Genomic DNA, 118,015 nt, shown 5'->3' on the forward strand with positions numbered 1-118,015 from the left:
TAAAACCATTTGGCTGCACTGGTGATTTAGATAATGTTGCTGATCATTTATTTTACATTTTCAATTATTGACATTAGCTTGTAGAAAAATCATTTTTATGTTTAAAAGTTAGGCCCAAAGGATATATATTGTGTTAATCATGATACAGTAATAAAAAGAAATAAAAGAAGGAAACTCCCAAGTGGGTGAATAGCTTTTATAGGCCCAGTGTGATGGAATAACTTCCATCCATAGTTTTTGTGAACACCACAGAACATTGCATTCATTTTTTATTGTCATATTAGCATATACAACGATAAAACTGTATTATAAAAATTACAGACTGTAACTCGTTGGAATTTAAAATGCTACATTATTTTGCTTTTCTGTTATACTAAAAGTATAATATGACATGTACAATCTACAGTGTTGAAGCATCTCAAAAGATCAAATTTATTGTCACATTTTTCCCATGACATGTTTCTTTGTGTTTTTCTCTGGTTTAATCAATATGATGTAGCATTTAGGTGCAAAAATGCAAGTTAATAAACCAAATGCTGAAGATAAAATTGCAAATGTTTCCACAGCTACAGTGAACTTTCCAGGAGAGCTGATGTATGCTGGGATAAAGGTGATCCAGACAGCACAGAACATCAACATGCTGAAGGTGATAAATTTGGCTTCATTGAAGTTATCAGGCAACTTCCTTGCTAGAAATGCCAGGACTAAACATACTATTGCAAGGATCCCTATGTAACCCAGTACAATGTAGAAAGCGACCTCAGAGCCTGGGTTACATTCTAAAACTATTTTCTTATCGGTGTATCTGAAAACCATGTCTGGGAAAGGTGGGTTTACCTTAAGCCACAATATACATATCACTATCTGAACCACAGTGCAGGAGCAAACTATGATCCTTTGCTGTGCAGGACCAAACTTTGTTGCAGTGTTGTTGCCAGGACATGTGGCTTTGAAAGCTGTGACAACAACTATTGTTTTCCCCAAGACGCAGGAAATACAAAGTGCAAATGTCACACCAAACGTTGTGTGGCGGAGCATGCATGTCCACACTGTGGGTCTGCCGATGAAAGTGAGAGGACAGAGAAAACACAGCAAAAGAGAAAACAACAGAAAACAGCTGAGCTCAGAGTTGCTGGCCTTTATCACAGGAGTTTCTCTGTAACGAATAAAAACCATCACTATGGCCAGTGACAGGGAGGCTCCTAGCAGGGACACAACTGTGATAGCAATTCCCATTGGCTCTTGAAATGTCAGGAACTCAATAGTTTTAAGAATGCACTCATCTTTCCTCTCATTAGACCAGTATTCCTCTGGACAGGGAGTGCAGTCTGTTGCACCTGATGAGCATGAATGGAAATTATTATTTTTATTATTATTAAGTTACACACCTGGAAATCATATTTCCACAAAATAAAATAATTCTTATATGACAAATATAATTAATTTTAATGAAAGAAAATACAAAATGATGCAGATACATTAAGCAAAAATTTGTTAACATGAAATATACACTGATCAGCAATAGCATTAAATTCACTCAGAGCTGTGGCTATACAGCTCTTTACCTAAGAAGTTACTATGCATCTGACCAGCACTAAATTTCTGTATCTGTGTCATAACATTACCATCACCTGGTTCTTTTAATGTTGTGTCGGACTGGGGTATGCAAAAGTTCTATTCATGTCATGTAATTCACTTGTGCATGATTCACTTCGGCATACAGGCTTTTGCTACATGTCTGTTACCTGTTAAATTGGCTATTGTTCCATCAGCACATGGGACACAATCAAAGCAGCAGGTGGGTTTTCCTTTAATTTGAGCTTTTCTAGACCCAAGTGGGCAAACATTAGTGCACAATGATGTTGGAACCTGAAAAATAAAATCAGCTAAGAATCATTGCGTTTTGAAATGTGCGACAGAGTTTTTAGTTGGATTGTTGTATCGTGTGAAAAAAAATCTTTATGATTACCGTTTTTCCTGTCCTCCACACAATCTTTTCCTCCTGGATGCTGAACTCATAAGCACCATTAGAAACAAATGCAAAACGACCCAGTGTCACGTGTTGCACTTGCCCATTAATTAGCTGCCAGTTAATAAGTTCATAATTAGCTGGAGGGTTGCCATTCTTATCAAAGAACACAGTGTCCCCAAACCGAGTTGTAAAATATACACCTCGTAAATGGGCAGTGACCTAAGTGAGGAACATAGTTTATGTAGTGTTTTTATTAACTTCTACACAGACATATATGTTAAGTTTAATTGCAGACAGTTGATGGTATTTTAGATTTTATTACCACTCTTTCTCACCTGTTCAGGCTGAATTTCTGATATATTCAAACATGGCCTCGATGTTTTATTTCCAGCCGGTTGGCAGAATACCAGCTGATGTAGGGCATGTGCAATGGCATAAACTGCTTTATACACATTATAGGTTTCTCTGAGCTCAGTTACATCAAAGAACGTATCCTGGGAATTCATTAAGGTCTCATTGCCTGTGCATATTTTATGTGTTGTCTCGTTACCAGTGTGTTCCCCAGGTAAAACAGGTCTGCAACCCACCACAATCTCCCAGAAATCTCTCACAAATGCTGCACTTGGATCTTTATAAGGGCTAATGCTCGTGAGAAACGGCTTTAGGTTTGGCATAGCCATCTTCTGCACCACAAATCCCAGAGTGCCACCAAAAGCTTGGTAGATTTCTGGTGTGGAGGGTCGAGGTGCTGTTATCCAAGACTCACTTGCAATCCACTGAATTCCTGTTATGTTTTGTTTCACTATCTCTCTCATCAAAGGATAAAAGTCACCCTCGGCAACAAAAGCCAGAATAACTTTGACAGTTGACTGTCTGATCATTTCCACAACATCCAGTATTTTATCCATAGTGTATGTTCGTAGAACTGTCCCAACAAATGCAATACAAACCCCAAACTTTTTAACTTCTTCAGTAAATGCAAGGATTCCATTTCGACCATAATCATTATCTGACTGTATAACCCCGATCCACTCCCAGCCAAAATGTTTGACCAGTGCTGCCAAAGCTTTTGCCATGAAATAGTCACTGGTGGCTGTCCGAAAAAACGTAGGATATTTCATTCGGTCACTTAGGCAGGCACATGTTGAGAAATAACTTACCTAAAAGAACAACAAAACAAGTATAAAAAAAGTGCTAAACATGCACTAAATTTTATAGAACAATTAGAAACATCATAAAATATATCATTCATTCTCTTACGATTGGCAGATGAAATGGTCCTAGTGTCCCAGCAACAGCTATGGACTGAGTTGATCCTGATTCTGCTATAATGGCAGATATAGCTGGAGGACAAGGGGATGTCGACCCCATGTCTTCTAGTCCACTAGCTAGTGCTAGTGCAGCACGTAAAGCATTTGTAGGAGATGCACAAGAGTTAAGGATCCTGTAGCCAAGAGAGATGTTTGGCAGTATAGCAGGATCTTTGTTGATTTCTTCAATTGAAAATATCATCAATTGTGTCCATCGAAAAGCTCGTAGGTCTAATCTAAAAAAAATGAGGTGAATAAAACAAGTTATAAAATAACAGAACTGCTACTCGTACACTGTGGCAAGTTTGCGAGATAAATTTAGGTCAAACAAACTAATACCTACCCTGCACATTTCACTTCGAGAGGCTGCCTGTCAAATGTAGAAGTGCTGACAATCTCTTGGATGAAAACCGGGAATATGCCCCCTATCATTATGTCTCCCTGTTTAAACAAACTTGGCATGTTAAACCTGCCAAATAATTCACAGCTACAAACAATTTTCAGATAGAAAACAGATACAGAGAGGAGAATAGCATAGCTCTCTGAATGTTTGTTCTGCATTTTTAGCAGATGAGGACACAGCTCTAATAAATGTAGGAGGACGCGCTCTCTTCATAAAAAGGTAAGGTGTTTCCCAGAGGACCCAGCAATGTTGGAATGGTTAAACTGGCACAACAGGGAATGGTGTCACAAACAATGCTCTATAGTATATCTCCAATCCTCATACATCACATGCACACACACACACATGCACACACACATACATACAATCATGTAAGTAAAATGTAAACATCAGTCAAACCACTTCTTTCATAGTGTAATTTTATATTTTTATTGTATTGTTTTTGCTTCATTTTGTGTAGTGTAGTAGTATATTTTTATACTTTTAGGTTTATTTTTCATCTTGTATTTATTTATTTTTCATCTATCATTAATTATTTTTGTGTCTTTTTATTGATTATTCGTACTTACATGTACAGTATTTATTTGGGACATTTTTACTAAGCTATTTACAGAACATGTGCACTGTTTATTTTCATTTTCATTATTTTATTTCCTCTGTCTTTACCTCACAAACGAATGCATCAAAATCTCCCTCATTATGCATACTTGTGGGATGAATGAATGACAATAAAGTTTTGAATCTGAATCTGAATCTGAATCTGCTTAGCAGCTTCTCGCTGGCTGCACCAGCTCTACTCAATTATAAGTGATTGTCTAGTAATACTCTGCTTGTCTTTTCATATTTAACAGTGTTCTACTCACAAAACTAAAGCATTCAAACACTTTGCTTGAGACCTGGGGTAGAAATTTCTATGCAGTTGTTTGGAAGAAAATGTAGCACTAAAGCCACTGACAGACGTTTATCAATGTAGTACAATATGGTAAAACATTTAAATTGATTCTGGCATTAAGGTTTGTCCAGACCAGATCTGTAGAAATTTAGTTTTACTTTTTTGATTCTAAAATGAAAGGACAACAATAAAAGGAAAATCACAAATATGGAGCTGTAGATGGCTGAAAGTGTGTCTGTTCCTCCAAACGTATGTACAGCAGTCTGTAGTAAATATGCCACCACATGGTGGTTTGGCCATAACATGCAAATTACTACACGCATATATATATATATATATATATATATATATATATATATATATATATATATATATATATATATATATATATAATATTTTTTTTCTCATATTTTTGTAACAGATTTTGATAGCAGTCGTGTTCAATCAGATTGTGTTCACACAGACAGCTAACCAGAATATTGAACATGAAAGAAATTCAACCAATAAATTGGGAAATAATCTGAAATTTGCGGTTCCAGAAAATAACCTGGGCTACACAAGCATTAATATAATTTCTATTTCTGCTTCTGAACCAGATGTTTTTCTTCCTCTTTGGTTCTATCATGGAAATTGTCACTCCATCTTCCAGTATTTTAATTATTTCTTATTTCCTTGTTTAGCCTATATCACTTTGATCATTTTACTGTGTTAATTTTATTTTCAAATAATAGTTAATGTGATTTCTTTTTTGTTAATTTGTTGTTTTATGTCAGTTTCGTGGTCATTATTCTTCAACTCCTTCTTTATTGATGAAAAGGTTCTTTGTATTTTGCTGAGAGAGGCAATGTGGCAAAGGACATGGGTTAGATGTGCTTTATGTCAGGGATTCTTTATCTGTCCTTTTTGTTATTGTTATGGCAAGTTGTATACAGTGTAACTGTTTTATATACACTGTTTTATTTTTATTTTTTCCTCTGGATATACAAACGCCTAAAGGTAGTGTTACAATACATTACATTTATCAATATATCCGTCATCTGTAAACAATTATCCTGTTCAGGGTATCGGGTGGCTGGAGCCTCTTCCAGCTCTCATGGGGCGAGAGGCGGGGTCCACCATGGACAAATCGTTAGTCTATCAGAGCCGGGGAGACATGGGTAGAACATGTAAATTCCACACAGAAGGTAGGAGTGCTAACCACTCCACCACCTAGCTGCCCCCAATACATCACAATGAAAAATAATTTCATCACCCCAGCTCTCTCCACTGTTTATCATAGATCTGACACAGAGATGGACATCAATCCATGTCATGTTTACACACAGGCACTTTAGACACAATTTCATTTAGTATTTAGATTGTGGGAGGAAGCTGGAGTACCTGGAAGAAATCCATGCATGCATGGCGAAAACATGCTGCAGTAATTCCACACAGAAAATAACCAGTTGGCCCATTAATATGTAACAGTAATGAACTTGAAATGTTAGGTGTTGTTACTATACTATTTTGCAGCTTTCTAAACTATAATAGGACATTTCTTGAAAAATCTTCATTCAGTTCAATTCATGAAATATAAAACATACAGAATTATTTCTAATTCGTTTTATATTGTTCGCCACAATTAGCTGATTAAGCACCTCTCTAAATTCATCTAGTACATCCAGTGTACTGGATTTAAATAAATTGTAAAAGTTGTCTGAGGTGACATTAGATATATCTCTCTATTCTGTAACTACATCAACAATCATAATAGCCAATGTAACAAAGTCATATTGTGCTATGATAATAAATTCACCATTAATATCGATTAAAAAAAACAGGAGACATTTATTTTTGTTAAAAATAAATTTAATATACTTGAGCTCTGCATCTGTGTTTGCTGCCATCACATATCTCAAATGAAAGCCAATTCAACTCATGGATTGCACTGTCAATGTACAGTGTCTGCTTAATGAAAGATATATTCATGAAAAACACAGATATCTGAGCTGTTGAAGATGTTAATGGGAGTAGTACTCACGTTCTATAAAATGTTTTCTTTTTGTTTTTTGCTTTTTTTAGAGCAAATATAAAAAAAAACAATAGCAAGAAAGTGTTCAGTTCCATATTTGCACAAAAAGATGCTTGAAAATGAACCTTAAATTAGCCTGTTGATTTTAATAACCAGCACATACTTTATTGGTACCCGTGCATTCTGTAGACAGGTCACCAGTTGCATGTGTAAGAAAATACTCAAAAAATTCAATTTAGTGAGGATGGATTGTAGCAAACTGGGGAGTGTAACAAACATACAGTACAAAGTAGCCAGCAGCTCTAACTGCCTTAAAGCAGACCAACATTTCATTGTGGATCCCACACTACCTTCAACAACTATGTGTTCAAACCAGTGTTTTACATTCTTATGTGGAAAAGAGGGGCTAAACGTCAGCCAGAGAAGCAACACAGTCACAGGCAGAGCCCGGAATTTCTGCTGTGTGGGACAGAACAATGTGACAACAGTATGCGTAGTCCTGCAGGCCAGTAACATGTGTACAGCTCTCCCCAGAGCACAAGAGAGGCAAATGACAAAAGAGATCTCAACAACTATCTGGGACCATTCAGTGGACTGATGGATTGTACGTGATGATGAAAACCAGCGGAATGTCATGGTAAAAAGCATCACCACTGTGGCGTCAGCGCCATGAGCAGGGCTCCCCCTATTTGGTGATATTTTTTCTCTTGTCATATAGATTCCAAGAAGTAATAAAGCTGCCAGTAAAAATGTTCGAACCCATCTGCTGTGGATTGTAAGTTGCACACTCTCCACGGTGCCGGTGTATGCAGTAAATTTGATGCCACCTAAGAATGAAAGAAAATGTTTACTTTTTAAAAAAAATTAATTAAAATACTTTTTGTGAATGAGAACATCTTTATAAATGTACCTGTTTGTGTTACAAATGTTTCTTTTTGCCAGTGAGTTGCATAGAACTTTGACAGCATCTGATGACACACACACACACACACACACACACACACACACAACACAGATTTTTGCAAATGCAAATAGGCAATATGGCAAAACATTTATACACATATATTGTAATAAGATATTAAATTTGTTAGAGCTGTGCAATAACATTTGTACTGTGGTTACATTATGGTGAGAGGTTATGTATTTATGCACGTGTAGAAGATTTATCAATATTTTATACACTTATGTTCAACGCTCACAATGTTCCTGTGCAGTCCACAAACAGCAGGGAGTATGTCTTTTCACATTCCTTATATCAGCACATGCAGGTCCTCTGCTCTGAGGCTAAAATGTGAAATGCATTACCTGATTTTCTAAGATTAAGTACAACTAATAATTACTGTAAGTTGAATGATCTTAAAATTTACAGTATTACATTTCAACTGCATTTACTATAGCTCCCCAGCAGGAATGAACAGCAATGATTCCTGAGAGACTGAGGCAGAATTGTTGTGACATGCATAAGTGGACTTGCAAACCTGTGTGCAGCAGATCTTGACATAACCCTCTTGGCTTTCAGACAGGATGATGATTTCTGGAACTGCAGACCTAAGTTCTCTGCACAAAAATCCTTGAAGGATTTTCACCTTAGGGTTGCATCCCCTACAGATGTAGTTACAATCCATTATTTTACACTGATCCACTAGAACAGGGGTAATGATGTGGGAGCACTGAGATGCAGCTCGCATGAGAACAGACAAAGGATAGACACTGCTGTGATAATCAGTCTCTCTCTGCATGAAGGAAAGTTACAGCAAACAAATTATAATTAATATGTTTTAGAAAAATGCATGAGCAGACATAAAGTTTACACACAAGAATGAAAATATGTAATTACGGAGTGAAAAATTTAAATTCAGATTTCTTTTCACATACAATACTAGAAACATATTTCTTCCTTATAATGTATTTAACTTTTTCTATTGCTCACCTCTACTAGGAGTAAAAGACAGTTGCTCCTGGACAGGAAATATACCAACAATGGTTGAATTTTTCTTTTGGAAAAACAGTTTTGCATCTCTCTATGCATCGTCTCCTCCAGTCTTTGCAACAAGCTCCTATTGCCATTAAAGAGCATACAGTTCAAACTCACATCAGAAAAGAGGATGCTATATTTTGTGATCCTCCTCAAGCCAGCAGAGCTAAGAAAAGTACATTTGTCAAAGTACACGAGGATCACTTAATGATTACAATATGTACCAAATGATCAAGTATTTAAAACCCTGCTGCAATCCATTGCATTAGCCTAGATCTGTGCACCATTTGTAGCAAGAGACACAAGTTAAAGTGAAATTTAAAAAGCTCAAAATTGTGAAATTCTGGTGAAACAGCATCTAACAGAGCAATGTGAAAAGCATAGTAACAGAGCCCCAGTCTGTAATTACAGTACAAATTGTAAGTGACTCATAAAAGCTTCTCTAGAGATAGTCTAATTGTCTTTTAAGGGGTGTCTCAATATGCTGTTTAGGAAGGTAATAATTTAGGGTGGATCCCCACTGAGGAAATCATTAAATTACAATTTAATTGCTGATGAATCGTTGGGAAACCGCACTGGGGTATCCATATCCTTAAATTAAAAAAAAGCAGGTTAATGAGCAATAAACACTTTGAGGAAATGCCAACCAAGGCAAGTTATAAGCAATACACAAGTGGAGGAAATGTAGAAAAGACTATAATTGACCAGCCATTTACTCACCTGTCACATGTTAGGGTCTGTTGTGTTTTGTCATGAATAACAACATTTCTATAAGATGCGTTTGAGCTAAAACCCCTTGTCTCCTCATCATGGCCATACTGACTGAGATCAGCACACTGGTCCAGGCTGAGCCATGTGCCAGAGGACATCATCCCAGTGAACACAAGAGTTAAGAAGACAAATGTGACTGTTGTCATCTCAAAGCCTCGCCTTTGGCACAGTCACATTTCTTGGGAGGATGTGTTTTATAGCTTCCTCTCTGCTACCCAGGTGTTGGAGTTACTTTTTTTTTTGTACTAGAAGTATGACTTGAAGGATGTGAGGCATGAAGAATAAGTCTCATAAGAATACTTGCAGATCATACAGTGTTGAGAGTAATTTTGGTAAGTCTATAAACCAGTACTACAGTAATTACCTGTACATATGCCTCTTAAGAAGTACATTTTATTAACAAGAATAATGTTTCTTACTATTTGAGATTCCCAGTTTAATTGGTTAACTATACTAAGTAAATGGTCACTTATATAGCATTTTTATCCAAAGTGCTTTACAATGTTGATTCCCATTCACACACACACTCACAAACACACCGATGGCGGTGGCTGCTATGCAAAGTGCTCACCTGACCCACCGGGAGGAACTTGGGCTTCTGTGTCTTACCCAAGGACACTTCGACATGTAGCCGGGAGCAGGGATTGAACCACTGACCCTGTGGTGCATGGACGACTTCCTTTACCAACTGAGCTACAGCCTCCCTTATAGTCATTAAAGGACCTCACTGATACTGAACTTTCTTATTTTAGATCTAGTTTGAGTATTAGATGTAAATAAATTCCATTAAAGTTTCGTATGACTTCCCTACATTAAAATATGTCTCTGGTTCTAGTTGAAAAATGCCTCCAGATGGCATCACTTGGAGGAACTTTCAATTCATAATCTTCAGCTCCAACTGTGGAATTTGTATTCATAGTCAATCTGCATTTCCAGAGCTCCCAAAGATGACATCTCTTAATGATGAAAAAGGTGATGTCATCTGGAGAAGTTTTTCAGCTAGAAGTAGAGAAATATTTTAATATATGGAGGTAAGAAGGAAACTAACCTGAAGCCATAGAAAAGCAAGTTGGAAATTAGTTAAGTCGCCCTTTGATGAAGAGGCCTACGTAGTCTTGGTTTGTGATCATAAATGAGAAATGATGACTAAAATACGTAGGAGAGACTGAACTGTGTGGCCTAGTTTATATGTACTTGGCTGTTTTTATATGGAGCTAATTTGGTGCAATATTCATATCTTTAATTTATGATTTACAAATTTAGATGTATTGTAAGTAAAATTTGTACTTGTATTTGTGCAAAACTGTGCACAAAGAAAGTCTTTCAAGTACAAATCTTGTTTTGCATCTACAAATCTTGATTTACACGTCTGGATCTCGAGTTGATCATCTGTGGACCTCATCCTGTCCATACAAACTCAATCAGCCACACAGATCTTTTTTGCACTTTACTTAAAAAGTATTTGTATCCTACACTGGCCAGTCTCGAGAGGTATTTTACATAGAAAACTGAGAACTACGTTATCCTACCTGCATCTGTCCAGGTATCAAGGCGAATCCGAGGCAACGACACTGTCATTGGCTGAGCCACTTATCACCCATTGATAAAGGTGAGTCTATTTATTTAAGACAGAATCTAATGTTAGCAAGAAACTGCATGCTAACTAGCCTCCTCCAAGTTTAGTGGCTAACGCTATGATGCTAATGTTGCTGCTTAGCTGGTGTTTTCTCAACTAAGGCACAATAAACATAGATAGATAAATAAATTCCATCAAAATTTTTGGTTTATTAACCCGGTTGTTCCTTGGAGGTCCTGATAGCCTTTTAGCTCCATCTTGTTTGCATTACTTATGACTTTGTGCACAAAAATGTACAAATGTAATTTCGCACACTTATTCATATACAAGTACAAATTTGATTTAAACTGCATTTACATTTGTGAATCATAAAATACACATTCAAACTATTGCATCATGCGTGAAAGCTTTACTTCCCCACCCATGGGAAAACTAAAAGATGGTGTGTGCGAGAAGATTGTGTTCTCACTTGCAGCTCCTCTGGTTAAAGTCTAAAGAGGTTCAGTGTTGCAGTGTATGTGTGAAAGCAGCTCCTTAGACCATTATTGTGCAATGTTGGATTGAGCCAAACTACCGCTGGCATTGACATTTCTAACTGGACTTTTTACATGATTACACATGAACACTCAAATAGGCAAAGAATGCATAGGATTTGGCCTTTGTTGTCTGTGCACAAAATATTCAAAGTCAGCCTCTCCTGCATGGCTCAAAATGTCAGAGAGCCCGGGAGTAGCAGTAGTCAAACGAGTTAGGGGCTGAATGACGAGAGGCAGTGGCATCTGTTACATATTAATTGTGTTGTAACGCATGAAAAACATGGCCTCCCTGCACAATCCTACACAATGGATTCTCTGTGAATGAAACCATTTTTTTCAGGCATCCGATTAGCCAGCATGGTTCTACGGTCAGGGCTGTATTGTTGCCTGTTGGTTTGGTATTCTACATTTTTATGTAGATAAAGATTTTTTTTCAAGCACTGCTTGTGTAGACAAGCAGGTAGCAGGGAAACTTATTAAAAAAAAGAAGAAGTAATTTGTTTTAAGACAAAGCATTAAAAACACTTAAAGGTGCAGTGTTTAAAATTTCATAAGATCTATTAGAAAACAATGCAATATAGTATTCATAATTATGTTTTCATTGGTGTGTGCAAACACATCCATTAAAACCAGTGCAGGTTTTTATCCAGATGAAAACGTGTCCTTGTCCTGGCTCTCAGACTCTTGAGTTAAACTCAGTGTTAAACCTCTCATCACTTTGACATCTCAGTCTTCTTTATTAAAATTCTAAAAGATGACAGATTAATGACTTTAAGTGCTTCTGAACTAGACTTTTAAAAATGGCTACTTCACAGTGAAGGATAACCTTTAAAGAAATGTAGGGAAACAAAAGCTATAAATAAATAGATAAGTCCATCACTCTGACCCAGATTTAAAGTTAAGTCTAAAATGCACATTTGATCAAAATTGACTGCCGATTTCAAGGTAATGAGAAAATCAGGATTACAGGCAAAATGTCTGAACAATGTTCTAATGTGGGGGTATGTGTCTAATCTTATTTTTAATCAGTACCTGAATGTTCGCACTTTTTTACCCAGATAGTCTGGGGTTATCTGTGTGGAAAAAGATATATGCATGTTTTTTGTGATTACGCATCAATTATACATCTGGTGCCAGGCGGCTCTTATTGTGAAGCAGCCACTTGGGAAATGCACTATGTTGTGACTGACTTTCCCGTCTTAAATGACATGACCCTGTTGGACACCATATGCTTTGGGGGAGGAGAATGGCTGTATCATTAGAACTGTTATATAGACTGTTTTATAGCCGTCTGTTTTCCAGAGATGCAAAAAAACCTTTTTGGACCAGTGTGAATTATGTGATCAAATCTGAAAATGCAATACCACTGCTGGTCACTTGACCAAAATTGCTTCACTTTCTAATCCTGGGGTCTTGAGTAAACCTTGAGAAGGGTTAAAAAGGTTGCAATCTGCAGTTTCACCACTAGATGCCACTTATTTGTGCACACAGTACATTTAAGCGCATACTTGTGGGAGCTTAAATGTGTCTGCCTATTAACGATGTAAACTGATTTGGCAGGTAAGTATATACTTGCTGTATTTATTTCTGTTCAGAATATAAAGTGTGTATTGATTGTAAAATATTGTTCACAACAGCATGTCATTGTTCAAATGTGTTTCATAGGAACATTATTGGTCATTATTAGCTGATATTAATTTATTCCATGATTTCTTTTCGTCAACTGACCTGTCCATTCTTGAGTATTTGTAAAACAGAAATATGGAATGTATTATGTCGATATGAATTTGATTAGTCACATTAATTATGTATTAATAATTATTACAAACTACACACAGTATTTATTAATATTGTGAAACTAGTATGTCAGAAAGAATTATATATTTCTTTACAAAATACAACAACAAACATCTTTTAAGAACTTTAATAGTGACTTTAAAAGCTAAAAACAAGAAAAATCTAAGAAGAAAACAGACGTGACTGTAAAATTATTATTAAATGTCTTTTGTTTTGCCCATTGAATGCTTACTTTTTGTCTTGGCCTTAATAAAATAATATAACATTTAGGGATAAAAATGCAAAAAAGAAGCCCATAACTGGAGGCCTGATGGGAAATCTCGAAAGCCACAGTGAACCTCCCATGAGAGCTGACATATGCTGGAATAAAGCTGATCCAGTCTGCACAGAATATCAACAAGCTGAAGGTGATAAATTTAACTTCATTAAAATTATCAGGGAGTTTTTGACCCAAAAGAGCAAGAATAAAACATAGAACGACTATGAGTCCAATATACCCTAACACAGCCAATGAACAATTATTATATCAAAATATCAATCACCTTTTTTGTTTTCTCACCTGCCACAGTTGAATTTGTTTAGCATAAGCACAGCTTCCATTATCAAAAGGGCCTTTTCTCTGTTCACATGTGACCAGGTTGTGAAGTGTATGGGCCACTGCATAAACTGACTTGTACACATTGTTGATGAATCTCAGCTCAGAAACATCTCTCTGAGCCACTGCATGGCTTTTTTGTGTGTGTGTGTGTTTGAAGTTTCATTTAGAGAGCAGTCAAACATGTCCTCCCAGAAATCAATGACAAACTGACTTTTAGGAAACGGCGAAAGGTGGAGCTGCCTCAGGTGTGCCTCCAACCCAGGTGTCTTTGCGTTTTTGACAACAAAGCCCAGAGAGCTCACCAGGATACTGTTTCCCTCACTATCAGCCAAAGACGGATCTGTGATACCGACCCACTGCAGCCCTGTAATGTTGTGTTTGTGAAACTCAGTTGCCAACACATTGACTTCTCTATGGGACATGAAGGCCACAATGACTTTCAAGCTAGAGTACTTTACAGTTTCAACTACTTTTCTTTAGTCATCAGGAGGATCTGTTTGCTCAAAAGCCAAGTGCACACCCCCTCTTTTTGTGCAGCTTTTATGAATGTAGTGATTCCATTGTTTCCGTATTCATTTTTGTTACTTAATGCCCTCACCTATGTCCAGCCAAAGAGCTATATATTTATATATAGCTATATATATATATAAGTTATATATTACAGTAAAAGCATCTAGAGTGTATTCACAGTCAGTGTGACTCTGAGCTTTTTGACTTAAACCAAAAAGATTCAAATAAATGTTTCTTTCTTCGTCGGTGCAGAGGCAGATGTGTCCAATATAGCGTGTGTTGTGTCAGCCTTTGCGCAGTTCTTCTCCTCTATGATCTCCCTCTGTCCATTGGCCAAATCTGAAGCAGAATTTATAGTGTTTGTTAAACCACAGGAATTATATATCTTGTAGCCCAGTGTGTGATTTGGGAGAATCGCAAGATTTTGGTTTATTTCCTCGATTGCAAAGATCATTGTCTGAGCAAATTTGAATTATCTTATATTGATGCTAGGAAAGAAAATCAGAAAATAAATGTATTACACAAGCACTCAATTAAACAAAATCTTAGTTCAACTACATAAACATATACTTACTCCAGGCCTGCTGGAGGATTGGGTAAGGTTTGAAAGGTAGGGACACTGCCTCTGTATCCAGTGCGTAAGGTGAAGATGCCACCAAAGACAAAATCTCCAGCCTTGGTCATATCAGGTGGTTGTACCTTCTCCTGCAGCCAGCACACAGCCATCACCCTTTTGATTAGAAGAACCATGAATATCACTTTAAGCAGTGACATTGCTTCAGTCTGCAGGCTGCCCTCATATCACAGTCTTTAAACATTGCATATCTATGTTCAACTTGTCCCTGGACTTGCTTCCAGATCTAAAGCAAAAGGGGTAGATTCCATAGGGAAGTATTTGAAAAGGATGCAATAGACATATACCGTATATACTACAGTATATAGGCCTATACATAGTATATAAACTTTATATATTGTTTATGTGGCTTATTTGCTCATAAAATGGGCCTGAAAATAGCATACTGAATATGTATGTTATGCTTTTCAAATTAGGTCTGAATTTTCTCAGACTAAAGCCACATGTTTCAACTTTGCAAGCTATCTTTATACCTAGATTGTGCAGTGTGTTTGCCATTTATTTTCTTGTTTCTTGTTCCATTCATACTGTCATGCAGTTATCTTTATTTATTGATAGTAGTTGTAATAGTAGTTGTTGCTAAAAAACTAATTAATCAAAGACAGTCTTTTATAAAGTACTTATGAGGGGATAAACTTTGAAAGTAAAACAAACTTTATAAAAAAACTCCTAAATTATTGAGTGTTGCTAATTGGTGTCTCGCAGGCCTAGAATACTGTTTCTGCACATTGAGAACAAACTACAGCATGATTTGTCCTCTCAATAATGTCTGACTTATAAGTCATAATATTACAATATGTTTGGATCGAAGTCTTTATTAACAGCAACTATGACACATACTGACAAGGAATTTAGGGTCTTTGTTGTTGTAAAAACAAATGTTGTACAAATCAATAGCAACGATAATATTAATTATAATCCTTACACTCCTAATATATTTTTTGTTAATTAATTAGTTTTTATTATAGTTTGTCAGGTGATTTAAAATACAACATTTAACTTAACATAGCTTATACAGCAATCAGTGGCACAGTGCTGTAGACCAAAGGTCAGAGCTAAAAGAAACAACAAGAAAGGGACAGACGGATCAAAACAAACCTTAATTAAGTTCAGGTGGAACATTTACATGTTGTGACAAAGATTAATTAGTTGGGGCCAAATTTGTTATGCTTGAAATAATATGCCACCTGCTTTTCCTGTTGTTGGTGAAGAGTGAAGCAATATGTTGCAATATTTAATCTCTTGTGTATGCTATTTGAGGCCATGCAGCAATTTTCCCTCTGGAGTCAAGCCACTGGGTAATCAAGTCCTGTGAACAACACATGGGGACTCATTAGGTTTTTCTTCTGTGTTGTTTTGATCTTGTGAATAACGATGTTGATTTTTTTTTTTAATGTCAAGGGAAATTGGCCCTACATTCCACATCTCATGCTTTACTGAACTTTCTGATAGCAATGCTATCAGAAGTTTTCTCAGTTACACAGTTGCGCAGTTGTTCGTAAACATTATTTTTAAACTATACTTTTTTTTTGGAAGTTTCGCCCACATGTAAGTGTCATAAATTATGGCAATTCAACACTTTAAGCACCAAGCTTGTATCTGATTCAAAACTATAATCTTATATCTTCAGAACATTATTAGGCCCAACGTGCTCTGCACTGCACACATCTTCCCCCCTCATTGGCCTGCACTGGTGTTTGTGATAACTATAATCTGAATTATATAAAGGTAGCATCTTGTGAAATAAATGAAAAAAAACACTGTTTTCTAAATAGGAAATTGCTTGGGACCCCTAAACAAAATTTGTGAAAAGGACCCCCTAATGGTGGAGTTGTTAGTGCTGATGCCTCACAGCTAGAATGTTGTGGCCTTTCTGTGTGGCGTTTTCATGTTCTTCCTGTGCTTGCAGGGGTTTCTTCAGGTTTCCTCCAACACTCCAAAGACATCCATGTTTAGGATAATTGGTGACCTGTAGGTGTGAATGTGAAAAACTGTCTCTCTGTCTTGGCCCTGATATAGACTGGAGACTTGTCCAGGGTGTACTGGACTTCAGCCCCCTGCAAATCTGAACAGGATAAGTAGTTACAGAAAATGAATGGATGGATACAGGGGCCCCTGGAGGCCACAATTATTGGCACATTGTACTAAGATGAGGGTTAGGTTTGCATGCCCTTACATGCAGTCTCAGTATATGGGGACAGAAACTTAACCCTAAACATAATAAAGTTGGACATTTAGCTCGGACAAATGTTCTTTCATTATCAGATATAACTAAAATGGTCATGAAGTGTGTATAAAACCAAGTTATATTAAAATAATAAAAATGTAACAAAAAAAGTTTGCATCCCTTTTAAGAGATTAATTTAAAATTAAATTTACTTAATTTCCGATATAATTGTGTCAACTAATTGTGCACTAAATGTTATGTTAATAAAATAATCTTTGTTTTACTCTTTGTTTTACTCTTTTGCCATTTCAAAAGTGCAGTTCCCCTTAAACCTAAAGGAATGAATACTAAAGTTCAGTTGCTGGTCATGACTGTGTGAAGAACAACAAAATAAAAAATTGCCGCACACTAAAGGTTCACAATTTATTTAGATGTTTTAAACACTGCTCTCTTTCTAGCTACTTGTAGATGCTTGGGAATTTCCTCCTTTCCCTGCCCCCTGACAGAGTAGATTTGCCACTGCTATTTTCAAATTTTAGAAAACATGGAACAGTGGGATTTTTGTAGCAGATACAATTTTTAATGAGCTGATCATGCACAGTGGTTTCCCTGACTTATTTCTCAGGGTCATAAAAAGTTTCTTTGTCACTTGTTACATTTTTGTTGTTTTTTTTTTATTGGGTAACCAAATTGCATCATAAGTAATCGACTAGTCCTACAGTTGAATTTGCTGTATACAGTTTAATTATGATTTTAGCTGATTACAAAACCCTAGACTAACTTTTATGATTTTCAAGGTGGGCTGAGGATCATTATTTTTGAGTCTAATAAATCACACCCCTTAACCGACATGGGTTAAAATTTCATATACCCTACTGCTAATTTGTTACAGCTACTTTTATTACGGCTGAAATGTAAAATAAATACATTTAGATGTTATTAGTGCAAATAAGATATTTGAATTACGAGATACAAACATTTTCTATGCATTTCTAAATTGTTGTCATGTCAAATAAGATATTTGAAGATATTTGAATTATGAGATACAAACATTTTCTATGCATTTCTAAATTGTTGTCATGTCATAAGATGCATATATAATTTGGACAATGCTCTGTGACTTTGCCCTTTATTACAGTGTGTCTTTATTAAGGTGTGTCTTTCTGGACACATGCATGTAAAACAATGTTTTTTTATATTTATCGAATAAAACAAAAAGTAGAAGCACATATCAGACAATTTTGGATACAATGCATACACAGAAAATCCAAAAATTATTGTTCAAAAAGAAAAGACAACAGTTAATAATGTATGTCATTTACAGATGACTTCCCCATTATGTGTTTCTTAGTATTGTGCTCAGGTCTAAACAAAATAATATGACATTTTGGCAAAAACATACAGAAGAGTAAGCCATAGCTAGAGGCCAAAATAGCAAATATTTCTACAGCAACTGTAAACTTCCCAGGAGAGCTAACATATGCAGGGATAAAGGTGATCCACACTGCACAGAATATCAACATGCTGAAGGTGATGAGCTTAGCTTCATTAAAATTATCGGGTAATTTTCGAGCCAGATAAGCGAGGACAAAACACAAGACAGCCAAAAGTCCTATGTATCCTAACACAGACCAGAACCCTACAACCGATCCAACATCACACTCTAAGATAATCTTGTCCTTATAGAGCAAGAAATTCTTGAATGGAAAAGGGGGGCTGATTCTTAACCAAATTATACAAATCATAACCTGTATGAGAGTTAAAGCCAGAACACTGAGTCTCTGCTGTGTTGGGCCAAACCATTTCATCACATTACTGCCTGGCAGTGTAGCCTTAAAGGCAATTAGCACAACAATTGTTTTCCCCAGAACACAGGAGATACAGAGAACAAAGGTGATGCCAAATGCTGTGTGTCGCAGCATGCAGGACCACTCAGAGGGCCGGCCAATAAAAGTCAGAGAGCACAGGAAGCACAGAGTCAAGGAGAAGAGCAGCAGGAAGCTCAGCTCAGAGTTGTTGGCTCTTACTACGGGTGTTTCTTTGTAGCAGTAGAAGACTATTGTTGTAATCATAGTTAGAAAAACTCCCAACAATGAAAATAAGGCCAACAGTGATCCGAGAATTTCATCGTATGACAGGAATTCTATTTGTTTGAGGACGCAAGCATCTCTTTGTTTGTTGGACCAGTACTCTGATGGGCATTTCATACAGTGTATTGAATCTGCAAAATGGAAAAAATAGAAAAGAATTATCGTTTAGGAAGTTAAATCTTATTTTTAAAACTTTTGTTTTAAAACTTTTTTTTTCTTTTTAACCTGTTAAATTACTAATCTCGCCTGCTGGACAAGATATGCAGTCATAACAGCAGATTGGCTTTCCTCTCTGGAGGACCTTAGTAGTTCCAGGGATACATCTTTCACTGCAGACTGACACAGGCACCTGCCCCACATGTAAACACAATTCATAACCAAAATTTATATATAACATGCAATTTGTGAATTCAGACATAAACGTTTTTTTTACCTCGGTTAGTCTATTTCCCCAAATGACGGGGATTTTATTCATGATAAACTGATGACTGTCTGGAAGAGAAGCATCATAAATGCCCACTGTTACGGCTTCCATTGTTCCTTTGTTTGTCATTTGTAAATTAACAAGTTCATATCTTGCTGGTGAGTCTCCATTACTGTCAAAATAAACTCTCTCTCCTTCCTTAGTGGTGAAATTCACTGTGTTGAGATGCTGCAGAACCTAGTATAAATAAAAAATATATACTGGCATTACATGATAGGTTCCTGCAGTTGCCACCCTATCACACTTATCTATTGTTGAGTCACCTGCCACGGTTGAATGTATCTTGTATCAGCACAGCTCCCATTAAAGAAAGAGCTCTTCTCTTCCCGACATGTGACCAGGTTGTGAAGCGCATGGGCCACTGCATAAACTGACTTGTACACATTGTTGATGAATCTCAGCTCAGAAACATCTGTAAAATATGACTGCATATTTTGCAAGTTCTCTGAGCCACTGCATGGCTTTTTTTGTGTGTTTGAAGTTTCATTTAGAGAGCAGTCAAACATGACCTCCCAGAAATCTCTAACAAACTGACTTTTAGGAAACTGCGACGGGTGGAGCTGCCTTAGGTGCTGCTCCAGCCCAGGGATCTTAGCATTGCTGACAACAAAACCCACGGATCCCACAAGGATGTTGTGTCCTTTAATATCAGCCAAAGAGGGATCTGTGATCCACGCATCACTGCCAACCCACTGCAGACCTGTGATGTTGTGTTTGTACAACTCAGTTGCCAGCAAATTAATTTCTCTGTGAGACATAAAAGCCATAATTACTTTGGAAGTGGAATTTCTAATAGTTGTTATAATCTTCTGCAGACTTTCAGGTGGATCTGATGACAAAAATGCCTCTGAAAACTCAATGCACACTCCAAACTCTTTTGCTGCTTGAATAAATGCAGCTATGCCATCGAGGCCATATTCATTATTCGTAGCAATAGCCCCAATCCATGTCCATCCAAATTGTTTGACAAGCTTTGCCAGGGCTCTACTCTGGTAGTAATCGCTGGGAATAGTTCGGAAGAAAGTAGGATATTCTTTCCTGTTGCTAAGACAGGCACAGGTGGCAAAATGGCTGATCTGAAGTGAAATATCAAAACATGTGATTAGAAGTGACAAAGCGAACATTTGTTCACTCATACTTATTGTAATCTTACACACATTAAACTGTAGGTATACAAAAACCTTTAACTCTAACCTCAATTACTTTCCTTCTTTGACTTACCACAGGCATATGAAACCTTCCAACAACCTGCTCAATTGCCATAGTTGGTGCTGATCCTGAATGTCCCACAATAGCTTGCACTGTCTCACTTTTTGCACAGTTGTTGTCACTGATTTCTCCTTTTAGTCCACTCACCAGTGCCAGTGCAGCTCTCAGTATATCCATAGTTCCACAGTTATCATAAATCTTGTAGCCAATTTCATTGTTAGGCAGCATTTCTGGATTTTTGTTGATCTCATTAATAGCAAAAATCATTGCTTGAGCAAATTTGAATTCTCTTAAATTAAGGCTGGGGTAGTGAAAGACAGAATTGCATATATGTTTTTCTTCATATGCCAATTACAACAGTGCAATATATCTATATACACAACACATATACATATAGAACAATTCATACTTGTTGCATTTTCGTACTTCTGGAATTGCCTGAAATGTGTTAGTTACATAATCTTGCCCTGTGCGAAATGAAAATATGCCTCCAACAACAAGATCACCATCCTTGGCCAGTTCAGGCGGGTGTGCTAAGCTTTGCAGTTGGCACACAGAATGTCCATTCCCCATTAGTAAAACCAAGAGGAATAGGATCATCAAAGCCATACTCCAGTTCTTTTTTTGGGGGGGGGGGTTTTTTTTGCAAAACAGGTCAACAGATTGCACAGCTCCTGACGGTGCTTTATACACCAACAACAAGGGGGATGTCCTCTTGGTTAAGAAGCCCCAGGACACCAGAGGAAACCAAGCAAATGAGCCAAACATGTTTTTGTCTGTGAAAATTTGGATTTTATTCTTTGAACAAAATTTTATTAACTTTTATTATCTTAAATAGTGTGAAAATAAAAAGGGATCGAATATTAAGTTTTTGCATGTATATTCTATTAATTACATTTAGGGGTTGATATGATTGTATATTATGTTGTATTTAAATGCTGTCCCATTCATACATTACCTCACAAATATGCAATGAAAAAATTAGCAAAGTTTGTAGCTCTTCAATGAATTGCACATAGGTGTCTATATATCTAAATGTTTAAATGACAATAGAAAAAAAAAAGGACATGTTCTCCAATCTAGGCAACCATATGAATTGCTTGTCTTTATTGTTGAATTAGACGCATGAGTGTGAACCAACACTAGAAAATTATTCCTCTCTGAGTCTGATGTGTTTAGTCTATGGAGGTTCATCCCAATGTAAAGTCTGTGGTCTCTGTTGATATGCACAGGGGAAGTGGAATTCACTAATGCATGTGTGCTGTAGGCTGAATTAAATGGAAACAAACCTTCCTACTAAATTTTGGCTAAAATGCAAGGTGATTTTAATTCACATGACTTGGGCCTATTTAATTTCCAATTAAATGTAATGTAAATGTAAATTAATCTGTAATGTACATTGTGTGAACACATGACTTAACATGACTTGTTCCTTTCAAAATTATGATGTCTGCTACAGGCTACTTAATAGTTACAGGTTTTTACGTGTCTGACTTTATTTATTATGTTGTTTTCAAAATGTCTTTGGTCCTCCCTTCCCCATCATATTCTTTTTTGTATTCTTCTCAGGTCTCAGTAAGATAATATAACATTTTGGAATAAAAATACAAATTAACAGCCCAAAACTGGAGGCCAGAATAGCAAATATCTCCACAGCAACACTGAACTTCCCAGGAGAGCTGACATATGCTGGAATAAAAGTGATCCACACTGCACAGAAGATCAACATGCTGAAAGTGATAAATTTGGCCTCATTAAAGTTATCAGGCAATTTCCGAGCCAGAAAAGCAAGAATAAAACAGAATGTGGCCAGAACACCTATGTACCCAAGTACAGCCCAAAAGCCTAAAGTTGATCCCAGAGCACATTCTAAGATGATTTTGTTTTTGGTTACTTTAAAATTCTTAAATGGAAAAGGAGGAGAAATTGTTAACCAGAGGATACATATTATAACCTGTATGAGAGTGAAAACCAGAACACTGAGTCTCTGCTGTGTTGGTCCAAACCATTTCATCACATTACTGCCTGGAAGTGAAGCCCTGAAGGCCATTAACACCACCATAGTTTTCCCCAGAACACAGGAGATACAGAGGACAAAGGTGATGCCAAATGCTGTGTGTCGCAGCATGCAGGACCACTCAGAGGGTCGGCCGATAAAGGTCAGAGAGCACAGGAAGCACAGAGTCAAGGAGAAGAGCAGCAGGAAGCTCAGCTCAGAGTTGTTGGCCCTGACAATAGGAGTTTTCCTGTATCTGAAGAAGATGAAGGCTACAACAGCAGTCATGCATGTTCCAAATAAAGATGCTGCAGTGAGCAGTGCTCCCATCATTTCTTCATATGATAGAAACTCTGCCTCCCTCTTTACACAGGCATCTCTTCTCTCATTGGACCAGAATTCAGGATGGCAACGCGAACAGGTGATAGAATCTGAAAAATTGTAAAAGTCAGGTGTCACTCTTCCACAATACATTTTTCTTTTCTTTTATGGACACTAATCCTGAGTGGAACCTTGGGCAAAATTATGGTGCCAGCTTTGCCAGTCTTTGCCAGCTACACAGCCCGAGCTGTGTATCACAACGTGATACACTGTGTGAAGTACTAACCTAGAAACATTTTCAAAAAGTACAAGCACTAAGCAGATTGTAAACACTTTAATCAAAGTGCAAATGTAACAGTGAGAAAGAAAGAAAACAATGTATTTCATATATATATTTAATTAAAATACTTATTTGAAATATTAGCAGTTCTCAAAGTGGGACATTATGTGGTTGCCGAAACTTCTCACAGGGTTTGTGCCAGATTTGTGTGGAGTTAAACCTGCTTGTTGAGATTTGCATTCACTGTGGAGGAGCCAACACACAGCTAAAGAACAATGATACATTTTTATCCTTAAAGCTTAGTGAATTCATGGTAAAATATAATAAGGTTTTAAATTGTAGGGTCAAATTTACTCTGTTCTGTCAAATTTAATGAAACAATATAACGCTCCAAACATTTCCTAAACTTAGAAAATGAGATGTGTAAACACATCCACCTGGATTCAATTAAAAAAATTACTACAAGATAACCACATACCTTTACACATTTACACTCTACCTTTTATGGGATTTCTGTGACGTAATAATTATGTGCATCCAGAACTTATTTCCAACTTCCTTGACATCTTATGAGTGGTCTGTGATTTATTCTTAACATTTCAGCGCAAATAGTGCTGTAGGCTGTTACTGTCGCCGATAAATAAAACTGAAAAAGTATCAGATCGTATAGTCAAGACAGCTTAATTCACCATCATGTATCTCTATTACTATTACCTAAAGTGTCACTTTGCCCATGAGGAGCAGAGCTGTTGCATAATGAAAGTCTATTCGGCTCCAAATTTGCCAACCAATTTATCAGTGTCATTGTTCTTGAGGTTTTTGACACTGATATCAGTGACTTTAGTGGAATAGCACAATGATTTACATGTACTTAGAAACAAACATAAAGCATCACTGATCTACAAAAGAAGTAAAGTGAAGTAAAGTTTACTTGTAATACTTTAAGTAAACTATAAATCATCATAGTTATTTTTTCTTAAGAAGAAATGTCAATGCGGTACTTTTAGAGTACATTTTTGATTGTGTTGTGGAGTATTTTACATACTCTAAATTTATGATTATCAACCCTGGTCTTAAGGAAACCCTGTCCTGTTTGTTTTCCAGATGTCCCTGCATTAGACACTACAGATTACTTAGATCAAGTTTGTTCAGCCAATCAGAAACTGGAAGATATCATTTTAGATGAGGGTGAAATGGAGGAAGACAAAGCAAGTTAAGGTAGGAATAGTTGGTAAATGAGCGGAACAGAGGGCCTTGACGACTATGGTTTGGAAACACTGCTCTTTTAAAATTGGACTTTAACATTAAAATATATGTACATAAATAGCTCTACAATAGCTAACTTCATCTTTGTTTATTATATTTGTTTTATAGATACTGAATTGTCATATGCTAAAAATGCTACATATTGCTATATAATTGACACAGAACTCTCCCATAAAATATCAAACATATATACATTCTTTTAATTTAGTTTAATATCAATGTGAAATTTTATTTGTGGTGAATTAGGGTGCAAAAACATGGATAACATATGATCAGACCTGAAGTGTTGCTTATTTCTCCCTCTGCACATCTTATACAGTCATAGCAGCAGACAGGTTTTCCTTTCTGGAGAACCTTGCGAGTTCCTGGGGGACATTTCTCACTGCAAACCGATACAGGAACCTGCATGAAAAATTCAATAATAATAATACTAAAAATGTTAGTATTACTACTACAACTACCATTGTGTACTACTGTTAATAATAATAATGATGATAAGGCACCACTGTGAGAAGAATATGTGGGCAGTGTGTTTGGCCTAATGCTTCTACTAGTAATCAGGATAAATTGAAACATTGTGATACATTACCAATACTACAATTGCGACAGCTGTACTGTAGTTAATAATTACGCTTATGAAGTAATGGTTTACCTGTTTTGAGGTGTGTGCCCAAATTAAAGACTTATATTGCAGACTCAACTGTTCGTCTGCAGATAAAGATGCATCATAAAAGCCAACTGTGACAAAGTCCACAATGCCATTTTCTGTTGGCTGCCAGTTTATAATTTCATACTTTGCCGTTGGGTCTCCAAACTCATTAAAGTAAACATTTTCTCTTTCCTTTGTTTTGAAATTAATATTTTTTATTTTCTGTAAAATCTAAAAGACATATTCATTAAGGGAATTATGACAAAATTTGTGTAGACTTGCATGTTTGACAGCATGATAGAATACAACAATTTAGTTTTTCAAAATTTGGCACATTTTCTAGGAACCTAAAAAGTTTAGGTTGACTCACCACGAATGGGTCTAGCTGCACCTTGTAGCTGCATGTTTCATTACAGCCAAGAATATTATGAAGTGCATGGGCCACAGCATACACTCCTTTATAGACATTGTTGAATATGGGCATAAGTGACATATCTCTGAAGCTGTGTTGCAATTCAGTCAGCTCCTCATGTCCAGTACATTCTCTCTGATTCTCTGCTGATAATGTTGACGGCTTGAATTTACAGCTAAATAATGTTTCCCAGAACTCTGTAAAAATCTCATTACCTGACAAATATAGGGGCTTCACATCTAATATGAACTCTCTCATGCCACTGACATGTGCTTTGGGGATGGACAGGCCTATGGCACCATCCAAAATGCGATGCCGATCTCTTTCTGCAATTTGGGAATCAAAGATCCAGCTCTCACTGCCTACCCACTGGTACCCAGTCAAGTTGTGGTGAGACAACACATGTATTAGCACGTCCATATCCATATGAGAGAGGAAAGCAACAATCACTTTGGAGGTGGAAGCCTTAATAATATCAATTATCTTTTGTATTTTGTCTGGTTTATCTGTTCTAAAGAAAGACACAGAATACTCCAGACAGATGCCCAGCTGCTGTGCAGTTTCTATGAATGTAGCCATTCCATTGTTGCCATAATCATCATTGGTTCTAATAGCTCCAACCCAAGTCCAACCAAAGTGTTTGACCAACTGGACCAGGGCTCTGCTCTGATAGTAGTCACTGGGTATGGTTCTTAGGAAGGATGGGTACTTAGTTTTGTCACTGAGACAAGCACAGGTGGCAAAGTGGCTGATCTAAAAGACAGAAGAAAAAAAACTCCCAGGATAAGGATTCAATAATAAAACATTCACAATGACTGTTAGGAGCTGGAACAATTCATGTGCTTAAATATAATTTTAAATGTACTAATTTTACGCACCATTGGGATATTAAAGGGTCCAATAACAGTAGCTATAGCCATGCAAGGAGAGGAAGAGGTCTCTCCCATTATTGCCTGAACATGTGCAGGTCTGATACATGGAGCCTCCATGGGTGCAGATATAATTTCATTACCATTAGCCAAGGTCAATGCAACCTTCACACTTCTAGCAATAGAGCCACAAGTATCATACATTTTATATCCCAGAGAGATGCCAGGTAGTAGCTCTGTGCTGTTATTAATTTCCTCAATGGCAAAAATCATAGCCTGGGCAAACTGAAACTCTCTGAAATTCAAACTGAATGCACACAGTTTTAAACAGTTGCTCTAGTTTTACGTGAGATAGAAAAGAAAAACAATAGTAAATAAAATAGTTTTATGGTCTACTTTATAATATTTATTAAATATTTGTACCTAGTGTTTTTTTTACATTTAAATCTAAACCCATTTCCACAGTCTCATTTACCTGATACATTCCAGTGGCAGTGGTTTGTGAGTGTAGCTTTCCTGTCTGTCTTTCCAGCTACTGTGAAAAGAGAAGATCCCTCCTAATATAATATCACCATCTTTAGAGAGCTGGGGGTTCTCAGGATCCCCTCTCTGTTGGCACAAAGACTCCTCACTCTGAGAGAAACAGACCACGAGCAACAGCTGTAAAAGTGCCCATCCCCATTCTGGCCACTTCTGTGTTGGGGTCATACTGTCAGAGACAACTAAAGGACTGGGTGGCATCACATAGACCATAATACAAATCAAGGGTTTGCACTAGGATTTATATAAACCAGGTTAGCATAAAATAATAAGACGACACCACAGTGCTTCATCTATTTGAACTGACACCGTGGGGTGGGAGAAGGGAGGAGCCCAAAGAGGTTATTGGCTTTAATCTTTTTTTAAATATTTGGTGTGTTATCAGACTTCCCCCCCCCCACTTTTAATTACAAAATTGCAATTTCTTATTTAATTTTTGTTTAGAGTTTAAACGTTGAACATTAAACAGTGTGATAGATGCTATGTGTAAAGTTGAAAATTAAGTAAGTATAAAAAGTAAGGCTTTTGCTATTGGCTTTGCCCAACACACTGTAGACAGATGACTTGACAGCTCGAAAACTAGCGAGTGGAAGTTACGGCTGGTTGCAGTACAAGTCATAAACCCCACCTACTGTTAGGACTGTCAGGACATAAGCCAAATTTAGAATTGAAACAAAAAATCAAGTAAATGTTTCCAACTTTTCTTGGGATATTACGCTGTACAAGTGATAATTTCTCTATTTATGTGATTTGATGATGTAAAACAGGCTTGATATAAAACAGTAAGATTGAAAGCTTTGATTGACCGTCAATCAAGTTAAATTAATTCAAGTTAAAAGTTTCTACACGCAAGCATGTTGTAATTATGGTAGCTAATTTGAGTGACATAGCTAGCAAGTAGTTTGCTACAGTAGGTTATCATTGCAGTAATTAACATTTAATAATAATAGGTTTTATTGCTATAGCTCCTTTCATGTACTGTATGTATATCAAAGTGCTGTACAACAGTCGAAATAAGCAAAAAACTAAAAAAAAAATAAAAATGTATTCAATAATAAAAGCGGATTGATATAAAATAAAAGAATCACTCTATACACTTGTTTCATCTGGAGGTGGAAGAGGCACGTGCAGAACATAACAGAATCCTTAAAAGCAAGACAATGTTTAGGAATGGTCAGTAAACAATTTAGTGTTTTCTGTATCTTCGTGTTTTCAGATTATTGTAGGACACTATATGTGGCTAATGTTAAGTATTAAGGTAGCTAACCCTAACGTTACTTTGTCTGATCTGTGTGAGAGTTATTTTTGTCTGTTGTTAAAACATATTGTAAGCAAAGGAACATAATGTTAACTCAGCACTATGTAAAACTGGACAGATGCTGTAGCAAACCCCGAAGCAATTCGGCCCAGTTTTAGCTTTATGTTATTCTTTTTTGCCTTGTTGACATTTCATTGTAGAATCAAAATGTGAAACTATATTTTTTTTTGCATTCATCCCTTCATTATCTTTAGTTTCTTATCCTGTTCAGGAGGGGGCCTGGAGCCTGTCCTAGCTGTCACGGGGGAAGAGGCAACTACACCCTGGACAGGTCTCTACCTATCTCACAGCACAACAAAGAGAGACATACACAGACACGCAACCATTCAAACCTACAGGCAATTTAGAGTCACGACTTAAACTAACATGCATGTCTTTGGACTGTAGGAGGAAACCGGAGTACTGGCGGGAAACCGACACAAGCACAGGGAGAACATGCAAACCAGATGACTGATAAAAGTTGCACAGTGGATTTACATGTTTTTAAATGGTAAAATGTTTGTCACTGATAATGTTGACTGACCTGCTTTGGTGTAATTTATTCTTTTTTTGTTCTTTCATTTTATCTCCTGAGTTCAGGAGTCGCCTTAGCGGATCATCACGTTGATTTGCCACAGTGTAATTTATTCATTTTATATAACAGATTTTTGCTGCTACAAGCAATGAACAAATACATTCATACATAGTGTATTAGACATTTGGCAGCTTCGTGGCCTGGTGACCCAATGGGTAGAGGCTGGAATGCAAAAGTCTACCAGATCCAATCCCAGCGCACAAACCAAGTGTGTCTTAGAGCGAGACACTCATCGCTAGCACTAGTTCTCACTAGGACACAAAAGACTGGGTTATTGGTTTTTGAGCTTGAAACCAGTTGTTACTCTGCAGATATTGTGCATAATACATATGGTTTCACAGGAGAGGTTTTACAGATACTATAATGAATTTATTGCCATCACAGCCACCCAAATGTCCTTATGTCTCTGTCTGAATAATACCATAACGTCTCCATAAATAATTAATTACATTAATTCAATGATTCATTTAAACCATAAGGGTAAACACCAGCTGAGAGTAATAACTAAGTTGGAGACACATGTAAGATTGATCTGTTTAAATATTTTTTAGACTGTTATAAGACTTTCTCTAAGATGGGGACCATGATCCACATACCTTGTGTAATATTTGACACAGACATATGCCCAACTGGTTTGCATTTTAGATTTTTTTTGTTGTGTGTTCACTGAACAATTACTTTTTAAATAATGTATATATGTACTGTATATATTTTTCACATACATTTATTTATTCTTTAGTGTTTGCTGAATGTGTCATGAGCTATGGACCATGTTCATAAGTTAAAAGTAATAAAGTAAAATTTATCTGCACAGCATTATAAGACATGCAAAGCAAAATGTAGGATGACCCTATAAAAAGTCCAGTAGTGTGGGCTCAGATGTGCAACATCCTTCATCTTTGTGTTGGTTAACACCTTTTCTAGTTTGTAGAACTCAAGAGATGCTAAAAAGCAGACAAAACTTGTATGTGATAATGTGAGTGGTAATTTCTTAAAATTCCAACAATTAAATGAGGAGGTGTTTTACTTTTATTGTATATTTGTAATAGATCACTGATACTGACTATGAGAGCTCCTGTCATGATTATTTTCCAACCATCCCTACATTACTCACTGCTGACTACCTGGACCAGGTGTCTTAACTTAATCTGAAGCAGATTAAGATCTAATTTATACCACAGATGAGCAAACTGCAGTTCACTTAAACTGATTGTTTTGTCAATTTCTCAATAGAGAACAAAATGCACAGAAACATAAACCAATAACAATACATGTTTGTTTGTTTGTTTTTTTGCATTTTGTTTTTACTTTTGGGATTGTGTTGCTGGAGAATTACATGGTAAGAAAGACGTTATTTTGCTAGTGTATATGTTGATTATAATTTTTTATGATTCTGTGGTTGTGCAATCAGTAAGGAATTTGACGATACGCTATGAATTTATTTTAACTTTATTACATTTATTGTTGTTGCTGATTGTATCTTGCAATTTATATGCTGTTATCTCCAAATGCTTCCTATGTCACAAATAAAATTACATACCATCGAAATGACATGGGAAATTGTTAAATTTGCACTTGTGATGATTGTATAGAGAACATAACCAATAGGTGGATAACAATATGATGCAACGTCTTTAATTTAATATTAGCATTGACAGAGCTGGAGGTAGCTTGTGGGCATAGCTCACAGCTGTTACGCTAGAGACCCAAAACAACAGAGTTCTTTCTGTGGTTAGGATTGGGCAAGAAAAGCACTTAAGTAACGTTAAAACGAGATTGCAATTCTGTTTTAGAGGTGAAAAAAGACGTATTTAACACATCATTGTAAGGATCACAACATTTTCATAATGCCATAGTCACAAAAACTGGATACACTGCAAGATCTAAAATTTTGTCAGAAACTAAATATGTTGTCTGGTAAAATTCGATTGACATGTTCAGTATTAGTGTATTTGCAATTAGCCATTTAACTTAAGTAACAACACTTTCATCATGTTTATACTGAACATAATATGGATGCAATATAATCCCTTCACAAAATCGTATGTCATTGTAGTTTAGTTGCAAAGAACTGTAATTGTTTGAAGACAAAGTCGATATTTCACAATAGCAGTAGCATCCCTTTGCCAGTAAAATAACAAATTACATTTCAATTTCCTTCATATGCTTTTTTAATTATTTTATTGCCTATCATATGTTTTTTTGTGTTTTCCTCTGGTCTCAATAAGATAACGTAACATTTTGGAATAAAAATACAAATTAACAGTCCAAAACTGGAGGCCAGAATAGCAAATATCTCCACAGCAACACTGAACTTCCCAGGAGAGCTGACATATGCTGGAATAAAAGTGATCCACACTGCACAGAAGATCAACATGCTGAAGGTGATAAATTTGGCCTCATTAAAGTTATCAGGCAGTTTCCGAGCCAGAAAAGCAAGAATAAAACAGAATGTGGCCAGAACACCTATGTACCCAAGTACAGCCCAAAAGCCTAAAGTTGATCCCAGAGCACATTCTAAGATGATTTTGTCTTTGGTTTCTTTAAAATTCTGAAACGGAAAAGGAGGAGAAATTGTTAACCAGAGGATACATATTATAACCTGTATGAGAGTGAAAACCAGAACACTGAGTCTCTGCTGTGTTGGTCCAAACCATTTCATCACATTACTGCCTGGAAGTGAAGCCCTGAAGGCCATTAACACCACCATAGTTTTCCCCAGAACACAGGAGATACAGAGGACAAAGGTGATGCCAAATGCTGTGTGTCGCAGCATGCAGGACCACTCAGAGGGTCGGCCGATAAAGGTCAGAGAGCACAGGAAGCACAGAGTCAAGGAGAAGAGCAGCAGGAAGCTCAGCTCAGAGTTGTTGGCCCTGACAATAGGAGTTTTCCTGTATCTGAAGAAAATGAAGGCTACAACAGCAGTCATGCATGTTCCAAATAAAGATGCTGCAGTGAGCAGTGCTCCCATCATTTCTTCATTTGATAGAAACTCTGCCTCCTTCTTTACACAGGCATCTCTTCTCTCATTGGACCAGAATTCAGGATGGCAACGCACACAGGTGATAGAATCTGAAAAATTATAAAAGTCCAGTGTCACTAAATTTTTCTTTTCTTTTATGCACAATACAACAGAGCAGAACCTGGGCCAAATTTATTTGCATTATACAAATTGATATAGGAAATATTTTACTTTTTGCTTCTTAACCCTGTTACTCATCCAGTGTACTAGTTATACCACAAAACACTACAGTTGACAGGCTATTCCACAGTTTTACACAATTGCACAACATATACTAGTAACTAGTAATGCTAAATGCTGACCGTGCATGCCACAGTTCCTTACTTGTCTTTAAATAAATGAGACCCAAGCACTCTAACTGCAAAAATTTTCAATGAAATTAGTCCTTTTTTTTAAACAATTCTTTTGGAATGAATAAACTAAGAGATACAAAAGTTTTCGCACTGGGGCGTCGACACTGATATCCACATATGCACCATTTCCTTAATTGGTCTTTTTAACACAGCAACTTTGAGAGATTTGTTTTGTGCTAAACGTAGTATTGAACATTACCTAACCTGTGCTGTTGCTTACTTCTCCCTCTGCACATCTTATACAGTCATAGCAGCAGACAGGTTTTCCTTTCTGGAGAACTTTGCGAGTTCCTGGGGGACATTTCTCACTGCAAACTGACACAGGAACCTGCATGAGCAAATACCTATGTGAAAAATGTATAGTCTTTTTGAAACAATGCGTTACTATTATTAATTCTGATGAAGTAAACATACAAACATAATGAACAACTAAACAATTTTATAATAATTAAGCAACAACTCATATGAAAAGTGAATGAGTTTACCTGTTTGGAGTTCTGTGCCCAAATTAAAGACTTATTTTGCAGACTCAGCTGTTTGTCTGCAGGTAAAGATGCATCATAAAAACCAACTGTGACAAAGTCCACAATGCCGTTTTCTGTTGGCTGCCAGTTTACAATTTCATACTTTGCTGGTGGGTCTCCATTCTCATCAAAGTAAACTTCATCTCCTTCTTTTGTTTTGAAAATAATCTTTCTTAGTTGCTCTGAAATCTAAGTGGGTAGGTGTTAAATAACTGACAAACATTGTGTACAGTATAATAAACATACTACAACTGTTTATTTTTAAATTTAAACAATTTCTCTGGCACCAAGTGTAAAAGATAGAATTTAAGTATTTACTATTCACTTACCATGAATGGGTCCAGCTGCACACTGTAGTTACATGTTTCATTACAGCCAAGAATATTATGAAGTGCATGGGCCACAGCATACACTCCTTTATAGACATTGTTGAAAATGGGCATAAGTGACATATCAGTGAAGCTGTGCTGCAATCCACTCAGATCTTCATGTCCAGTACATTCTCTCTGATTCTCTGTTGACAACGTTGACAGCTTGAATTTACAGCTAAATAATGTTTCCCAGAACTCTGTAAACAATTCATTTCCAGATGAATTGAGTGATTTTACATCTAACATAAACTCTCTAATCCCACTGACATGTGCTCTGGGGATGGACAGACCGATGGCACCATCCAGAATGTGATGTTGATTCCTTTCTGCAGTTTGGGCATCAATGATCCAGCCCTCACTGCCTACCCACTGGTACCCAGTCAAGTTGTAGTAAGACAACACGTGTATTAGCACGTCCATATCCATATGGGAGAGGAAAGCAACAATCACTTTAGAGGTGGAAGCTTTCACAATGTCAATTGTTTTTCGTATTTTATTTGGTGGATCTGTTCTAAAGAAAGACACAGAATACTCCAGACAGATGCCCAGCTGCTGTGCAGTTTCTGTGAATGTAGCCATTCCATTGTTGCCATAATCATCATTGGTTCTAATAGCTCCAACCCAAGTCCAACCAAAGTGTTTGACCAACAGGGCCAGGGCTCTGCTCTGATAGTAGTCACTAGGTATGGTTCTGAGGAAGGATGGGTACTTGGTTTTGTCACTGAGACAAGCACAGGTGGCAAAGTGGCTGATCTAAAACATAAAAGAAATAAAGTACTAAGACTGTCACAAGAGCTTTTAGCAGTTGGACAAATCGCAGAAAAATTACATATGACTTTGTACAAATCTGACGTAATTTTATTCACCTTACCCACCATTGGGATATGAAAGGGACCAATGACAGTAGCTATAGCCATGCAAGGGGAGGAAGAAGTATCTCCCAGTATTGCCTGCACTTGTGCAGGTCTGGCACATGGAGCCTTGGTGGGTGCAGAAAAAACTTCATTACCATTAGCCAAGGCCAGTGCAACCCTCACACTTCTTGCAATGGAGCCACAAGTATCATACATTTTATATCCCAGAGAGATGCCAGGTAGTAGCTCTGTGCTGTTGTTAATCTCCTCAGTGGCAAAAATCATAGCCTGGGCAAACTGGAAATCTCTGAAATTCAAACTTAAAGCACATAGATTTAAACAGTATTTGATTAAGAAATTAAATAATGTGACAATATTATTTTCCAGACAAAAAATTCTAAATTCTATTTAGTTGTTTGGTTTTTGCATCTGGTTTTCTTTACCTATTCCACTTCTACTAAATACATTTCTGCAATATAATTTACCTGGTGCATTCTAGTGGCAGAGGTTTCTGTTTGTATGTTTCCTCTCTGTCTTTCCAGCTGCTGTGGAAAGAAAAGATTCCCCCCAATATAATGTCACCATCTTTAGATAGCGGGGGATTCTCAGAGTCCCCTCTCTGCTTGCAAACTGGCTCCTCAGCTTGAGAGAAAGATGCCACCAATAACAGCTGTAAAAGTGCCCAGCCCTGCTCTGGCCACTTCTGCGTGGGCGTCATACTGGCTGAGAGAAATAAACCGCTGGGTGGCATCACCGATACCGTAGTGCAAGAGGTTACTCTCACATTTATATGCATTATTTTTTTTTTTTTTATCAGAATAAACAGTGATGAGATGTTTTACCTCTGTGGACCTACAATGTAGTGTGAGAGGAAGGAGAATCTGTTTAAAATCTATTTGTGTTATAAGACATTTTTATCCATGTTTAAACTATGAATTAAAAAAATCACTTTCGGTTTAAGTTATGAAAATACTATTTGTAATTGAATTCCTGGTTATGCACTGATCAGCCACATAATTAACACTGATGGTCTTATCAGTGTCATGGAGAATAAGGGTCAGCATGGCCACTAGTCTGCAACTGTGGTGCCGGAGGTAGAGTGGTTTTTCACCAATCCCCCAGGTGCTGGTTCAATCCCCAGCTCCTCTGGTCACATGTCGAAGTGTCCTTGAGCAAGACACTGAACCCCAACTTAGTTGCTCCCGGTGAGTGTTGGCCAGCTGCATAGCAGCTCTGCCATCGGTGTATCAGTGTGTGTGTGATTGTGAATGGGTGAATAAGAAGCATTAAAATATTCTATTAATATTTTTTATAATATAAAAAATATTCTATTTTTTTCTATTATACATGAAGTGCGAAACCCATAAATTTACAGACATTTTCCTTAATTTACAGAGAAACACTGTTACTTTAGATATTTGTCCTAAATTGTTACAATCAAACATCTTCAATAAAGTGACAGCACTACTAGTTCAGTGAGAAAACACTGTTATTTTAAAGATTTTTTCCCATATTATTCTGATCAAACACCTTCAATAAAGTCTTAACACATGATCCAGATTGTAAAATAACAATTTTATTTTTGAAGAAAAAATAATTCTCTTAAAATACTGTATAAAACCGATTGAAATCATGCCAGACTTCAAACATAACTAAATACATAGTGTTAAAAAACGTATTTACCACCATCCCCCGATTATCAGAGAAAGCTGATTTTTTTTTTTTTTTTTTGAGTACCCGAGTTACTTAAGTGGGTGTAAATGCAGTCATTTTCACATAGACATTACAATGAAATTCAATCTTTGCATTTGATCAGTCAATGTTTTAGTGGAGAAGTGGGTCACCACAGGGGGCATGTAGGGAGCTCGCTCAAGGACACACCTGGTGGTTTGGCAAAGATTGGAGCCTGCAGGCTTCTGCATCCCAGACCTGGTAGCCCAATGGGTAGAGCAACAAGCTGCCAAGATATGTCAGTATGCCATATATATATGTAAAATATTAACTATACAATTTTAGCACATGTACATCTCTACATATATTTACTCCACATTGTGAAAGTATGACACATTTATTTAAACACAGAACCCAGCTTCAAATCCACCAGCCACGTCTGAGAACTCTTTGCATATTCTCACCGTGCCCTCATGGAGTTATACAATCAACTCTTTAATTAAATCAACACAGGTGTCTACTTGATAGATGGTTAAGAATTATTATGTTACAATTTTGTAGCACAGGAAGTGCCTTTTCCTCTGTATTTTAACTTTAGATTTTAGTGGTGATTAGATCTTTGATGATCTTTGATCTTTCCCCATCATACTCTTTTTGGTATTTTTTTCTGGTCTCAGTAAGATAATATAACATTTTGGAACAAAAGTGCAAATTAACAGTCCAAAACTGGAGGCCAGAATAGCAAATATCTCCACAGCAACACTGAACTTCCCAGGAGAGCTGACATATGCTGGAATAAAAGTGATCCACACTGCACAGAAGATCAACATGCTGAAGGTGATAAATTTGGCCTCATTAAAGTTATCAGGCAGTTTCCGAGCCAGAAAAGCAAGAATAAAACAGAATGTGGCCAGAACACCTATGTACCCAAGTACAGCCCAAAAGCCTAAAGTTGATCCCAGAGCACATTCTAAGATGATTTTGTCTTTGGTTTCTTTAAAATTCTGAAACGGAAAAGGAGGAGAAATTGTTAACCAGAGGATACATATTATAACCTGTATGAGAGTGAAAACCAGAACACTGAGTCTCTGCTGTGTTGGTCCAAACCATTTCATCACATTACTGCCTGGAAGTGAAGCCCTGAAGGCCATTAACACCACCATAGTTTTCCCCAGAACACAGGAGATACAGAGGACAAAGGTGATGCCAAATGCTGTGTGTCGCAGCATGCAGGACCACTCAGAGGGTCGGCCGATAAAGGTCAGAGAGCACAGGAAGCACAGAGTCAAGGAGAAGAGCAGCAGGAAGCTCAGCTCAGAGTTGTTGGCCCTGACAATAGGAGTTTTCCTGTATCTGAAGAAGATGAAGGCTACAACAGCAGTCATGCATGTTCCAAATAAAGATGCTGCAGTGAGCAGTGCTCCCATCATTTCTTCATATGATAGAAACTCTGCCTCCTTCTTTACACAGGCATCTCTTCTCTCATTGGACCAGAATTCAGGATGGCAACGCACACAGATAACTGAATCTGAGAAATGATATTAAAAAGGTGCTATACTTTCACATCTGTCAAGAAGAAAACTATAAACTTTCCAAATTCATATGTACATTTTGAAATATTTGACATTTGGTGGAGATCTGGTGTGGTGCAGATTAGGTTTAGTATTTACTAAACCTGTGATGTTGCTTATTTCTCCCTCTGCACATCTTTTACAGTCATAGCAGCAGAAAGGTTTTCCTTTCTGGAGAACTTTGCGAGTTCCTGGGGGACATTTCTCACTGCAAACTGACAAAGGAACCTGTGTAAAAAACTCATTATGAGAAGAATATTTGTACAGTCTCTTTTAGAAGATGTTAGGGTTTTTTGTGACCTCTATTAACTATGATAAATTAAATGTAACTGATACAGAAAAATTTTGCAAGTATGTAATTAAATGTTACAGTTGTCTAATGATACTTTACCTGTTTCGAGTTCTGTGTCCAAATTAAAGACTTATTTTGCAGACTCAGCTGTTTGTCTGCAGGTAAAGATGCATCATAGAGACCAATTGTGACAAAGTCCACAATGCCATTTTCTCCTGGCTGCCAGTTTATAATTTCATATTTGGCTGCTGGATCTCCATTTTCATTAAAGAAAACATCATCATGATCCTTTGTTTTGAAAATAATCTTTTTTAGGTGCTGTAAAATCTGAGAAGTTGTGCAGTCATTTAGTTAATTAGGGCAGTGAGGAAATGTGTATGCTTGTTAGGTCATTATTGTGTCATTATTGGTCTTATTGTGTTATTTTTAAAAAGTAACATTTTTGTGCAACCTGAAATAAAAAATACAATTAAAGTATTTGCTGACAAACTCACCATAAATGGATCCAGCTGCACGTTGTAGTTACATGTTTCATTACAGCCAAGAATATTATGAAGTGCATGGGCCACAGCATACACTCCTTTATAGACATTGTTGAATATGGGCATAAGTGGCATATCAGAGAAGCTGTGCTGCAATCCACTCAGATCTTCATGTCCAGTACATTCTTTTTGATTCTCTGCTGATAAACTTGACTGACTGAACTTACAGCTAAATAATGTTTCCCAAAACTCTGTAAATATTTCAGTACCTGATGAATTGAGTGGTTTTACATCAAATATGAACTCTCTCATGCCACTGACATGTGCTTTGGGGATGGACAGGCCTATGGCACCATTCAGAATGTGATGCTGATCCATTTCTGCAGTTTGCGAATCAAATATCCAGCTCTCACTGCCTACCCACTGGTACCCAGTTAAGTTGTAGTAAGACAACACATGTATTAGCACATCCATATCCATATGCGAGAGGAAAGCAACAATCACCTTGGAGGTGGAAGCCTTGATAATATCAATTGTTTTTTGTATTTTATTTGGTGGATCTGTCCTAAAGAAAGACACAGAATACTCCAGACAGATGCCCAGCTGCTGTGCAGTTTCTGTGAATGTAGCCATGCCATTGTTGCCATAATCATTATTGCTTCTTATAGCTCCAACCCAAGTCCAACCAAAGTGTTTGACCAACTGGGCCAGGGCTCTGCTCTGATAGTAGTCACTGGGTATGGTTCTGAGGAAGGATGGGTACTTGGTTTTGTCACTGAGACAAGCACAAGTGGCAAAGTGGCTGATCTAGAATGTATAAAGTCCACCCAAGATAAAAATATAAAATTTAAAATGTCTCCAAAGCTAGAATAGTAGTATACTTATTATTCTTCAGAAACAGATTTGAACTATTTAACGCACCAGTGGGATGTGAAAGGGTCCGATGACAGTAGCTATGGCCATGCAAGGAGAGGACGAGGTTTCTCCTATTATTGCCTGTACCTGTGCAGGTCTCTTACATGATGTCTCAGACTGTGCAAACATAACTTCATTACCATTAGCCAAGGCCAGCGCAGCCTGCACACTTCTGGTAATAGAGCCACAAGTATCATACATTTTATATCCCAGAGAGATGCCAGGTAGAAGGTCTGGGCTGTTATTAATCTCCTCAATGGCAAAAATCATAGCCTGGGCAAACTGAAAATCTCTGAAATTCAAACTTGATGCACATTATAAATAATTATATCAACAGTTGTAAGTAAATGTAAACATCAAAATATTGAATTATACTCTGTTATCGTACATAATGCAAATGAAGCAATGCAGTTTTAATATTAGTCCAAGTTTTACTTAGTTTTATATTCACTAATACTTAATATTCTAAATGCATTTATTTTGTATAATTTACCTGGTGCATTGAAGTGGCAGTGGTTTGTGGATGTAAGTATCCTGTCTCTCTCTCCAGCTACTGTGGAAAGAAAAGATACCCCCCAGTATAATGTCACCATCCTTAGAGAGCTGGGGGTTGTCATGATCTCCTCTGTGCCTGCACACTGGCTTCACGCTCTGTGAGAAAGATGCCACCAACAAGAGCTGTAAAAGTGCCCAGCCCTGCTCTGACCACTTCTGTGTGGGAATCATACTGTCTAACAGAATTCAACCACTAGCTGGCATTTAATATACCTTAATGTAAATTAAGATATTTGCTGGTATTTATAGACCTGAGATGAGCAAAAGTAATGATGGAATAATTTAACCTCTATGGACTTAGATGTAGGTGGATATTTGCTAAAAAAAGAAAAAGTTTGGCATCTGGAGCAACATTTTAACACTCGACTATGCAAAATATTTTAGCTTTTTTATTTTCTACCAATGCATGAAAAGTGATATTTTTGTCAGTAAGTGACACTGGAAATTTAAGAGTTAATTAATAGGTTAATAGGTTTTTGTATAAATTTGTAGAAAAACAGAAGAACTAACAGAAACGGCCAAGAATTTGTTAACAATCTAGCCCCTAGATCTAAGGGGGATGAAAATGCTGTAAGCTATACAAATTCATGGTAAATGGTCTGCACTTATATAGCGCTTTTCTACCTATTGGCACTCAAAGCACTTTACACTGCTTCTTCACCCATTTGCACACTCATACACCGATGGGGGAGATGTTATACAGCTGGCCAACACTCAGCGGGAGTAACTAAGTTGGGGTTCAGTGTCTTGCTCATGGACACTTTGAAGCAACAAATGCAAAGGCCGAGGCGCTAACCCACAACCTTCTAGCTGTGAGGCGGCAGAGCTAATCACTCCACCGCTGCTATTTTATTCTATATTTCTTTCAAAGTTTTCAGAATTATTTTCCCCATCATATTCATTTTTGTATTTTTCTCAGGTCTCAGTACGATAATATAACATTTTGGAATAAAAATACAAATTAACAGTCATTAACATTAAAACAGCACCATACTGTATCTTATGTGTTTATTTTTCTTAAGATTTACAAATTTCTTTTATGCTCCCTTTCCCATCATATGCTTCTTTGTATTCTTTGCTGGTCTCAGTACAATAATATAACATTTTGGAATAAAAATACAAATTAACAGTCCAAAACTGGAGGCCAGAATAGCAAATATCTCCACAGCAACACTGAATTTCCCAGGAGAGCTGACATATGCTGGAATAAAAGTGATCCACACTGCACAGAAGATCAACATGCTGAAGGTGATAAATTTGGCCTCATTAAAGTTATCAGGCAGTTTCCGAGCCAGAAAAGCAAGAATAAAACAGAATGTGGCCAGAACACCTATGTACCCAAGTACAGCCCAAAAGCCTAAAGTTGATCCCAGAGCACATTCTAAGATGATTTTGTCTTTGATTACTATAAAATTCTTAAATGGAAAAGGAGGAGAAATTGTTAACCAGAGGATACATATTAAAAGCTGTATGAGAGTGAAAACCAGAACACTGAGTCTCTGCTGTGTTGGTCCAAACCATTTCATCACATTACTGCCTGGAAGTGAAGCCCTGAAGGCCATTAACACCACCATAGTTTTCCCCAGAACACAGGAGATACAGAGGACAAAGGTGATGCCAAATGCTGTGTGTCGCAGCATGCAGGACCACACAGAGGGTCGGCCGATAAAGGTCAGAGAGCACAGGAAGCACAGAGTCAAGGAGAAGAGCAGCAGGAAGCTCAGCTCAGAGTTGTTGGCCCTGACAATAGGAGTTTTCCTGTATCTGAAGAAGATGAAGGCTACAACAGCAGTCATGCATGTTCCAAATAAAGATGCTGCAGTGAGCAGTGCTCCCATCATTTCTTCATATGATAGAAACTCTGCCTCCTTCTTTACACAGGCATCTCTTCTCTCATTGGACCAGAATTCAGGAGGACATTTCACACAGGTGATAGAATCTGAAATGTAATACATCAGATGTTAATGGGTGTTTTTCTTAAGAGACTCTCCCACCTACACTGGAGGAGAAACAGAGTAAATTGTGATTCAAACTATTTGCTAAAATGAAGATTTCATTATTGTTTACAAATGTTAAAGATTATGGTTAAATTAGCATTGTTTGACTAACGTGGTTAGTGATCAGACATAACACAACGCCTGAGGAAAAATGGATAATTGCAAAGTGCAAGTGGTTGGATTAAGACAGTCAAGGAAGGTGGTCAGATTTTGGTGATACTGCTATGGTGGATACCCTGACCCCAGTCTTAGTCCATCCCTAATGTTAGGCATTTACCTTTGCCTACTCCCACTCTACACATTGAAGTGGTCTTCAAGTGTCTCTATGTTTCTTCTTAGTCTCATCACACAAGTTACATCACATTAAATCTCACTTTGTTACATACAAACTACAATATCATTAAGTATTACATTTCTAATGCTGAGATGCCAGTACCTGTGTAAAATGAACACTGGAGGGCGGTGTTTTTGGTTTAGTGTTAGTTAGCGGAGGTGCATTAAAGGGCAATATGCCATAAAGCGAAAATATGCAATAATGCTTTTAAACTTCTCTCTGACTTCACTATATTATAATAACTCTCTTCTTCTGGTTAAAAAAAGCCTCAAGATGACATCACTTGGAGAAACCTTCAGTTCAGATTATGTCATCTTGTTGCTCATAATATAAAGTTTGTGATCATGGTCAACTTGCTTTTCCAGATCTCCCCCAGATGATATTATCTTAACTCCTAATACTGTAAAACTCCTCCCGGTGATGTCATCTGGAGGCAATTTTTAGCCAGAAGAAGAGAAATATTTTGAAACAGGGAAGTCAGATAAAAGTTTATAAGCATTATTCTATATTTACAGCTTAAACTGAAGCAAGGGAGCAAGTTGAAAGTTGGTGAAGTTGCCCTTTAAAAAAGCCCCAGCTTAACACTTAGTATTAGATTCCACATAAGTAGTATAGTAACGAATCAATGTACGTGTTGAAAGTGAGTTTTAAATTGTGATGGGGTGCAGTACAAATCATAAATTAAATATTACAAGACCTGTAATGTTGCTTATTTCTCCCTCTGCACATCCGATACAGTCATAGCAGCAGACAGGTTTTCCTTTCTGGAGAACCTTGCGAGTTCCTGCGGGACATTTCTCACTGCAAACTGACACAGGAACCTATATGTACAAGAGTATGAGAAAATTGAATGAAGTAGACCTTCTTTTAATTTTAATGCTATGTTATATAATAGTGCATCTGATAATGACAGTGATTAAATTACAGGAGTGTTAGAATAATGTATGGAAAGTGTCTCTGACACAATGTTATTTTTACAGGCCTCTGTTATTAATTATGTTGGTAATAAACCAAATAGCAATCAACTTTACAATTGTATAAAAAATAACATTAATTATATAATTAAATATTACAGCAATTGAATAATAGTTTACTTGTTTCAAGTTCTGTGTCCATATTAAAGTCTTATTTTGCAGGCTCAGCTGTTTGTCTGCAGGTAAAGATGCATCATAAAGACCAACTGTGACAAAATCCACAAAGCCATCTTCTCTTAGCTGCCAGTTTATAATTTCATATTTTGCTGGTGGGTCTCCATTCTCATCAAAGTAAACGTCATCTCCTTCTTTTGTTTTAAAATGATTTTTTCTTACATGCTGTAAAATCTAAAAAGATTTGAATTGGTTTAAATATGACAAATGTCATCTGGCCTGTTGGCTCAACAGCATGATACATAAACTACAACTTTTCAAAAAAAAATCGTTTAAGTATTTATGTATTCACCCACCATGAATGGATCCAGCTGCACCTTGTAGTTACATGTTTCATTACAGCCAAGAATATTATGAAGTGCATGGGCCACAGCATACACTCCTTTATAGATGTTGTTCAATATGGGCATAAGTGACATATCTGTGAAGCTGTGCTGCAATCCACTCAGATCTTCATGTCCAGTACATTCTCTCTGATTCTCTGCTGATAACGTTGAAAGCTTGAATTTACAGCTAAATAATGTTTCCCAGAACTCTGTAAACAATTCTGTACCTGATGAAATTAGTGGCTTCACATCTAATATAAATTCTCTCATGCCACTGACATGTGCCTTGGAGATGGACAAACCTATGGCACCATCCAGAATGTGATGTTGATTCATTTCGGCAGTTTGGGAATCAATTATCCAGCTCTCACTGCCTACCCACTGGTACCCAGTCAAGTTGTGGTGAGACAACTCACGTATTAGCACATCCATATCCAAATCGGAGAGAAAAGCAACAATCACCTTGGAGGTAGAAGCTTTCACAATGTCAATTGTTTTTTGTATTTTGTTTGGTGGATCTGTCCTAAAGAAAGATACAGAATACTCCAGACAGATGCCCAGCTGCTGTGCAGTTTCTGTGAATATAGCAATACCATTATTTCCATAATCATTATTGCTTCTTATAGCTCCAACCCAAGTCCAACCAAAGTGTTTGACCAACTGGGCCAGGGCTCTACTCTGATAGTAGTCACTGGGTATGGTTCTGAGGAAGGATGGGTACTTGGTTTTGTCACTGAGACAAGCACAGGTGGCATAGGGGCTGATCTAAAAGATAAAAGAAACTCCAAAGATAAAGATGTACAACATAAAATGTTTTCATAAAATCACATTTACTCTTGACAACTATAGTAAGTGTTTAGATTATAGTAATAATTTTTCACAAATATATTCTAAATTTATTTATCTTACGCACCATTGGGATATAAAAGGGTCCAATGACAGTAGATACAGCCATGCAAGGAGAAGAAGAGGTTTCTCCTATTATTGCCTGTACTTGTGCAGTTCTGGTACATGGTGTCTCAGACCGAGCAGACACAACCTCATTACCATTTGCCAAGGCCAGTGTAACCTGCACACTTCTGGCAATAGAGCCACAAGTATCATACATTTTATATCCCAGAGAGATGCCAGGTAGTAGCTCAGTGCTGTTATTAATCTCCTCAATGGCAAAAATCATAGCCTGGGCAAACTGGAACCCTCTGAAATTCAAACTTGATTCACACAGTTTTAAATATTTGTACTACCAGGAGAAGTGTAAACACAAATAATAGAAACAATTATTAAAATTTTTAATGCTATAAATACACACAACAGAGTTTTTTTTTTTTTTGATTCATAAAAATAAGCAATTACATTTATTTGGTCAATGTTTTTTCTATATTATTTACCTGATGCATTCCAATGGCAGTGGTTTTTGCATGTAGGCATCCTCTCTCTCTTTCCAGCTACTGTGAAAAGGAAAGATTCCCCCCAGTATAATGTCACCATCCTTGGAAAGTTGGGGGTTTTCAGGGTCATCTCTTTGCCTGCACACCAGCTCCTCTGCCTGACAAACAGATGCCACCAACAACAGCTGTAAAAGTGCCCAGTCCCACTCTGGCCCCTTTTGTGTGGATCTCATGCTGTCAGAGAGAAATAAACTGCTGGTTGGCATCACATGCCCCTCAATGTAAATTACCGCCTTCTGTTGGTATTTATATATTTTTGATCACTTTAAAAAAACTGATGTTGAATCTCTGTGGATTTACACGTGGGATGAGAAGGACGGGGTATCTAAACACAAGATTCAAGCTTTAATCTGAAATATGTTTACTGTATGGGTTATCAGCCAAACATATTCAATTGTGCTGCACATATTTTCCTTATATTTTATTACATTAATGTTTATAATACACAGATAATATTTGTTATGTAAAATATTAATCACATAAATGTTATGTTAAATAAGTTAACATACTAAATGGTAGGTTATTTTATGGACAGTTAAGTTGGTTGAAACAAAGCGCCGCTCGAGGGGGCGCCCAGCTGTTTTCATCTGTCGGAACTTGTTAACCACGGTGAAGATTTGGAGAAAGTGACCAGTCGTGATCTAACAGGAGCTCGGGCCTCAAGGATAATCTGGAGGTCATTGTTGTGGTAGTCAACTAATTCACTGACTGAGGAGAGTTGTGGGACAATGGAGAGATTTTGGATGTCAGTATTTAAATCAGAGAGGTTTATGTTTCTCAGATTCCTGAAACGGATACAGCATTGTGGGTGGGAAAATAATGTATATGAAGGGAAGTCCATCGAAATGATTTTATGGTCAGAGACACCCCGGTTGTATACTTAGAGGTTAGTGAAGGGGATAGAGTCGGTAATGACTAAAGATGTGGCCCTTACTATGAGTGGGGACATCAACTTTCTGCTTCAGGTTTAAGCAGTCCAGCAGTTCCAAGAACTGAGCAGCAAAATGATTAGAGCTTGTGTCCACATGAATGTTCAGGTTTCCGAGTATCAACACGCTGGGTGATGATGTGCAGAAAGTTTAAAGAAGTTCAGACATTTCTGTAATGAAACCCAGGTGTTGCTTTGGTGGCCGGTAAATGAGAAGTATTGTTATAGAGAGATGTTTGCATTTAATTGGTAGACATTCAAAGGTAGACAGTTTAGGAAGAGGGAGGGGTGACAGTTTCAAATCTTCACGGTGGATTATGATAAAACCCCCACTGCAACCAGTGGTGCGTTTTTTCAAGGTATGTATATCCAGGGGGGCAGGACTCATTCCAATGGAATGGCTGTGGTTGTTGAGTTCCAGCAGCTACAATGGTGAATACTGGAGCATGGCACCAGGTGGATTTGATGTGGTGCCCGTGTAAAGAGGCAACTGTAGTCCATGTGCAGACGACTGGGCAGCCGCGGGGTAAGCCAAGGGAGACCACAGAAGCAGGTCCACCACCAACAGCCCACAGAACAGAACCGACAACCAGGACATACTACAGAGAGAGAGCAGCAGAGAATGAGGACAGTGTCGATAGAGGCAGATATTAGCTTGTAGCGGCTAATACTAGCCTCTGGCGAACACTGGCAGAGTGAACACAGGTGGATAGCAACCTGCTTCAGAGGCCACACCCCAACAACAGCAGGTAGAATTGATAAAAAAATGATGTCAAAACGGCAAGTTGACAGCCGCTAAGTGTTTAGGAATTGAGTAAGGTTCCGAAAAAAGATTACTAGAGCATAATCTCATTATCAAGCAACTTTCCAATTGATATACTGTAGCTCCGAGAACCAGCGAACAGCCAACACCAGTGTCCTCTACTACTCTACTCAATATGTTTAATATGTTTTTTAAGAATGCAGTAATGAAACTTTCGGTCAATTGTCCACAAGATTACACATTCAGCCGACATCAAGTGAAGCAAGCATTGTATAGTTATTGCAAATATAAAATTCAATTTAATGTTTACCTTTGTTTTGGTTACTGCCAATTCTTTCGGGAAACATGACTTAGCTCCTAAATGTTTCAGTGTGTTAAGCGGATGCTTTCTAATTGTGTCTACTTACATTTGGTGCTGGGCAGATAACAAGTAAAGTGAGGTTTTTACTTTTATTTTGAATGGTGCCTGTTCATGGCTGTAGTCCACTTTTGGATCCCCTCACTCACTTTGGTCAGTGATGAACTTTGGCTTGTACCTGACCTGTTCAGCGCAGGTAGCAGCACCAAAGCTAAACTGTTTGACTCGTTTTAGTTATTATTGCATATCATCTTCTGTTAAATTTGAATATGGATTTGACTGGGTTAGTGAGTGTTTATGGGTACAGTATGTAAAGATGTAGCCTTTGTTTGCAGCTGTGTGATCTAAAGGAATCTGATTCACTGGATTTATTATAATTTCCTGTAGATGGAAATCACTCCTCGCTTTCTAATCTGTAGTTGGTCTAAAACACTGCTGCTAGGCTCCTAACAGGAGCTTGTTAGTGATACCAAATTTCTCCCATTCTAGGTGTCTTCAATGCAGTCCAGTTCACTACAGGATTGATTTCGGTTGGTTTTAGTTTTAGTTTTAACTTTTTATTTTCAGCACCAGCCTATATCCCTGTGCTTTTACACCTCCAGAATATGAAAAGATTATGTAGCTTAATACAGAATTGCTTACTTCAATTACATATTGGTTCATGACATGATATTAAATTCTGTTAATGCTGTCATCCCCAATATGCTATGTCGCAAAGGAATTTTATAGAGCAGAAGAATGTTATTGTGGTACAATAGAACCACTGAACAAAAGGAAAACAGGTCTTTATTGGAAAGTCAAAGACTTAGAACTGAATTAGAATGGCACCAATGTATTTGGCAAAGTTGTCACAATGTCTTTGGTTTCCCTTTTCCAATCATTCATTTTTGTAATTTTCTCAGTCTCACATGCTGTGTGTAGCAGCATACAGGACCACTCAGAGGGTTGGCTCATAAAGGTCAAAGATAGAATATAGAGGGCTTCACAGCCAAATGCTAGGGAAACTGATCATAATGTAATTTATACCCTGACTGGAGTTCTTCCCAGATCAGGCCTCTGTTTTTTTGAAAATGAATTTATGCACATCTGGTTTTGGTTGAGCAGCTCAGTGTTTTTGTTATGTATTTTTGGCATGTGGTCTACATTGATTTCCCTTGCTCTACTTTCCATAACAATCACAAAAATAAAAGCACTATTTTACTCAGACCAAAATAAATGCAGCCCTGTTCTGAAATTAGAAAAGAAAAATAGTATGTTTTTATTTTTCCTAAGATTTCCAAATGTCTTTTATGCTCCCTTTCCCATCATATGCTTCTTTGTATTCTTTGCTGGTCTAAGTAAGATAATATAACATTTTGGAATAAAAATACAAATTAACAGTCCAAAACTGGAGGCCAGAATAGCAAATATCTCCACAGCAACACTGAACTTCCCAGGAGAGCTGACATATGCTGGAATAAAAGTGATCCACACTGCACAGAAGATCAACATGCTGAAGGTGATAAATTTGGCCTCATTAAAGTTATCAGGCAGTTTCCGAGCTAGAAAAGCAAGAATAAAACAGAATGTGGCCAGAACACCAATGTACCCAAGTACAGCCCAAAAGCCTAAAGTTGATCCCAGAGCACATTCTAAGATGATTTTGTCTTTGGTTTCCTTTAAATTCTTAAATGGAAAAGGAGGAGAAATTGTTAACCAGAGGAAACATATTATAACCTGTATGAGAGTGAAAACCAGAACACTGAGTCTCTGCTGTGTTGGTCCAAACCATTTCATCACATTACTGCCTGGAAGTGAAGCCCTGAAGGCCATTAACACCACCATAGTTTTCCCCAGAACACAGGAGATACAGAGGACAAAGGTGATGCCAAATGCTGTGTGTCGCAGCATGCAGGACCACTCAGAGGGTCGGCCGATAAAGGTCAGAGAGCACAGGAAGCACAGAGTCAAGGAGAAGAGCAGCAGGAAGCTCAGCTCAGAGTTGTTGGCCCTGACAATAGGAGTTTTCCTGTATCTGAAGAAGATGAAGGCTACAACAGCAGTCATGCATGTTCCAAATAAAGATGCTGCAGTGAGCAGTGCTCCCATCATTTCTTAATATGATAGAAACTCTGCCTCCTTCTTTACACAGGCATCTCTTCTCTCATTGGACCAGAATTCAGGAGGACATTTCACACAGGTGATAGAATCTGAAATATAATACAGCAGATGTTAACGGGTGTTTTTCTTAAGAGAATCTTCCACTTACATTTGAGGAGAAACAATATACTCTCACTTTGTTACATACAAACTACAATATCATTAAGTATCACGTTTCTAATGCTGAGATGCCAGTACCTGTGTAAAATGAACACTGGAGGGCAGTGTTTTTAGTTTAGTGTTAGTTAGCAGAGGTGCATTAAAGGGCAACTTCACCAATTTTCAACTTGCTCCCCATGGTTTTAGTTTAGGGTGTAAATATGAAATTATGCTATCTCTCTTCTTCTAATTACATTTTATGCACAAAAACAATACAAATTAGGTTACTTGTTTATAATATGTTTAATATGTTTTTTAAGAATGCAGTAATGAAAACGTTTGGTCAAATGTCCACAAGATTACACATTCAGGCTACATCAAGTGAAGTAAGCATTGTATAGTTATTGCAAATGTAAAATTCAATCTCATTTTTAGCATAAATTAAATATTACTACACCTATAATGTTGCTTATTTCTCCCTCTGCACATCTTATACAGTCATAGCAGCAGACAGGTTTTCCTTTCTGGAGAACCTTGCGAGTTCCTGGGGGACATTTCTCACTGCAAACTGACACAGGAACCTATATGTACAAGAGTATGAGAAAAATGAATCAAGTAGACCTTCTTTTAATTTTTAATGCTATGTTATTATAATACTGCATTTGATAATGACAGTGATTAAATTACAGGAATGTTAGAACAATGTATGGACAGTGTCTCTGACACAATGTTATTTTTACAGGCCTCTGTTATTAATTATGTTGGTAATAAACCAAATAGCATTTAACTTTGTATAAAAAATAACATTAATTATATAATTAAATATTACAGCAATTAAAAATTACTTTACCTGTTTTGAGTTCTGTGTCCATGTTAAAGTCTTATTTTGCAGGCTCAGCTGTTTGTCTGCAGGTAAAGATGCATCATAAAGACCAACTGTGACAAAATCCACAAAGCCATCTTCTCTTAGCTGCCAGTTTATAATTTCATATTTTGCTGGTGGGTCTCCATTCTCATCAAAGTAAACGTCATCTCCTTCTTTTGTTTTAAAATGATTTTTTCTTACATGCTGTAAAATCTAAAAAGATTTGAATTGGTTTAAATATGACAAATGTCATCTGGCCTGTTGGCTCAACAGCATTATACATAAATTACAACTTTTCAAAAAAAAATCATTTAAGTATTTATGTATTCACTCACCATGAATGGATCCAGCTGCACCTTGTAGTTACATGTTTCATTACAGCCAAGAATATTATGAAGTGCATGGGCCACAGCATATACTCCTTTATAGATGTTGTTGAATATGGGCATAAGTGACATATCAGTGAAGCTGTGCTGCAATCCACTCAGATCTTCATGACCAGTACATTCTCTCTGATTCTCTGCTGATGACTTTGAATGCATGAATTTACAGCTAAATAATGTTTCCCAGAACTCTGTAAAAAATTCAGTACCTGATGAAATTAGAGTCTTCACATCTAATATAAACTCTCTCATGCCACTGACATGTGCCTTGGGGATGGACAAACCTATAGCACCATCCAGAATGTGATGTTGATTCATTTCTGCAGTTTGAGAATCAACCATCCAGCTCTCACTGCCTACCCACTGGTACCCAGTTAAGTTGTGGTGAGACAACTCACGTATTAGCACATCCATATCCAAATGGGAGAGGAAAGCAACAATCACCTTGGAGGTAGAAGCTTTCACAGTGTGAATTGTTTTTTGTATTTTGTTTGGTGGATCTGTCCTAAAGAAAGATAAAGAATACTCCAGACAGATGCCCAGCTGCTGTGCAGTTTCTCTGAAAATAGTTATACCATTATTGCCATAATCATTATTGCTGCTTATAGCGCCAACCCAAGTCCAACCAAAGTGTTTGACCAACTGGGCCAGGGCTCTGCTCTGATAGTAGTCACTGGGTATGGTTCTGAGGAAGGATGGGTACTTGATTTTGTCACTGAGACAAGCACAGGTGGCAAAGTGGCTGATCTAAAAGATAAAAGAAACTCCAATGATAAAGATCTACAACATAAAAGTTTTCATAAAATCACATTTACTCTTGACAACTATAGTAAGTGTTTAGCGTATAGTAATAATTTTCCACAAATATATTCTAAATTTACTCATCTTACCCACCATTGGGATATAAAAGGGTCCAATGACAGTAGATACAACCATGCAAGGAGAAGAAGAGGTTTCTCCTATTATTGCCTGTACTTGTGCAGTTCTGGTACATGGTGTCTCAGACCGAGCAGACACAACCTCATTACCATTTGCCAAGGCCAGTGTAACCTGCACACTTCTGGCAACAGAGCCACAAGTATCATACATTTTATATCCCAGAGAGATGCCAGGTAGTAGCTCAGTGCTGTTATTAATCTCCTCAATGGCAAAAATCATAGCCTGGGCAAACTGGAACCCTCTGAAATTCAAACTTGATGTAAACAGTTTTAAATATTTGTACTACCAGGAGAAGTGTAAAGACAAATAATAGAAAAATGTATTAAAGTTTTTAATTCTATTAATACACACAACAGATAATTTTTTGATTCATAAAAATAAGCAATTACATTTATTTGGTCAATGGTTTTATTATTTACCTGATGCATTCCAGTGGCAGTGGTTTTTGCATGTAGGCATCCTCTCTCTCTTTCCAGCTACTGTGAAAAGGAAAGATTCCCCCCAGTATAATGTCACCATCCTTGGAAAGTTGGGGGTTTTCAGGGTCATCTCTTTGCCTGCACACCAGCTCCTCTGTCTGACAAACACATGCCACCAACAACAGCTGTAAAAGTGCCCAGTCACACTCTGGCCCCTTTTGTGTGGATGTCATGCTGTCAGAGAGAAATAAACTGCTGGTTGGCATCACATGCCCCTCAATGTAAATTAGTGCCTTCTGTTGGTATTTATATATTTTTGATCACTGTAAAAAAATCTGATGTTGAATCTCTGTGGATTTACAAGTGGAATGAGAAGGACGGGGTATCTAAACACAAGATTCAAGCTTTAATCTGAAATATCTTTACTGTATGGGTTATCAACCACAAATATTCAATTGTGCTGCACATTTTTTGTTTATATAATATATTAAATATTATTATATTAATGTTTATAATACACTATTACATAGATGTTCTGTTAAATAAGTTAAAATAATTATATTTTATGCACAAAAACAATACAAATTAGGTTACATGTTTCGAATATGTTTAATATGTTTTTGGTCAATTGTCCACAAGATTACACATTCAGCCTACATCAAGTGAAGTATTTCGGGAAATATGACTTAGTTGCTAAATGTTTCAGTGTGTTAAGCGGATGCTTTCTAATTGTGTCTCTACATTTGGTGCTGGGCAGATAACAAGTAAAGTGAGGTTTTTACTTTTATTTTGAATGGTGCCTGTTCATGGCTGGAATCCACTTTGGGATCCCCTCACTCACTTTGGTCAGTGATGAACTTTGGCTTGTACCTGACCTGTTCAGCACGGGTAGCAGCACCAAAGCTAAACTGTTTGACTCGTTTTAGTTATTACACAGCTTTTTCAATTGCATATTGTCAGGGTCCCCGACTTCACTTCCTCCCTCAGGATCTTTCTTTTGCAGCTTCCTGTTTCCTGGGTCCACGTTGTTCCACGGGAACACGGGCGAAGTTTTATCACGGATCCTCATAACCATGCCATCAGGAAGAGAATGATTTCTATGCCCATGTTTGATTCACTCCATGCGATTTCCTACCTGTGAAGCTCAGACTGGTGTTTGTCTATGTGCCCATGAGTAACACTGATTATTGAACCAAGCATCACGGACTTCTTCAGTGTTACTAAGTGTATATGTTCACTGAAAGGGATTTTGGAATTATTAGATATTGTTTCACTAAGAGGTTTTTGGAGTTCTTTTCACATCAGGGATTGGAGATCCACCACGGCCATGTTCCACGCACACACTGCCAGGACCATACTCCACTCCTCCCCATAAGATCCTTATCTCCACTCCAGACTCAGCTCATCTCCCCACACACTCTAGTAACTCCAGCCTTTTGTTTTAGACTCCATTTCCCCACAAGTCAGTATTAAGTACTCATCTGTGTGTCCTCCCTCATAGACTGGAGATCAGCGCCGCCTAGCGAGCCGGAGGGCAACCAAATCACCATCCTACTTTGCCAACAAACATTCTTTAATAAACTTAATTAAAACTGAGAAGTTTTTTCAAGCACCTTATTGGGTCCAACCCTAAAAAACTAGCCCTTTACACATATATCATCTTCTGTTAAATTTGAATATGGATTTGACTGGGTTAGTGAGTGTGTATGGGTACAGTATGTGAAGATGTAGCCTTTGTTGGCAGCTGTGTGATCTAAAGGAAGCTGATTCACTGGATTTAGTATTATTTCCTGTAGATGGAAATCAGTCATCACTTTCTAATCTGTAGTTGGTGTAAAACACTGCTGCTAGGCTCCTGACAGGAGCTTGTTAGTGATACCAAATTTCTCCCATTCTAGGTGTCTTCACTGGAGTCCAGTTCACTACAGGATTGATTTTGGTTGATTTTGGTTGATTTGGTTTTGATTTGTTTTTACCACCAGCCTATATCCCTGTGCTTTTACACCTCCAGAAGATCAAAAGATTATGTAGCCTAATGCAAAATTGCTTACTTCAGTAACATATTGGTTCATGACATGATACCAAATTCTGTTCATGCTGTCATCCCCAATATGCTATGTCGCAAAGGAATCTTATAGAGCTGATTATTTTTATTTTTTATGAATTCATGCATTTATCGGGTTTCGGTCGGTTTTTGCGGGTCCATTTTAGTTTGGGTCCAATAATTTACTCCGGTGATGACATCTACCTTGGAGCGATAAGTTTGACACAGACCAGCCTGTTCAAATTTATCAGAAGGCTAAGAAGCTCAGTGGTTTTTTTTGTTTGTTTGTTTGTTTGTTTGTTTTTTGGCATGTGGTCTACATTGATTTCCCCTGCTCTATTTTTAAGACATTAAATCATTCAGAATCACAAACATAAAAGCACTAATTTCCACAGCCCAAAATAAATGCAGCCTGCCTACCCACCTATTATTAAGAGCAAGCTGTTACTAAAAAGCTCCATACACAGCAAAATCTGATAAACTGTGTGCAGAGGTGGTAAAAGTACAGATACTAAAATACTGAATTAATAGTGCAAGTATTGGCCTAAAAAATCTCCACTATAAGTATCACATCAGATCCTTTAGTCAAGTAAAAGTGCTCAGCAGAGTATCAGATTTTACTTAACGCAAAAGTACTCCACTAATAATACACTTTTTTTGAAAAATGTGACAAAAATGGTCAAAGATCACAGTTGGTAAACTAGAGCTGATTCTATGCCAAAAAACCTGAATTCTTAATGAAAGAGTTTGGCGCGACAGTAGAGCCACTTTCGCCTACCGACCATAGGGTTGAAGGCTTGGACCCTGAAGGAAATGCTTCTTGTCTATATGTCAGCGTGTCCTTGAGCAAGAAGCTGAAACCCAAGTTTCTCCTGATGGGTCAGGCAAGCACCTTGCATGGCTACTCTGCCATCACTGCTGTGTGTAAATTGGTGAATGATAAGCAACATTTTAAAGCGCTGTGTGGTAAAGTAAAGCAAAAGTTTATAAAATGGTACTACATTTCTATCTCTGTACATGTTGTTGTGCATAGTCATCACTGTGCTCTACTCTGCTACAGATTCTACTTGTACTTGCAGTAGTACTTTAGACTATGGTTCACATTCCTGGTTAGGTCCTTATTGCACTTCACTGGCTTCGTGCTGCACTACTGTTCAATTATGATAATGCTGAATCTAGTTAAATCATGTGATTTCAACTTTTCAAAGACTTGTACAGTGCATTTAAAGTTTTCAGAGACCTCCTTCTCAAAACCTCCTTCAATCAGTAGTCTGATACTACAATGGTTCAACTTTATTGTTAATCTATACTCAGTACACCGTACCGCTAAAGTGAAAACAGAGTTTGAGAAATGTTTGCAAATAAAAGAAAAAAATTAAATATCACACTTGCCTAAGCATTCGAGATATAACAAATCTTGTTATATCTCGAATTCTGGTCTGATAAAACCAAGATTGAAGAATTTATTATACTGTTGGGCGTCAATTCTAAAGTTTATGGCTGAAGGAAATCAATACCATCCCTACATGAAGCATGGTGGTGGCAAAGAAGAATAGGAGAAAATCCCCCAATCCAGGTTCGCAAAGCTTGTTGTGTTATACCAAAAAAGACTTGAGGCTGTATTTGCTGTCAAAGGTGCTTCAAGAAAACACTGAGTAAAGGTAACTTGCTGTTTCCTAGACCCATAATTGCTTTCTTTGTACTCGTGTCTGGTTTTAGCAGGATTATGTAACATTTTGAGCCAAAGTGTACCACTTTTTTATTTTGTATTTTTTATTTTTTGTCCTTTTGGCTTATCCAGTGAGTTCAGGGTCACCACAGCAGATCATTATCCGCACCGTTCCTGACGCAACCCCACCCAATGTCTAGCGGGCTTGGACTGGCACTGCACAGCTGGGGATGGGAATGAGCTGTTGGGGATTCAGTGTTTTTCCCAGAGACACTTCGACATATAGCTGGGACGGGGGATAGAATCACTGACCCTGATCGGTGGAACACTGCCTTACCAACTGAACTACAGCAGTACACAGTTTATGACCAGTAGTTAGTTACTGGTACATTTATAATTTGCTGTTTCTTCAACCTATAATGGCTTTCTTTGTGTCCCTGTCTGGTCTTAGCAGGATTATGTATTTTGGGCCAAAGAGTGCCACCGAAAGTCAAATAATTGATGCCGGCATGGCAAATACCTCCACGGCATCTGCATTTTTGCCTTGTGAGGTGACATAAGCAGGAACAAAAGCAGAATACTAATGAACAAATGAAAGAATAAAAATGAATACACTGTTCACCTTGGAGAACAGTGTTAATCTACACTTATAAAGTGAACTCTTTCATTAAGATTCTGAGCAGAATAGAGACACAAAGAATAGAGACACAAAGAACAAAGCTGATCCCAAATGCTCAACTGGTGTGTCCACAGTTTAGGATGTCCAATGAACAGCAGTGAGCAGAAGAAACATAGTTTAAGAGAAACCAAAATCAGGAAGCTCAGTCCTGAGTTGTTGGCTCGCACCATGGGTGTGCTGCGATACTGAATGAAGATCCCCCAGGACAACAGCACAGATAAATTTTCCCAGCAATGAGGTGGTTGTCAAGCAGATAACTAGAGGCTCATTGTAGGAAAGAAACACTATTTCCTTATGAACACATTGGTCACACTGGAGACTGGACCAGAAATCCTCTGGACAGCTGGTGCACTCCATGGAGTCTGGAGAAAAAGGGGAAGATGGGATAAATTGTTATGGTAAATTCAGAGTCCATTGACCAGATTTTTTACAACCACTTGGCAATCCATTACCAATTAAATATATGTATGTGTGTGTAGACATAGTTCATACTATTCTGCAGAGTAAGTGATAGGAATAATAGGCTTATCATTGATAACTCCTGAAGTCTTATCATCTCATATCATAAAGCAAACAAAGTATGTATTAAGTCATTTGATATGAGGTTGGAAGACTCCATTTCAAAATGCCACAAAATCTAAACTAGTACAATGTTCACCTTTGATGGCACTGTTGCTACAGATTTTAACCAGATTTGGATCAAACATGAAATCAATCACGGGAAATTATTATTCAGGTTTTTTAAATTCTATGACATTTGTTCACACCGATAATGACAAATACCAAAACACAGAGACAGTTGGTAACAGTTTGCGGTTTACAGCCGTCTCCCTTGTACATCACAGTAGGTGGTGCTGAAAGTTTCTCACCCGTTTTAAGCTGAGTCAGTTCTGATAAGGACTTCTTCAGTGTCACCTTGGAGAATGGTGTTGATAATTATACTAAGTCAGGGGTTCTGTATCCATATGTATTTTCATGTCACAGGAAAACATGGTCTTTGATCATATTGAGAAGATGGACATGTGTAGGTGAAAGAAGGAGACTGCACCTTTCAACATGATAAAGGTCAGTTTCCTTTGTCAGTTTGTCTCTGCAGTCTTGTGTGTGCTATACATCCCCCATTCATCCAGAAATTGGTCGTAAGCGAATGAATCTAATGTTTTGGCCACCTTATTTAAAAGGAATCACGTGGCCAAAACTTTAGAACAACCTCTTCTTCTAATCCAGTCCAGTAGGACTCCACCACCCACTATGACCTCAGTAATAAACAAATTCTTACATTTTTGAAAGTTTGGACTTAAAAACTGAGAAATTACAACATTGTGCAAATAAAATTCATGGCAAAGCTTCTGTGTTAGATTGTACAGTTATACCTAATAAAATGGCCATTGAGTGTATGTTCACTGTATGGTACTGGTAGCTTTTTAGCCATCACCTTACTACTCTGCAGAACAGCAGCAGTTGCAAAAGTTGTGGCCGGTTTGTGCTTTGCATATCTATGTGGAGAGAACTCATTTATTTCCTTGTAAAAGTCACAGTCTAGAGTGTTTAACAAATAGCATAGCACTAAAAAGTCTTTATTATGTATTTATTTTACTTAATATTTCCAAATGTCTTTTATGCTCCCTTTCCCATCATATGCTTCTTTGTATTCTTTGCTGGTCTCAGTACAATAATATAACATTTTGGAATAAAAATACAAATCAACAGTCCAAAACTGGAGGCCAGAGTTTCCGAGCCAGAAAAGCAAGAATAAAACAGAATGTGGCCAGAACACCTATGTACCCAAGTACAGCCCAAAAGCCTAAAGTTGATCCCAGAGCACATTCTAAGATCATTTTGTCTTTGATTTCCTTTAAATTCCTAAATGGAAAAGGAGGAGAAATTGTTAACCAGAGGATACATATTATAACCTGTATGAGAGTGAAAACCAGAACACTGAGTCTCTGCTGTGTTGGTCCAAACCATTTCATCACATTACTGCCTGGAAGTGAAGCCCTGAAGGCCATTAACACCACCATAGTTTTCCCCAGAACACAGGAGATACAGAGGACAAAGGTGATGCCAAATGCTGTGTGTCGCAGCATGCAGGACCACTCAGAGGGTCGGCCGATAAAGGTCAGAGAGCACAGGAAGCACAGAGTCAAGGAGAAGAGCAGCAGGAAGCTCAGCTCAGAGTTGTTGGCCCTGACAATAGGAGTTTTCCTGTATCTGAAGAAAATGAAGGCTACAACAGCAGTCATGCATGTTCCAAATAAAGATGCTGCAGTGAGCAGTGCTCCCATCATTTCTTCATTTGATAGAAACTCTGCCTCCTTCTTTACACAGGCATCTCTTCTCTCATTGGACCAGAATTCAGGAGGACATTTCACACAGGTGATAGAATCTAACAAATGATAAAAGTCAGGCATCAGGTGCCATAATTAGTTAAAATATTTCCCTTATCACAACTCTGCATATAAGTCAAGTCAGTACTATTTTGCCTGATGCTACATGGAAAACTATATGACAACCGATTACATAATCATTATTTATTTAGTCATTTTGTAAAAAAAAAAACAACTTTAAGACATTCTATTAGTGTTTGTATTTTTTGGTTTATTTTTCCTTTTGCAATATAATATATGTAACAATGTACCTAAAACTTACTTTTACACTGCTGGGGGCAGATGTATAAAGGATGAATGCACAGAAATTGTCCCACTTATGTATATTTAAACACAGAATGGACAGGAAACACTGGCATACATTAGACCATGTGTACACATGATTCTCTTGAGATAACACAAATTATATAATAATGGATAGATCAAATATAAGATGAGAACTTTTTGGGAAATTGATGGACGTATGAGAACATTGCTCTTCCTTGTCAATTTATTAGCTGGAAATGTACATTTAATTCAAATGCATATTGAGGCTATTACATAATTGAGTGATGGACTTTATCTTGTCATTTAGTGCCTTGGTTTTACCATCATTTTTTAATTCATGTGTGTAAAGTGGCCTCTTTGTTTAAGTTTGTTCAAGGATTAGTCGATAATTGATTATCTATCAGAAGTTTAATTCCGAAGATTAAGACATCCAAGGGGTTTTCTTTTGTGTTATAAATCAGTGGTAACTGTGATATGAAATTGATAAATTTGAATTGGAATAAACCCCCATCAACACTTACATTCATTAACATTTTGTTCCTCAGTATTCTTCCTGTTAGGGACATTTCTACTTCCTGCTATGGCAAATTGTGGAAGTGGAATATACAGTTTTAGTTGTGAATACTTATCCATCTGCATCTGTTTATACGTCTAACCCATTGAGTAGAAAACAACACAAACTTAAGAAGAATTTTTCTATGTAAATCAAAATTATTTCTCATGAAGGCTGCAACTATTCTTTTTTCTAATATAGGGATATAGGGATTTTTTGCGATATACTATTACTATTATTACTGTGATTTAAGTATTACTACACCTGTAATGTTGCTTATTTCTCCCTCTGCACATCTTATACAGTCATAGCAGCAGACAGGTTTTCCTTTCTGGAGAACTTTGCGAGTTCCTGGGGGACATTTCTCACTGCAAACTGACACAGGGACCTGCATGAAAAAGAATATGAGAAAAATGAATTAGCGCTCACTTTAAAAAGCTGGTTATGAAGTAGACCTTCTTTTAATTTTTAATGCTATGTTATTATAATACTGCATTTGATAATGATTACACCTTACCTGTCTTGAGTTCTGAGTCCAAAAAAAAAATGGATTGTGCAGACTTAGCTGTTTGTCTGTAGGTAAAGATGCATCAAAAAGACCAACTACGACAAAGTCCGTAATTCCATTTTCTCTTAGCTGCCAGTTTATAATTTCATACTTTGCTGGTGGGTCTCCATTCTCATTAAAGTAAACTTCATCTTCTTCCTTTGTTCTGATATGAATCTTTCTTATGCTTTGTAAAATCTAAAAGGTCAAATATTTATTAAATTGATTACAATGAATATTTAGGTCTGTTTGCACAAAAGTTATATACACAGGTACATTTTATGCATTTTAATGTTAAAGCTCACCATGAATGGATCCAGCTTCACCTTGTGGCTGCATGTTACATTACAACCAAGAATATTATGAAGTGCATGGGCCACAGCATACACTCCTTTATAGATGTTTTTGAATATGGGCATAAGTGACATATCAGTGAAGCTGTGCTCAGTTCCACTCAGATCTTCATGTCCAGTACATTCTCTCTGATTCTCTACTGATGACTTTGACTGATAGTATTTACAGCTAAATAACGTTTCCCAGAACTTTGTAAACAGTTTTTTATCCCATGAATTGAGTGACTTCACATCAATAATAAACTCTTTCATCCCACTGACATGTGCTTTGGGGATGGCCAGGCCTATGGCACCATCCAGAATATGATGTTGATCTCTTTCTGCAGTTTGGGAATCAAAGACCCAGGCCTCACTGCCTACCCACTGGTACCCAGTTAGGTTGTGTTCAGACAACTTATACACTAATACCTCCATGTCCAAGCTGGAGAGGAAAGCAACAATTACCTTAGAAGTAGAATACTTGATTGTTTTAATTATCTTCTCTATTTTGTTTGGTGGATCTGTCCTAAAGAAAGATACAGAATACTCCAGACAGATGCCCAGCTGCTGTGCAGATTCTATGAATATATCCATACCATTATTGCCATAATCATTATTGCTTCTTATAGCTCCAACCCAAGTCCAACCAAAGTGTTTGACCAACAGGGCCAGGGCTCTGCTCTGATAGTAGTCACTGGGTATGGTTCTGAGGAAGGATGGGTACTTGGTTTTGTCACTGAGACAAGCACAGGTGGCAAAGGGGCTGATCTAAAATATAAAAGAAATTACCCTTCAAGATAAAAATATACAAGCTCATCACATGTCAGCTGCTGCTACAGAATACATTTTACAATATACTTTTAAATTCAGTAATGTAACCCACCATTGGGATATAAAAGGGTCCGATGACAGTAGCTATAGCCAAGCTGGGAGACGAGGAGGTTTCTCCTATTATTGCTTGTACCTGTGCAGGTCTGGCACATGGAGCCTCTAAAGGCGCAGATACAACTTCATTACCATTAGCCAAGGCCAGTCCAACCATCACACTTTTGGCAATGGAGCTGCAAGTATCATACATTTTATATCCCGGAGAGATGCCAGGTAGTAGCTCTGTGCTGTTATTAATCTCTTCAGTGGCAAATATCATAGCCAGGGCAAACTGGAAGCCTCTGAAATTCAAACTTGATACAGTTTTAATACTTCTTTCAAGTTGAAATAGAAACAATGTAACAACAGTAATTGAAAGCATTTCATAACATTAATAAATTAATCAGTGAATATATACATTTTCAAATTGATTAAAATTTTAATGGTTTGGTAACATTTTTTACCCATTGTGTAAGATAAAATAAACATTTTTAGCTTTTTCAGTATAATTTACCTGGTGCATTCCAGTGGCAGCGGCTTGGTTGTGTAGGTTTCCTTCCTGTCTTTCCAGCTAGTGTGGAACGAAAAGGCTCCCCCTAAAATAAAGTCACCATCTTTAAATAACTGCAGGTTCTCAGGATCCCCTCTGTGCCAGCACACAGACTCCTGTGCCTGATCAGATGCCACTAACAACAGGTAGAAAAGTGCCCAGCCCCAGATTGGCCAATTGTGTATAGAAGTCATACTGTCAGAGAGAATCAAACAAATGGTTGAATCAGATGTATGTTATACCAAGCTTGTGTGTGTGTATTTATACATTTTGGATGACTTACAAAATGTTTTTGGTTCACGTATGTGTATTTACAATACAAGGAGGGGTGAGGAAGGACGCGTCCACACACCAAAACATCTTGTACATTTGTTTCAAATATCTTTGCTGTATGTTCATGTGTATTCTCCAGTTACAATATGTAATTAACATTTCTTCTTTTAATAAACACTATCTAAAGTCATTATTACATTAAAATACAAACCTGTAAGTACTCATTTCTGTGTACTATACTTCCAAGAAAAGTTTTGGAAACACGTACACATTGTTGTATTTTTAATATCTTTTTTGGTTTTAATTCAATCAAATGGTTGTAAATACATCACAAAACACACCATAAATGAAAAACAATTTATTTTTAAGAATATTTGAGCACAGAATAATTGTCAAACCAAATCTGCATGTTAAACTCTAATTTTAGTACTGCTTGCCTGACAAATCCTCCTGATCAGTTTTTACAGAAATTCAAGTGGAGATACCCTTAAACTGATCATGCAGGGGAGATAACTGGTTTGAATTTTTGATTTTTTTTGTAATCTTAAGTAAACAATAACTTAGTTGTGTATGAAATGTTTATATTTTCTTTTCTCAAGTATTTAAATTTCATAGAAATAAAAGAAATGTAACACGTACAGAATGGCAGCTCAGTCTTCACTGGATTCACTGGATCCTTTTGTTGATTAGCACCTTGTACAGCTTGGAGAATTCAGGAGATGCTAACAGGATATAGGATATTTCTGTAGATCACTGATACTCCAGGCCTATCCAACTATCCCTGCATTACACACTGCTGACTACCTGAATCAATTGTGTTCAGTCAATCAGAAGCTGAAAGATACCAATTCACTTTGTCTTCTGCACTCCGCTCTTACCTTAGTTAGTGTCCTCCAGCAGCTGATTGATTGAAAACACTCTATCCAGGTAATTGTAGACAGTAGATTCAGGCCAGGTAAGAAACAAGGACTATTCCAGAGGATATAAGTGGGTCTCCTAGCCAACTTTTCCTCAGACTGAATAAGCTGCTTCGATGAAATATTTACAACCAAGAAAGGAGAAGTCCAGTTGACCTGACTGACAACGTTCACCAACATATTCCAAGGATAGTTGGAAAACAAGCAGCGGACAGTTGCTCTCGTAAATGACACTCATTCCTAATGTGTCACCTACAGTAGTCGTCGTTAACAATAATGTTTCTTTCTTTTTTCTTTTTTTTTTCTTTTTTTTGTGTAATTAATCTTCTGACCAGTAGAAAATAAGATACATTTATCCAAACATGAATTTAATTAGCTGATTATATGTTATACATATCAAAAGCTATGAAATTCGTAAGTGATTAGTGAGATGTGGGTTTATTTTTGTTTTTTTACATTTCTGATTGTCTTTTATCCCCCTTTCCCCATCATATGCTTTTTTGTATTCTCTGCCGGTTTCAGTAATATAATATGACATTTCGGAATGAAAATACAAATTAACAGTCCAAAACTGGAGGCCAGAATAGCAAATATCTGATAGTAGTCACTGGGTATGGTTCTGAGCAAGGATGGGTACTTGGTTTTGCTCAAATTTCCTTGTCACTATTGCTCTTAACCCTTACAGAATTCTTTTTACAAATAAAAATTTAAATTTACTATCTTACCCACCACTGGGATATAAACGGGTCCAATGAAAGTAGCTGTAGCCATAGAGAGGAGTAGGCTTCTCTTATTATTACCTGAACCTGTGCAGGTTTCGTACGTGAAACGTTCTACAAACACATCACCTATACCTATATATTATGTATATACCAATATATTGTCAACATTATCAACATTATCAATTGTTGATACCTAATAGTATCAACAATAATGTAATCAATCCTTACTAAACTAAGGGGCGTGTACAGATGTAGCAGGCTCAAACTGTTGCGTGACTCACACGCAAATTTGTGCAGATGCAGGATTTTTTTCATGTGGATTCTTCACTGAATCGTCAACCTCCTGAGATAAAGTAATGAAATCACACCCGGCTTGTTATCCCCACTACCTTTTCAGAAGCTAGGTACAATGCTGTGTTGATCCACTAGATAGAGCAGTGATCAGTGTTAGTGCAGATACTGCAAAGTGTGTAATGATCTAAAGTGTCAAATCTAAAACCCTCACTGTACTGTACCCCTTTTTTTTTTTAATCAGTGATCTGAACATTAACACTACACAAATCCAGTTTCAGGTCTGTTTTATCGCAGGATACACACACCAGCAGAGAAGAGAGTTAAAGGTGTGGATGTGTTTATTTGTGGTTCAGCAACCCTGTCTCTTAGAAAATTTGTGCTTATACAACTAAGCTGCCAAGATGATTAAGTTCTCCTGGAAAATGTCATTTCAACCACATTACATTTCTTTTGAACATAATAACAAGATGTTGTCGTACATGATGAGTTAGAAATACGTTGATAGTGAACATATCAACCAAATGTTACCAGACAATGTATTTTTGTGAGCCAAAATATCACCTGCTTCGGTCCCTTGACCCTGTGTTATGTCTGAAATTGTTTAAATATGAATTCAACTTTTGGACTGTTGGTAGTTTTTAGTAAAACTTTTGTGATTTACATTGTGAGATTTGGATTAAATGTAAATAGATAAAATGGCCACATGTTTTAAATTTCATAGCTACTTTCTTACATGACAAATATCCAAACTTAACAAAGGTGAAATTATAACTTCCTCTTCATGCAGCATTGACTCAATATTTGGTACATCAGCTTAAACATTTAAAACATTGATTTTATTGTCCGATTACATGTTATACATATCAAAAGCTGTAAAACTAGTAAAGGATGGGTAAAGGATGGGTATTTATTTGTACTTTACATACATTTAGTTTAAGATGACTGTATATTACATTGTATGACATATTAGTATCCATGCATACTATTAAAGAATTGTGTGATACAGTATTGTATAAAATTTTGAATTGCACTACAATGTTTTCGCCACCATAAAATTTTATTTGGGATTTCAGATTGTCTTTTAATTTACTTTCCCCATCATATTCTTTTTCGTATTTTCCTCTGGTCTCAGTACGATTATATAACATTTTGGAATAAAAATACAAACTAACAGTCCAAAACTGGAGGCCAGAATAGCAAATATCTCCACAGCAACACTGAACTTCCCAGGAGAGCTGACATATGCTGGAATAAAAGTGATCCACACTGCACAGAAGATCAACATGCTGAAGGTGATAAATTTGGCCTCATTAAAGTTATCAGGCAGTTTCCGAGCCAGAAAAGCAAGAATAAAACAGAATGTGGCCAGAACACCTATGTACCCAAGTACAGCCCAAAAGCCTAAAGTTGATCCCAGAGCACATTCGAAGATGATTTTGTCTTTGATTACTTTAAAATTCTTAAAAGGAAAAGGAGGAGAAATTGTTAACCAGAGGATACATATTATAACCTGTATGAGAGTGAAAACCAGAACACTGAGTCTCTGCTGTGTTGGTCCAAACCATTTCATCACATTACTGCCTGGAAGTGAAGCCCTGAAGGCCATTAACACCACCATAGTTTTCCCCAGAACACAGGAGATACAGAGGACAAAGGTGATGCCAAATGCTGTGTGTCGCAGCATGCAGGACCACTCAGAGGGTCGGCCGATAAAGGTCAGAGAGCACAGGAAGCACAGAGTCAAGGAGAAGAGCAGCAGGAAGCTCAGCTCAGAGTTGTTGGCCCTGACAATAGGAGTTTTCCTGTATCTGAAGAAGATGAAGGCTACAACAGCAGTCATGCATGTTCCAAATAAAGATGCTGCAGTGAGCAGTGCTCCCATCATTTCTTCATATGATAGAAACTCTGCCTCCTTCTTTACACAGGCATCTCTTCTCTCATTGGACCAGAATTCAGGAGGACATTTCATACAGGTGATAGAATCTGACAAATGATAAAAGTCAGGCGTCAGGTGCCAAAATTCCTTTAATCACAATTTTGTTAAAGTTAAGTCATTACTATTTTACCTGATGCTTCATGGATAAGTAAATGACAACTATATGACATAATCATTAATCACTTTATTACATGTTTTTAGTTTTTGAAATTTTTGGTTTAGTTTTCCTTTTAATTAGCAAACCACAATGTTCTTTCTCATGAAGGCTGCAACTATTCTTTTTTCTAATATAGGTATCAGTGGTTGACAGCTTTTTTTTTATTTTTGTGATTTACTAAAATTCAAATCATTGCATTAAGTATTACTACACCTGTTATGGTGCTTATTTCTCCCTCTGCACATCTTATACAGTCATAGCAGCAGACAGGTTTTCCTTTCTGGAGAACTTTGCGAGTTCCTGGGGGACATTTCTCACTGCAAACTGACACAGGAACCTGAACAAGAATGAGAAAAATGTATTAGAACTCACTTTAAAAAGCTGTTCATGATGTAGACCTTCTTTCAATTTTTCATGCTATGTTATTATTATACTGTATTTGTTAATGACAGTGAATGAATTACACTTTACCTGTTTTGAGTTCTGAGCCCAGATTAAAGACTTATATTGCAGACTCAGCTGTTTGTCTGCAGGTAAAGATGCATCATAAAGACCAACTACGACAAAGTCCGTAATTCCATTGTCTCTTAGCTGCCAGTTTATAATTTCATACGTTGCTGGTGGGTCTCCATTCTCATTAAAGTAAACTTCATCTCCTTCCTTTGTTTTGATGTGAATCTTTCTTATGCTTTGTAAAATCTAAAAGGTAAAATATTTATTAGGTTAATTAGAACAAATATTTTTAGGTTTGTTGATGCACAGCAAGACTTTATGCATCGTAATGTAAAAACTCACCATGAATGGATCCAGCTTCACCTTGTATTTACATGTTTTGTTACAGCCAAGAATATTATGAAGTGCATGGGCCACAGCATACACTCCTTTATAGACATTGTTTAATATGGGCATAAGTGACATATCAGTAAAGCTGTGCTGCAATCCACTCAGATCTTCATGTCCAGTACATTCTCTCTGATTCTCTGCCGACGACTTTGACTGACTGAACTTACAGCTAAATAATGTTTCCCAGAATTCTGTAAACAGTTTATTATCCCATGAATTGAGTGACTTCACATCAATAATAAATTCTTTCATGCCACTGACATGTGCTTTGGGGATGGCCAGGCCTATGGCACCATCCAGAATATGATGTTGATCTCTTTCTGCAGTTTGGGAATCAAAGACCCAGGCCTCACTGCCTACCCACTGGTACCCAGTTAGGTTGTGTTCAGACAACTTATACACTAAGACCTCCATGTCCAAGCTGGAGAGGAAAGCAACAATTACCTTAGAAGTGGAATACTTGATTGTTTTTATTATCTTCTCTATTTTGTTTGGCAAATCTGTCCTAAAGAAAGATACAGAATACTCCAGACAGATGCCCAGCTGCTGTGCAGTCTCTGTGAATATAGCAATACCATTATTTCCATAATCATTATTGCTTCTTATAGCTCCAACCCAAGTCCAACCAAAGTGTTTGACCAACAGGGCCAGGGCTCTGCTCTGATAGTAGTCACTGGGTATGGTTCTGAGGAAGGATGGGTACTTAGTTTTGTCACTGAGACAAGCACAGGTGGCAAAGGGGCTGATCTAAAAGATAAAGAAATTACCTTCCAAGATAAAAATATACAAACTCATCACATGTCAGCTACTGCTACAGAATACATTTTACAATATACTTTTAAATTCACTAATTTTACCCACCATTGGGATATAAAAGGGTCCGATGACAGTAGCTATAGCCAAGCTGGGAGACGAGGAGGTTTCTCCTATTATTGCCTGTACCTGTGCAGGTCTGGTACATGGAGCCTCTAAAGGCACAGATACAACTTCATTACCATTAGCCAAGGCCAGTCCAACCATCACACTTTTGGCAATGGAGCTGCAAGTATCATACATTTTATATCCCAGAGAGATGCCAGGTAGAAGGTCTGTGCTGTTATTAATCTCTTCAGTGGCAAATATCATAGCCAGGGCTGTCTGGAACCCTCTGAAATTCAAACTTAATACAGTTTTCAATACTTTTATCAACAAGTTGAAATAGAAACAATGTAATAACAGTAAATAAAGGAATTTCATAAAATTAATACATTAATCAGGGAATATATAAATTTTCAAAATGATTTAAATTTTAATGGTTTGGTAACATTCCGTACCCATTGTGTAAGATAAAATAAACATTTTTAGCTTTTTACAGTATAATTTACCTGGTGCATTCCAGTGGCAGTGGCTTGGTTGTGTAGGTTTCCTGTCTGTTCTTCCAGCTAGTGTGGAACGAAAAGACTCCCCCTAAAATAAAGTCACCATCTTTAAATAACTGCAGGTTCTCAGGATCCCCTCTTTGCCAGCACACAGACTCCTGTGCCTTATCAGATGCCACTAACAACAGGTAGAAAAGTGCCCAGCCCCAGATTGGCCACTTGTGTATAGAAGTCATACTGTCAGAGAGAATCAAACAAATGGTTGAATCAGATGTATGTGAGCTTGTGTGTGTGTATTTATACATTTTGGATGACTTACAAAATGTTGTTGGTTCACGTATGTGTATGTACAAAACAAGGAGGGGTGAGGAAGGAGGCGTCCACACACTAAACCATCTTGTACGTTTGTTTCAAATATCTTTGCTGTGTGTTTATGTGTATTCTCCCATTACAATATTTAATTTAACAGATACAGACGCCCCCGATGAAAATTACTGGGGGACAGTTGGACAGTCTCCCCAATTTCTGGGGAAATTATCTCACATGGGACGGGCCCACTACACAGCATGCCAAAAAAAATTGGGGGACACTATCTAAGACCTAGAACTAATAAAAAAGCGGGGACACACATGCGGGTATCATTACTGGGACAGGTTATATATAAGCCATGGTCTATGACAGACATGAACATGATAATGAAAGAAATGCCTAAAAGGCTCTCCTCATGGGCCCAGTTCACCAACAGATTGAAGGTCACAGTGGGAGACTGGAGAGCTTTGGTGTGAAAGCAAACTAATCGATTTGACATGCAACAATTAGAAGCTCACACACAAGTGGAAGATGTCCAGGATGATAGAATGTTCGCACCCTACACCACAGATATACGGTTACCTATGAGACAGAAATATCCAAGTTCTAAGGCTCCAGTAACCACAAAGTTTACCCCAAAGCAAGGAGAAAAACCCTCAGCGTCCCTGGCTGGAGCACAGGGAGAGTGATTAGATCACACAGGTGTAGATCCACACTCGGACCAGGTACAGGAAACCATGTTCAGGGGAGAAGTGTTAGCTGGCGTACACAAAAAAGTAAAAGATACAAAGGAGGGAAACCTAGACATCCCAGGCTGCACCACGGAGACTTGGGAAAGGCACCTCCGCCACCACTTGCAGAGATGCATGCAGTTGTTAAAGCTACAGTTAGGAGAAGCTAGAAAAAAGGTAAAGGATGAAAAGAAAGGGAAGAAACAAATGGTGCAACAAAGTACTGAAGTCCCCAATGAACCCCAGTATCCAGATCTATATCCAATCCCTGAATAGGGACTGTATCTAACGTTTCAAGGTCACGATCCTGCAGTATATCCACCAGGACCACATATGAGCAGGTTCCCATATTATAACGGGAGTAGGGGGTTTGGAGGCTGCATGGGAGGCAGAGGTGGAAACCAAGGGGGAAACTGGGTCTGCCATAGCTGTGGCCAACCTGGTCACTTTAGGCAAGACTGTCCCGCCAGTCCATATGCTTCGCAACAACAACAGGCTATGGACCACTTGCAACAGGCCGTGGTGTGGCCCGTGGGCGAGGGAACCAGCATATGGCTCCGAACCCAACTGCAGCTCCTCGAGGATAGTTCCCAGTGGGAACATATGAGGAAGAAGGTGAATTCTGAAGGTGTCCACAGAAACCCAGCCACATGGGAATGGCAGACCCCATGCTGGCACTGAAGGTTGATGGACAAAACCTGCCTTTTCTGGTTGACACAGGAGCCACCCACTCAGCTCTGTGTGGCGACCTGTCACCAGCGCAGATTTCTACAAAACTGTTATGGATTTTTCTGGGGTACCAATGCAGCTGCCACTCACTAAGCTATGCCAAGTCAAGGTGCCGGTACAAACACTGAGTGATTGAACCTGAAAACCCGTTGGGTCAGCCAAACGTGGGCCTATATTCTCTATACCTGCAGTGGAAACCTTGGGTGAACATGCTGGCACCTTATGTTCCCCCACCTTACCCATTACATATGACCTTGTATTATGATAGGAATAATGATTGGGTACAAAGGACAGGAAGGTGTAGCAACACATGTACAGTTGTCACCAGAACAGGAAAAGTGGTATAAAATGGCAGAGAAGGCACTTCCACACGTCACGTTGGCATTTAGCCCTGGTCACCAACCAAAAGATTTAGGGCCTATGGTGCGTAAACTACACACAGCATCAGATTGGCAGGACACACAGATTCCCAGTTACAGTTCTCTCCTGCAAATAATGCATATTTTGTAAAAACGACTGCTACTGATACTGCACTCCAGACACATCAAATCATCTCCAGATACCATGGTCACCATAGAATAGACCACAAACAGGCTGCGATCTTGTTAGACTCATTGCCCACGTAGCTATGGTCCACATCAGCAACTGATGTAGGATTCTGTCCTGCTATACCACCAATTACATTTCAATTTAAAACATACGTATACTCCCATTTGGCAACCTCAATACCCCCACAAGCCAGCTGCTCGTGAGGGAATTAAACCAACCATAGAAGGCCTCATTAAAAGTGTCTTAGAGCCTTCTAACTCCACATGAAACACACCCATCCTACCTGTAGAAAAACAAAACACAGGAAATATTGCATGGCAAATGATCTTAGACAGATTAACAACATTACAGCAACACCCAAACTCTCAGTGCCCAACCCTTTCACAGCCTTGGCTGCTGTTACTCCTGACCATCAGTGGTTCACATGTATCGACCAATGCGTTCTTTTGTTTACCATTGGCCCAGGAGTGAAGGGAGTGGTTCTCCTTTACCCATGCAGGCCAACAATTGCGATACAATAAATTACCACAGGTTTTGCATGGTCTCCTGGAACTGTTCAACCATGGTTGAAAAGGTTGCTGAAGGAATGTCCCTTACTTGATGGAGCAGTTCATGTACAGTATGTTGATGATTAGTTATTAGCAGCCACTACAGTGGATGTTTGCCTTACAGCCACCAAAGCTGTCCTGCTCCACCTTTTAAGGGCAGGGTTCAAAGTCAGCCGTACAAAATTGCAGTGTTGTAGGAAAGAGGTTATCTTTTTAGGTAGAATTATCACCTCCTTAGGATCAGGCGTGTTTACAGTTGGATGTTGTTTCAGGCATAACAGAGAAGATGCCAAGCGGTGATAAAATGTCTGATAGATGATTACATCCCTAGACACGGGTTCCCAAATGTTATCAGATCAGACAATGATACACATTTCAAAAACAAAGACCTGGCGGAGGTAGAACAAGTACTGCGTCTCACACACCATTATGGCACAGTGTATCACCCACAATCCCAGGGAAAAGTAGATAGGATGAGCCAAAATCTGAAAAACAAAATCAGCAAAATTTATAGACAGACAAACATGACCTGGGTCAAGGCACTGCTGATGCCGCTAATGGCCATTAGAGGAGCAGTAAATTGAGCAGTAAAGGAGCAGTAAATAGCACAGATTTCACTCCATATGAGTTGTTAACAGGAAGGCAGATGCCGGGTCCAGGGTCTCAATTGAGTCCAATAAGTGAAACAGTTGTTAGTATGCATTACAAACCGTACTTTGAACGACTAAAATTGTTGGTATCTAGTTTCTCCAAACAGATTGCAGACCAGCACCAACAGCGTGCAATAGCTGACTCACGCACCGTGAAGTATGTGAGACTCATGATCATCAGAAGGAAGTGGTCAGTGCTACGCTGAACAGGAACATTCATTTTATTGGACTCAATACTAATTTTATTGAACTCAATTTACCATTGGAAGTGGTGGAGAGAATGTCGCATGCAGTGAGACTCAAGGGCAAAGGAGACACTTGGTTTTACTGGAGTATGACAACAACCGCTGAAAAGCCTCAGAGAAGTGTTGAGCAAATTCAAAAAGACATTGTCTCCTTGGAGACACAAGACATTGAGTGTTGAACGTTTATATAAAAGGTTACAACCTCTCAAATACAAGTCTGTGTGTTTGAGACAAGCATTAGCTTAGAAAGACAGTGTCACAATGTTTTCCAGGAAGCCTTGGTCTAATCCTTGTGGAAAGGGTAAGATCAGTGTAGGAGTCATTCTAGGAGTAGGACTGTGCGTAGTTCTGGGACTGATGATTTGGGAAGAAGTCGAAACAAAACAGGCCCAGGCAGGTAGCCGCAGGCTTTAAGAACATTCCCATATTGTCAGCCCTCTTCCCAGTAATGCCCAATAAAAATGTAGATCGTATCAACTACCTAAATTCTTATTTACTTCGCCTGATTAACCTTAGCAGGAACGCAGTAGAAAGGTTAGCAGAACAATTGGGAGCCACTTCCCTCATGGCCGTTCAAAACAGATTAGCTCTGGACATGTTGCTAGCTGAAAATGGGGGAGTCTGCTCCATGTTTGGTGACTGGTGTTGTACATTCATCCCTAACAATACGGCTCCAGATGGATCTGTACAAAAAGTTCTAGAAGGGTTGAGAACCCTGTCTCAGGAGATGCAAGACAACTCAGGGATTGACGACATAATAGACTCATGGTTAACAGGAATGTTCTCTGTGCCAGAGAATCATCATTACAGCTGTAGACGGAAAGGCGGGGTATCCGGCTCAACAGATGCCCCTCCTCAACACTGAAGGACTCAAGTCAGATGAAGAAGCAATGGCAAGAGAGGACGAGTCTTGATGGACATGGTCTAGAATGGTGATCTCCTGGCACAGGAGAATATTAGAATATTAGAATTAAAATAGAATATTCTACAAACAATAGTAAAACTGAACATTGTGTGTGTGTGCGCGTGTGAGACATAGGGTGAAGAATGTATGTGAGTTGTTTTGCAGATGGCAGACCAGGTGACAAAACAATATGTTGTCATGTAACGTAAATGATGAGTTTCAAATACGTTGATAGTGAAAACATCGATTAAATGTTACTTGATAACATATTTCGGTTCACCAAAATATCTGCAAAATGGATTCTACTTTTGGATTGTTGAAAGTTTGTAGTTTTTAATACTAACACAGTGAAACTTTTTTGATTTACATCGTGAGATTTGGATCAAATTTACATAGTTATATAAAATGGCCACATCTTGTAAATTTTATAGCTACTTTCTCACATGAAAAATATCCAAAATTAACAAAATGAAATTATAACTTCCTCTTCATGCAGCATTGACTCAGTGTTTGTCAGATGATCTTAAGCATATAAAACATTGATTTCATTGCCCGATGACATGCTATACACATGAAAAGCTGTGAAATCAGCGAAGGATAAGTAAGTGTGTACATTTATTTGAACTTTACATACATTTAGTTTAGGATGACTGTATATTACATTGTATGACATTTTGGTATCCAGGCATAGTTTGATACAGTACTGTATAAAATTTTGAATTGCACTAGAATGTTTTTGCCACAATCCCATTTTATTTTAGATTTCAGATTGTCTTTTAATTTACTTTCCCCATTATATTCTTCTTTGTATTTTCCTCAGGTCTCAATAAGATAATATAACATTTTGGAATAAAAATACTAATTAACAGTCCAAAACTGGAGGCCAGAATAGCAAATATCTCCACAGCAACACTGAACTTCCCAGGAGAGCTGACATATGCTGGAATAAAAGTGATCCACACTGCACAGAAGATCAACATGCTGAAGGTGATAAATTTGGCCTCATTAAAGTTATCAGGCAGTTTCCGAGCCAGAAAAGCAAGAATAAAACAGAATGTGGCCAGAACACCTATGTACCCAAGTACAGCCCAAAAGCCTAAAGTTGATCCCAGAGCACATTCGAAGATGATTTTGTCTTTGATTACTTTAAAATTCTTAAATGGAAAAGGAGGAGAAATTGTTGACCAGAGGATACATATTAAAAGCTGTATGAGAGTGAAAACCAGAACACTGAGTCTCTGCTGTGTTGGTCCAAACCATTTCATCACATTACTGCCTGGAAGTGAAGCCCTGAAGGCCATTAACACCACCATAGTTTTCCCCAGAACACAGGAGATACAGAGGACAAAGGTGATGCCAAATGCTGTGTGTCAGATATCTTGCATATTACTTGTCCCCCTTATGCATGTTTAAACAAAGAATGTACGGGTAACACTGGCATAAATCAGCCCATGTGTACACATAGTTTTCTAGAGATAACGAATGAAACATGTAATGCGATATTAGAACATTGCTCTTCCTTGTCAATTTATTACCTGGAAATGTACATTTAATTCAGTATTGAGTATTTCCTCAGTATTCTTTCTGTTAGGGACATTTCTACTTCCTGCTATGGAAAATTAGGGGAAGTGGAAATAAGGCTTGTGCATGTGTGCACACATTCATGATGAATGAGATTTACAAAACAATATCATGTGCATGTGTTTATATATCTAGCAAAAATAATGCATATACAGTTTTACGTGAATATTTACACACCTGCATCTGTTTACACATCTGACAACAAAACAAACTTAAGATTATTTTTCAGTACAGAAAATGTTTTCTCATTAAGGCTGCAACCATTGTTATTCTGAATATAGGGATCAGAGGTTGACGGCCTTTTTTGTGATTTACTAAAATGCAAATCATTGCATTAAGTCTTACCACACCTGTAGTGTTGCTTATTTCTCCCTCTGCACATCTGATACGGTCATAGCAGCAGACAGGTTTTCCTTTTTGGAGAACCTTGCGAGTTCCTGGGGGACATTTCTCACTGCAAACCGACACAGGAACCTGTATGAATAAGAATTTGAGAAAAATAAATTAGAACTCTCTTTAAAAAGCTGTTCTTGAAGTACACCTTTCAATTTTTAATGCTATGTTATAATTATACTCTATTTGATAATGAAAGTGATTAAATTACACTTTACCTGTCTTGAGTTCTGAGTCCAAATAAAAAATGGATCTTGCAGACTCAGCTGTTTGTCTTCAGGTAAAGATGCATCATAAAGACCAACTACGACAAAGTTCTTAATTCCATTTTCTCTTAGCTGCCAGTTTATAATTTCATACTTTGCTGGTGGGTCTCCATTATCATTAAAGTAAACTTCATCTCCTTCCTTTGTTTTGATGTGAATCTTTCTTATGCTTTGTAAAATCTAAAAGGTAAAATATTTATTAGGTTAATTAGAACAAATATTTTTAGGTTTGTTGATGCACAGCAAGACTTTATGCATCGTAATGTAAAAACTCACCATGAATGGATCCAGCTTCACCTTGTATTTACATGTTTTGTTACAGCCAAGAATATTATGAAGTGCATGGGCCACAGCATACACTCCTTTATAGACATTGTTTAATATGGGCATAAGTGACATATCAGTAAAGCTGTGCTGCAATCCACTCAGATCTTCATGTCCAGTACATTCTCTCTGATTCTCTGCCGACGACTTTGACTGACTGAACTTACAGCTAAATAATGTTTCCCAGAATTCTGTAAACAGTTTATTATCCCATGAATTGAGTGACTTCACATCAATGATAAACTCTTTCATGCCACTGACATGTGCTTTGGGGATGGCCAGGCCTATGGCACCATCCAGAATATGATGTTGATCTCTTTGTGCAGTTTGGGAATCAAAGATCCAGGCCTCACTGCCTACCCACTGGTACCCAGTTAGGTTGTGTTCAGACAACTTGTACACTAATACCTCCATATCCAAGCTGGAGAGGAAAGCAATAATTACCTTGGAAGTGGATAATTTGATTGTGTTTATTATTTTTTGCATTTTGTTTGGTGGATCTGTCCTAAAGAAAGATACAGAATACTCCAGACAGATGCCCAGCTGCTGTGCAGTCTCTGTGAATATAGTTATACCATTATTGCCATAATCATTATTGCTTCTTATAGCTCCAACCCAAGTCCAACCAAAGTGTTTGACCAACAGGGCCAGGGCTCTGCTCTGATAGTAGTCACTGGGTATGGTTCTGAGGAAGGATGGGTACTTGGTTTTGTCACTGGGACAAGCACAGGTGGCATAGGGGCTGATCTGCAAAATAAAATAAATTACCTTACAAGATAAAAATATACAAACACATCACGTCAGCTGCTGCTGCAGAATACATTTTACAAATATACTTTTAAATTCGCTAATATAACCCACCATTAGGATAAAAAAGGGTCCAATGACAGTAGCTACAGCCATGCAAGGAGAGGAGGAGGTTTCTCCTATTATTGCTTGTACCTGTGCAGGTCTGGTACATGGAGCCTCTGATGGCACAGATACAACATCATTACCATTAGCCAAGGCCAGTCCAACCATCACACTTTTGACAATGAAGCTGCAAGTATCATATATTTTATATCCCAGAGAGATGCCAGGTAGTAGCTCTGTGCTGTTATTAATCTCTTCAATGGCAAATATCATAGCCAGGGCAAACTGGAAGCCTCTGAAATTCAAACTTGATACAGTTTTCAATACTTGCATCAACAAGTTGAAATAGAAACAATGTAACAACAGTAAGTAAATGATTTTCATAAAATTAATACATTAATCTGCAAATGTATACATTTTCAAAAATATTACAATGGTTAATGGTTTGGTAACATTTTATACCCATTGTGTAAGATAAAATAAACATTTTTAGCTTTTTACAGTATAATTTACCTGGTGCATTCGAGTGGCAGCGGCTTGGTTGTGTAGGTTTCCTGTCTGTCTTTCCAGCTAGTGTGGAATGAAAAGACTCCCCCTAAAATAAAGTCACCATCTTTAAATAACTGCAGGTTCTCAGGATCGCCTCTGTGCCAGCACACAGACTCCTGTGCCTGATCAGATGCCACTAACAACAGGTATAAAAGTGCCCAGCCCCAGATTGGCCACTTGAGTATAGAAGTCATACTGTCGGAGAGAATCAAACAAATGGTTGAATCAGATGTATGTGAGCTTGTGTGTATTTATACATTTTGAATCAATTACAAAATGTTATTGGTTCACGTATGTGTATGTACAATACAAGGAGGGGTGAGGAAGGAGGCATCCACACACTAAAACATCTTGTACATTTGTTTCAAATATCTTTGCTGTGTGTACATGTGTATTCTCCAATTAGAATATTTACATTTAAATTTAAAATTTAAATTTAAAATTTAAATTTTAAATTTACATTTACATTGCTTCTTTTATAAATACTAAAATTATTATTACATGAATTAACAAACTTGTAATTACTCATTTGTACATGCTATATATACTTCCAAGAAAAGGTTTAGAAACATGTACACATTTGTGCTTTTCTTTTATCTATTTTAGTTTTAAATCAATCATATGGTTGTAATTAGATCACAAAATGGACCATAAATAAAAAACAAATTATTGAAAATATTTGAGCACAGAATAATTGTCAAATCAAATCTGCATTTAAACTGGAATTTTAGTTCTGGCTGCCTAACAAATCCTCCTGATTGGTTTTTACAGAAATTCAAGTGGGGATGCCCTTAAATCTATCATGCAGGTGGTTTGCATTTTAAATTTCTTTTGCTTTAATATAACTGTATATATATATAATTGTATTAAATGTTTATATTTAATTTTTCAGGTATTTCAGTTTTTACTTTTTTAAAGTAAAAATTGTAGCAATAGTAAATACAACATGTATATTACAAAACTGTTCTTGATAGAAAAAAAAAAACGTAACACTTACAGAATGGCAGCTCAGTCTTCACTGGATTGGCATGAGCATATCTTACTGGCCTTGAAAGAGAGGGTCTCCAGCAGCTTGTGATGGTTTAGCATTCTCATAGTAACACAGGGTAGCCAGCCATAGTCTTGAAGGACAGTAAAGAAAAAAGTGTAACCATGCACCATCAACCATGTTGATCAATCCTTCAGGATCATTTTTGATAAGCACTTCTTCTGCAATTGTAGACAGTAGATTCAGGCCAGGTGAGAAACAAGGACTATTCTAGAGGATATCACTGGGTCCCCTAGCCGACTTTCCCTAAACCAAAGAAGCTGCTTCGATTAAATATTTACAAGCAAGAAAAAAGAAGTCCAGTTGACCTGACTGACAACGTTCACCAACAATGTCAGTTGTCAGCGGTGACGCCTGGCTGTTCTGCAGCTGCTGATGGCCCTAGCTCTCATTCTTCATGGTGGCGACAGTAGCAGCACTCGTATGAAAGACATTCAGCATTGTCGTGCTGTCGTCCCGTTCGATGCAGGATCTCGTAGTCATATTCCTGGAGGATCTCCAGCCACCTTGCCACCTGGCCCTCGGGCTGCTTGAAGTTGAGCAGCCAGGTCAGAGAGGCATGGTCGGTCCTCATGATGAACCTGGAAGAAGATACGGTCTGAAGTGTCGTACAGCCAGGACCACCGCCAACAGTTCTCGCCTAGTGACACAGTAGTTGCCTTCAGGCCGACTCCGACTACAGCTGTAGTAGGCCATCACTTGTTCTCCTGTCTCTCCCCCTTGGGAGAGTTCCGCTCCGATTCCCACTCCACTGGCATCTGTATCCACAATGAAACGCTGCTTGGGGTCGGGGTACACCAGGAAAGGAGCCTCTGAGAGGGCTTTCTTCAACAGCTGGAAAGCCACTGAGCAGGCCTCCGACCATTTGAGTCCAGCTTGACGAATGGCCGTGAAGACTCCTGCGAGGTTGCTGATGGCATCCTTGAAGCCCTTGGCGTGCACCAACAGGTTGTCCAGGTAGACCACGCAGCGGCTCCATGGAATGTCCTTGTGAAAATACTCCATCAACCGTTCAAAGGTTGCGGGGGCATTGCACAGTCCAAAAGGCATTACCTGCCACAGTCCTTGCCCTATGGTAAAAGCAGTCTTCGGACAGGCCTCTGGTGCCAGCTCCACTTGCCAGTACCCGCTACGTAACTCCAAGGAGCTGAACCAACAGGACCCAGCAACATAGTCCAGGGCATCATCAATGCGGGCCAGTGGGTAGGAGTCTTTTCTGGTTACTGTGTTTAAGCGCCTATAATCTACAAAGGGGCACCACTTTCCAGGCTTTTTTCCGCACCATAACCATTGGTGCAGCTCAGGGGCTGTCCGAGGGCTCGATGATGTCGTTGGCCACCATGCTTTCAATCAGTTCCTTGGCAGCTTGGCGTTTCATCAGCGGCAGTCTATGGGGCTGCATGCGAATAGGGGGTTCATCCCAGTGGCCTGACCAGAGGGGTATGGTCTTTGTACCGAGGCAGATAGATGCCCCCCAGTGGGCCAGCAGGTCCAGACCAACAATGCACTCATCTCTAATGTCCACAAGTTAAAACTCATGGCTCATCTGTTGCGCCCCCACCATCACAGGTAACAGTTACTTGTCTTTTCTCCCTTCACTGTGAGCAGTTCAGAAGTGGTGGGGGTCCAGTCCTTGGGGAGAGGACCAGCGGTCCCTAGCAGTATCCTCTGTCGCAATAAGCAGATGGTGGATCCCGTATCCACTGGCGCACTGCAGAGCTGCCCGCGATGACATAGTCTAAATACAGTCTCAAAGCAGCTCCACAGCGTCCCACTGTGGGGCAGACTTTTTGGAGGGGTGGTTGGGAACGGGATGAGGGGTCCCTCACTGCCTCAGACCGTATCTGTTTCCCGTTAGTGGCTCAGCTCTGGGGCAGGGTTCGCAGCTGGGCAGTCCCTGGCGAAATCCCGGCTCCCCGCAGCGGTGACAGCGGTCGTCCCTTGGCCATCACCGTGTGACAGCTTGCTGGGCCCGACTGGTCCCCTCTCCCTCTAAGCAATCACCAGCTGCCTCCCAGCTGGCTGCCCTGAATGGCCTGTGCCAGGACAGCAATCGGCCTGGTGCTGACCCAGCCCCCAGCACCTCCTCCACACGCTCAGCTTCCTTCAGGGCCTCATGCAGTGATTGGAGTGTGGCCAGGCAGACATCTTGGCGAAGCCGCTCCGGTGCTAGCCCCCGCAAAGAATAGTGGAGACTTAGTTCCTCTCGGGCTGCAGCTGGGCAGATGGGGTAGCCGAGTTGGGTGTAGAGCTGCATGTCAGCTGCGAAAGCCCCTAAGCTCTCTCCATCTTGTCTATAGCAGCCAGCTAGCTGTTCTATGCTCTGCTCAGCGGAGGTCCTCTGCCCGAAGCGCCATTTGAGAGCAGCAGTGATGGCTCGAAGCTCCCGACGATCATCTGGGAGTAGGTCGGCGAGCACTTGCAAGGCAGGACCCCCCAGGGCCAGGGCCAGATGAGTAGCCGTTTCCTCGCTACTCCATCCCCTGTGGAGGGCGGCCAAATCGACCTGGGCGAGGTAAGGTTCCGGGGGGTCAGCCCATTGTAGCGTGGTAGCTTGACCGGCATCAAGGGTAACAGTTCGTGTCTCTCGTGGTTGGGGTAACAGTGTGTAGACTGGGACACACTGGTGTCGTCAGGTCGGCGCGAATCACCTGTCTCTCGCCACGCCCCCTGCTTGAGGTGCGCCAGAGCAGCACGCTGCTCTGTAGGACTCCGCGCTTTAATTCGCCTATGCTTCGCTCCATTACGCCGTCTACTAGATGGCCAGATCCCACTTCTGATCCCAATGTAGCGCTCCACGGCTTATGGGAGCGAACTGTGGGTGGCGGCAGACCCTAACTGACTTAGTTAACTAAGCTAATCAGCTAGCATGGGTGCTAGAAGGCTAATGCGAGAGCAAACTTGTCCAAAACGGCAGGCTGAAGGGAGAGATTTGTACTTTACAATTATTTTATTTTTATTTTTTTAATTAGAATTATATATTTATTTTAAATTATTTTTATTTTATTAGATTTCTGAATGTCTTTCCCCATCATATGCTTCTTTGCATTCTTTGCTGGTCTTAGTAAAATAATGTAACATTTCGCTTTATCAAGTGATCCCACAGGTAATTACTGTTCAGATATGACAGGGGCTTTCATTGTTTTAGTGACTTGTACCACTCTGTTTTAATATCAGTTTTATTCCATTGTGGTTGGACTTGGATGTAAAAATGAGCTGATGTCACTCCATGGTAATTATGTCTGTTTTCTGCCTCTCCTACAAAAGGCAGCTTGGTTTTTTAACAGCTAATCTGCCCAATCTACACACACCATGATAAAATCATTCAGCACATTCACTGTTCAATAAACATAAAATCAAAATAGTTTAAACGTGATGAGCTCATTGACAGCAGTGGGAGGTGGTTGTTGTAGTTTAGCCAACAACTGACACCAGCTTTTAAAATTAATTGCAACATTTTAAAACAGTATAAACACGAGCCCAAACTGGAAACCGGTCACTTGTTCACTGGCAGTAAGATCCTCATGAACTCCCGCATGAAACTCCCTGAAATGGGAGAAACCTCCACCAGAACCAGGCTCAGGGTGGGCAGCCATCTGCCTTGACCACTTAGGGTGAGTGGAAAGTGGAGACAGAAAATAATAGTGCTACAAAAAGCAACAACAAAACATCGGGCAGGTTGGTAGGACCAGTAGCTGCACGCTAGAAAACACACAGCTCCAAAGCCAGGGACATGTGCAGAAAGGGAAAGAGAGAGGGGGACAGAGAAGGAGAAAGACAACTAAGAAGACACAAAGTCACAATGTCATACAGTGGTGACAATTGAGGGGTGAGAGGTGAGAGGGTCAAGACGAGGAAAGGAGCTCAGTGTTTCAGGGGGTGGGTCCCCCAACAGTCTAAGCCTATAGCAGCATGACTATAACTAACTATAAGTTCTAACAAAGAGGAAGGTTTTAAGCCTAGACTTCAAAGTAGAGGTGGTGTCTGCTTCCTGAATTTGAACTGGGAGCTGGTTCCACAGGAGAGGAGCCTGAGAGCTAAAGGCTGTGCCTCCCTTTTTACCTTTGGAAATTCTGGGAACCACAAGTAGGCCTGCATTCTGAGATCAAAGTAGTCTAATACATACATTTTACATATAATTAGTCTCATTAAAGATAAAATATTTATCTTACTATGGACAGTTTCTAAAATCTTCTTGTATTGCCTGCAACACATGTATTGTAGTTTTCCACATGGTAGTACTGTTTCACCTGGAAAGTATCACTTGAAATTGTTTCCAAGTGATTTCCATCCTAAAGAACGATGGACATTTTCATACTAAAGAAGGATGGAAATCGTTACCGACTGGTTTTTAACACAGGAAATATAATGAAAAGCTGAGCCGATGTTCAACGAAAACAAGAATAATTCTGATATTAACACTGAAGAGTTAAATCTGGATAATTTTGATAAAAGTGATATTTAAAGTTAAATGTAGGAAATAGAACCTTATTTTAGGACATCAGTTTTTCATAGAGCTTAACGTGGAGCTAACTTTTGCCTTCTAGAGTAGCTGAGGGACACTGAAGATTTAAAGGCACAGGGACAACAGCGGCAAGGCTGAGAATGCACGAACAGGCACATCTACTTACAGAAGTTAAGGTTGGCATGTTAAAAATTGCTAAATATTTAAACTTAAAGTGTAACAGAAATACAAAAGTCAAGGAATTTGCAAAAAGGAAATGAATTCAACAGAGACAAAGATGACAAAATGAGTTAAGGTCCAGCCTGAATTGATGTTCAGATGAGTATTGCGATACTTTAAAGGAAGATGCCTAGTTTTATTTTTTTTAGAAGACAAATATTCTGCATATGCATTAGATTGTTTTTCACCATATGCTCAGCAGCTTAATTACCGGTAATCAGTTTCACCTGCTCTCACCACTCTGCTTATGTACCTCCTCAGTTCCCTTACCAAGCTGCCAGATTGCATTCTCACTGCAACCTTCCAGCTTTCATTGAGTTCCTCATTGTTATGTACATCTGGTTCGGACCACGCTACGATTATTGACCTCACTCTGCCACTCTGGTTTTTGTGAGTAACCACTTGCTATTGACTCTCTGTTGCTAACCACATGAATTATTAAGGGTTATGAGTAGTGTTATCTGCCCGTGAAGAATCAATGATCTACCTACACTACCAGGACAATATTCCACTCTTACCCAATAGACCCCTGCCTCTCCTCCAGACTCCGCTCATCTCCCCACTCACTCTAGTAAGTCTTTTTTCATGTTTAGACTCAATATCCCACAAGTCATTACAAAGTTGCTTCGCTAACTATGTCATTTTATAATAAATTTGATTTAACTGAGCTGTTGTGTCAAGCGCCTTATTGGTCCAACCTTAAAAACAGTCCCTTACAGTGTGTGTTTGTGTGGATATCATTCATGTTGTTCTGCAGAGTAACTGAAAGGAATAATAGTATCGCATATCATAAAGCAAAGTATTTATTAGCTCATGTGATATGAAATCAGAAACTAAGAATACATTTCAAAATATGACAAACTCTAAACTAGTACATTCGTCCTTTTGGCTTATCCCATGAGTACATGGTCACCACAGCAGATCATTTGTGCGCAAGTTGATTTAACAGATTTTATGCTGGATGCCCTTCCTAACGCAACCCTGCCCAGTTTCTTCTGGGCTTGGGACCGGCACTGCACGGCTGGGGATGATGCATTTAGTATTTTTCCAACTAATCTCTTGGTGAATTTTCAACAGACTTTAACCAGACTTGGATCAAACATTATGAAATCAATTATGGGGAATTATTATTCAGGCTGGTCCGTTCACACTGAGACTAATACCAAAATACAGGGACAGTTGGTAACAGTTTTTGGTTTTACAGCAGTCTCTGTTTTACATCACAGTAAATGGTGATGATAGTTTTTCACCCATGTCAACCTACTCAGTGCTCTTGGAGACATGTTAAAGCTCAGCTTCCTTTGTCAAGTGTTTGTGTCATGATTCGACACTCTCGTTCACTTCCTGCCCTGGACTTTTACTTTGTACTTCCTTTTCTCCACTTCCTGTCCCCAGTTCATGTCTCCAGATTCACCAGTCATCACCGCCCACAATTGCTTTCACCTGTTCCCCTGCCCTTTTAAACCCAGCTCTCTCCTTGGTTTGCTGTTGGGTCATTGTCTTTGTTCATCTCTACAATCCAGACCTCACACAGTCTTTGAGTTTCCTTGTCTCATGGTTTTTGGACTCTTGCCTCTGTTCATGATCACTTCTGTTACCTACATCGGTCTGAGTTTTAGTTATTGTTTTGTCTTACGTTTACTCTGTTTTTACGGGTTTTTGTTGTTAGCTGTTAAGTCACTAGATTTATGTGCCATATCAACTCTCCCCCTGTTTAATCTATGTCCACAATTGAGCTTTGGCACCGGTACAGAGAACAATTGGACAACCAGAGTCAAAGTCAAACCTCAAATTAAACCAGTCATCTCGGTAACACCACCACCCTCGCCACTTCCAGTTCCTGACCCCATTACTGAGTCGGCTACTGTTTCACCTTTTCCTGAACCTGTCTCTAGATCGCCTGATCTTTCTGTTCCTGAGTCAGTTTCAGATCCAACCACAGTCCTGCCAATCCTCAAGTCAGTCAGCCGCCCTCCCGTTCCAGTTCCTTATTCAACCTCCCATCAGACCCCAAACTTCACGCACCTGTTCCCCCAGACCTTGAACTTCCTACCATGCACCTCATTCCAACACCACGCATGTAACAGACTCACCAGCCATTAAAGCATCAGACCTAGAGCGAAAGGTTCAATATCCAGTTATTTGTCAGTTACTGGCAACCCTCCGAAACAAGATGGAGACCTCCAGGGACCCTGAGTCCTGCTGTGCCATAGTTGTTCATATGGAGGAGATAATAAAGTCTAGATCTTGGCTACTGGGCCTGGAGGGTACACCCCAAGTACTGGCCATATTAGGGGCCTTCAGGGCCAAGTATGGATGGGCACAACCTCCCCTAGCCCAGGACTCCCAACCTGTCCACGTTGTGTACCCCTCTGAGCCTGCCTTTGGTCCCTCTTCCCCCGCTCCTGTCTCTGAGCGGGCCAACACCACCTCTGGTTCTGTTCCCGGCTCTGCTCCAACTGTATTTTTTTGCCTACTCTGCCTAGTCGTTGTTTTAAGTCATAGTCATCTAGTGTTGCCTCCTTTGAAATAAAATTACTTATATTTCACATCCCTCTCTCTGTGTTACTTTTGGGTCCACATACAAAAACCTAACAGTTTGTCTCTGTGTTTGCTATATATCCCCCACTCATCCAGTAATTGGTCGAACGGGGATGGTGTTTTGGCCACCCTATTTAAAATGAATGAGGTGGCCAAAACTTTAGAACCAACTCTTATAATGCACTACAGTACGACTCCACCACCCACTAGGATTTTAATAATAAACACATTCTCAACATTCTGAAAATTTTAAATTAAAAACTGAGAAAATACAACATTGTACAAATAGCATTCACGGCAGAGCTGCCGTATTAGATTGTACAGTTATACCTAATGAGGTGGCCACTGAGTGTATGGTCCTGGCAGCCACCATCACACTACTCTGCAGAACAGCAGCATTGGCAGATGTTGTGGCCAGTTTGTGCTTTGCATATCTATGTGGAGAGAACTAGTGCTTTTAGAAAAGGAGACCAGTTATTTATTTTCTGCTAAAAGTCAAAAGAGTGTTTAAAAATTAGAATAGCACTAAAAAGTGTTTATTATATTTTTTTACTTAAGATTTCCAAATGTCTTTATGCCCCCTTTCCCATCATATTCTTTTTTGTATTCTTTTCAGGTCTCAATAAAATAACATAACATTTTGGAATAAAAATACAAATCAACAGTCCAAAACTGGAGGCCAGAATAGCAAATATCTCCACAGCAACACTGAACTTCCCAGGAGAGCTGACATATGCTGGAATAAAAGTGATCCACACTGCACAGAAGATCAACATGCTGAAGGTGATAAATTTGGCCTCATTAAAGTTATCAGGCAGTTTCCGAGCCAGAAAAGCAAGAATAAAACAGAATGTGGCCAGAACACCTATGTACCCAAGTACAGCCCAAAAGCCTAAAGTTGATCCCAGAGCACATTCTAAGATCATTTTGTCTTTAATTTCTCTAAAATTCTTAAATGGAAAAGGAGGAGAAATTGTTAACCAGAGGATACATATTAAAAGCTGTATGAGAGTGAAAACCAGAACACTGAGTCTCTGCTGTGTTGGTCCAAACCATTTCATCACATTACTGCCTGGAAGTGAAGCCCTGAAGGCCATTAACACCACCATAGTTTTCCCCAGAACACAGGAGATACAGAGGACAAAGGTGATGCCAAATGCTGTGTGTCGCAGCATGCAGGACCACTCAGAGGGTCGGCCGATAAAGGTCAGAGAGCACAGGAAGCACAGAGTCAAGGAGAAGAGCAGCAGGAAGCTCAGCTCAGAGTTGTTGGCCCTGACAATAGGAGTTTTCCTGTATCTGAAGAAAATGAAGGCTACAACAGCAGTCATGCATGTTCCAAATAAAGATGCTGCAGTGAGCAGTGCTCCCATCATTTCTTCATATGATAGAAACTCTGCCTCCTTCTTTACACAGGCATCTCTTCTCTCATTGGACCAGAATTCAGGAGGACATTTCACACAGGTGATAGAATCTAACAAATGATAAAAGTCAGACGTCAGGTTTCAAAATTAGTTAAAATATTTCTTTTATCACAACTCTGCATGTAAGTCAAGTCAGTACTGTTTTACCTGATGCTACATTGAAAACTATATAACAACCCATGACATAATCATTATTTACTTTATTATATGTTATTAGTGTTTGTATTTTTTGGTTTAGTTTTACTCTGCAAACCAATATAATAATATACCTAACAATGTACCTAAAAGTACACCTCAGGGCAGATGTATAAAGGATGAATGCACAGATATCCTGCATATTAATTGTCCAACTTATGCATGTTTAAACAAAGAATGTACAGGAAACACTGTCATACGTCAGCCCATGTGTACAAATAGTTTTCTAGACATAACGTATAAAACATGTAATTTGATATTAGAACATTGCTCTTCCTTGTCAATTTATTACCTGGAAATGTACATTTAAAACAGTATTGAGTATTTCCTCAGTATTCTTTCTGTTAGGGACATTTCTAATTCCTGCTATGGCAAATTAGGGAAGTAGTAAATGGTCTGTACTTATATAGCGCTTTTCCACATATTGGCACTCAAAGCGCTTTACACTGCTTCTTATTCACCCATTCACACTCAAAATCACACACACACATACTCATACACCGATGGGTATGCATATGCGATGGGAGCAACTAAGTTGTGACTAGAGGAGCCAGGGATTGAACCAACAACTTTGAGATTGGTGGACAACCGCTCTACCTTCTTGTGCCACAGTCTGTGTGCTCACATTCATGAATGAAATTTATAAAACAATATCATGTGCATGTGTTTATATTTCTAGCAAAAAGAATGCATATACAGTTTTAGTTGTGAATACTTACGCACCTGCATCTGTTTACCCATTTGGCAACAAAACAAACTTTAGATTATTTTTCAGTACAGAAAATGTTTTCTCATTAAGGCTGCAACTATTGTTTTTCCGAATATATGGATCAGAGGTTGACGGTCTTTTTTGTGATTTACTAAAATGCAAATCATTGCATTAAGTATTACTACACCTGTAATGTTGCTTATTTCTCCCTCTGCACATCTTATACAGTCATAGCAGCAGACAGGTTTTCCTTTCTGGAGAACTTTGCGAGTTCCTGGGGGACATTTCTCATTGCAAACTGATACAGGAACCTGAACAAGAATATGAGAAAAATATATTACAACCCTCTTTAAAAAGCTGTTGAAGTAGATCTTCTTTAAAATTTTAGAGCTATATAGCTATAGTTATAATTATACTCTATTTGATAATGAAAGTGATTAGATTACACTTTACCTGTCTTGAGTTCTGAGTCCAAATAAAAAATGGATCTTGCAGACTCAGCTGTTTGTCTGCAGGTAAAGATGCATCATAAAGACCAACTACGACAAAGTCCATAATTCCATTTTCTCTTAGCTGCCAGTTTATAATATCATACTTTGCTGGTGGGTCTCCATTCTCATTAAAGTAAATTTCATCTCCTTCCTTTGTTCTGATATGAATCTTTCTTATGCTTTGTAAAATCTAAAAGGTAAAATATTAATTAGAACAAATATTATTTAGGTCTGTTGATGCACAGCAAGACTTTATGCATCTTAATGTGAAAACTCACCACGAATGGATCCGGCTGCACCTTGTAGTTACATGTTTCATTACAACCAAGAATATTATGAAGTGCATGGGCCACAGCATACACTCCTTTATAGATATTGTTTAATGCTGGCATACAAGACATATCTGTGAAGCTGTGTTTCAATCCACTCAGATCTTCATGTCCAGTACATTCTCTCTGATTCTCTGCTGATGACTTTGACTGATTGAACTTACAGCTAAATAACGTTTCCCAGAACTCTGTAAACAGTTTATTATCCCATGAATTGAGTGACTTCACATCAATAATAAACTCTTTCATGCCACTGATATGTGCTTTGGGGATGGCCAGGCCTATGGCACCATCCAGAATATGATGTTGATCACTTTGTGCAGTTTGGAAATCAAAGATCCAGGCCTCACTGCCTACCCACTGGTACCCAGTTAGGTTGTGTTCCGACAACTTGTACACTAATACCTCCATGTCCAAGTAGGAGAGGAAAGCAACAATCACCTTAGAACTGGAATACTTAATGGTTTTAATTATCTTCTGTATTTTGTTGTTTGGATCTGTTCTAAAGAAAGATACAGAATACTCCAGACAGATGCCCAGCTGCTGTGCAGTTTCTGTGAATATAGCCATACCATTGTTGCCATAATCATTATTGCTTCTTATAGCTCCAACCCAAGTCCAACCAAAGTGTTTGATCAACTGGGCCAGGGCTCTGCTCTGATAGTAGTCACTGGGTATGGTTCTGAGGAAGGATGGGTACTTGGTTTTGTCACTGAGACAAGCACAGGTGGCATAGGGGCTGATCTAAAATATAAAAGAAATTACCTTCTGAGATAAAAATATACAAACTTATCACGTGAGCTGCTGCTACAGAATACATTTTACAAATATACTTTTAAATTCACTTATGTAACCCACCATTGGGATATAAAAGGGTCCGATGACAGTAGCTATAGCTATGCAAGGAGAGGAGGAGGCTTCTCCTATTATTGCCTGTACCTGTGCAGGTCTGGTACATGGAGCCTCTAAAGACACAGACACAACTTCATTACCATTAGCCAAGGCCAGTCCAACCATCACACCTTTGACAATGGAGCTGCAAGTATCATATATTTTATATCCCAGAGAGATGCCAGGTAGTAGCTCTGTGCTGTTATTAATCTCTTCAATGGCAAATATCATAGCCAGGGCAAACTGGAAGCCTCTGAAATTCAAACTTGATACAGTTTTTTAATACTTGTATCAACAAGTTGAAATAGAAACAGTGTAACAACAGTAAATAAAGTAATTTCATAAAATTAATACATTAATCAGGGAATATATACATTTTTAAAATGATTACAATGGTTAATGGTTTGGTAACATTTTGTACTCATTGTATAAGATATAAAAACCCTTTTTAGCTTTTTACAGTATAATTTACCTGGTGCATTCCAGTGGCAGTGGCTTGGTTGTGTAGGTTTCCTGTCTGTCTTTCCAGCTACTGTGGAGCGAAAAGGCTCCCCCTAAAATAAAGTCACCATCTTTAAATAACTGCAGGTTCTCAGGATCCCCTCTGTGCCAGCACACAGACTCCTGTGCCTGATCAGATGCCACTAACAGGTAGAAAAGTGCCCAGCCCCAGATTGGCCACTTGTGTATAGAAGTCATACTGTTAGAGAGAATAAAACCAATGGTTAAATCAGATGTATGTGAGCTTGACATGTATGTTATACCGAGCTTGTGTGTGTGTGTGTGTGTGTGTGTGTGTGTGTGTGTGTATTTATACATTTTGGATCACTTACAAAATGTTATTGGTTCACATATGTGTATGTACAGTACAAGGAGGGGTGAGGAAGGAGGTGTCCACACACTAAAACATCTTGTACATTCGTTTCATGTGTATTCTCCAATTAGAATATTTACATTTAAATTTAAAATTTAAATTTTAATTTTTACAGCTACATTGCCTCTTTTATAAATACTAAAATTATTATTACATAAATTAACAAACCTGTAATTACTAATTTTACACGCTATATATATATATATATACTTCCAAGAAAAGGTTTGGAAACATGTACACATTTGTGCTTTTCTATAATCTATTTTAGTTCTAAATCAATCATATGGTTGTAAATAGAGCACAAAACGGATCATAAATTAAAAACATTGTTGAAAATATTTGAGCACAGAATAATTGTCAAATCAAATCTGCATGTTAAACTGTAATTTTAGTTCTGGCTGCCAGACAAATCCTCCTGATCAGTATTTACAGAAATTCAAGTGGGGATTCCTTTAAATCAATCCTGCAGGGGACATAACTGGTTTGCATTTTAACTAAACAATAACTTTTATTTAGTTAATTGTATTAAATGTTTAAACTTAATTTAGCAATAGTAAATACAACATGTACATTACAAAAGTGTTCTTGATAGAAAATAAGAAATGTAACACATAATGGCAGCTCAGTCTTCACTGGATTGGCATGAGCATATCTTACTGGCCTTGAAAGAGAGGGTCTCCAGGAGCTTGTGATGGTTTAGCATTCTCATAGTAACCCAGGGTAGCCAGCCATAGTCTTGAAGGACAGTAAAGAAAAAAGTGTAACCATGCACCATTAACCATGTTCAAAAGTTAAAAGTAATAAAGTTAAATTTACCTGCACAGCATTCTAAGAAATGCAGAGACAGGTTGACCCTGTGAAAAATCTGGTGGCGAGGGCCTGAATTTGCAACATACTTCAGGATCCTTTTTGATAAGAAATTCTGCAATTGTAGATAGTAGATTCAGGCCAGGTGAGAATGAGTGTTAAACCGTTGTTTTTTCATTTTTACATTCATTTTGGGATTTAAACTCCTGATCAGTAGAAAATAAGATACATTTATTGAAACATTTTCTTCTGTCAAAATGAAATTTTAATTATCTGATCATATGTTATAAATATCAAAAGCTATGAAATTAGTAAGTGATTAGTGATATGTGCATTTATTTTTACTTTCAAATTATTTCATTTTTATTTTTATATTAGATGTATTTTTTAAATTATTTTTATTTTATTAGATTTCTGAATGTATTTCCCCATCATATGCTTCTTTGCATTCTTTGCTGGTCTCGGTAAAATAATGTAACATTTCGCTTTATCAAGTGATCCCACAGGTAATTACTGTTCAGATATGACAGGGGCTTTCAGTGTTTTAGTGACTTGCACAAGCCACTTTGTTTTAGTAACAGTTTTATTCCATTTTTGTTGGACTTTGATGTCAAAATGAGCCGATGTCACTCCATGGTAATTATGTCTGTTTTCTGCCTCTCCTACAAAAGGCAGCTTGGTTTTTTAACAGCTAATCTTTCCAATCTACACACAATGATAAAATCATTCAGCAAATTTACTGTTCAATAAACATAAAAGCTAAATAGTCTAAACGTGATGAGCTCATTGACAGCAGTGGGAGGTGGTTGTTGTAGTTTAGCCAACAACTGACACCAGCTTTTAAAATTAATTACAACATTTTAAAACACTAGGAACACGAGCCTACACTGGAAACCGGTCACTTGTTCATTGGCAGTAAGATCTGCATGAACTCCTGCATGAAACTCCCTTAAATGGGAGAAACCTCCAGCAGAAGCAGGCTCAGGGTGGGCAGCCATCTGCCTTGACCCGTTAGGGTAAGTAGAAAGTGGAGAGAGAAAAGAAAAGAGCAACCAAAAAAAACATCGGGACACAAAGTTAATGTCATACAGTGGTGACAATTTAGGGGTGAGAGGAGAGAGGGTCAAGAGGAGGAAAGGAGCTCAGTGTTTCAGGGGGTGGCTCCCCCAACAGTCTAAGCCTATAGCAGCATGACTATAACTAACTATAAGCTCTATCAAAGAGGAAGGTTTTAAGCCTAGACTTCAAAGTAGAGATGGTGTCTGCTTCCTGAATTTGAACTGGGAGCTGGTTCCACAGGAGAGGAGCCTGATAGCTAAAGGCTGTGCCTCCCTTTTTACCTTTGGAAATTCTGGGAACCACAAGTAGGCCTGCATTTTGAGATCAAAGTAGTCTACAACATACATTTTACATATAATTAGTCTCATTAAAAGATAAAATATTTATCTTACTATGGACAGTTTCTAAAATCTTCTTGTACTGCCTGCAACACATGTATTGTAGTTTGTACTGTTTCACCTGGAAAGTATCACTTGAAATTATTTCCAAGTCATTTCCATCCAAAGAACAATGGACATTTTCATACTAAAGAAGGATGGAAATTGTTACTGACCAGTCAGACAGGGAAAAAAAATATACTCACATATTAAGAAGTATTCAAAACAACTGCCAATTTCAAAAGCAATACACCAACACAATATAGTAAAAACTTTTGATTGTACAAAGAACATGTAGAAGACAGGAATCTCACAATAGACACTCTGTATGAACCTAGGACATGTGAGATGGCAACAGAAAATAAGAAGTTATCACCCACAATCCCTATCACTGGACGAGTCCCTGAACACTTCTCCTGAAGCATAAACTGCATTATAGGGCAGCAGATCAGTTTAAGAGTTTATCACTTTGTTACAAGCAGATGGCCATCAATTAACAAAATTATTAATTAGTGACATATCAAAGGTGGGTTCATCTCCAGATAATTGATCTCCATCTTCTATCAACATAAGTATAACCAACCAATTGTCCAATAGTTATAAATTAATATTTATCGATCCACTAATAGACTAAGTTAAAAATGCAGGTTATAAAAATAATATACAAATCAGAGAATAAAAAATCTGGGATGGATATTGGTGCTTAACACAGGAAATATAATGAAAAGCTGAGCTGATGTTCAAAAAAAAACAAGAATAATCCTGGTATTAAAACTGAAGGGTTGAATCTGGATAATTTTGATAAAAGTGATATTTAAAGTTGAATTTAGGAAATAGAACATCAGTTTTTCATAGAGCTTAACGTGGAGCTAACTTTTGCCTTCTTGAGTACCTGAGGGACACTGAAGATTTACAGGAAGAGAGGCAAGGCTGAGCATGCGTGAACAGGCACATCTACTTAAAGAAGTTAAAGTTGGCATGTTAAAAACTGCTAAATATTTAAACTTAAAGTGTAACAGAAATACACTCTTACCCAATAGACCCCTGCCTCTCCTCCAGACTCCGCTTGTCTCCCCACTCACTCTAGTAAGTCTTTTTTCATGTTTAGCCTTCCTCTTGTGTTAGCTTTCTGTTAACATCCCTTGTGTTAACGGGTCAGTTTTGACCCGTGTCCTAAATCAGCCGTAAAATACACAAAAAAAATATTTCTAATCTAATTTGTTTCTCATTTGTTGGTTACCTTGTTAGGCTTCTTTTTCAATGAAAATATTAGTTTTAATGTTTTAGGTGTGGGCCTTTTGGGGCTTTTTTTTGTCAGCATACCCTTCAATCTTAATATAAAAACATTGTAAAATGAACCTTAATAGAAAAATATATATAAATACAAGATTGTTTTGTTACCTTACCATTATTGAGGGATGTTAGTACACATCACTTTAATGTTTTTTTTCCAGTTTATTTAGAAAAAAAATTGTTTTTTTAACAATAGTAACATCTATGGTGTTACGGGTCAGTTTTGACCCGTGTACATTTACTTCAAGAAAAATCAAAAAAATAAAATTCTAGTAGTCATATCGAGGACCACACGTTTTCCTTGATTTTTCTCTGGGATGCCACCAGCAACTTTGCCTATGTAAATCTGTAAATTCCAGGCATAGCTTGTTTTTGAATCACAGGCTGCCCAGATTTTTATACCATAAGCGACATTGTTGCCCGAAAAATATTTCTGCCTGATGATGCGTCCCAGAGACTATCAGTGGCCTCATTGCAGGATCTGTACACTCCAGAAAGAAGAACACAAATGTAAGGATCTAGGTGTTCCTCATTAAAGTCTTTCCATGTGTCACCATGGACTTTTTTCCTTCAAGGTTTGTCCTGCAGCTGGGCCGTGCGCACAGTCCATTCAATTTCCCAGGTGAGGGCCCCCAGCACGCATGATGGGTGGAGGATGGGTTTGGAGTCATGGGGAGATGTCTCGGGGGCGTGTATGCGAGACAAAGCGTCGGGTTTGAAGTTCTTCGACCTGGGGTGGTATGTGAGGGAAAAATTGAAACTGTCAAAGAAAAGGGACCACCGGGCTTGGCGGGAGTTGAGTCGTTTGGCAGTCCTGATGTGAGTGAGATTTTTATGGTCACTCCAAATGATAAATGGTTGTGGCGCCCCCTGTAGACAATGGCGCCACTCTTCCAGTGCCAGCTTGATCACCAGGATCTCATGATCACGCACAAAATAGTTCCTTTCTGCAGGGCCGCAGCTTATGGTCTCCCTCACTGCGCTGGGAGAGAACGGCACCCACGCCGACTTCTGAGGCATCCACCTCGACTACGAACTGGTGAGAGGTGTTGGGCTGAGACGGGGTGGGCGGAGAGGTGAACAGTTCTTTAAGTCATGTGAAAGCGCCCTCGGCCTCTCAGTCCAGTGGAACGGGGCGACTGGAGATGTTAGTTTGGTCAGGGGGGTGGCGACTGTGCTGTAGTTTTTGATAAATCGGCGATAGAAGTTAGCGAAGCCCAGAAAGCATTCCAGCTGTTTCCTGGTTCCAGGTCTTGGCTACTCTGTGACCGTGTGTGTCTTCTCGGGGTCAGGATTCACCTCTCCCTCTTAAATAAGAAATCCTAAGAACGACACAGTTTTGACATTAAACTCGCACTTCTCCACCTTAACAAAGAGAACAAAGTTCTCCAGTAGCCTCGGTAACACCTGGCGAACATGTTGTTGGTGCTCGTGGAGATTGCGTGAAAATAATTAGTATGTCGTCCAAGTAAACAAAAACAAACCTGTTGAGTCTAGTCAGTCTAGAAGCACACTGTTGATCAGGGATTGAAAAACCGCTTGAGCATTAGTCAGACCGAAAGGCATTACCAGATATTCGAACTGACCCAGTGGTGTGTTGAACCCTGTCTTCCACTCACCCCCCCTCGTGGATTCGGACCAAATGATAGGCGTTGCGGAGGTCTAGCTTGGTGAAGATGGCTGCAGAGTTAAGCAGAGGGAGAGGGTATTTGTTCTTGACAGTTATGTTGTTTAACCCCCGGTAATCTATGCATGTACAAAGCGTCTTATCCTTCTTGCTAAGAAAGAAAAAACCAGCAGCAACAGGGGAGGAAAATGGGCGGATGAGACCGGCTTGCTCTTTATTGAAGACTGAACAAAATTAGGCATTTATAAGGATTCTCATAAAAACACTGCACATGAAAGGGTTTTCAACAAACAAACCATTAGTTTTTGCGGCCCTAAATTAAGAGCCGTTCAGGAGTCGAAAGCCGAACTTCCCAGGTGCTCTAGGAGAAAACACAAAACAGACAGGGAAAGAGAGAGAGAAGGAGGGGTGGGGAGGGGAGGATGGAAGGGCGGATGCTGTGACAATAGCACTAAAAAGTCTTGCAAGTCAAATTAAGTCATTAACATTAAAATGGCACTATACTATATCTTGTTGTTTTTTTTTACTTTCCACCTTTCCCATCATATGCTTCTTTTTATTCTTTGCATGACACAGTACGATAATATAACATTTTGGAATAAAAATACAAATCAACAGTCCAAAACTGGAGGCCAGAATAGCAAATATCTCCACAGCAACACTGAACTTCCCAGGAGAGCTGACATATGCTGGAATAAAAGTGATCCACACTGCACAGAAGATCAACATGCTGAAGGTGATAAATTTGGCCTCATTAAAGTTATCAGGCAGTTTCCGAGACAGAAAAGCAAGAATAAAACAGAATGTGGCCAGAACACCTATGAACCCAAGTACACCCCAAAAGTGTTTCAGATCACTGTATTGTGTTATGCCCCCGGTCTAGGGGAACCTAGACCAGCCACCGGCCTGCTTTGTATTAGCGCTATGGGTGATGGAGATTTTGTAATTGTGGACTCTTTTCTTTTTAGGATGGGACAGACAGAAATTAATTGACCCTGCTCATGACAATAATAACACTCACGTGTTTCAGAAGCATCTATGTGGGAACGATGAACGCTTGTCGGAGATTTTATTTTTCTTTCATAATAAGCCAAATCACGACGAACTGGGAAAGTGAAAACATTTTTATGGGTTAACGCAAACTCATCTGCTAAGACAGCAGCCACAGAAAGAGAAGTGACTTTTTGTTCATTTAGCTAAACCACAATTTTGTCAGGTAGCCAATTTTTAAACTCTAACAAAATGAGTTCACGCAGATCATCCAAGGATTTAACCTTACTAGCCTGACACCATTTGTCAAACAGAACGCCCTTCTCTCTCGCAAACTCTACGTATGTCACCTTTCACCTTTAGCAGCATGGCCTCCAACTCCCGGTTTCTCGCCTCCACCTCCCTTATCCGCAGGGTTAATTTTTAACTCCACGGTCATACCAGGATGAAGTGGTAGGTCTTGGAGTGGGGCAGGAGCACCAGCTAAGTCACCCATCTCAACTTCCCCGAAGGGCATCGGCTTAACGAAAAAAAAAAAACCTTTCCATGAGCTTTGCTATGAGGAGCTGTTTCAGTTCCTCTTTTCTAGCATTTAAAGGCACACGCACATCAAAAAAATCTGCTATCAGAGCCAAATCAGCCTTCCAACATCTGTCCAACTTGTCTCTGGTCGGATTAGTTGTGAACTCCTCCAATTTAAACTCCATGTTGCCACAACCACAAAAGAAAAAAACTTCCAAACAGACAAAACAACTACCGAGCTAATGCCTACGCCAAAAATGAAACGAAGTGATTTAAATTAGGACGAACGAGCCCCCAAATCATGTTATGCCCCTGGTCTAGGGGAACCTAGACACAACACGATGTGCGCCACCACTGCTTTCATTCCCAATCAAAACCAGACCAAGTGTTGTAATATGTAGCTATTTTACTCACTTCGGACGTGAGCAATGCCCAAAACAACAAACAAAAACTCTAACACCATCCCTGTCTTACCTAAGCAACCAAATAAATACAAAACAAATGACAGGGTGCCTAGCCTGAACTCCTAGCCCAAAACAGGAGAAAAGGTAGTAACAAAAAGGGCTTCTCACTCCTACTGTGGCTACCTGGTGCTCAATATTTTACAGTGAGTTCTAGTTACAATTTTTACAGAAAATTCCAAATTACAAAAACAAAGTGCGGAGCTCCCTGTAAGTCCAGTAGTCGCATACAGAATGCTGGGTTGGTTGGGAGTGGCAGAGGGCGGGCCGCTGGGCTGCAGTCATCTGTTATAAATGGAGAAGGACGCTCCATCCTGTCCAATCAGGTGGCGACATTGAGTTTGAATGGACCAATGGACCACCTGTGGCTCAACCCCACCCTCTCAAACACACCCACATAAAAACACACCCACACAAAACACACCCACACAAAAACACAGGAGGAGGAGAAAAAGACAACATAACAATAACACACAAGGACTTGGGTCATAACAATTGCATAACCCAATTTCGACTGGCATTAGTTTTGCATTAAGGCCTTTTCTTTTGTTTTGTACTTTAGTGAGCATTATTTGGTCTGACCCTTGGGTGAATGTGCTGGGGTGTTTAATCCTGGAAAGATTGGAAACTGTCTTGAATCCTTTCTACTTGTAAATAATCTTTCCACCTGTACAATATTAAACAGCTATTTGTTTGTAAAATATTTAATAGAGTCAAATGTTCGTGATTGTGAGAGAACTTTCAAACAAATGCTACATGTCTGTTTATGGTGACCAAATATACCTTTATGTGCTTTTACCATCTCACACAGACCCTGTGGGGTACATATTGATGACTCCACCTTGTTCAAACCTACAACTTTAAGCCTATTCAGGCCAGGATGGAACAAAGGCCTACTCTGGAGGATATAACTGTGTTCCCTTGCCACTTTATTCAGACTAAAGAAGCTGTTTGGATAAGTCCAAAAACGTTTCTAACCAAGAAGAAATAAGTCCAAATGACATGATTCAATCTTCGGAAAACCAAAACTGGATGACTGAGGATCATCACAGACATAGTTGACACTGCCTTTGTAAAGCTAATAAACTGACAACTTAGTGAAAAATTTAATTCTTTGAAGTGTTGATTTTTCAAGTTTTTCCAGCTCTTTCAGCTGTTAATAAACCTTGTCATACTTCAATCTCCCTTGCCTTCAGCATTCGTGTCTACTTAATAGGTTGTTTGTGTCGGTCTTTTAAATGACCCATCCCAGATAGCAATTTTGGTGTGGATCATATCAGGCCCAGACTAACAACTGTCACACCACATCTGGTTTGGAATGACAGTTCTTATCGTGCCCACATGTAGCAGCTTGATTGCAAACCTACTCTGGACCGGATATTGCCCAGATGCACTTGTCTTACGGCTCATTAAGACAGGTGCATGTAAGCACTGCATTAAAAACAGACATGATTCTCTACTGGAAATCACTGCATAGGCTCAGAAACACTTCCAGAAAATACTGTCTGTGAACATAGTTCACTGTGCAACCCACAAATGTAAGTAAACCAGGTCACTAGAAAGCGTAGGTTTGATATGAGACATGAATCTTGAGAGACCTGGGGAGTCGCAGTCTTACTACCACAGGATTGAGAATTTTGGTGACTGGGAACGGTCAAATGAACCGGGGAGCCAGCTTTCTGCTCTCGATGTGGAGGGATATTTCTGCCATGGAGAGCCATACTCCCTGGCCCACCTGATATTGAAAGGCACTGCTATGGTGTCTGTCCCCAGGTCCCATTCAGAGCAGCCCGCACTCTCCTCTAAGCCAGCTGACAGAATTTAGACACAAACTGGGGGCCGGAGACGATTTCACCAGGGAGGCCATGAATCCTGAACGCATGGGTGACTAGAGTTTTTAGAGTTTTTTTTGGCAGATGGGAAAACAGGAAGAAGAATAAAATGAACCATTTTAGAGAACCTATCTAGGACCGTGAGAATGACTGTGTTGCTCTTGGATGGGGGAAGACCAGTAACCAAATCTACGAAAATGTGGGACCATTTGGGGATGGAGGTGACCAGAAGGAGGACAGTAACTGGGTTTGTGCTCAGCGCAGACAGGACAGGCTAGAAAAAACTCATAGACGTCTTTAACCACAGTATGTCACCAAAACATTTGGCGTACCACTAAAAGGGTGTGGGAAATGCCGGGGAGACCGAACAGAGGAGGGGCCTGACACCAATCCACCTTGGATATGAGCTGACCCGGGAGAAGGACAAGCAGAAGGTGCCGGAACACCTGCCTGTGCTTGAGACACCTCTTCCTCTATCTCCAATCGGGTAAGTGCTAATCGGACAGAGGAAGGCAAGATGAAGTCTGGTTCCTCCCAATAGGCAGTTGGCTCAAACAAATGTGACGGGGAGTTCGCTTTGGTAGTCTTGGTATTCTTTCTTGAGTGGTTTTTATGATTGGTAAGGAACACGAAAGGGTGCTCAGCCCCCTCCAACCTCCTGTTTCCAATACTTCAAGGCCAGTTTTACTTTTAAGAGTTACTATGTAATAATTCTATTATGGGGGTGGAGTACAGCCCCTACCCCCACATCCAAATCATCCACCCCCCAATGGGAACTGCTTACTAGTATCAGGGAGAATGATCCCGTAGAATCATTAGGATCAGTGCAATAGAATTACTCAGAAGTTCAAATTGCCAGAATTTAAACTGGAACAATTATAAATAAAAGTCCCTTTTATATATAAAATTCTTTTATATTATGTGTGTACACACATAAAATAATAGGATCTATTTAGGTACCATCATAACATTGGCTAATTATTACAACAATAAGAAGATGGAAGAAGAAAAAGGACAAGCCTTTTAATTTTTAATCTGCAGGATTAAATGATCTATTTAAGAAATTGTCATCTCAAAAGGGTCACTAGATGAAAGGGTTCTATTCCAGTAATTTTGAAAAAATAATAGACTGGCATCCAGCCCAACTGTACCCAAATGACATATGCCGCATATCAGCTAGAATCAGGAACCATGCCCAGCCTGGGTATGGAGACCAGAGAAAACTAAGACAAGGTATTTTTGTCTGGGAAACAATACTTTTAATTATTTTTATAACAATATAAATTATGATAAAATCATTTACCAGTGCACTGTAACCTTTACAAGTTAAATTCATCCTCTTTATCATGCTGTTCAAATTTTGACATCATGACAAGTTATTGAGACACTGACATTTTTTGTTTTGGTATACCCACCACTGTTGTTAGCCTTTTGTGAGTAGTCTATATGTGCACTTGAATTATTATATTTGTTTATGTAACTGCTTAAAATGCATTGAATGAAATTATTCCCATAGACATACATGATTTTACATTGTTTAAGATGCAGTTTTCCAGAAAAAAAGTATTACTATGTTTAGTCAACTAATTTTAATGAATCATTTTTATATTAAACAGTTGATAATCAAGACATAGTACAGAATATTTAAAGTATATTACACCAAATATTGATCAATAAATAGTACACTAAAAATATTAGCATATCCAATTATCCTTTCATCAGATTTTTACAACAGCATTTTGGAAAAATATGAGATTGATTTGATTTGATTTTCCATGACTTAAGTAATTCACTTCATGCAATCCTGTATTGACACGCACATCTCTAAAAGTGTCTAACAGGCTAACTATTGAGATCTTAATAGAAAAAATTTTTACAGCACTTAGATCAACTCTTTAATGTAAATCAATTCATCAGTACATTTTAGTGAAAAAAAAGGAGCTCCTGTGTTTGTTTATTTGTAATTCTTTTCAGGCCAGTCTTGCCCAGTCCAATATGGTAGCTAAACTGACATACATTCAAGCAGGCACTGTGGTGTCTAGGTTTAAAAGATTATCCCCATATGCTATTTCTCAAATTAATTCTATATAATGGAAAAATCTTCCATAAGATTCTTTTTGATAGGCTGGTTAATAATTGTTTGTATTGAACTATAATTGCTCTGCCAACATATTGTATTTATTCACAATGATATTTCACAATGTTTTTGGTGCCACCTTCCCCATCATATTCTTTTTTGTATTCTTCTCAGGTCTCACTAAGATAATATAACATTTTGGAATAAAAATACAAATTAACAGTCCGAAACTGGAGGCCAGAATAGCAAATATCTCCACAGCAACACTGAACTTCCCAGGAGAGCTGACATATGCTGGAATAAAAGTGATCCACACTGCACAGAAGATCAACATGCTGAAGGTGATAAATTTGGCCTCATTAAAGTTATCAGGCAGTTTCCGAGCCAGAAAAGCAAGAATAAAACAGAATGTGGCCAGAACACCTATGTACCCAAGTACAGCCCAAAAGCCTAAAGTTGATCCCAGAGCACATTCTAAGATCATTTTGTCTTTGATTTCCTTTAAATTCCTAAATGGAAAAGGAGGAGAAATTGTTAACCAGAGGATACATATTATAACCTGTATGAGAGTGAAAACCAGAACACTGAGTCTCTGCTGTGTTGGTCCAAACCATTTCATCACATTACTGCCTGGAAGTGAAGCCCTGAAGGCCATTAACACCACCATAGTTTTCCCCAGAACACAGGAGATACAGAGGACAAAGGTGATGCCAAATGCTGTGTGTCGCAGCATGCAGGACCACTCAGAGGGTCGGCCGATAAAGGTCAGAGAGCACAGGAAGCACAGAGTCAAGGAGAAGAGCAGCAGGAAGCTCAGCTCAGAGTTGTTGGCCCTGACAATAGGAGTTTTCCTGTATCTGAAGAAGATGAAGGCTACAACAGCAGTCATGCATGTTCCAAAAAAAGATGCTGCAGTGAGCAGTGCTCCCATCATTTCTTCATATGATAGAAACTCTGCCTCCTTCTTTACACAGGCATCTCTTCTCTCATTGGACCAGAATTCAGGCAGACATTTCACACAGGTGATAGAATCTAACGAATGATAAAAGTCAGACGTCAGGTGCCAAAATTAGTTCAAATATTTCTTTTATCACAACTCTGCATATAAGCGGATTTTAGACTTGATGAGGATTTTGGATTCAGTGTTTTCTTCATGGATCAACCTTATGCAAGACAGAAACTACATTACCTGATGCTATGTTTATAAATGTGTGAAATGCCCATGGTGTAGTCAAGTATATAAAATGGTTTTTCTTTTTAATTATTTAGCATAATGTATTGCAACCTAACCTTGGATACAAAACCATTCAATTTCTCAATACTGGCACGTGAAAATGACAGCTTTCTTTTGTGTTTCATTAAAGAGATAAAACCACTAGCTTTACTAAACCTGTAATGTTGCTTATTTCTCCCTCTGCACATCTTATACAGTCATAGCAGCAGACAGGTTTTCCTTTCTGCAGAACCTTGCGAGTTCCTGGGGGACATTTCTCACTGCAAACTGACACAGGAACCTGCATGAAAAACAAGAGTATGCAAAAATGTTTTAGCACTGACTTTGAAAAGCCATTATCTTTAGAAAACAAATATATATCTATGAAGAAATAATTATTCTGTAAAATTATCAGCACAAGAGAAAAGAAAAAAAGCTGATGTGACCTGTGTTGAGTTCTGTGTCCAAATTAAAGACTTATTTTGCAGATTCAGCTGTTTGTCTACAGGTAAAGATCCATCATAAAGACCAACAGTGACAAAGTCCACAATGCCATTTTCTTTTGGCTGCCAGTTTATAATATCATACTTTGCGGGTGGGTCTCCATTCTCATCGAAGTAAACATCATCTCCTTCTTTTGTTTTGAAATTAATCTTTCTTATCTGCTGGAAAATCTAAAAAACATGTGTGTTCATTTAGTTGATTATGAGATTGTGAAAGACTATATTTTTAAAAATTTCAAAAGATTTTTTTCTTCCTAATGTAAAACTGGAATCAAACTCTTCAAAAATGTACTCACTGTGATTGGATCCAGCTGCACATTGTAGTTACATGTTTTATCACAGCCAAAAATATTATGAAGTGCATGGGCCACAGCATACACTCCTTTATAGACATTGTTGAATATGGGCATAAGTGACATATCAATAAAACTGTGCTGCAGTCCACTCAGATCTTCATGTCCAGTACATTCTCTCTGATTCTCTGCTGATGAGTTTGAATGATTGAACTTACAACCAAATAATGCCTCCCAAAACACTGTTAACATGTCATTGCCTGATGACTTGAGTGGCTTAACATCTAATATGAACTCTCTCATGCCACTGACAATTACTTTGGGGATGGACAGGCCTATTGCACCATCCAGAATATGATGTTGATCCATTTCTGCAGTTTGAGAATCAAAGATCCAGCCCTCACTGCCTACCCACTGGTACCCAGTTAAGTTATAGTGAGATGACATGTACATCAACAAATCCAAGTCCAAGTAGGAGAGGAAAGCAACAATCACCTTGGAAGTGGAATGCTTTATAGTTTCAATTATCTTCTGTATTTTGTTTGGTGGATCTGTCCTAAAGAAAGATACAGAATACTCCAGACAGATGCCCAGCTGCTGTGCAGTTTCTGTGAATATAGCTATACCATTATTTCCATAATCATTATTGCTTCTTATAGCTCCAACCCAAGTCCAACCAAAGTGTTTGACCAACTGAGCCAGTGCTCTGCTCTGATAGAAGTCACTGGGTATGGTTCTGAGGAAGGATGGGTACTTGGTTTTGTCACTGAGACAAGCACAGGTGGCAAAGTGGCTGATCTAAAAGATAAAAGAAATTACCAAGTATAGTCACATTTTCTAATACAGATAGAGCAGCTGCTTACAGAATAATTACATTGTACAAATATAATCTTAAATTTACTAATTGAACTTACCAGTGGGATATGAAAAGGTCCAATGACAGTAGCGACAGCCATGCAAGTAGAGGAAGAAGTTTCTCCCATTATTGCCTGCACTTGTGCAGGTCTGGTACACGGAGCCTCAGTTTGTGCAGACACAACTTCATTACCATTTACCAAAGCCAGTGCAACTCTAACACTTCTGGCAATGGAGCCACAAGTATCATACATTTTATATCCCAGAGAGATGCCAGGTAGTAGCTCTGTGCTGTTGTTTATCTCCTCAGTGGCATAAATCATAGCCTGGGCAATTTGGAAATCTCTGAAATTTAATCTTGAAGCACACAGTTAAAGTAAATACTTGTACCAGGAGATTAAGTTAAAATAGAAACAATTGAACAGTAAATACAGCAAATAATTAAATGTACATTTTATTTATTTATTTATTTTACCTGCTTTCTATTTGTACCTGGTGCATTCCAGTGGCAGTGGTTTGTTTGTGTATTTATCCTCTCTGTCTTTCCAGCTGCTGTGGAAAGAGAAGATTCCCCCCAATATAATGTCACCATCTTTAGAGAGTTGTGGGTTGTCAGGATCACCTCTACGTCTGCATACTGATTCCTCTGCCCAAGAAAAAGATACTATCAACAACAGTTGTAAAGGTGCCCAGCCCCACTTTGGCCACCTGTGTGTGGCCTTCATACTGTCAGAGAGATTTGTTGGAATTACATGTGCCTTTGTGTAGATCATAAGTTTGTGGTGGTATTTATACATCTTGTGATGTTTCATGCTCGTGAATCTTCCTGTTAGATTAGAGGAAGGATGTGTCCTAACACCAAAACAGATTTGGGCTCAAATTACTGTATATTTTAAATAATTTAAATACAATATTTTTTAGACGAGTACCGGCTTAGCTCCACATTTTATTTATTTTTAGTTAATTAATTAAATTAATTAAAATTATTTACATTTTTTTGGTCAAGTAGGGCAGTCCATCTTTTCATCCATTAATCCATTATCTTTAGCCACTTTTCAGGGTCTTGGGGAACAGGACCCCATCCCAGCTGTCACTGGACAAGAGGTGGGGTACACCCTGGACAGGTCGTCACTCTATCTCTAGGCCAACACAGTGAGACATACGAAGACAGACAACCATTCACACTTATGGACTATTTAGAGCCACCAATTAACTTAACATGCATGTCTTTAGTCTGGGAGGAAACCTAAGCTAGGACAGGAAGAACATGTAAACTCCACACAGAAAGGCCACAGCAGGCCAGGGAACCATGGACCATTTAGCTATGAGGTGGAAGAGCAAACCTCTCCACTACTGTGCTGCCCTTATGGTACAAATACTTAACATTCTTTCCCGTAAAAATTGATATGTTGATTACACACTCTGCTATTTAACACACGTAGTCAACATAGAGTTGAATTAGGACTGATTTACAGCAATGGTTCTGTATCTGCTTTTGGAAATATAAACTCACTCTCCTTTTTGCTCTGTTTTGGTTTTCACCAACTGTTGGAAAAAATATCCCTACCTTACCTCTTAGATGTTTCACTGTGTGTTCCAGCTTTTTGCTAATTCTGTTGGAGATCTATTTATTACTGAACAGGTAGCATGTACAGGGTGTTTCTAAATTATAATTTTAAATTTGCTCTCACCGTATTGTTTCTACACAAAACAATATGCTTTCAATACAATTTCCCCATGATTAAATTTAATTTGCCTCACAGAAAGTCCAAGTGAACCAAAATGTATTACTACATTTTACGATAAGAATTTACTGTTTGCTCACTGGTTAAAGAATTCAAGGACGGGAACAAGAGGAAAAGTTAAGAAGATCCTGTTCTGTGAATTTTATTTAAGTGAAAAAAAAAATCTTTAAAACACAAAACCACTTGACACATCATATAACATCAACAGCAAAAAAATAGATCGCAATTGCATTATAGTCCCAGCAAATTGTAACTGGGACATTCAGCAAAGGGTCTTGATTCTATTGTTTGTGTCCACATCAGAGTGCAAATTCTTTGTTCAGACCTTTTTAAAACCACAGCAAGAGGGCCACTCCATTACCCCAGGTCTTCCCAACCAGCCAAGCACCAGAGCCCCAGGCCTCCTAAGCCTACCACGCTCTCAAAACATGGACCCCTAGTCACAATGAGGCCCACAACACCCGAAGATGAGCAGAAGCCATAGGTGTTTGGGCCTTGATAAAAGCCCAAACTGGAGATCTACTTCTCTTTGCACTGGATCCCAAGGACTCTTATAAAACCACCAGTCATGTGAATGATACCCCTCACTACAGGTTGTGCTTCAGGTGCGGTATTTACTGAGCCTCAGTCATCATACTCTTGCTCATCCAAGATCTCAACCTCCACTAGTCAAAATGTAATTGCCAGAGTCAGCTGACATCACAATTCCCTATGCTCCAGAGTCGGTGGATGTCATGCCACCTCCTGCTCCAAAGGGGTCTACCTAAGTTTAAGTCCTAGCCCAAGATGAGGTGTCGGCTACCCTGGTCAACACCTACTGCAGTGTAAGCCATCCACATCGACTTCTTCTGTGGTCCCGAGGGTAACCAATGCCTCATGCAGCCCTGAGGGCCCATTTAAGTGTTAAGTCATACCAGCAAAAGCAACTTCAAGCAATCTCACATCAAAGTTGATGTTGCCAGTGCATGCCACATCAGATTTGTGCCTTTGGACAATTTCATATTTCATCTCCATTTAACATCACACCAGGGCCACCAAGCCTGTTCTGGTCCAAGTGTCGACAACATGCCAGTTCAGGTTCTCAGATCAAGTTAAGCAGCACCATAGTCCCTTTCCTTTACACCTTTGCCTGAGACCAGAGTCAGTGTCTTCAATGAAAGCTACATCAACCTCTGAGGCAAACACTCCTGTGCCATAGCTGGCTGCTAGCCCCCAATTTCATCCTCTATATGGGTTCAGCCTTTGCTGTTGGCTGCCTGCTTGTCTTCCAGGGTTGGCCTGCCAGGAATTAAGGGTGTTTGGGTCGTAATCATAACAGCTTGATGACTCCACCCTGTTTCTACTTCCCCTATTATTCAATTCAATTTTGACTTCAACTTTATTTATACAGCACCAATTGACAACAAATTAATCTCAAGGCACATAAATAAGTCAAGACTATAAAGATATATAGAAAAATCCCAACAATCCCCCCGCTTAAGCAAGCTCTATGACACAGTGGAGAGAAAAAAATCTCTTTAGTAAAAGAAACTTCCAGCAGAATCAGGCTCAGGGTGGGAAGCTATCTGCCTTGACCAGTTGGGGTGAGTGGAAAGTGAAGGGTGAAAAGAAAAGCTCAAAAAAAGGCAACAACAAAACATCGGGCAGGTTGGTAGGACCAGTTGCTGCACACAGGAAAACACAGAGCTTCAAAGCTGGGGACACCTGCATAAAGGGACAGAGAGAGGGAGACAGACAGCTATGGGAAAAATAAAACACAAAGTTAATGTCATATAGTGGTGATGAATAAATATGGGGTGAGAGGAGAGGAAAGTACCTCAGTGTATCTGGGGGTGGTTCCCCCAGCAGTCTAAGCCTATAGCAGCATAACTAACTATAAGCTTTATAAAAGAGGAAGGTTTTGACCCTAGACTTAAAAGTAGAGAGGGTGTCTGCTTCCTAAATCAGAACTGGGAGCTGGTTCCACAAGAGAAGAGCTTGATGGCTAAAAGCTCTGTCTCCCATTCTATCTTTGGAAATTCTGGGAACCACAAGTAGGCCTGCATTATGAGTTCGAAGTGGTCTACTGGGATGATATGGTGCTATGAGGTCATTTATATTTGATGAGGCCTAACCATTCAGAGCTTTATATGTAAGAAGCAGGGTTTTAAATTCTATTCTAGATTTAATGGGAATCCAATGGAGAGAAGCTAGAGAAGGTGAAATATGATCTCTGTTGCTAGTTCCAGTCAGCACTCTTGCTGCAGCATTTTGGATTAATTGCAGGCTCTTTAGGGAGTTAGTGGGGCATCCTGAAAGTAGGGAATTACAGTAGTCCCACCTACAAATAACAAATGCATGGACTAGTTTTTCACCATCACTTTGAAACAGGATGCTCCTAATTTTGGCAATGCTCCATAGGTGGAAAAAGTCTGTTCTAGAGATTTGTTTTATATGTGAGGTAAGGAGAAATTCCAGTCAAAAATAACGTTGTAGTTCCCTGCAGTAGTACTGGGGACCAGAGTTATGCCATCTAGACTAACGATTTTGTTGGACAACATATTTCTAAGAATTTTAGGCCAAAATACTATTACTTGAGGTTTGATTATTTTTTCTGGTTGCATACATAGATATAGCTGGGTGTTTTCCAATAATGTTGATTAAAAGAGACATATAAAGTAAAAAGCATTGGTCCTAACACAGAGCCTTGAGGAACTCCATAACTTCCCCATCATATTCTTCTTTGTGTTCTTCTCAGGTCTCAGTAAGATAATATAACATTTTGGAATAAAATTACAAATTAACAGTCCAAAACTGGAGGCCAGAATAGCAAATATCTCCACAGCAACACTGAACTTCCCAGGAGAGCTGACATATGCTGGAATAAAAGTGATCCACACTGCACAGAAGATCAACATGCTGAAGGTGATAAATTTGGCCTCATTAAAGTTATCAGGCAGTTTCCGAGCCAGAAAAGCAAGAATAAAACAGAATGTGGCCAGAACACCTATGTACCCAAGTACAGCCCAAAAGCCTAAAGTTGATCCCAGAGCACATTCTAAGATCATTTGGTCTTTGGTTATTTTAAAATTCTTAAATGGAAAAGGAGGAGAAATTGTTAACCAGAGGAAACATATTGTAACCTGTATGAGAGTGAAAACCAGAACACTGAGTCTCTGCTGTGTTGGTCCAAACCATTTCATCACATTACTGCCTGGAAGTGAAGCCCTGAAGGCCATTAACACCACCATAGTTTTCCCCAGAACACAGGAGATACAGAGGACAAAGGTGATGCCAAATGCTGTGTGTCGCAGCATGCAGGACCACTCAGAGGGTCGGCCGATAAAGGTCAGAGAGCACAGGAAGCACAGAGTCAAGGAGAAGAGCAGCAGGAAGCTCAGCTCAGAGTTGTTGGCCCTGACAATAGGAGTTTTCCTGTATCTGAAGAAGATGAAGGCTACAACAGCAGTCATGCATGTTCCAAATAAAGATGCTGCAGTGAGCAGTGCTCCCATCATTTCTTCATATGATAGAAACTCTGCCTTCTTCTTTACACAGGCATCTCTTCTCTCATTGGACCAGAATTCAGGCAAACATTTCACACAGATGATAGAATCTGAAAAGTAATAAAGTAGATGTTCTTACATCATCTCTATGCATGCAAGACAGCATACATTATAACAAGGTGTGAATAAATCCATGACTAAACTATGGCACAATTATAGTAGGTAAAAGACATTAATTATTTACATTTTTTCATGTATTGTTATTTTTCATTTTTGGTTTACTTTTGCAATTTTTTAAAATATATGTCACACTATTGTATTTTGTATTTTTACATGTTGTTACCCCTTTGTGTTTATAAACTCAATACAATCTTAAAAATCAACAAATATAAAACAATGCATTTTTGTAAAAGCTACAATCTAATCTAAAATGATTTTTTTTTTTAATTATTTAGCATAATGTATTGCAACCTAACCCTGGATACAAAACCATTCAATTTCTCAATACTGGCACGTGAAAATGACAGCTTTCTTTTGTGTTTCTTTAGAGATAAAACCACTAGCTTTACTAAACCTGTAATGTTGCTTATTTCTCCCTCTGCACATCTTATACAGTCATAGCAGCAGACAGGTTTTCCTTTCTGCAGAACCTTGCGAGTTCCTGGGGGACATTTCTCACTGCAAACTGACACAGGAACCTGCAATAACAACACTCACTTTGAAAAATTGTTGTCTCTGTCAACCTCTTCTTAATTATGAAACAATTATAATGTGATTAATATTTACAAAGGTAAATAGTTTACCTGTTTTGTGTTTCGTGTCCATATTAAAGACTTATTTTGCAGACTCAGCTGTTTGTCTACAGGTAAAGTTGCATCATAAAGACCAACTGTGACAAAGTCCACAATGCCACTTTCTCCTGGCTGCCAGTTTATGATTTCATACCTCGCTGGTGGATCTCCATTCTCATTAAAGTAAACATCATCTCCTTCTTTTGTTTTTAAATAAATTTTTCTTATTTGCTGCAAAATCTAAAACATATTTTCATTTAGTTAACTATGACAAAGCCATGTCATGTCCAAACAGACCCACTCTTTTTTCTTATAATACATTTTGAATTTTAATATAAAAAATATAATTTAAGAATTCACCCACCATGAATGGATCCAGCTGCATCTTGTAGTTACATGTTTCATTACAGCCAAGAATATTATGAAGTGCATGGGCCACAGCATACACTCCTTTATAGACATTGTTGAATATGGGCATGAATGACATATCAGTGAAGCTGTGCTGCAATCCACCCAGATCTTCATGTCCAGTACATTCTCTCCGATTCTCTGCTGATGACTTTGAATACTTGAATTTACAGCTAAACAGGGTTTCCCAGAACTCTGTAAACATTTCTTTACCAGACGCATTGAGTGTCTTCACATCTAATATGAACTCTTTCATGCCACTGACATGTGCTTTGGGGATGAACAGGCCTATGGCACCATCCAGAATGTGAAGCTGATCCCTTTCTGCAGTTTGAGAATCACGTATCCAGCTCTCACTGCCTACCCACTGGTATCCAGTCAAGTTGTAGTTGGACAAAATGGGTATTAGCACATCCAAATCCAAGTAGGAGAGGAAAGCAACAATCACCTTAGAACTGGAACACTTAATAATTTCAATTATCTTCTGTATTTTGTTTGGTGGATCTGTCCTAATAAAAGACACAGAATACTCCAGACAGATGCCCAGCTGCTGTGCAGTTTCTGTGAATATAGCCATACCATTGTTGCCATAATCATTATTGCTTCTTATAGCTCCAACCCAAGTCCAACCAAAGTGTTTGACCAACTGGGCCAGGGCTCTGCTCTGATAGTAGTCACTGGGTATGGTTCTGAGGAAGGATGGGTATTTAGTTTTGTCACTGAGACAAGCACAAGTGGCAAAGTGGCTGATCTAAAAGATAAAAGAAATTACCCAGTATAGTCACATTTTCTAATACAGCTAGAGCAGGTGCTTACAGAATAATTACATTGTACAAATATAATCTTAAATTTACTAATTGAACTTACCAGTGGGATATGAAAAGGTCCAATGACAGTAGCTACAGCCATGCAAGTAGAGGAAGAAGTTTCTCCCATTATTGCCTGCACTTGTGCAGGTCTGGTACATGGAGCCTCAGACTGTGCAGACACAACTTCATTACCATTAGCCAAGGCCAGTGCAACTCTTACACTTCTGGCAGTAGAGCCACAAGTATCGTACATTTTATAACCCAGGGAGATGCCAGGTAGTAGCTCTGTGCTGTTATTAATCTCCTCAATGGCAAAAATTATAGCCTGGGCAATCTGGAAATCTCTGAAATTCAAACTTAATGCACATAGTTAAATTAAATACTTGTACCAACAGAAGGTAAAATCGACATTACTAAATAGTAAAAAATTATGATTTGATTAGTTTAGTTTTGTTTAAAATTGTTTTTATTCATACCTGGTGCATTCCAGTGGCAATGGTTTCTTTGTGTAGTTATCTTGTCTGTCTTTCCAGCTGGTATGAAAAGATAAGATCCCCCCTAATATAGCATCACCGTCTTTCAACAGCTGGGGGTTCTCAGGATCACCTCTATGCCTGCACACTGACACCTTTGCATAGGCTAAATATGCCACTAACAACAGCTGTAAAAGTGCCCAGCCCCACTCTGACCAGTTAGATGTGGCTGTCATACTATCTGAGAGAAACAATCAATTTGCAATCACATGTGCCTCTATGTGCATCAAGAGCTTGTGGTGATATTTATACATTTGTCATGTTTTGCATCTGTGAATTTGCCTATGAGGTGAGAGAAAGGATGTGTCCAAACACAAAAAACAGTTTTAGGGTTTGGGGTTTTAAATATATTTTGTCTATGTTTTTAAAAACAAACATATATCTTATTTACACATGTAGCCAGCATGGAGCAATATTTGCACTTATTTAAACCAATGATTGTGTCCCCCTGGTTATAAAAATATCAAATATGCTCTAATTTTTGCTCTATTTTGGTTTTCACCAACTCGTGAAAGAGATATATGAATACAAAATATTCCATATCAAATCAGATCTGTCATTGTCTCTGTATTTATGCTGCTATCTTACCTATGTACCTGTCTTACACCTGCACTCCACATTATTAGGTAAAAATCCAACGTCTAATAATTTCTCAGTTTTTAAGTTGAAACTGTCAGAAAGGCGATAATTCTACATTGTGTTTTCTTTTAAAGGCTATGTTGAAGTCATACTGGAGTACATTATATTGGGGGGGGTTCTAATGTTTATTCTCAACCTATTTAAAATAAATGGGGGGGGCAAAACATTGAAGCAGGACTGGTTGACATCAATCTTTTGGTGAAAGAAAATGCGAGCTGATCAAAGACTGCTTAGAAGAAGAGACAGAATAAAAGTGTCTGTCAAATGACTAAATGTAAATGTTCGGAACTATAACTGTCTGTACTTTATTCTAATTTAGTGATATTAAACTCAAAAATGTGAGCTGATAGTAATTGTGTTGCTTCTAGTTATATGTATGCACAACAAAAAATACAGCACAAACTTTGTAGTGGACTTAGGTTAGGTCCAGACAAGCAATACAGCACACTGTATTGGGCTAAGGTTTGGTTTGGCCACCACACCCTAAGGCTTGGGGCAGGTTTATACAGAAAATGTGACCAGATCTATATACGATCTTACCTCTTATTATCCAAAAAAAATGATGGCTCTTCAAATTCGTCTTTAAAGTCGCTGTGAGACAGGACGCTCCAGCAGCTGCATCACCTAGGTCATTTCCCTCCTAGTCTCTAAAAAGCTTTACAGCTTTCTATAAATTCAAAAATTGCCATAAAGTTCGACATCTGCACATTCGACACGCAGAAAATCAAATGTCTGCTGCTACGTCATCTTAAGGAAACCATGCAATAAGGATGTGCGGGCGCATTCATCGATTTGAGAGGGTTAAAATCTAGTTTTAGTTATTTAACCAAGGAAGAGCTATAGTTATGCTCTGTGGCCACATCGGGCTTATTTTTTTGGTGTGTATCTCCATGAGCCTTACCACTTACCAATACCTGCATGTGAATAGGTCAAAGTCTTCTCTTTTCACCATGACTTGTATTCTGTAACATTATCAATGTTTTGGTTGAGTTATTGTTTGAAATATAATTGTGGAGGTGATCTGTTTTGACTGATGAGTGATTTGTTTAGTGTTTGTATCGTTTTGGGGTCTCTTGGGAGGAATTTTCCCTTTATTTCCTTGTGGTGTTTCTACTGTGAAGGTGGAGTAGATCAACAGGGTAATCAAGAAGAGTAAAGACAGGCTTGCATCATTAGGACCTCTCAGCAGGGGGAGGCTGGGTGCTACCAGGCTGAGGGAGGATAAACAGTATGGAGTTTACGGAGATGAAATACACTATTGAATAGAATTGTGTACAGATGTAGGACACAGTCACTTTGTGGTGCTTGCAGTAAATGAGATGTTTACTCTTCATACTGTTCATTATTTAAGGCAACATACTAATGAAATACATATAGTGGAACGCTATTGCAATAGAACAGTTGTTCAATAAAGCGGGTTTATTTCACTGTTTAACACATAAAAGAAGATGATAGTTATTTTATTTTACATTTTTTTGGCCCTTTCCCCATCATATTCTTTTTTGAATTTTTCTCAGGTCTCAGTAAGATAATATAACATTTTGGAATAAAAATACAAATTAACAGCCCAAAACTGGAGGCCAGAATAGCAAATATCTCCACAGCAACACTGAACTTCCCAGGAGAGCTGACATATGCTGGAATAAAAGTGATCCACACTGCACAGAAGATCAACATGCTGAAGGTGATAAATTTGGCCTCATTAAAGTTATCAGGCAGTTTCCGAGCCAGAAAAGCAAGAATAAAACAGAATGTGGCCAGAACACCTATGTACCCAAGTACAGCCCAAAAGCCTAAAGTTGATCCCAGAGCACATTCTAAGATCATTTTGTCTTTGATTTCCTTTAAATTCCTAAATGGAAAAGGAGGAGAAATTGTTAACCAGAGGATACATATTATAACCTGTATGAGAGTGAAAACCAGAACACTGAGTCTCTGCTGTGTTGGTCCAAACCATTTCATCACATTACTGCCTGGAAGTGAAGCCCTGAAGGCCATTAACACCACCATAGTTTTCCCCAGAACACAGGAGATACAGAGGACAAAGGTGATGCCAAATGCTGTGTGTCGCAGCATGCAGGACCACTCAGAGGGTCGGCCGATAAAGGTCAGAGAGCACAGGAAGCACAGAGTCAAGGAGAAGAGCAGCAGGAAGCTCAGCTCAGAGTTGTTGGCCCTGACAATAGGAGTTTTCCTGTATCTGAAGAAGATGAAGGCTACAACAGCAGTCATGCATGTTCCAAATAAAGATGCTGCAGTGAGCAGTGCTCCCATCATTTCTTCATATGATAGAAACTCTGCCTCCTTCTTTACACAGGCATCTCTTCTCTCATTGGACCAGAATTCAGGAGGACATTTCACACAGGTGATAGAATCTGACAAATAAATATAAAAGAGATGTTACAGCATTTTACAGCAACTCTATGCATATAAGACAAGGCTGTGCATTACACACCGCATAGAAAAAAACTCAATAACATAGTAATTATTTACTCTTTTTAGGTAAGTCAATTGTTGATTTATTACACATCCTTTGTTTTAATTTTTAGTGTTGCTTTACTTTTTAAAAAATATATTACAATATTGTCTGTGGCAAAATTACATTGTGATGTACCAGGTACTGAAAATAACACAGACCTGACCAATCTGCACTAGAATTTGTCTTGTTAATAATAAAAGGCAATTTTATAAATGTCTAAAAGAGCAAAATCAAAAATGCATGTAATCCTGCTTTTGAAATTATGAAACTATACATTTGCCAAAGACCGGCATAATAAAATAACAGCTTTGTTTTATGATCCACTGTTGTCCACAACGTTACAATAACTATTACTATACCTGTTATGTTGCTTATTTCTCCCTCTGCACATCTGATACAGTCATAACAGCAGACAGGTTTTCCCTTCTGGAGAACTTTGCGAGTTCCTGGGGGACATTTCTCACTGCAAACTGACACAGGAACCTGTATTAATACAAAAAATATTTCAGCACTTACTCTGAAAACCTGAAACTCATTGAAACCTAATCTCACAAAAATATGACTACTATACTGTTATAGTGATTTACGGTGATCAAATACGTTACCTGTTTTGAGTTCTTTGCCCATATTAGAGATTTATTGTGCAGACTTAGCTGTTTGTCAACAGGTAAAGTTGCATCATAAAGACCAACTGTGACAAAGTCCACAATGCCATCTACTCCAGGCTGCCAGTTTATAATTTCATACCTCGCTGGTGGGTCTCCATTATCATTAAAGTAAACGTCATCTCCTTCCTTTGTTTTGAAATTATTTTTTTTTATGTGCTGTAAAATCTGAAAGGTTATGGCAAACATGGAGTAGCCCTTTTGGCTCTACAGTGTGATAAACAGTAGCCATTTGTTATCCAATTAATTGTAATAAGTATTTTGCAACTTATTGTAAAGTATTTTAAGAAATAACTCACCGTGAATGGATCCAGCATCTCCTTGTAGTTACGTGTTTCATTACAGTGAATTATATTATGAAGTGCATGGGCCACAGCATACACTCCTTTATAGACATTGTTGAATATGGGCATAAGTGACATATCAATGAAGCTATTTGGCACTCCACTCATCTGTTCGTGCCCAGTACATTCTCTCAGATTTTCAGATGATGAATTTGACTGATTGAACTTACAGCTAAAAAATGTTTCCCAAAACTCTGTTAATATGTCATCACTAGATAAAGTAAATGGCTTAATATCTAATACGAACTCTCTCATGCCAATGACATGTGCTTTGGGGATGGACAAGCCTATGGCACCATCCAGAATGTGAAGCTGATCCTTTTTTGCAGTTTGAGAATCAAAAATCCAGCCCTCACTGCCTACCCACTGGTACCCAGTCAAGTTGTGGTGAGACAACTTAGACATTAGCACATCCAGATCCAAGTAGGAGAGGAAAGCAACAATCACCTTTGAAGTGGAAAGTTTAATAATTTCAATTATGTTTCGTATTTTGTTTGGTGGATCTGTTCTAAAGAAAGATAAAGAATACTCCAGACAGATGCCCAGCTGCTGTGCAGTTTCTGTGAATATAGTTATACCATTATTGCCATAATCATTATTGCTTCTTATAGCCCCAACCCAAGTCCAACCAAAGTGTTTTACCAACTGGGCCAGGGCTCTGCTCTGATAGTAGTCACTGGGTATGGTTCTGAGGAAGGATGGGTACTTGGTTTTGTCACTGAGACAAGCACAAGTGGCATAGTGGCTGATCTAAAAGATAAAGAAAATTACCTTCCAGGATGAAAATGCAAGCATCTCAAAGTTTGCTCTTAACAGTTAGAGAAACAGTCTGCAGAATAGTATTAATTTTTAGTACATTTTACATTTATTAATCTTACCCACCACTGGGATATGAAAAGGTCCAATTACAGTAGCTATAGCCATGCAAGGAGAGGAAGAGGTTTCTCCTATTACTGCCTGTACTTGTGCAGGTCTAGTACATTGAGCCTTAGACTGTGCAGATGCAATGTCATTACCATTAGCCAAGGCCAGTGCAGCCTGCACACTTCTGGCAATGGAGCCACAAGTATCATACATTTTATATCCCAGAGAGATTCCAGGTAGTAAGTCTGTGCTGTTATTAATTTCCTCAATGGCAAAAATCATAGCTTGGGCAAACTGGAACGCTCTGAAATTCAAACTTGATGTAAACAGTTTTAATTATATGTACTGGCAATAAACACTGAAATAGAGAAATGAAAATGGTAAATCATAGTATCTTTTGTTATGAATAGACATAACAGGGAACATTGCAATTGCCAAATGTAATAATTTAATTATAAACCTCCATTTGCTAAACATTTTATATGTATGTCTACTCCTTTTATCTTAGCTTTTTAGAGTGCAATTTACCTGGTGCATTCCAGTCGCAGTGGTTTGTTTGTGTAGCTCTCCTGTCTGTCTTTCCAGCTACCGTGGAAAGAGAAGATTCCCCCCAATAGAATATCACCATCTTTAGATAGGTGAGGGTTCTCAGGATCACCTCTATGCCAGCATACTGGCTCCTCTGCCTGTGAGAAAGACACCACCAACAAAAGCTGTAAAAGAGCCCAGCCCTTTTCTGGCCATGTCTGTGTGGATGTCATAAGCGTGTGAGAAATGCAAACCATTGTGTGTAATCGTCCACTTTCAAATCAAACGTTGGTATTTATGCCTTTTGGATCACTGTTTTAAAAAAATGGTCCTGTATCTGGGATTCTACAAGAGGGGTGAAAGAAAGAAGGTGCCCAAACACCAAAAGATTTTTGGACAAATTGTAAGCCAGCTTGAATTATTTTCACTGTATGTATTATTAATCAAGAATTTTACAGAAGCCGGTTTGTTACCAGAAAGTTGCTGGTTTAATCAATGGGTTTGTAATAAATCTATATAAAATATTAATAACAAAACTGATGATCAAATCAATGCATTACACTATTCAGTTGAGTTGTAGATTGATCTGATTCGGATTTTTGGTGTCCCAAATCAATTCGTGATTATTCTCTATTCAAAAACAATTGGATTTAATAAAAACAATGAAGGGCATGATACTTTCACTT

General features: G+C 38.4%; 13 protein-coding genes and 2 pseudogenes across 13 annotated transcripts; all 15 read right to left on the bottom strand.

The window, feature by feature from the left end:
* Positions 1-438: 438 nt before the first annotated feature.
* Positions 439-4,383, bottom strand: LOC137129198 (extracellular calcium-sensing receptor-like). The gene is made up of 7 exons (XM_067508131.1): positions 4,352-4,383; positions 3,626-3,769; positions 3,233-3,518; positions 2,308-3,132; positions 1,970-2,191; positions 1,746-1,869; positions 439-1,337 (listed from the first exon to the last, which is right to left on the bottom strand). Exons 1-7 carry the CDS (start codon positions 4,381-4,383, stop codon positions 439-441), a joined length of 2,532 nt encoding a protein of 843 aa, XP_067364232.1.
* Positions 4,384-18,453: 14,070 nt separating this feature from the next.
* Positions 18,454-21,217, bottom strand: LOC137128897 (extracellular calcium-sensing receptor-like). The gene is made up of 5 exons (XM_067507569.1): positions 20,948-21,217; positions 19,990-20,802; positions 19,676-19,903; positions 19,468-19,591; positions 18,454-19,373 (listed from the first exon to the last, which is right to left on the bottom strand). Exons 1-5 carry the CDS (start codon positions 21,200-21,202, stop codon positions 18,454-18,456), a joined length of 2,340 nt encoding a protein of 779 aa, XP_067363670.1. The 5' UTR covers positions 21,203-21,217.
* Positions 21,218-22,448: 1,231 nt separating this feature from the next.
* On the bottom strand, positions 22,449-27,397 carry LOC137128898 (extracellular calcium-sensing receptor-like). The gene is made up of 6 exons (XM_067507570.1): positions 27,204-27,397; positions 26,738-27,035; positions 25,818-26,612; positions 25,451-25,678; positions 25,077-25,200; positions 22,449-23,362 (listed from the first exon to the last, which is right to left on the bottom strand). The coding sequence occupies exons 2-6, from the start codon at positions 26,999-27,001 to the stop codon at positions 22,449-22,451; spliced, it is 2,325 nt and encodes a 774-aa protein (XP_067363671.1). The 5' UTR covers positions 27,002-27,035; positions 27,204-27,397.
* A 3,232-nt stretch (positions 27,398-30,629) lies between these two features.
* On the bottom strand, positions 30,630-34,587 carry LOC137128959 (extracellular calcium-sensing receptor-like). The gene is made up of 5 exons (XM_067507690.1): positions 34,309-34,587; positions 33,392-34,186; positions 33,024-33,251; positions 32,743-32,866; positions 30,630-32,235 (listed from the first exon to the last, which is right to left on the bottom strand). The coding sequence occupies exons 1-5, from the start codon at positions 34,570-34,572 to the stop codon at positions 31,310-31,312; spliced, it is 2,337 nt and encodes a 778-aa protein (XP_067363791.1). The 5' UTR covers positions 34,573-34,587; the 3' UTR covers positions 30,630-31,309.
* Positions 34,588-36,569: 1,982 nt separating this feature from the next.
* LOC137129200 (extracellular calcium-sensing receptor-like) lies at positions 36,570-39,944 on the bottom strand. The gene is made up of 6 exons (XM_067508135.1): positions 39,712-39,944; positions 39,225-39,522; positions 38,316-39,110; positions 37,921-38,148; positions 37,634-37,757; positions 36,570-37,486 (listed from the first exon to the last, which is right to left on the bottom strand). The coding sequence occupies exons 1-6, from the start codon at positions 39,942-39,944 to the stop codon at positions 36,570-36,572; spliced, it is 2,595 nt and encodes an 864-aa protein (XP_067364236.1).
* Positions 39,945-40,750: 806 nt separating this feature from the next.
* On the bottom strand, positions 40,751-49,121 carry LOC137129201 (extracellular calcium-sensing receptor-like; annotated as a pseudogene).
* Positions 49,122-49,871: 750 nt separating this feature from the next.
* On the bottom strand, positions 49,872-53,119 carry LOC137129202 (extracellular calcium-sensing receptor-like). Its single transcript, XM_067508136.1, has 5 exons — positions 53,055-53,119; positions 51,456-51,741; positions 51,095-51,308; positions 50,960-51,061; positions 49,872-49,894 (listed from the first exon to the last, which is right to left on the bottom strand). The coding sequence occupies exons 1-5, from the start codon at positions 53,117-53,119 to the stop codon at positions 49,872-49,874; spliced, it is 690 nt and encodes a 229-aa protein (XP_067364237.1).
* A 2,922-nt stretch (positions 53,120-56,041) lies between these two features.
* On the bottom strand, positions 56,042-61,933 carry LOC137128925 (extracellular calcium-sensing receptor-like; annotated as a pseudogene).
* Positions 61,934-65,101: 3,168 nt separating this feature from the next.
* Positions 65,102-68,475, bottom strand: LOC137128924 (extracellular calcium-sensing receptor-like). The gene is made up of 6 exons (XM_067507619.1): positions 68,321-68,475; positions 67,818-68,115; positions 66,909-67,703; positions 66,585-66,812; positions 66,327-66,450; positions 65,102-66,003 (listed from the first exon to the last, which is right to left on the bottom strand). The coding sequence occupies exons 2-6, from the start codon at positions 68,079-68,081 to the stop codon at positions 65,102-65,104; spliced, it is 2,313 nt and encodes a 770-aa protein (XP_067363720.1). The 5' UTR covers positions 68,082-68,115; positions 68,321-68,475.
* Positions 68,476-72,913: 4,438 nt separating this feature from the next.
* On the bottom strand, positions 72,914-74,346 carry LOC137129203 (extracellular calcium-sensing receptor-like; the record flags this gene model as incomplete). The annotated part of the gene is made up of 2 exons (XM_067508137.1): positions 72,914-73,015; positions 73,765-74,346. Coding segments are annotated over 2 exons (684 nt in total), but the record flags the coding sequence as incomplete, so codon positions are not given.
* Positions 74,347-74,808: 462 nt separating this feature from the next.
* On the bottom strand, positions 74,809-78,566 carry LOC137129204 (extracellular calcium-sensing receptor-like). Its single transcript, XM_067508138.1, has 7 exons — positions 78,412-78,566; positions 76,909-77,139; positions 76,405-76,702; positions 75,496-76,290; positions 75,172-75,399; positions 74,906-75,034; positions 74,809-74,814 (listed from the first exon to the last, which is right to left on the bottom strand). The coding sequence occupies exons 1-7, from the start codon at positions 78,564-78,566 to the stop codon at positions 74,809-74,811; spliced, it is 1,842 nt and encodes a 613-aa protein (XP_067364239.1).
* A 7,223-nt stretch (positions 78,567-85,789) lies between these two features.
* LOC137129206 (extracellular calcium-sensing receptor-like) lies at positions 85,790-89,955 on the bottom strand. The gene is made up of 6 exons (XM_067508141.1): positions 89,729-89,955; positions 89,224-89,521; positions 88,315-89,109; positions 87,999-88,226; positions 87,733-87,856; positions 85,790-86,691 (listed from the first exon to the last, which is right to left on the bottom strand). The coding sequence occupies exons 1-6, from the start codon at positions 89,953-89,955 to the stop codon at positions 85,790-85,792; spliced, it is 2,574 nt and encodes an 857-aa protein (XP_067364242.1).
* Positions 89,956-101,293: 11,338 nt separating this feature from the next.
* Positions 101,294-104,674, bottom strand: LOC137128941 (extracellular calcium-sensing receptor-like). The gene is made up of 6 exons (XM_067507651.1): positions 104,532-104,674; positions 104,099-104,396; positions 103,209-103,982; positions 102,835-103,062; positions 102,566-102,689; positions 101,294-102,207 (listed from the first exon to the last, which is right to left on the bottom strand). Exons 2-6 carry the CDS (start codon positions 104,360-104,362, stop codon positions 101,294-101,296), a joined length of 2,304 nt encoding a protein of 767 aa, XP_067363752.1. The 5' UTR covers positions 104,363-104,396; positions 104,532-104,674.
* Positions 104,675-108,423: 3,749 nt separating this feature from the next.
* On the bottom strand, positions 108,424-111,986 carry LOC137129207 (extracellular calcium-sensing receptor-like). The gene is made up of 6 exons (XM_067508142.1): positions 111,754-111,986; positions 111,336-111,633; positions 110,425-111,219; positions 110,073-110,300; positions 109,844-109,967; positions 108,424-109,379 (listed from the first exon to the last, which is right to left on the bottom strand). Exons 1-6 carry the CDS (start codon positions 111,984-111,986, stop codon positions 108,424-108,426), a joined length of 2,634 nt encoding a protein of 877 aa, XP_067364243.1.
* Positions 111,987-113,652: 1,666 nt separating this feature from the next.
* On the bottom strand, positions 113,653-117,523 carry LOC137129209 (extracellular calcium-sensing receptor-like). The gene is made up of 7 exons (XM_067508144.1): positions 117,330-117,523; positions 116,820-117,117; positions 115,893-116,687; positions 115,534-115,761; positions 115,288-115,411; positions 113,919-114,824; positions 113,653-113,660 (listed from the first exon to the last, which is right to left on the bottom strand). Exons 2-7 carry the CDS (start codon positions 117,081-117,083, stop codon positions 113,653-113,655), a joined length of 2,325 nt encoding a protein of 774 aa, XP_067364245.1. The 5' UTR covers positions 117,084-117,117; positions 117,330-117,523.
* Between the last annotated feature and the right edge of the window lie 492 nt (positions 117,524-118,015).

The sequence above is a fragment of the Channa argus genome, chromosome 6 (genome assembly GCF_033026475.1).
Source record: "Channa argus isolate prfri chromosome 6, Channa argus male v1.0, whole genome shotgun sequence".
NCBI classification, from domain to species: Eukaryota; Metazoa; Chordata; class Actinopteri; order Anabantiformes; family Channidae; genus Channa; species Channa argus.

What these genes read in the sequence shown, in the direction of transcription:
- LOC137129209 (XM_067508144.1), bottom strand. Translation starts at nt 117,083, where the DNA reads ATGATTTTTGCCATTGAGGAAATTAATAACAGCACAGACTTACTACCT. An exon ending in GACCTTTTCATATCCCAGTG is followed by an intron (nt 116,688 to 116,819) that starts GTGGGTAAGATT and finishes TTTATCTTTTAG; the next exon opens with ATCAGCCACTATGCCACTTG. An exon ending in AGAAATAAGCAACATAACAG is followed by an intron (nt 114,825 to 115,287) that starts GTATAGTAATAG and finishes TTTATTTGTCAG; the next exon opens with ATTCTATCACCTGTGTGAAA.
- LOC137129207 (XM_067508142.1), bottom strand. Translation starts at nt 111,986, where the DNA reads ATGACAGCCACATCTAACTGGTCAGAGTGGGGCTGGGCACTTTTACAG. An exon ending in TTGCCACTGGAATGCACCAG is followed by an intron (nt 111,634 to 111,753) that starts GTATGAATAAAA and finishes ATGTGCATTAAG; the next exon opens with TTTGAATTTCAGAGATTTCC. An exon ending in GACCTTTTCATATCCCACTG is followed by an intron (nt 111,220 to 111,335) that starts GTAAGTTCAATT and finishes TTTATCTTTTAG; the next exon opens with ATCAGCCACTTTGCCACTTG.
- LOC137128941 (XM_067507651.1), bottom strand. Translation starts at nt 104,362, where the DNA reads ATGATTTATGCCACTGAGGAGATAAACAACAGCACAGAGCTACTACCT. An exon ending in GGACACAGAACTCAACACAG is followed by an intron (nt 102,690 to 102,834) that starts GTCACATCAGCT and finishes TTTTTCATGCAG; the next exon opens with GTTCCTGTGTCAGTTTGCAG. An exon ending in AGAAATAAGCAACATTACAG is followed by an intron (nt 102,208 to 102,565) that starts GTTTAGTAAAGC and finishes ATCATTCGTTAG; the next exon opens with ATTCTATCACCTGTGTGAAA.
- LOC137128959 (XM_067507690.1), bottom strand. Translation starts at nt 34,572, where the DNA reads ATGATTTTTGCCACTGAGGAGATTAACAACAGCACAGAGCTACTACCT. An exon ending in GGGCACAGAACTCCAAACAG is followed by an intron (nt 32,867 to 33,023) that starts GTAAACTCATTC and finishes TTGCTCATGCAG; the next exon opens with GTTCCTGTGTCAGTTTGCAG. An exon ending in AGAAGTAAGCAACAGCACAG is followed by an intron (nt 32,236 to 32,742) that starts GTTAGGTAATGT and finishes ATAATTTTTCAG; the next exon opens with ATTCTATCACCTGTGTGCGT.
- LOC137129206 (XM_067508141.1), bottom strand. Translation starts at nt 89,955, where the DNA reads ATGACTTCTATACACAAGTGGCCAATCTGGGGCTGGGCACTTTTCTAC. An exon ending in TGCAGCCGGATCCATTCGTG is followed by an intron (nt 88,227 to 88,314) that starts GTGAGTTTTCAC and finishes TTTACCTTTTAG; the next exon opens with ATTTTACAAAGCATAAGAAA. An exon ending in AGAAATAAGCAACATTACAG is followed by an intron (nt 86,692 to 87,732) that starts GTGTAGTAATAC and finishes ATCATTTGTTAG; the next exon opens with ATTCTATCACCTGTGTGAAA.
- LOC137129204 (XM_067508138.1), bottom strand. Translation starts at nt 78,566, where the DNA reads ATGAGGACCGACCATGCCTCTCTGACCTGGCTGCTCAACTTCAAGCAG. An exon ending in TGAAGCTGGATCCATTCATG is followed by an intron (nt 75,400 to 75,495) that starts GTGAGTTTTTAC and finishes TTTACCTTTTAG; the next exon opens with ATTTTACAAAGCATAAGAAA. An exon ending in GGACTCAGAACTCAAGACAG is followed by an intron (nt 75,035 to 75,171) that starts GTAAAGTGTAAT and finishes TTATTCATACAG; the next exon opens with GTTCCTGTGTCGGTTTGCAG.
- LOC137129200 (XM_067508135.1), bottom strand. Translation starts at nt 39,944, where the DNA reads ATGATTCCCACACAGAAGTGGTCAGAGCAGGGCTGGGCACTTTTACAG. An exon ending in GACCCTTTCACATCCCACTG is followed by an intron (nt 39,111 to 39,224) that starts GTGCGTTAAATA and finishes TATACATTCTAG; the next exon opens with ATCAGCCACTTTGCCACTTG. An exon ending in TGCAGCTGGATCCATTTATG is followed by an intron (nt 38,149 to 38,315) that starts GTGAGTTTGTCA and finishes ACAACTTCTCAG; the next exon opens with ATTTTACAGCACCTAAAAAA.
- LOC137129198 (XM_067508131.1), bottom strand. Translation starts at nt 4,383, where the DNA reads ATGAGGGAGATTTTGATGCATTCGTTTGTGAG. An exon ending in GACCATTTCATCTGCCAATC is followed by an intron (nt 3,133 to 3,232) that starts GTAAGAGAATGA and finishes TTGTTCTTTTAG; the next exon opens with GTAAGTTATTTCTCAACATG. An exon ending in AACAATAGCCAATTTAACAG is followed by an intron (nt 1,338 to 1,745) that starts GTAACAGACATG and finishes CATGCTCATCAG; the next exon opens with GTGCAACAGACTGCACTCCC.
- LOC137129202 (XM_067508136.1), bottom strand. Translation starts at nt 53,119, where the DNA reads ATGCTTGGTTCAATAATCAGTGTTACTCATGGGCACATAGACAAACAC. An exon ending in GACCCTTTTATATCCCAATG is followed by an intron (nt 51,309 to 51,455) that starts GTGGGTAAGATG and finishes TTTATCTTTTAG; the next exon opens with ATCAGCCACTTTGCCACCTG. An exon ending in TGCACAGCAGCTGGGCATCT is followed by an intron (nt 51,062 to 51,094) that starts GTCTGGAGTATT and finishes TCTTTAGGACAG; the next exon opens with ATCCACCAAACAAAATACAA.
- LOC137128924 (XM_067507619.1), bottom strand. Translation starts at nt 68,081, where the DNA reads ATGATATTTGCCACTGAAGAGATTAATAACAGCACAGACCTTCTACCT. An exon ending in GACCCTTTTATATCCCAATG is followed by an intron (nt 67,704 to 67,817) that starts GTGGGTAAAATT and finishes TTTATCTTTTAG; the next exon opens with ATCAGCCCCTTTGCCACCTG. An exon ending in TGAAGCTGGATCCATTCATG is followed by an intron (nt 66,813 to 66,908) that starts GTGAGTTTTTAC and finishes TTTACCTTTTAG; the next exon opens with ATTTTACAAAGCATAAGAAA.
- LOC137128897 (XM_067507569.1), bottom strand. Translation starts at nt 21,202, where the DNA reads ATGATTTTTGCTATTAATGAGATCAACAAAAATCCAGAAATGCTGCCT. An exon ending in GGGGAAATAGACTAACCGAG is followed by an intron (nt 19,592 to 19,675) that starts GTAAAAAAAACG and finishes CATGTGGGGCAG; the next exon opens with GTGCCTGTGTCAGTCTGCAG. An exon ending in CGAGATTAGTAATTTAACAG is followed by an intron (nt 19,374 to 19,467) that starts GTTAAAAAGAAA and finishes TCCATTTTGCAG; the next exon opens with ATTCAATACACTGTATGAAA.
- LOC137128898 (XM_067507570.1), bottom strand. Translation starts at nt 27,001, where the DNA reads ATGATTTTTGCCATTGAGGAAATTAATAACAGCACAGAGCTACTACCT. An exon ending in GACCCTTTAATATCCCAATG is followed by an intron (nt 26,613 to 26,737) that starts GTGCGTAAAATT and finishes TCTGTCTTTTAG; the next exon opens with ATCAGCCACTTTGCCACCTG. An exon ending in GGGCACACACCTCAAAACAG is followed by an intron (nt 25,201 to 25,450) that starts GTAAACCATTAC and finishes TTTTTCATGCAG; the next exon opens with GTTCCTGTATCGGTTTGCAG.